Source organism: Falco cherrug, chromosome 1 (assembly GCF_023634085.1).
Source record: "Falco cherrug isolate bFalChe1 chromosome 1, bFalChe1.pri, whole genome shotgun sequence".
Classification (NCBI taxonomy): domain Eukaryota; kingdom Metazoa; phylum Chordata; class Aves; order Falconiformes; family Falconidae; genus Falco; species Falco cherrug.
In genome coordinates, this window is record NC_073697.1 from 17,522,562 (window position 1) to 17,662,551 (window position 139,990).

The 139,990-nt window shown below is 43.1% G+C and overlaps 8 protein-coding genes and 1 long non-coding RNA gene across 23 annotated transcripts in view; 5 read left to right on the top strand and 4 right to left on the bottom strand.

Annotated features, from left to right (window-relative positions):
• Positions 1-6,027: 6,027 nt before the first annotated feature.
• Positions 6,028-37,074, bottom strand: LOC102055839 (glycerol-3-phosphate acyltransferase 3). Of its 2 annotated transcripts, none has more exons than XM_005444508.4 (12): positions 36,995-37,074; positions 19,006-19,078; positions 13,486-13,756; positions 12,908-12,982; positions 12,348-12,437; positions 12,050-12,143; positions 11,525-11,640; positions 9,891-9,946; positions 9,313-9,398; positions 8,671-8,799; positions 8,082-8,161; positions 6,028-7,216 (listed from the first exon to the last, which is right to left on the bottom strand). In XM_005444508.4, the coding sequence occupies exons 2-12, from the start codon at positions 19,028-19,030 to the stop codon at positions 7,090-7,092; spliced, it is 1,149 nt and encodes a 382-aa protein (XP_005444565.1). In that variant the 5' UTR covers positions 19,031-19,078; positions 36,995-37,074; the 3' UTR covers positions 6,028-7,089. The 2 variants fall into 2 exon arrangements, with proteins under 2 accessions (XP_005444565.1, XP_055559311.1); XM_055703336.1 differs by lacking the exon at positions 36,995-37,074 and adding an exon at positions 29,636-29,846.
• A 175-nt stretch (positions 37,075-37,249) lies between these two features.
• Positions 37,250-71,050, bottom strand: LOC102055674 (glycerol-3-phosphate acyltransferase 3). 3 transcript variants are annotated; one of them, XM_027813023.2, is made up of 13 exons: positions 70,629-71,050; positions 67,456-67,635; positions 52,916-52,988; positions 51,050-51,320; positions 49,182-49,256; positions 48,437-48,526; positions 47,436-47,529; positions 47,051-47,166; positions 45,610-45,665; positions 45,185-45,270; positions 43,722-43,850; positions 42,481-42,560; positions 37,250-42,009 (listed from the first exon to the last, which is right to left on the bottom strand). In XM_027813023.2, exons 4-13 carry the CDS (start codon positions 51,292-51,294, stop codon positions 41,895-41,897), a joined length of 1,086 nt encoding a protein of 361 aa, XP_027668824.1. In that variant the 5' UTR covers positions 51,295-51,320; positions 52,916-52,988; positions 67,456-67,635; positions 70,629-71,050; the 3' UTR covers positions 37,250-41,894. The 3 variants fall into 3 exon arrangements, with proteins under 3 accessions (XP_027668824.1, XP_027668825.1, XP_005444564.1); XM_027813024.2 differs by lacking the exon at positions 52,916-52,988; XM_005444507.4 differs by lacking the exons at positions 67,456-67,635; positions 70,629-71,050 and adding an exon at positions 59,890-60,114.
• On the top strand, positions 68,824-76,057 carry ABRAXAS1 (abraxas 1, BRCA1 A complex subunit). Of its 3 annotated transcripts, none has more exons than XM_055703367.1 (9): positions 68,826-68,995; positions 69,639-69,725; positions 71,058-71,094; positions 72,721-72,787; positions 73,453-73,646; positions 74,287-74,406; positions 74,725-74,809; positions 75,281-75,389; positions 75,525-76,057. In XM_055703367.1, exons 5-9 carry the CDS (start codon positions 73,498-73,500, stop codon positions 75,944-75,946), a joined length of 885 nt encoding a protein of 294 aa, XP_055559342.1. In that variant the 5' UTR covers positions 68,826-68,995; positions 69,639-69,725; positions 71,058-71,094; positions 72,721-72,787; positions 73,453-73,497; the 3' UTR covers positions 75,947-76,057. The 3 variants fall into 3 exon arrangements, with proteins under 3 accessions (XP_055559336.1, XP_055559342.1, XP_055559327.1); XM_055703352.1 differs by having other exon boundaries at positions 68,828-68,995; positions 69,635-69,725; XM_055703361.1 differs by lacking the exon at positions 74,287-74,406 and having other exon boundaries at positions 68,824-68,995; positions 69,635-69,725.
• Positions 76,058-76,641: 584 nt separating this feature from the next.
• MRPS18C (mitochondrial ribosomal protein S18C) lies at positions 76,642-78,920 on the bottom strand. The gene is made up of 6 exons (XM_055703393.1): positions 78,828-78,920; positions 78,640-78,701; positions 77,716-77,799; positions 77,229-77,286; positions 76,842-76,901; positions 76,642-76,761 (listed from the first exon to the last, which is right to left on the bottom strand). The coding sequence occupies exons 1-6, from the start codon at positions 78,877-78,879 to the stop codon at positions 76,685-76,687; spliced, it is 393 nt and encodes a 130-aa protein (XP_055559368.1). The 5' UTR covers positions 78,880-78,920; the 3' UTR covers positions 76,642-76,684.
• A 111-nt stretch (positions 78,921-79,031) lies between these two features.
• On the top strand, positions 79,032-95,295 carry HELQ (helicase, POLQ like). Of its 9 annotated transcripts, none has more exons than XM_014284402.3 (18): positions 79,032-79,390; positions 79,772-80,504; positions 80,834-81,012; positions 81,549-81,749; positions 82,809-82,881; positions 83,299-83,396; positions 83,980-84,078; positions 84,783-84,928; positions 85,805-86,044; positions 86,902-87,043; positions 87,340-87,444; positions 87,974-88,193; positions 88,896-89,053; positions 89,908-90,006; positions 90,248-90,421; positions 91,021-91,134; positions 93,311-93,445; positions 95,101-95,295. In XM_014284402.3, exons 1-18 carry the CDS (start codon positions 79,238-79,240, stop codon positions 95,182-95,184), a joined length of 3,153 nt encoding a protein of 1,050 aa, XP_014139877.1. In that variant the 5' UTR covers positions 79,032-79,237; the 3' UTR covers positions 95,185-95,295. The 9 variants fall into 9 exon arrangements, with proteins under 9 accessions (XP_014139877.1, XP_027668866.1, XP_014139878.1 ...); XM_014284404.3 differs by having other exon boundaries at positions 79,248-79,406; XM_027813064.2 differs by having other exon boundaries at positions 79,248-79,406; positions 79,777-80,504.
• Positions 95,296-101,226: 5,931 nt separating this feature from the next.
• Positions 101,227-115,389, top strand: HPSE (heparanase). Its single transcript, XM_055706897.1, has 12 exons — positions 101,227-101,436; positions 103,184-103,329; positions 104,687-104,812; positions 105,290-105,463; positions 105,937-106,108; positions 106,715-106,762; positions 108,745-108,838; positions 109,463-109,569; positions 110,515-110,629; positions 112,489-112,607; positions 112,764-112,910; positions 113,621-115,389. The coding sequence occupies exons 1-12, from the start codon at positions 101,249-101,251 to the stop codon at positions 113,778-113,780; spliced, it is 1,596 nt and encodes a 531-aa protein (XP_055562872.1). The 5' UTR covers positions 101,227-101,248; the 3' UTR covers positions 113,781-115,389.
• A 3,010-nt stretch (positions 115,390-118,399) lies between these two features.
• Positions 118,400-126,743, top strand: COQ2 (coenzyme Q2, polyprenyltransferase). The gene is made up of 7 exons (XM_055706908.1): positions 118,400-118,747; positions 119,206-119,372; positions 121,450-121,571; positions 121,798-121,883; positions 122,765-122,898; positions 123,345-123,533; positions 126,215-126,743. Exons 1-7 carry the CDS (start codon positions 118,534-118,536, stop codon positions 126,368-126,370), a joined length of 1,068 nt encoding a protein of 355 aa, XP_055562883.1. The 5' UTR covers positions 118,400-118,533; the 3' UTR covers positions 126,371-126,743.
• A 4,569-nt stretch (positions 126,744-131,312) lies between these two features.
• LOC129735836 (uncharacterized) lies at positions 131,313-136,904 on the bottom strand. Its single transcript, XR_008731698.1, has 2 exons — positions 134,175-136,904; positions 131,313-133,621 (listed from the first exon to the last, which is right to left on the bottom strand). It is a non-coding gene; the product is annotated as an uncharacterized LOC129735836 (long non-coding RNA).
• Positions 136,905-137,473: 569 nt separating this feature from the next.
• LOC102055511 (placenta-specific gene 8 protein-like) overlaps positions 137,474-139,990 on the top strand; it is a 3,739-nt gene continuing 1,222 nt past the window's right edge. For both annotated transcript variants that reach the window (XM_014284409.3, XM_014284408.3), the window contains exons 1-3: positions 137,474-137,631; positions 139,463-139,591; positions 139,759-139,883. In XM_014284409.3, coding sequence (XP_014139884.2) covers positions 137,580-137,631; positions 139,463-139,591; positions 139,759-139,883 — 306 coding nt within the window. In that variant the 5' untranslated portion in view covers positions 137,474-137,579. The remainder of the gene's footprint in view (positions 137,632-139,462; positions 139,592-139,758; positions 139,884-139,990) is intronic.

Sequence of the window (139,990 nt, forward strand, 5' to 3'; positions counted from 1 at the left end):
GGCACAAAATTGAACAGCCACAGAACATTTAAACAAAAATAAAACCTAGGTTACAACAAATGCATGACAAAAAGCACAGAAATGTGGGAAGTCCTGACGAACAACACACATAAAAAGCTGCTGCTGTTCAGTAAAGCTCTAACTCATGTCAACAAGTCAGTTCAGAGGCAGAAAGTCTTGGCATGTCTAACCTAATACTGACACAGGGCCCCAAACTGTAGTTGGCAGGCAGTGCACTGGTAAGAATCCCCTCTACTTGAACTCTTAAGAACTTCAAGGAAGACTGACTGGCAAAATGCCCGAGTCCCCTGCTCCCATCCTAGTTCAGCACTGGTTCATCCCAAAAGCCCGCTCTTCACTGCCCAAAGCAAGAGCATTTCCACTGTTTTATGGAAAGATAAGGTTATAAGTTACCCTCCAGCCACTTCATTGCACAAGGATGTAACCTGACCTGGGGGTAAAAAGACCCACAAAACCCAATAAACCTCTATGCAGTCATCAGCTGAAAGATGGGACTGCTTGGCAAGGATGTTTCTGTCCTGCAACACATTCAGTATATGGCTGGATTAAGGTGATGGCCTCAAGGTTTCGAAGCAGATTTCCTTTAGATTTCCATGCAACTTGCTTTTATGTGAGGCAACTCAGGAATTATCAGGATTTAAAAGCTTAAGTACTAAGATAGGGCACTTATCCAAGGTATAGCTAAAAACATCGCTCCCGAGATCCACTCTTGTTTTAAACTGACATGACTCCAGCAAAACGGACTAAGTTAGACCGGTGGAATAGTGTCAAGACATCACATGGAAGAGCAACTCACAGAACTTAAGGGTTATTAATCTCTCACGTTCTCTCCAAAATTAAAATCCCTGCAATGTTAGGTCTCCAAGACATGCCGTGCACACAGAACGCCATCTGGTGTGTGAGAAAAACTGGATACAGCCCAGCCTGAGTTGTACTCTACCATGGCGTAAGAATGCAACAGAGTCACCGCTGCTGCTAAGAACACTGGAAATGTCCTGGAATTGGGCAGGGCAGGTGGCCCTTCCCACCACAGAAGTGCACAAACTGCAACCTGGCTGCCTTTAGCTGAGTTTCCACCCCTGTGCCATGCCTGGCCTACAGAGAAAACGTAGGAAGCTGCTAGGGAGATTTCACTGGGCTTCCCCACAATGTTGTGGGGCAGCTTCACTGAAGCTTGGATGCAGATCACTCCATAGCCCCCTGCCTCAAAGGGAGTCCCAATCACCCAGCAATTTTGAAAACTGAGCCAAACACTTGCCCATCTCGTGCTAGTTAACAGAAGTATCGGTCTTATCCATGGAACTATCATATCTTGTGACTGTCTTGTATTTAAAAACAATATCATTTTTCTTATTAGCCAAAGGGTAAAATGAGGTCACACAAACCATTATAGAGCCTAAAAGCCAGATATTAATTTTGAAAGACTGTAATAGCTTTGTGATCTGTGAAAAAAAAAAAAAATAATTCACCATCATTCCAGATGATGTCTTACATGCACTGCCTTCTCTGTAAAATGAATTTACCTTTTCATTATTATTTACTGACTGTGTTTGTATTTCATTTGTATGGATTTTATCCAGCAAACCAGAGGGAAAAAAAAAAAAAAAACGCCTCAGAAAATCTAATAAAAAGATGGAGACAGCGAACAATCATTAGAATCTGTATCTTGACTCTTGAGGTCACATTTCTGCCTTTTTTATTATGTTCACTTCAGGGAAACAAGAACAACATTCTGAATGGGAACAAATCAGAGCTGGTAATGGCGTGGACACATTCTTCAGGAACGGCAGCGCCACAAAGCACAGCTGTGACAAAATCAGGAGTTCACCATCACTGTTAGGCAATATTAAAAATCTCTGAGACTTTTCAGTAGCTTCCTAACACAACTGCCTATGCTCACATATGGCTGAGTCAAGATCCTTATTTTGCAGCACATACTGTCCTACACCCATGCTCCAAGTGGTGGCCTTCAGGGGGCTGTACTGGGAGCAGTACTGTTTAATATCTTCATCAATGACACAGTGGGATCAAGTGCACGCTTAGCAAGTTCACAGATGACACCAAGCTGAGAGTTGCAGTTGACAGCTGAGGGATGGGATGCCATTCAGAGCAACCAGGCAAGCTTGACAAGCCGGCCCATGTGAACCTTATGAGATTCGACAAGGCCAAGTGCAAGATCCTGCACCTGGGTCAGGGCACCACCTGGTATCAATACAGGCTGGGGGGATGAAGGGATGGACAGCAGCCCTGAGGAGTGCTTAGGAGTGCTCGTGGATGAAGAGCTGGACATAAGCTGGTAACGTGCACTCACAGCCCAGAAAGCCAACTGTATCCTGAACTACATCAAAAGAAGCATGGCCAGCAGGTCAAGGATGCTTCTGCTCCTCTACTCAGACCCCGCTGGGAGTACTGCATCCAGCTGTGGAGTCCTCAGCACAGGAGACATACACCTGTTGGAGCAGGTCCAGAACAGGGCCACAAAAGTGATCATAGGAGAGGGGTTTCATACTTCTGAGGACAGGTTGCGAAAATTGGAGTTGTTTAGCCTGGAGAAGAGAAGGCTCCAGGAAGACCTTGTTGCAGCCTTTCAGTACTGGAAGGGGCTTATAAGATGGGGGACAGACTTTCTAGTAGGGCCTGTACTGATAGGACAAGGGGTAATGGTTTCTAGCTAGAAAGTAAATTCAGACTAGATATAAAGAAATTTTTTTTATGACGAGGGTAGTGAGACACTGGAACAGGTTGCCCGGATAAGTGCCAGATGCCCCATCCCTGGAAACATTCAAGGTCACGCTGGACAGGGCTCTCTCAGAGCAACCTGATCTAGCTGAAGATGTCCCTGCTCATTGCAGGGCAGTTGGACTAGATGACCTTTAAAGGTCCCTTCCAATCCAAGCCATTCTATGATTCTATGAAAACACTGCATTACACCACAATTTCAATTGGAGCTTGCAGTCTAAACTGAGACACAACTGCATATAAAATCAGGCTTCCTTAGTGCTAGTACTGACAAATGTTCCATTTATGCAACAGCTACTTCATGTCCAACACCCACACAAAAAAATACCTAACTAGGAACCTCCTTCTAGGGCATTAATACTAGAACCTGGGACAAGTCTTCATAGCTGAAGTCTGCTTTCATCATCATTATGTGTCTTCAGGGTGTAATTTGGTATTTTCCTTTAAAACCTCAATGCTGCTTAAAATCCTTTCCTTCCACAAGCAAGAATTTGCTGATTTGGATATATGTGGACTCTCCAATTCTTGAGAAATACTTTGCCAGCCTGGTGCTTAGTCTTCTACAAGTCATATCAGATAAATATTGGGGGGGTGGGGGGATAGAGGAGAATGTGACCTAAGTCTAAACCAGAAACCTCTAGCAATCTGTTCAGTAGCGGGGAGGACAAAGACATTTTAAGCAGCTTAAATCTCAGGGTATAATATAATTTAGATTTTGACCCAGAAGCTTCCAAAGCCAATACTGAGTTTTTTCTAACAAGTTTGCAAGGACTGTCAGTTTGAATATTTTCATTAGTCTCCTTCATATCAAGCAAGAGTTTCCTATGACAGCCTGCCTATGTTTAATGCATTACAGGCAGAGCAGTTTAACAGGATGACCCTTGGCTACACCCACTGTGTACAAGATAGAAACAGCATGTAGATTTCAGCAATAGGAAAACAATTAATGACATCTGAACTGGATTCCACCACCATCTTTAAAACCAACTGTTTCTTTGCCCAAAGCCAGCGAGGCACATACATTTTTTTGTCAGAGGTTGAAAGGGGCCGCTCGTTCTCTGAACTCAAAGATCTTCCTTTAAATCTAAACAAAAATAATACGTACTTAGACTGTTAAATAAGAATCTCTAGGAACTAAGACTTCAACTGCTGCATGGATTTCTTGAGCTGTCTCTACTGATCCAACTGAATTCACCTGCAACATTTCCCAGTTCTATAAGGTGGAAAGGAAAAAAATTGCACAAAAAGCTTTCCAAAGGCAATAGAAAGAAGACAGTAACTTAACTGGCACCGAGCAAAATGGTATCTTGTATTCGCTGCCCTTCTGCTATTAGCCATTGTGGTATACATCACTGCCCTATAAAAATACTTCTCCAAAGTTAATAGACTCATTTCCAAACCACTCAAAGAATGTAGATCTCATGCTGTTACAAGTTTGGGACATGGCCCAGAACCATCTATCAGTAGCCACCATTGCTTACACAGACTCCCTGAACACAATATTTTCAGAGACAGATCAGTAATATAGGGACACAACACCAAAAACCTATCAAGTCTTGCAAGGAATGGAGTCAAAGAACAAGCAAGACAACATTTTGCTTAATAAAAATGTATAAACAACTGTAGGTTCAAGAAACCTCATCAGCTTATTCACTCACCTACATCTTCTCCACTCATGCAGCAATTAAGAATGGAGTGATGCCTCTTCTCATGGCCACACAGATATACTCTACTCATACAGCTAATCTACATGTTTTCTTGATAAATCCTCTCCAAAATAAAGCAGATTTTGTTTAACAACGAGTTCAGTAGAGGCTATTTCTAAGTCTGCCGAAATCACAGATTCTAAAAGAAAGTAAAAACATCCCATTTGGCTTGCCAAACAACATTTCATTACAATGTCACTGAATAATCTTATTGTCATCATCCTCTGACTTACAAGGGTTTGGGGTTTTTTGCCTTAAAATTCAGTTTTGCCCTAAGCAAGAAACAAATTGCTTTGACGCTTTTCCCAAAGCTCACAAATCTGTTGCTGTAAACATGTACACCCCAGCAAGCACAGTTCAGATTTCAAAAACCACTGCAGTTCAGTAATTGATGACTGGACAACTCCAAAAGCAAGAAGCAGAGGAACATCAGCACATAAACTGACTGTGAGGATTCTCTTAGGAATCATATATTTAAGCCTTCAGCAAAACAATTCTTGTTCCATCTACAGAGGAATACATCACAATCTATAGCTTAGAAGTATTTTCTTATATAGATATACACACCAATATTTATACATAAAAGAGATTTTTAAAAGTTGTATTTTATGTGAGTATGCATGTGCACACATTCAGGCATGTTTTAATAAAAGGTAAGTTGTCCTTACAAAGCTTCCTACTGTAAGTGAAGTCCAGGAAAGCTCAAGCTCACAGCTAATATCTGCAATTATGAAAAACAGATTAATTAGCCCAAAGCTTGCATGGCTAGTTCATTTTCATAGTGTAACAGTTCAAAGTTGAACTAGGTTCACACTAAAAAAAAACACCTTTGCTTTGTCTCATCACTCCAACCTTTTTAATATAAATAGTTTTGTTCTTAAAGGCCTGCACATTTCTCTAAAAGCCCCTTCCCAGCATTTTCTTCCAAGGTTACATACCTGCCACAGGCTTCAAAAGCAGATTTCAAGACAAAGTACAAAATGCTGCATGCCTATGTAATAGTCAATAAATAAATATATTTGTCCTTGCCTAAGTGCATGGACTGAGATATAATGGAAACCAGAACAGGAACCCTTTTTTGGTAGGCTATGTTCTAACAGGTTTTTAAACTTTATTATTAGCTGGGGAACAGTAATTTATTTTTTTTAGCTTTAAATTAAAAATCTCTTTGCTACAGGAAAAAGAATACTTACAAACGAACTTCGTTTGTTACAAGTTTAGAAGCTCATAGTTGTTTCCAAGTTAATTACAGCTTAATTAGTTGAGTCTCCCTAATGTGACTTCATGTTGTAATTTCAAGTTCAGTCTGCATGATGAGTCACTCCTACTCTAGAAAGTATAAACATGAAGCCATATAAGTTCCTTAGAGTCTGAGAAGGGGGAAAAAAAAGAACAAAAAAAAGGAAAAAAGTCAGGTTAGAAACAAGGCAAGAGCTAAACTACAATTTGTCCTTTAAGTCACAGTGACTGAAGTTTCCAGGACCCTAATTTTACATTTTCAGGAAGTATAACTGTTTTATTTATACACATTTAGAGAAGAGCATAAATGTCACACCAGACCCATTAGAAATATAGAATTTATTTCTCTTTACATTCAGACAGCAATATATTGCAGATTTGAACATGCCACTTCTTGTATCATACGTGACTTATGGATCCTATGCTTATAGTTGTGATAGCTATTGCTATCTTAGATCAACACAAAATGTGTTTCTGGACTGGTTCTCTTAAGATCTTTAAGCGATTACCAGCAACTTTTGAAGAAGGGTAGTCTTGAAAACCCACTTCATAAAAATTAATCTGTCATAGCCTACATCATCCAGCTGCTTACTGTTGTCTTACCTTTACAGCTCCAGATCTCAGGAAAGTAATTTCAACAGTAGCAGTGGACAGAGAGATTGAGGACTTGCCCCTTATCTTCCCTCAGGTAGCAGTTCTTAATAAGGCAATACCATGTTATAAGGCCACCAAATTCCTCATGGTCCATGAACTGTGCTTTTGGCAGGGCAGCTCCTTTCCCACCTGCAGCCCTTGCTTCCCTTCCCCCCTTGCACTTCCAGGTGCAAGCTAACCACAAGAGTCAATCTTAACAGTCCTGACAACATCCTAAAACATGTTAAGTCATCCACAACTAAAAGTCTCTGAAGTAACAGGGAAAAAAAAAAAAAAAGAAAAAAAAAGTGTTATGTTTAAACCTTCAAAGTACCATGAACAAGAGGTATCTTCATAACCAGTGTCCTGACAGCACCTGTTCAGTGTACTTCGCTTCATCTTTACAAACTCAGAAAAACTGTGGTGCTTTTTTCCTTTTGCCTCTTAATTCTCCACACATTCAGCTCAAGAATACCAGGAGCTGCAGTGCATCACCACGTGAAGATGGGGAGGGGCAAGGGAGTAAGAAGAGTGAAAAGGGAGGGAGCGCTACAGAGACACTGCCCCTTGGCAGGCTCTGCACCAGCCATACAGAGAATATGCATACACATGATGAGAGATTTTGTTGCTCCAGTTTATGTGGTGTTTTTTGTTGGGGGGTTGGTTGTTGTGTTTTGGTTTTTTTTTTTAATTAAAAAACATTATTCCCACTAAGGCTGGTTGTGCAAAGTTGGTTTTCAAGAGCCACCGTTCAGTCTGACTCTGTTCCTGTAGACAGACTTCCTATGGATCCATTTCTCACTAGCATCTTGCTGTAGTTTTTCTGCTGTTCTTCTTTGAAAGTATCTTTGACTTTCGCTCGTTTCAGACCTCCATCCCTGGAAAAGAGCAAGAAAGAAAAGTAACCCATCATGATCGCTACCACTATTGTTATCAAACTATGAGCTGTATTAACTATATTAGTCAACTCTAGAGCCTTCACCTAAAAGATTATTAAGAAGGCTTTTCTTCAGAATTTTCAGAACATCCAAGTTTAAGCAAGTTTATTAAATTATGGCCTTAAGCCATAACGCTTATGCAGTCCAAATTTTGAGTCTAGCCCATTAAAGCAGCCTACTCATGTTGGTAACAGGTTGCACCTACCATAGAAATCTTTGCCAATCTGGGATGCTATTTCCCTAGACTGTAGAAGCAGTCAATCTTGCGCAACGCCATAGCTGTCTCTTGCCTTACATCGTTCAGAGGGCCAGAGCTGGGCCTCATAGTTGAATCCGCTTTCCTGTTCTCTTCATCAGAATCTTGCTCTCAAGTCTGTTTCATACAGTCCTATGAAATCTAGGTATTATGCTGCTACTTACTGAGGTAGGACACAAGAAAATCAGAGCAGAAAGCCTCAAGCCCTGTGTTTTATTTGTTGTTGTTGTTCATCAGTTTAGCCAAATAACTTCACTTCTGTTCTTTAATCTCAGCATGTCTCAACATGAGAAACAACTCCGAAAGACTGATCTTCAAAAGCATCAAGCCTTTAGGTCAACTCACTGCATGAGAGCTATGTGCTCCAAAGACTTTATGTATCTTTTTTTATTTTTACTCTCTCATACACATGAAGTTACTCCCTGGTTTTCTCCGGAGTGGAATAAAGTCATGTTAAATGTTACCTGTCACAAAGCTAAGGAGGAAGAATATCTCAATCAAACTAACAACAGACAGTCCACGAAGTTCAACAAGGACAGCACCACTCACCAGGGAAGTTCAGTCAGTCCTCCTTGGCGAGCAATGGCTGACCTCACTCTGTTGGCAAACTGAACAGCATCTTCGCCTTCCTTCAAAGGTCATAAATTCAACATAAGCAAAGCAGAGAGAAGTGAATTGAAACAGACTTCCGTAACACTTTTCATCTGCTGCCTCATCAAATTAGCTCACTGCCAAATGATCTGTCCCCTACCATTCCAACACGATCTAATGTTCCAATACAATAATAATTTAACTCATTTTTCCCCTAAAGTGTTGAAATTAAAGGAAAACTTTGCTATCAATGTCCCATCCTCTTGGAGCATCGCTACTGTGAACAGCCCTGTATTTACTGCTATCCTTTGTATATATGATGCACTGCTGATGGTACCAAGCTGCATGAGGAAAAGCTAAGTCCAATCATACATCAAAGTCAACACTAACAAAAGTCCAGTATAAAACTTTGAATTTGGAGACATGGGGTGGGTAGGAGTTTTGCAGGAGAAAAAAAAAAAAAAAAAAAAAAAAAAAGAGTAAGAAGAGGCACTTGCAACACAGTCAGGTTCTTCAATAGTTAAGAATCAAACAGATGCTAGATTACCTTTCTAACCATTGGTGGCATGTACCACACGTTGCAAACAATGGCCCAGCTGGTCATTATTCGCAGAAGATAGCTCACGATGTTATATTTGCTGCTGTTCCAGAATGCATCTCCAAACTGAGGATCATACTGTAAGGGACCACAAAAAAACAAATGATATAACCCTTTCCCCACAGATCTGAGACAGGCTGTGATGTTCTGAGGTGGATGCTTTCAGTCAGATGCCGGAGTACAAGAAGATTCACAACTGACATGTTTGCTTAGAATGAGGCTTTAGAAAAAGTAGCCTGTGCTTATTAGCAGCAGATGTCACCCATTTGCCTGAACTAAGAGAGCTATGTCTGCTGCAAGCTGCATGCTTCGCTTCCCTTCCGCATCAGTGAAGACTAGCTCAATCTCCCTTCCTTCCAGCTTTCTGGAGGAAGAACCTGACCCCACCAGGTCCTACCACCCAGGCTCCATAGGCTGAATGACTTCACGTTCTCATTTTAGCCACTCATACGCTAGGAGTCACCCATGACATGTAGCCAACTGCCAGGGCTCCTGTGCTTCCATTAGCAGCCATACTGAAACAGTTTCCTACTGCCCTGACAAAAACAGATCCCAAACTTCGATATTCAGCAGCTAGTTAGTTCCACTTACTTTGATTGCAACAGGATAGATTGTCCCTCCTATCTCAAAGCTCCCCTTCTTGAACATCATCACAGATGTATTGTTTATGCAGGTGCCTGTCCAGAGAAGAAACTTGGGTCATTACTTCATATAGCCTACCACATTTCAGCAGCAACACTACATCAACATACAGGTCTTACGCTCATGAAGGAGCAAATGCAGGCCCTTTATGGCTAAGTTAAGCATCTCTCCCCTGCTTGCTTTCATTCTCTGTCTTGTGACTAACTCCCTGAACAAAGTCAGAACATGTATGAGACAAAAAACACAAGGCTGAGGTTACATCTGTAAGACAGCGAACTGACATTCACAGCACAAAAGAAACAATCTTCCCATTCTTCTGCCTACAGCTTCTGTCAGGAGATCCAACAGCCAGGGACCGTATTGTGTTGTCTTCCTGTAATCTCATATTAAATTAGCAGTTCCCTAATAAAATCTAAGCCAGAGGTACATTTGATACACCAGACACATTTGAGCACCAAAAGCCATGAAAGAGAGAACAGGGATGAAATCTACACTGAATGGAGATAAGGAGCAGTTCAGCTTCTTACCTTCTGGAAAAATTAAGATCGGGAGCTTGCTTTTGTCCGCCACATGTTCCCTGAGTCTGTGGAAGCAGAAGGAAAGCTTCAAAACCAGCTCCTTTCCACTTTTTTCCCCAGGCAGGTCTATTAAAAATATCTTTACGTAGAACACATCTGTTTGACAAAGCCTTTTACTGGACATTAATTTGCACTTGCTTTTCTGTTTCTCACAAACCTGAAGCTTTGGGCAGGCCACCTCTTAGGCCCCAGTGCATTACACTGAGGCAACATCCTGCTTGCTTTCCTCCATATTATTTTATTAATGACTGCCAGGGAAGCCAACAAATGTATGCCATTAAGTCAGTCAGATTAATTCTAATCAACTCAACCTGCAAGAAGCTGTCTACATAAGAAAAAAACCAAACAAAAAACCAAAAAGCCTTGTGCAGCAGTCCATCCAGGCTTTGCTTGCTTAGCAGCAGATTTCTTAAAAAGAGGACTCTTAAAACACCTACAGCTCACACTACTTGAGTTAGCACTTGGATGACATAGCAAAACCATACTGCTGCACAGAGGCCAATGAGGTGGTGAAGTAACCTGCTAAAGTTAACCTAAAAGTTCTTTAAAAATTAGGAGGACTTTCTATCACTTTTACTACAGTGTTCGTACTGTAGTGATAGTTTGGTGATAATTGCAGAAGACTACCTTTGTAAGCAGCGCAGTTGTATAGTTAGACACATTTTTGCCCCTCATCCAAACAAGCAAAGCTTATTATTTCTAGCTCACAATTTCAAATTAAGTTGAGACAGTTCATGTCACAGAAAGCCCGCTTCATCAGTATTTCTTTTCAACAGAAAGTCCCAGAATTTGAAGTATATTCACAGCCTTTTAGAAGTGTATCTGAATTCATCAGACATTAGTTATTATGCTGATGGTTACCCAAATGAGATGTTTTGTGACAGTCTGCTGCAATCCAGACCTTACCAGAACCTTTGGTCTGCACCATTTCACCCTGTATAAACCTTTCAAGCCTTTCTTGGTGACCTGGGAACCTAACATTTTGATCACAGCAGCAAGCATCTTCAGGTCATTGTGAATGATCTCGTTTGCTTCCTACCACCCCTCCAGCTCACTCCACTAACTGCTGTTGAGCCACTACTATACTGATTGCTTCCACTCCTGCTGACATCTACCAATTTGCAATACCCTGCATCATTCCAGCCTACAATAACATGCAATTACAGATAACTCGTGCCCTTGTGATTAGCATTTATAAGCAGCAGTCATCGTTTGGAATAAACCAAGTAGATATGGCTCCTGTAGATGTAGTGCTTAGGACATGGTTTGGTGATGTAGTTGGCAGTCCTGGATTAACAGGTGGACTTTACAATCTCAAAGGTCTTTTCCAACCTAAATGATTCTAAGATGCTCTTGCAAGTCAGCCTTTTGCCCTCCTGAGATCCCTAGGTTCCAACTACCCTGTTTCCCAGTGCAACCTCATCAGCTTCTTGGGCTTCCGTCTTTCCAAAGTTTTAATTCCTCATCTGGGTCTTTGTTCAACAACTCTTCGAGGATTACATACCTGGGCGTGGCCTCTCGGGCACTAGCAGGTACCAGAGTTGCACTAGCAGGGCAATCCCCTGCTCCGACCCACACCTCACCTTTTTGTCACTAGATGGCGGTCTTTGATTTCTGAGCGTTCAAACCAGACGTGAGGACAGGCCTTGACCGTGGCTCTCTGAATGACTCCCATTAGTCCACCGTGAACCTGGCCAACCTGCAAGCCCAATAAGGCACATCAATCAGCATATAAGACACCTGAAAAGCAGAACTTCCTCTTCTGCATCCCCCTCAAAAAAACCCACAAGCACACCGGAGACCGCAAACCAGGACTGGGCAGTGCCCAAAAGAACTATTAAAATGTTTGAAAGGATCTAGATGCAAGTGTGGAAGCATCTCTCAAGTATTTCATCAGGTGAGGAGCCTAGCATTGACACTGCCAGGACAACTTCACCAACATGTAACTTGTAGACCAATTTCAACACAATTTATACTTTTACCCACTACCTAGTGCTTAAGTTAACTTTCACAGTAGAGATTAACTGAACTCCGCAACCAATACCCCACAGCCTTTCCCTTTCCTGGTCTCTCTCCCTCTGCTGTGGTCATCGTGGATCTCCTCATACCATTGCATAGCATCCATCATTTGTCAAAATGATTGCATCTATCGGTGATGTGTGGTTGGCAACACAAATTCCTCCTTTCTGAGGTTTGTTTTCCCTGCAATTACATAAATTTTTTGTTAGACTACTAGTGCACTAACCACCACACTACACACACAACAGTTCCATAAAGCTGTCAAGTGAGTCAGCATCTAGCGCGACATTAACCTGCAGGTCAGGAAAGAGCTGCCCCATTTCAAATAGGATACTCACACATGGAAGTATACACACACTTTTGCTATAGTAACATCAGCTCACTCACTTGTTATGGTAATGGATGGTACCAGACAGAGCTCTGACAAGGATGCGGGAGCACGTGAGGTGGACCACTTCACTCAGATAGTTTTTCACACTGAAAGAAATCACAGGCATCTGGAGCATCCTGGAAAGCAGCTAGACAGACACACAATATTCTCCAGCCTCAACACAACTCAGGGCTGAAATTTTCCTGGTACTCTGGAGCACAGAGGAACATTCCCAGCTCTACCACTCACTTGCTACAGCAGCTCAGCCAAGACATGCGAGACCCTTGGTCTCACTTACTGAGGCAAGGCTGTCATCTCCTCACCAGGTACTTCTTTGTCCCATGATGTCCCACGACAGTAAGAGGAGCCCATCAGAAATCACCAGCCTCGATGCTAAGCCTGGCAAGAAGCCAACCTCTGCCCAAGTTCAAAATGCCACTAAAAGCAAGGCCACAAGCTTGTGGGTGAACCGTCAGTAGTCTACCACTTGTGAAATCTGTCCAGTCCTAATCTTGAGCTGTTTGCACGGATGCCAGTTGGCAAATTTGTCCCTCACACACCACAACACAGTACCTACCTGCTGTTTGGCAGCTGTCCGACCATTGTTGTCCCCACAATCATTGAGATAATCCCAATGGCAGCCAGGGTAAAGCTACAGGGCAAAATAGAGATTAAATCAAAATAAGTAGTTTTGTTCATTTTAGTATCACTCTCCCCTTCAAAATGGAAAGGGATTGCAGGAATTCAATTATTCCTCAGATACTCGACATATCCAGTTCCGTAACTCAGTAATTCCCCAACACATTGCTCAAAATCATGGTCTAGCAAAGGCAGCAGATTTAGATACCCCAATGCATGTAGTGTCACGGAGTTTTAGAGCTTGCCCAACTTACACTTACATTGCAAATACACAACTTACAGGAAGCATTCACAGAAAAAAGATGACCACTAGCCCTAACCTACTCTCCACAGTAAATGGCAAGATAGAAGTGTTCTGAATGGCTTCTTAACCATTCAAAGAAGAATTTAAGCAGGTTCATCTTTCTTTATCTACTAATGCTGCTTTTGGGTTAAAAGAGCTGAGATGACATTTCCCAAGAAAACACACATTTACGTTCCCAGACTGACAAAACCCCTCAGCACCCATGAGCTTACCGCAGGGGCAGCAGTAAGCAGTACCGCACTATAACCCCAACGACCCACACAACAGTCAGCCTCAGGCTGATGTAGTGGAAGTTGACATTAGTCCTTGTGAGGAGATTCCAGGAGACCAGCTCTTCAGAGGAAAACCTTTGGGTGACTTCATCTTCCACAATGGCTTCAAACCCTTTTCTGCAGAAGTAGAATATGTCAGAGAATTCGAAGTCCACTCGATGCAGACGTGCGATTTCTTTCTCCATAGGCGTTTCATCTCTTTCAATGATACCTTGGGAAGGAAAGGGTAACCCTATAAGGAAATAATTCTATACAGTAACAGTCATCCTGCAAATCACTTACCACTTTGCATTACTCAAGGAGACAAATTCTCTGTCGGAGCCTCTCCTATGAAAGCAAGATCAGGTGGGTAGTTGAACACAGCATACTGGTCAGTAGGCCAGTTCTGGATCCCCTTCCTCACATAAACACCTTGAGCAGCAGATATATCAAGTTCTGCTGCCTCCTGAAGGTGAAGCAAGAAGGTAAACCCTTTCCCACTGTCTGACAAGTCTTCAACTCAGCAACTTTATTCAAGACCATCTTACACTTCCAGAGCAAACCAAGCAAGACCTTGGCCTTTCCATTCCCTTCTCCTGGTGCTCTGTGTATTTAAGGGCATTCAGCATCCTCCATGGATAGTCATAGGCCCATCTCTCATCAGACATTCTGGCATCCCACAGCCACATCCAGCTGAGATGCACTCCACTACTACCTGCCAAAGCCCCAGACCACAACTGCTACCTGACATCTGTGCATGGACCAGCTTTGAACCAAATGTACCTCCCTCCCTTCTCAGCACAAGTGTTTTCTATAAGCAAAGACAGGATCACACTAATTTTTATTTAAGTCAAACCAAGAAAAACCCTCCAAAAAACACATCAAAGAAAGTTGTGTCTATTGCTGCCTTGATAAAATTTAGTTCAGCACTAACAGTTGTGTTTCAGTTGAACTGTGCCCACATAATGCCTGGCAATAGAAAAGAAACCTGGAGATTTCAGAATTGCAGTACAAACAGCAAGTATTCCCTCTCCTCCTCCTCTTTTCATTTTTTATACTTATGGTCTGACAAGCACCAGTTTCCCACTAGAGCTTACAAAGGCAAGGAGAAACTGCGTAAGCTAAATATAAAGATCAAGTAGCTGCTTTCAAGCAGGTCTGGCTCCAGAAATTGATGACCAAAGGAATCCAGAATAACATTTAACTAGAACAACCACCCCATGAGACACTGAACTAGGATTAGAGGTCCAAGTTCAGGTTGTCACTCTGTCAGACACCTCTCACAAATTGCATAATCTCTCTGTTTCCGTGTTGAGATTAAAAAAAAACAGAAAAGGAGGAAGCATCTGACTGTTCCAAGCTACTTGGCAGTTTCCCACAAATACATGTTCCACAATGTGCAAATCTGTACCTAAGAAAGTCTTTCCAGCAGGAGAAACTTTGTGAATATATTTGCTGTACAAATCACATGCAACATTTAAATTACAAGTGACATGGAAAAAAATCTTTGTATTGCACTGTTGCATACAGACGGGATAACACAAGAAGCTCTAAGATACAAGTCCAACAAATCACTGAGGTAAACACTACAGAACAACATGCAAGAGAGATGTTACACTGCAACAAAACCTATTAGCACCTTCAGCTCTGAACCTGGCAGCCACGACTTGCAATTCTACCATTGGACCATCTCAGTGCATTCTGAGCATGACAGCACTCCTATCACTGACCTATAAACAAATTGTTAATATGGCACACCCAAACACTCGCATGCCCTTTGGGATCTGAATTATAAAACATGTAACACATCAAACATTTAGCAGGATAGACTACACTCCTGTTGCATTTTAAACACAAACCAGAGCTCTACTCTGTGGTTCAATTTTTCCTCTCAGTCAGTCCCTTAAACCTCTAAATTGTGAAACATCCAGGACTGTAGGTGAGTCAGCCCAGCCTGTCAGCTCCATGCTGCTGTGGGGTGTGAGGCAGGTCATAGCCAAGAAACTGGCCAGGGAAACTCTCCAGCACTGATCACAGAAGTACCACTCTTCTGTCCAGTTCCCAGGAGAAATGGGAATACTTCCTCCTTATCCAGCCCCTAGTTCAGCATCAGCCAAGCAGTTGGCTCCCCTGGCTCCTGCTTCTTGGCTGAAACCAGCCCAGGGTTCAATTTTAACACACTGCTGGCACAGTCAAGAATAGCACAGCTGTAACGTCTTGCCCCACCACCCTGTGCTGTCATTGTCACATGACACCCCATGTGCAAGCTGCTTTGCAGCCTTTGGACAAGCTACTCCAAGCCAAGTTCTCAACAGCACCCGAAGGTATTATGAACAGAATTAAAACACATGCTGTTCAGGCAACGTACTTAGCCTTCTTGTAATCTGAAGTAACATTTAACAGCCTTTAATCCCTTGGCCATGGGCAGAGCTGAGTTTGCCAAAAACAGCATTATGCAGGAGTACAGCAAACCTCACTCCCAACTGAAAAAAAAGCCATAGCTGCTGCTTTCCTCAGCGTCACAGCACAAGCCCCAAGCCTCCAAACTCATATGCTCTAGTCAGCTAATTATACTAGGCTTAAATTTAGCACTATTTACACAAGCTTTTCTTTTAGTGGATGTCAGTTTTAAAACTCTGACTTAACAGCATCTTTGTACTTTTTAAACCCATCAACTTAAAGAAGACTGCTCACCAACACAGTCAACACCCACCCAGACAGCTGAGAGCTGGTTATTCAGCTGCAGTAAGATAGACATCTACACTGCAAGTGTCTGCTCAGCCAAGAGCTACCATTGAGCCTGGCACATAAACACGCTGCCCTCTTAACACAGAGGGACCTTGAGGTAATAGCATCAGGTAATTCTCCACATAGCAACTACACCAGCCAATTTCTTGGGACTATTTCCTATCACACCACCAACGCAGGGACACTGGCTGCCATTTCTGCCAACAGATGTGAAATACACTGGATTTGGTACTGCAGAGAGAGGTGGTGTCCCCTCAGTCATGCACTCTCTCTTTCATACTGAGCAACACTGGATTTTCAGGTCTTTGGGGAGGACCATTTTTGCTCTGCCTGGGAACAGGAAAACTTGCCCAACTTGCCCTTGCACATGCATCTGCAATGCTCCCTCCTTTCCTGACTCATCTCCTAGTGAGGACTGAATGGTCAGGAAAGATGAAAGCGGTATTACACATTCCCCGCCCCACCCCCAGCACTCAACATGCATATGCATACACAGACACCAACACCTACCTTTACCCTGGTTTTATCAGATACTCCACCAGTTATCACTGGAAATGTCTCCTCCCTCAGTAAATACTGTGTAATGCAACGGCACCTCTCTGCCTGCTCATGCTCTGCCACCTCAGAGAATGCCAGAGTATATGCTGCACTGTTAGATCTACACCTACACCGACCCCCAAGTACTTCCATTGACGTACAGGAACCCAGACTCCTAATTATAAGTCAGTCAGTCCTGTGGTTAAAAAGGTCTAAAGAGCAACATATAGAGCACAGCTTGGTGCTGCAGAGTCCACATCTCCCCTGCTCCCCATACCTTCTCAAGTAAGGAGTAGTTGAGACTCTAGCTTACTGCAGTAAGAGCCACCTACAGTGGGGAAAGGTTAGTTTTAAATTAAAATATAAAAAGGATATTAAAAAGTGTATTTTGGGCCACTGTTGTGATTGCGTATCCCCATCCGTAAAGACCACTTGAACACAGCCTGCATGCAATCTATATGAATTACCTCAGGCCATTTTTACTACCATTAACGCTCCAGACAGTAGAGCGCAGTCGGATTAGTCCAAGTTCTGATCTACAGCATGTATTAGCACTTAACGCCCCTCAGTCACACGTACAGGGGGAATAGGTACTTGCAGTTTTATGGAAAGATAGATCATAGAGCATTACCTACTAGGTCCTCTCTCCCTTTACCTTTCTTTTCTAGGGGAAAAAAACCCTATGTGCCAGAAAGATCAGATGTCTAGGAAGACAAGAGCTCCTACTGTGCAGCTCAAGCAGCACAGTTTGAGATCTTGCCCTCTCACTGACCCGTGACGTGAAGGAACACTATCACCCTTACAGGAAGAAAAAGGATATCTTGCTGCATCACTGACAACCTGTGAAACACAGAGAGCAGGGAACTGACATTATTTGGAAGGATCACACACCTTGCCTTCCCCCACCCACAAAAAAACCCACAACTTTCAGGACACTGGTGAGTGATATGGGATATACTTTTTCTCAGACACTTTGAAGTCAGGAATTAAATAAGACCTGTTTCAAGAGCTGATGTGCAGTACCTCCAGTTTATTATTACAGGTGCTAACTGACAGTTGGATCTGCTACCATTGAAGCCTGTTTTGTGCCTGGCCTGCAGACAGTACAATACCAGTGTTTACACTATTGATAAGAATACTCCTTTGGAGGTGAAACACAGCCAGCTCATTCAGCACATCAGTCCCCATCTCATGTTCGCATGAGCTAACTCATAGACTCAGGCAACAACTGACTTGTCTGCTAACTGGCAAGCTGGTTCTGTTTCCAGCTGTGCTGCCTAACAAGGGAGCACTCAGAAAATGCTGTCAAAAACAAGCAAATCAATACCAATACTGAGGCTGTCAGGAACCAAACGAAGCACTGGCTGCAATGTCTTGTTCAGCCTTCTCCTATTTCCTGGGCAAACACAGACTGCTCTCACCACACTTGTAGCTCCAAAGTCTCACAGCCAACTCTGACCTAGTAGAGCCTATCATGACACACACACAGAATGGGTTAAGATATAGTACAAGAACCAATTTCAAAATTAGGCTAGAGGAAGAAATATGAAGCAACTCTTCAGCTGTCTTTCTACAGATGATGAGTGTAAGAAGTTCATCTGGCAAACACCAGGATAACTCCAGAGGACAAAAGGTGAATAGCAGCAGACTGAAAAAAGGGAACAAGTGTAACACCACACACTCGCATCCAGCACTCCTACAACAGAAAAAAGCATGGAGCTTGGGAAAAAAGTGCTGTCCACTAAATATTCAGATCTTGTTAGAGATTAAGCATACTCTGATGCTGTTAGGACTGTGACAGTTGGCCAGCAGCCCTGCAAGCAGCAACCTAAAGACAGATTTCAAGACAAAACAAAAAAAATCAAGTTCATAATGTAACTCAAAAATCTCTTTCAGCTGAGGACAGTCTCCATCTTAAGCTCTACTCTGTTTTGTTAAACAATGTTCTTTCATACCCTTCATTTCCTCACCCCCAGGTTTTTCAACCATTCAGTACAAGCCACTAAAAGCAGCATTTCATTCTGCGGGAACAGTTCTTGTGCCAGCAGCATTGCAAAACAATTACATGTATCTGTTAGCTTGTAACCACCCCACCTCTTTTCCAGCTCTCAATGTAACTTCTCTGTTTGAAAAGGACTCAGTTCTCCTACTTTAGAACATTAGTCTTATCAATTTGACTTTACCCCAAGCTCTCACCATTAGCAGCAGGAGTCTTTAGCATCTGTGGCTGCGGCTTTTTGACACCTTTTTCTATCCGTATAGTGGCCCACTGTTGAAGAGAAAAAAAAACATTAATTTCACAAATGTAGGATTCACTTAAGAAAAAAGTCACTGAAAAAACCAACAGTTAATCAAAGTAACTTTCAAAGAATATTGTCACCAGATAATCATCACTCATCTTCCTCAGATGTGTCCACAAACCCCCACACAGTTCCTCTAAAGAAACGCTGAGGTAATGTCCTAATAAAAAAACCCCACTCAGTGCTAGTTAGTACTTTCCAACTCTGCTTGCCAGTCTTTGGAGAGCTGACTCAGTGCTTCACAGTTGTTTCAGTTCCAGTTCAGGTACACAGCCACCAACACCATGACAGGCCTCAGTCAGCCTTACAGGAAGCTCCAGGAACTGAGCTAGAACAGCCCCTGAGCACACAGCATGTGTTCAGTACCAACAGACACATCGCAACTCACCTTGTCTACTTTCAGAGTAGTTTCACCATACTGAAGCAAAAAAAGCCCTAACTGGATTAAGTCAAACTGAGGCCTGCACACAGCTAACTCTGCTAAAAAACAAAAACAGTGTTTGTAGTCATGGGAAGTCTCATTTAAGTTCAGTCTCAGTCCAAAGAAGATTGCACCTAGGATTTTTCCAGGCTGAACAAAACTGAAATTTCCCTCCACTCTGCAGTTTCTCATTTCTTGGCATTTTAGAGGTCTGAGGAGCAGAGAAACAGGCCAAATCACCAGCTCTAGTGAACACCTGCAGAGCCCCTTCCCCTGCCGCTGGAAAGGGCTGCCAGCTCACTGGGGTTAACTGCTCTTTTCTAGTGGGTGGGCTGAAAGAATTCGACTGAAGTAGGAGATAAAGTAAGCTCTGCTCCCCAAGGCGTGTCAAAGCTTCCTAGCAGTTCAGCTCCCTCCAAACCCCAGCGGCAGAACCACAAAGGCATCAGGAGACTTCCTCTCATTTCCAGCCCTTATTGGACTGGAGCCAGTTTAACCTGTTCTCAGGCCAAAAGGTTTTCTTGACCTTCAGCTGACTCTGTTCCACACAGTGCTTTTAAATAGCCCTTCTACCTCCTACGTCAGGCTTCATTTTTACTGGGTTAACGATTACAACCCCTTTGCCACCCCAAAAGCCTGCCTGTGATGACAGAATAGCCCTTCTGGCCTGGATCCTTCCTTTCCCTACATGGCAGCTTTGCAAAGGGATGGAAAGCTCAGCCAGCGGGGACTGACTTTATGGCTCCCCATTACGCACATTAATTCCTCCCTCATGAGACTTAATCCTGTTTTAAGGAGTACTGTTATAACAGGCATTTCTAAGACAGACAGGTGACCTGGCAGAAATGAGCTCATATCAAAAGATCAGGATATTACCCTGATTATTATACAACTTACGCAGTATCAAAGGCATACTTTGTTTTAACAGCGTACAGATGGTCCACTGGTCTGCACAGAAAGGACCCAGACCAATGTTAAACCATGCAGCTTCCACCTTTCCCCTCCATCAGAGCTATAGGGCATTTGGTGATGCAGTTCCCTTTTGAAAAGTCACTATCCTGACTCACAGCATTATCTCTACCATGTAACTTCCGAGGAACAGCCAGGACTGCTTATTGTATCAGGTCTTGTTGAATCACAACCTAACCTGACAATATATTCACTTGTTTTCTCAGTTCTGCTGCTGCTAAGGCAACAGGTGTTCCAAGAACTAATTTCACCTGTAGGAGTAACCCAGTACTTTCTGGCTACATAACCTCAGCAGTGCTATGGCCATAAAAGTTGTGGGAAACACCAAAACAAAATATTGTTCAAGGAAGAACCTATACACAATACCTCCATTTCTACATTTCTTCTACTAAATGGATTTGGGGGTACACAAACCAGCAAATACATTGACAAAATCGTTCTCTGACCAGACCTGAACCACTGTATTCAAAAATTAATATCTCCACAAGCAGGTAAGTCACTTATTACATAGGAGGGTAAAAACAGACTTTGCTAATGGTCTCAACCATATACACTAGCTGAGAAAATAAGTTTTCATCTCCCAAATCCTCTCAAATGGGTTATCAAAACTTAGCACTGCCACCTTTTGCTATGCAAAATCCACAAGAACAGTTTCTGTTTGATGCTCTGAAAGAGCATGCAACAGTCCCTTCACAATACTCTTGCCACAGAGATCATGCTAGACAGTGCCAAGAAGTTTGAGCCTCAGCATAAGCCATGAGGACACAGGCTATTGAGACATGCTTTTGTAATGTTCGACAGCTTGCAACATCCTACTGCATTGCAGTATCTTTTGATACTTTGCTATGCAAAGGAGGCAGCGGACTTTTCCCAAAGTAGACAGAAATTGTAGAGTCATGCTACCCAAGTAAGCTTCTACTGCTTAGAAGCATTTATCTACTCTATTCATAGAAGTACATTCCTGCTTCCAAAGTAGTCTGACCTTTGGTCCACCGGTTCATCTAACTCCAGAAAGCTGCAGTACCCTACCTGGGGGATAGGGATGGGGACACAGACAAAAAGAAAGACGGGAGAGGATAGTTAGCTCCTTTTACTTGTGGATAACTGGCTAGCTGAAAAGGGTCACATAGACATAGTCCAGCTGGCTGGACAAAAATGCACATCGCTCTCAGCTTATCTGAAGTAAAGCAAAATACACTGTCTTTGGCTGTCCTTGTTACACAGTAACAGGAAGATTTTGGTGGGAAAAGAATGTTGCAGGTGGGAACAGAAAACTACAGAAGAGAAACTAGGGGCGGGCTTGGTATTTAGGCAACTAACCAATAATGAGCTTAACTTTTGTAATATGTATGAGCTAATTATAAGAAGGCATAAAAGGTGACTGTAAGAGACAATAAACGAAGTCTGCTGATCACTCATATTGAGTGACTGTGTCTTCCCTCCGTCGCGACATTTACTCTCTACCCATGCCTTCCCAGGAGATGGAAACACTGCCATAAGCTTGACAGCTGTGTGGCATCTTGTACAAAGCGTTCCAGGGGACAGCTGACTTGTGCTCCACATGTCAATAGCTGAGGCAGTTTTACTTTTGGTGCCAGATCTCCCAGTGGATTTAAGCATGTTTCATAAAACCAGCAAGGACGACACCAGTTGACCCTCTTGCTGCCCTCTTGGCCAGAAGCCTTTGGGCATTCCTAAGGGCCCACATCTAACACATGCTACAGCAAACCAGTTTTAAGTCCTCTGTGTCAGCTTTCTTCCCTCAGTCCATTACATTTCCAAAAATTATGCATGTTCCAGCAACCAAGCAGCAAGATATTTTTACTTATTTACTTAATCTAATCCTTCCACTTATTCTCAGGCACCTGAAATAAAGGCACTATCATCAATGCCGAAATTTGAACTCTGATCAAGTAAAAAGCTTGTTTATATCCAGTCTGGAAAACAAAAGAGAGACCACATGCAGCAATGAGTAATCTCCCTTCCTTCCTTCTAGCTAGGGATTTGCGCCATCCATTGCCATTTCAGCTGGTTCCTATACTAAAGAACAGCTTTATGCTACAAAGAGCTATCACAATGTAAGCTGATTCATCCCACAGGTAAAAATAATGTATTTGTGTATCAGAGATCAAAAAACCATGAAATAAAATTTTAAGCCATAGCCTCTGTTCTACTCAGGAGATGAGCAAAAAGGAGGATGGCACATATTTAAGGTTTATCACTTACCAGTTACATTGACACAAACCTAACCAGCTTCTCCCAGTTTGCAAACTGGTGCTGAGCAGGCAGGCTCAAGTACCTTGTTGCAGACCTAAGCCTTCAGCAGGAATCCTGAACCACTTTTGGGGAATGACTATAACACACCAGGCTCACAAAGAAATTAAAAATAGTTCTGCAGCTGGGGCTACCCACTGAACTAACACATAAAGTTAGAAAGCAGCATGGTCACAGAATCTACACAAATACTACCGCAGGTCTGATTTTGAAATTTTGGTATTCCAGCTGCTCAAGGCAAAGTAGCTTGGATACTTTGATCATACAAGGCATAGCCTCAAAAAACCCTACACTTTACTAGGCAAGGAAAACATACCAACCTTCCTCACAAGAAAGGCTTCTAATTTATCAACACCTTAAAAAAATCCAAACCACCACACAGCAAGTCAACAGCCTACACAAAATAGCTAAAAGATCAACTTCAGTTATGCATCACTATGCAATTCCCATATACATAGGGCCTAGGCAGTAATTGTGAAAGATCCAGTAGACCTCAGAAGCAAAAAATGTATGTCATTTACAACAGATGACAAAAAAAACTTCTTATCTCCAGAAAAGCTGCCTATCTGGCAACTATCTCCAAAGCCAAGCTTGACATGTTGTTTCATGAAAGCGTATCTAGAGATGCTGTGTTAGAATCAGTCACAAGTTTTTAGGATTACTTCAGGGACTTCCCCCTTTTCCTTAAAGGATGGAGCTTGGCCTTTCACCCCATTTATCACCTTTACATCACCTCTGGCTTAATAGCAATGCTTGACAATTATTCAGAAGAGAAGAGAATTACTGATGATGACTGAAATCTGCAGTCATATGGAGTTAGATCACTGTGTTCCCCTATTTAAAGGCATTGTCAGGTCATGTTCAGAGCAAGAGTTCATACGCTAGTTTAGCTAAGCATTCCTCCTTGGAGACTTTCCAAACCTCAGTAACAACAGAAAGACTTCGTAGCACCTCCCATGCAATGCTACATTGTTTAATGCAACAGCATGCCAATTATTGACTTATTTTGTGTGAGGAGGAGAGGAAAACACCACCACCAAGAGAAGCAATTATTCCCGAGTGAGGGCAAAAGGTCCTCTGTGGTCACCTATTCTGATGGAACATCCTTGTCACTGCCTCCAAGCATCTTTCCAAATCCTTCTGCACACCTGGGCTGTGTAGCAAGTCCTTCCTGGTGGACAGGTATCCAAAGAACAACCCAGCTTTACAGAAAAACACCACAGGCATCAGCAACAGAAATGCCAGACAGCCTCTTTCACATCACCTTCACAAAATGTTACTTTAAGGCAAGCTCTGAATAGAGCTGCTGTTATTTTTTCAAGCAGCATTTGCTTATCAACAGTACCAGAAATCCCAGCATTCACATGCTATGAAATTGAGAGCAGTTTCAGATCAGAGTTGTTGACCAGAAAGATGCTGCATTAACTAGTGATGCAAATCCAGCAGAGGGTAACCCCCAACTCTGCCAGCCTTACTTAACGTACAAGAAGCCTTGATTATTAAGTCTGTGGAAATGATACGCAACAGCCTTCGTAGGACTGGGGTCTAGGTTAATACAGCCCAGGGATATACTTCAAGATTATGCAGCAGATTTGCTAAAATACTACTCTGAAAGTCAGTCAAAGCCCTTAAACAAGGGCACATCATTCACATCAGGCACATCTCCAAGACATGCTTCTTGTTAGCATCTGAGCTGAGCTGGCAGCCCTCAGAGCTGCTCTCTCACTTCAGAGCTCTGTTTCTCATCTGCCCAGCAGCCCTTGAAGGATACCAATTACACAACAGAGGCCTTCATTGACACTGCGCAACAACATTAGTCAGCAAAGCTTGCTTCAGAGGCCAGTGAGTTAGAGGAAACCATCAAAACCCCACAGTGATTCACCAGTTACTAGCTTACACATTCTCCTTTTCTGTTCCCCGCTCTTATGCCCAGCACCACATGCAACCCTGACAGTGGTTCATGAGAAGAAGCTACAGCGTGGCGTACTTGGGACAGGATGTAACAGCCCATCCCACTCACACTGCACAGCCACAGGCACCAAAGGGTCCTGCCCCACTCCCCACCCCCCATATATTATTCTCAGTTTTAGGTCCATTCACATTGCCAGGGTTATCTGCAACGCAAGGAACTTTGGCTTGACCTCCTAGCTGCTAAATATGTTACACCCTTGCCTAGCAAAAGCACATTCCCTGCAGGGCAGCATAATAAGCTATTCGAAATTGCTTCTGTTACAAGGGGCCACTATTAAACCCAGATGGATCAGTTACAGGACATGAAAAACACCTATGACTTCAAGCATCTGCTGTGCATTACAGCACAACCAGCAAAACCAAACACTCAATAAATGCTTTTTCTGCAAGCCCCACAATCTGAGAGCCTAGGGAGACCGGGGTAGGTGGGTGGGTGCATGCCCATTCAAGGTGCTTTGCAGCCATCAACAAAACATTAGCCCAAAAATACACAATAATATGGTGTTATTTTATAGCCAGATTGTTTCTTAACACAAGTGTGACCTAATCACTTCCCTCAGGCGATCACATTTCTCAGTATTTCCTAAGTACCAGTTTAAAAATACAAGAAATGTTTTCGCATTAGAAAGAACAAGCAGGGCAGTCTGTACAAGTGTTGCTGACAAGTCAACTCTACTGCCTCAAGGAGCTAGGCACATAGGCACACCCCAAAAAACCCCACCAGCAGACGGGGGGGGGGGGGGGGGGGGGGGGGCACAGAGAAAATAAAAAAAAAAAACAACCCACAAAAAACCCCACAGAGTGTTGGAATTGGTTCTTAACAAGGTGAGCTGCAATCTGTCAAGCAAAGATCATCACTCAGGGGTGCTCATTGCTACTGCCAAATATATAGGCACACAGTCAAAAGTAGTCCTCCAGATTTTCTGCAAACTGATGGAAACAGAGAAATAGATTATTACTCTGTGGTAGTGGCTACTCTATGGGCCTTAATGAAAGACAAATCATTTTCTGAAAGGCTGGATTTCCCCACTGCTTGGCAAGAGTGCTCAAATGGCATGCTTTCAGGGGACTTACCAGCCCCAGCTCATAGTAGAGCTTATAAAAAAGGCAATGGACTACAACAGAGGAAAAATGAGACCAAGAGGTAAAGATGCACTAAATTCAAAATTGGAAGCTATCCGATGATACTTAAAAACAAACAGGGAGAAATGCAGCATGTTGTGGTGATTGCCATATGCAGTCCCCAGCACTTCAGCAACAGGAAAGATTTCTGAGATTTCTGTGGCAAGTGATTTCACAAGCAACAGCATGGCAGGTGACTAGCTCAGACTAGCTTCTTGTAGGAGCAAGCAGCTGCTGGAGACGCTGTTGTAGCAGTAATCCAACATTTAAGAAAAAGTACGCTAACATTGTACCAGAGATCCTTCTATTAACACTGAAAGGCAAACCGTGGGCAGAAGCCAGCAGTTTCCTAAAAATTTGCTTAGTTTGGTAAGGCAATTCAGAATCAAGTTAAGGTACTTTAAGGAATAACTACGTGATGGGGGAAGTAGGTTTTCTAATAGCAAGTAGCCTGCCTGCATTCCTCAAGTATTAGCACAGCTGGTTATGCTTTTCTGCTCTTTTTTCCCTATTGCTTTGGAAAAAATGTAATCATATAGGAAAAAATATATACTACATATAAAGCTGGTGCAAGTACTTAAGGGTCAAATGCAACCCAGCAGAAGCACATCCTCAACACTGCTGTCCGTACATGCTGCATCTTGCTTAGAAGCATGTGCCTTGCTGAGGCAGCCCAGTGCAGAGAAAAAGCTATTGTACACCAACCGATCTCCCTTGTCAGTAGTGTCAGAGAGTCAAAGAACACTTTGTTCCTAAAAGTTTTCCTCCCTCTTTTCTTGGGTCATGCTTGCAGCACTAAGAACAAGCTTCTGCTCTCCTGAAACCAGTGGGAACAGATATTTTTTTTGACAGAAAAAAAATTCCAGCACAAGTCAAGTAACATCCTCAGTTTGCTCCACACTACAGCCTAGACAACAATTGAACACCAGACTCATTTCTATATGCCTTCTGTCATCTGGCATAACAGTGGACCAGCAGACATACCACAGCAAACTACAGACTCTCCATCTACTTAGTCACTAAACTATGGTGCCAAAGTAGACAGACCTGGACCCTCACAACAGATTAGCTTTAATAAGCACATGTTATTACCTGACAACATATGCTGTGTGGGTAACAAACCACATAGTCACTCCCACCGGTTGTGTCCTCCCACTATGCCAACACATGGGATACAAACAGACAAAGCCAGAGAACAACCTGGTATTCAGCTGGGGGTATACAAACAGCCACCGCTTCACAGTTCCTACAATCTAACCCATCAAAGAGGCAACGAAGGCAGCAGGAGCACCACCATCCTGACCGAGCACTCCGCAGGTAACCATGGGCAAAAGTAAGCTGTTCCCTAAAAATTTTTCCACCATCCTGCAAAGAGAAAAGGAAGACCACCTGGGTGATCCAGGGCTGGAAGCCAAAGGGGAACCTTAAGGAAGCTATTAATTTAACCACTGCGCTGAAAATGCCTCAGCCATCAGAGACTGCAGCATCCTGTGACTCAACATAGCCACAAAACAAAGACTACTGCTTCTCAGGAGAAAGACTGCATACTCGATTCAACAGCCCAGGAAGTTTCAGACACCTGGGAAGCTGTACAAGGCTAGCAACTATGTATTTAACACTTTCCATTGTTAACATGATTTTTGGCAGGGAAAAGTCAGGTGCAACCACACATATCTTCATGCACTCTTCAGGTGCTGCTTCAGCTGGCTGGCAGACTATCACTCTGTCTCTGCCAGGCTGCTAACCAAGGCAAGTATGTGAGCCAAGGAACAGGAGACATTTTACAGCAAAACACTTTCTTTCAAGGACTCTCCTCATGCAGGTATTCTGAGGGCATAAAGAATTCACAGGCAAAACAAGGCCAAGCTGAGATTAATTAAAATTAAGTAAAATAACTTACTTAAATTAAAAAATTAAACTTTTCACTCTCCTGCAGCAAGTCCAACTTACCACTCTTCTCCTCAGAAGACGTCCCAATTTGTCATTGGCTTTTCTTTTATATAGATATAATATTTTATAGAGATAATGTTTATGTACAATATAATCATGTATTAATATAATATAGTTTACTATAATCAATGGCACGTAATTCCAGAAAGTATTTAATGCAAAAGTAATGACAACTCTCACGATAAGTCATTGTTTCCTCCCTTAGGCATCAGAAGTACGCTTACAAGTCACCATCACTGATATGCTGTCAGCTGCTTCTCCATGCTTCTACCCAAGACATTGTGAACCACCTCTTGTCACAACATTTGATGACACTAAAAAATAATGATTAATGAACTAAGAATAAAGAATGTAAATTGTGGTTAATCGCAGGTGAAGGCAAATCATCCAAACAAAACTATCTTACTAGGCCATCTGGATTGCTTCCTCAGGCCAGTGTGACCTTCACCTCCTCAGCTTCTGCTGTCTTTTTTTTGTTTTCCAGTAACAACTGCATCTTCTATCCTTAACAGTTATCCTCATGGCATGCAGGGCCTCAGAACACACTTCAGCAGGTTCCTTTTCACCTAAAGCCGTAAAACATTTTAACTTAAGATGTATTTAACAGATGCCATTCTTATTAGGTGGCTCACTGTTTTTTTTTAGCCAAACACCAGGGATCTTGAAGGCACTGAAGTACACCAGCCAGATTTGACTGAAAAACCTCACAGAACAAGATGAAATCAGACAAAACCTACTTTCCATAGCCACATACTGACATATATTGAATTGCCACAGACTGTGCCTTCCATCATTTTACTTTCCCTCCTTGCAACTGTTCGGTTGGTTTGGGTTCCCCTCCTCCTTGGGCAAAAAGTGTAATAAAGATTTAACCAGATCACTTCCACCAGCCACTTTAACACACTCTTCCTCACCACCACCACGACCTTCAGACAAAGCATTTTCACACACTTATGAACTATGCCACATCCAGAAAGCAGTTGTTTTGCAAGAAACTTGCTTTCCCAGAGAATCTGGAGGAAGATGGCAACCAGGGTGCTGGACATGCTCGACTCGACTCGGACGGGAGCCCATTATCTCTGAGCATCAGCACTGCTGGCACTTGTCATGGCAAGCACTGGGCATGCTGCCAGGCACTTATACCCTCCAAGGGCATGACCTGGCAGGGTTTCTCTCAGGTGGGGAACAGCTGACACCCAGCAGAGACAACCACACCCAGGGCATAGTACAGCCTGAGGGAACAAGGTTTGTTTTGCACTCCTCCAGGTTCAAAGAGCGCATGCCAAAGTCTGCACAACCACTGAATTCACAGGTTTAGGTTCCCGCCCCAAGGGCTTGAACTCTAAAACTACAGCTGGCCACCCGATAACGCCAGACAGGATGTAACCCACCACCTCTCCTCCACAGCCCTCACCCCCCGAGGCAAGCCCAGGGCACAGGGGTCCCCGGGCTCCCCAGCGCCGGGCAGGGCCCCAGAGGCGGGAAAGGCCGTCCCCGTCCCCTCACGCCTGCCCGCGGGGCCCCAGGCGGGCTGCCGGCGGCCGCCGGGCAGCTCGGCTTCCTCCAGCCCGAGGGACCGTGCCCGGCTGGCGGAGCCCGGCACCCTCTCCTCAGGGCAAGCACAACTGCGCCGGCGCGGCCGGGCGGAGGGGCGCCGGGGAACTGTGAGACGGAGCCAGCGCGCCCCCCGCCTCACGCCGGCCCCACGTAACACCTCAGCGGGGCGCCATTTTGAAGCCCCCCGGGGCTGCAGGCCAGGCCCCGCTCCCCGCGGCGTGAGGAAGCGCGCCGGGCTGAGGGGACGGCGGCCCCCGCCTACCTCCAGCGTCTTCACCAGGACCCACATGTAGGCCTCGGAGATGCCCAGCGAGACGCCCAGCGCCGAGGGCAGCACGATGAGGCCAAGCACCAGCGCCAGCCACACCGCGCCCACCCGCCCCGCCACCGACCAAACGTCCTCCATCGCGAATCAGCGCCCGAGGACGCCGCCGCCACCGCCGCCGCCACTGAGCGGGCGGGCGCCGCCACCCGCCGCCCCACACCCCGCGCCCGCCCCCGGCCCGCCCCGGGGCTGGGCCAGGGCGGCGGCACAGCCCCGCCGCCCCGCGGAGGGGGCTGCAGGCCTCCGGTTTAATTGAATTTATTACATTTACCGTTGTTTAGTTCATTTAAGCACATGTTTCTCCAGCGAGCGTCTTCCCGTTAGGGGGAACAGAGGGTGCTCCTTACCGAAGACCCCCTTGGGGGAGCACAGGGCTGGGGAGATGGGGCTTTGCCTCAGGAGGTGACGCTGCGGGGGGCAGAAAGTGGCTGAAAACAGGCCACGTCCACGTTAAAAACTACTCCTGCAGGAAAAACATCTCCAGCGGAGCTGGTGCCACAGCGCAGCGCTGCGCGTGAGGCAGGTGTGTAGGTAGAGGCCACAGGGAGCCCGAAAACAGCAGCTCAGGAAGTAAAAGAGAGAAGGAAAATTGGGTAACGCTCCTGGATCCATGAATTGATAAGGAGGACAGATGAAGAAACAAGGCCTGCGCTTTGGCCAGCAGTGTCTGTCCACACTGTGTCCCATGCATTGTGCTGGGAAGAGGGATTCGCTGAGGGACCAGCCCGAGGGTACCTGACCAGGCAAGAGAAAGGAAACTGTGGAAAATGGCTAGAGGACGGTTTATCTGCCAGGGCCTGTGCATGGCAGTCAGAGCATGGCCTGACACAATCTCTACCAAGAAAGCAGTGTTTAGCAGGAGGAGGCTGAAGTAGAAGAGGGATGGCAGCCTTGCTGAAGCATCCTAGGGGAAGAGAAGAACAGTTTCCTGTAGGAAAAAGGCCTTCAACCTCATGTCTGCGCACATCTTTCTTAGGCATTTTTAAGAAAAGGGATTTTGATTTCCCTTTCCATATTTGAGAGGTCAGAAATGTATCTAAGAGCCAATTTCTTAGGGTCCATGGAAAAACCTGAATCAGACCCCAAGCCCTTGAGAACTATTTGCAGGAGAGTCATGGGAACAAGGGTGTTGCATTCTGCCTGCTATTTTTGGCTCTGGCACTGCATCATTTGGACGAGTCTTCTCTGGTCTCAGCGTCTCACCTCTCCTCCCACAGTTTGCTGCACATAATTTCTCTCAGGCAAAGACAGGATGATCCCTGATGAAGCCTCTGGGCACAACCACCACAGAAACAATCATCCAGCTAGATCTGAGATTGCCAGCCAGAACTTCAGTATTTTCATCCCTCTAAGTGTTTAGTTGCAGTCATGCCTGAAAGGCTCACTTAGAACTGAAGGCAGTAGGCTGCCAGTGCCATACACACATTAATGCAAGACTCCCTACTCTAACGAACTGTACTACAAGTGGTGTTCGTACGTTACAGGGGTGTGTGGATCCAAGCCAATTAAGAGTGCCCAAAGTCTGGAACAGAAACAAATCAAAAGAACATTACTTTCCAAACTGGATGATATTCACCACACATACACCTGTGGGCAGCTTACTTTAAATTTGTATTTTGCCTGTTGCTTCACAAGCAGAAGATGATACAGGGCATTTAATACTTGCTCATGAATTTTCATCTGGGGTGCAAATGGCAAAGGCCAAAGGCTTGGTTGATCGGTTTGGTTTTACCTGGCATTAAGGAGCAGAAGTCTCCATCCAAAGGACAGATGTAGCCCAGGTAGCAACAGTGGACGCTGCCTAGATCCTGAGGAAAGCAATAAGGTGTTCACAGTAACATGCCATACAGTTTTAATCTCCATTACATTTCAATATCTTAATTTAGATAGTAAGATATAAAATTGCCATCTGAAGCAAGAACTGCAATACAGATAATCCTGTGTGCAAGGCAGTTTTTTGCGTTTGTTGACAAAACCTTGAAAACTGAAAATAAAGAACTTGTTTGACTTAGTCCACATGTTTGTTAACCTCTGCTTTAGTAAAATGCAAAAAAGTCTTGACTCAGCACAGTGTATGTCAGATTTGGTGGCATATGGCAAATTCCTGAGTCTCAGAGGGCTGAAATCCATCAGTGTCCATGAAGTATCAAAAGAAAATTCTGGAGACTCCTATCATAACATTCATCACGCGGAATTAAGGCATTGCTTTTTTGCTGCAATAGCCTCACTCTTGAACCTACTGCTGCTGTCCACAGGCTCCGTAAACAAATAGTAGGAAATGAGTAGTCTCTACCAACGTTTGTGTTTTAGAGCAGGGGAAGTTGACTGGTTTGATCCCTGCTGTCACGATACACCAGTGGGGAAAAAAACGCTGGCAAAAAGGTATTTTGGCAGGCAGCAGTTCTAGGCACAGCCAGCCATTCTGCATACACTGAACAGAAGCAGGACAGAGGCAAGACTCACGTAAACAGAAACTGTTGTTTTATCACATCCAGGTTTCCCCTCCACACTCGCATGAATAATTCACAAAGCCATTAAAGCTAAATTGGAAAAAAAATCAATTCCATTCTTGAGCTGCTTGAAGAACCACCCTCGCTCTCTGGGACAGCAGAGAGGAAACATGCCTGCTAACCTGACAGCCTCCCTCTAGTGACAGAGCTGCTGGCAAAGTCTTATCATGAACGGTCTGAAGTTCATCCTTTGCGCGTATCTCGCATTCCCGTCAAAGCTGGCTGTTATTGCAGAAACTGTTGACGTATTAAAAAAAAAAGAAAAACAAACCCAAAAAAAACAACAACCACCAAACCAAAAAAAAACAACACAAAAGCTTGCTGTCTTTGCCAGGTGGCCTTGTCTTTTAAAATACAGCTATTATAAGCCACTGATCACCTATCTACTGATAAATCAGTTTCAGATGAATTCCATCATTACATTTTATTTGTTTCCTTTGTAGCCTGCGAGAACATACAATTTCTCTGCTTTGCTTTTACCAGTAAGCCTGTTTTCCTAAGAAAGGAGGATTTGCTTCATTCAGGCACTAGGACCATACTTTCAGCATGGGTAAGACGGCATGATTCCACTCAAGACACTGAAAGAGTGCTAATGTTAATTTTCCATGCTTTCATTTGTAGAAGGCCTGTTTTATACCCAAAGGCTACATGTAGTCATGCTTTCTAGTGGATTATTTTTCCAGTAAAAAGTGCAAACCATAAGAAAGAAACATCCCATGAAAATATATCAGAGTTGATAAACTTGCAAGAGAACATTTTCATATATCCTTATTTTTCAACTTATTTCACAAAGTACAGTGCAAACAAAAAAAGCTTCAGTTGAAATTATATGCTTCAAGTTCATCTAAACCAGGTACTCCAAATGGATACAAAAACTTTGGGTTTGTTTCTTTGTGAGAAGTTATCAAGATTCTTAATTTTTGTTCTATAAACACTAGTAATAGTGTATTTTATGTCTGTATTAAGAATACATTTACACTTATTGCCTTCATACGCACGGCTGTGTAATGTAACACACTATTTTAACAGTGGGCTGGATTGAATCAAAGGCTGAGAAAAATCATGTGTAAAATTCTCATCAGTCTTACCACACTGCTTTTCTGAATGATGTATCTTCAGGTTCCTTTGGTTATACTTATTTTATCCAATTTAATTATCAGAGCCCATCAGGTTTTGGCGGTATGGAGTGTGCCTGCAAATGTGGTTTCCAGGATGAGGGAAATCTTGTTGAACTGACTCAGGAAGAGAGACAGGACAGCGTCACTTCACATAGCAGTCACAGTCTCCCTTTGCTAGGTTATTGCACACGTTATTGGCTTCTGGTAGGTCAGATCCAATAAAAAGTAGCTTTTCATTTGTCTCCTGTCACTGGAGCTGGGCAGCTTCAGAATATCGAACAGTTTCATCTCATGTAAATATCTGTATTTTATTGGAAATAAATAGGGTCATGGTAGTTATCCTAGTACTCCCTTTTATCTTCTGCTGTTGAGGAATGGCAGGAAGCCAGCAAACCACTCGGAGGAATTCTGTACTCCCTCACCTGTCTTCTAGCTGCAGGCAGGTCATGCATCCTCTCCACGACTGTATTTGCTATAACTCACTGTAAAAATTGATACCCTCTACACAAGGAGTCAGGTTCCCAGATAAAAAGTGAAGCTGAAAACATATAAGTGGAACGTTACCTTCTGTTGTCGTGGTCCTCCAATTCTTATTACACTGAAAATAAATTCAAGTAGCCTGACTCCTACATACCCTTTAAGCCTAGCAGTGTGTATTGACAGAGCCAGACCCTCGTGTTTGTCTCCAGGAGGGATGAGGGCTCATAATAAGCACTGTGCACTTCAAGCAGTGTCCAGGTATGCCCCACCTCAAAAAGTTTAACTTCCATAATTTAGAAATTTTGGTTTCTACAAGTTATCAGTCCAGCTACAATGAAAACCTTGTTAAAAGCCCTGAGCTTATCTTCCCCTTATACGTGGGGAAATGTGAACACAGGAGGATATGAACCAAAGCAAGCAGAAAGGGAGGGGATTCTGGCCAGAAGAGCTAATTGGAAAGACTGTGGTGGAGATAACTGCAGGCCATTGGAACTGCACACCTCCCACACAACCCAGAGGTGCCTCAGCGAGAAACTGGTCTTTAACAATGGAGGGGGAAGAGGGAAGAGAGGGCTCTTCTCTAAAGCAATGGTCATATGAATAAATGCCAGGGGCAAATGCTCCCAGGTGTTCAGCATCCAGCACTTTTCATTTGGATGCCCTAAGCACAGGCATTGTGGTCATTTGGCCTCCCACCTACAGCAGGACTGTATCACTTGGAGCACGGCAGCTGAGACTCCTCGTTAGTCTTGGAAACAAACAGTACTTTGTGACCATTCTAGCAAGAGGTACGCTTGCACATTTTTGAATGAGACATCTCAGTGCTTGTTCCTGCAAGTTGCTAAATATGCTGGCCTTTATACAACAAAATATTTAAGAGCATACTTAAAGCTTGGTTCTGTGGTAGAGGAGCATCAGAAGGCAATTCAGTATGGGTCTTCCTTTATGACCTTAAAAGCATTTGCACACAACTGACCAAACCACCCATAAACCTTCAGCACTGTATTACGCAGAGGGGCTTTTGTGAGTATCCGAGCACTTCTATGCATCAAGCACCAGAGGAGATGCAGACACCGTCTTCAGAGCAAAAATGCTACAGACAACCCAGCAGACGTGCAAGAATCTGCAGCATCAACACAAGGAGCATGCCACGTGGGTGGTACCTCCTTTTACTGTCTACCATGACCTGAAGCCTGGCTTTCTATTGCACTTAGAGAGGAGAAAGAGTCAAGAAAAAAATATGTAAGTATTACTCCAGAACGTCATGATCTTTTTAATGACTTAAGTTTCCAATATAAAAAAATTACCACTTAACATGATACTGTACTATTCTGTTCATGCCAGTGTTTTAAGGAAGAAAAAGCCCCATGCTGATGTCTAGTAAATTGACTTATCTTTTCGTCTTTTTTCTAAACTGATAGGAAGGCTTGTACTTCCCAAAAGAGCATCAATAAGGTTCTAGTCCTCGCGGCAGTGTTAGACACGCATACAGCACTGCCACCTCCTGGTCCCACAGCAAGAGTGACCCATCCCCGCTTGACACGTGAAGCAGCCAGTGCGGTGTAACGCCCTTGGTGCACCCACCACATTCCCCTGGCACACCTGCAATGCAAAGAGCGAGGACGCAACATGCAAAGAACCACTTAAAAGCCCAAATGTTTAAGACGGCATCTGGATAGAAACCAGCCACAGCTCAAATCTAACATAAATTTATTTTTTATATTAGATATCTCTGCGTATAGTCCCTTGTAGGTGTATTTTATAAAATCATATTCATAAAGACATGGCAAACAGAGTGGTTACTTGAGGTGTAACACAGTTTGCTTTATTGAACATGTCTACATACATCTTATGTAAAGTGATAAATTATATGAGTAAAGGAGACTGCCCATAGCCATATGATAAGCATCTTTTAAAATCTGTTATATAATTGATAAACACAGTATTTAATGTATGAGCAAATGAATGTTTGTGATGTAGTTCCAAAATAAGCTGTTTAATAGATGCCCGTATAAACCTGAAAGGTAGGATTTAACAGCTATCCCATACAGAAAGAAGAAATATACTTATTTCTTAAAAGTCCAGTATGCAAGTATATAGTGTTTTCCCCAATATTACTCAATTTAATATCCACCATGTAGATATTAAATGTCTTTCACCACATGCATCTTTCATATAGTCAAACACAAATACCAAGGGATATCAACTGATGTCAATAATCTGCAATTGCACACAAATCATGACTACCGATTAGTAAAGCAATTATCATATTAAAAGAGTTCAACAGGGCTCAACATACTGTAAAATTAGAAATCAGTCAATACCACAGCCATTATATAGAACATCATTGATTGGATGTACTAAACGCTAGCCTTGATGACAATCGATCACGATGAACCCTGCTCACAAAGGAGTCTGGTACACTAATTGAGGAGCCATCGTTAAATAGAGTAATAAATAGAGGAGGAGGAAAGAGGAGAAATGGCTACAAAGCTAAAGTCCCTCCTGTCTGTACAACGACAATAAAAGAGCAAAGAGCCAGGAAGGTGCCTCTCTACACCACATGTCCACTAACTTCTAAGCCTACTTTTCCAAAACCAAATGAACCTGTGAACCCCTCAATCCATGCCACAGCTGGGAAGCACACTCAAAAGAGCCTCGGCAATTGGTATTTCACCTCAGCACAAACATTTCCAAAAGCAAATCCCACAGAGGACTTGAAAACCCAGAGGTCCTGTAACACCTCTGTGAGCTCTCTCCGTCAGCCTACCTGAAATCAGGCCTCAGACCGCACACATAACAGAATACACCCCTTAGAGTGCCCTGGGGCTCACAGCGGACGCCACTGAAGAGCTGCTTTCCTCACTTTCGTTCAGGGCAGCTGCACAGGGAAGAGGCTGAATAAAACACTGGGCCATCGAGTTTGGCACTAATTGCTTGTTGTTCTCACTACAGCTCAAGGAAACACTTGCTGGTAGAAAATAAGTTCAGAACATCTCCCTTATTATCAAGAAAACACATTTGCTTCTGAAAGTGGCCCCAGACCAGCAGCAAACAGCATCAAGGTACTGAAGAAAGGTACACATCACAGCAAATGCAACTGTTGGACTGCTTTCAGGAACATCCCAAGCTTGCCCCCTCTATGGAATTTTAAAATACAAATAAAAGCTCAGGGGTGAGACCCATACCTGATTTTGAAGCAACTGAAGGACAGAAGTATTTCTGATTTTGGTTTGTCACAGGGAAGAGATGACCTGGGGAAACCCCACGCAACACCGCCTGCTGAAACTCAGAACAAGCTCAAGCTTTGCTGGTAGTACACCATGACTCATAACCAAAGATCCGGTGTTTGGGGTATGCAGAGTTATTTCTACGTTTTCATGGTTTCCTGGAAATGTAGGAGGAATAACAGGCTCGTTCATTGGAATTTAGGGCAACTCTGCATTCAATGAAACACGCCGAGGCGACTGTGCAAGGGCGTTTGCTACTGTTACCCAGCCGCCACTGGGAGGCACCGTTTGCACTTTTCTTATAACGATCGCCTGTGCAATCGCTGAAACACGTTTAAAAACAGCGGGTTAGGAAAAACCAGTGTCTCCCAATAACGCAGAAGTCAGCAGAAGTGGGAGAGAGAAGAGCATTTCAGACCTTTCCAAAGTAAGACAGATACAGCTGTAGAAAAAGACATTTGGAGTCAAGAGAATAAAAGGATTCTAGCTACATAAATCAGACTTAACGTGCAGGTACATTACAGTGAAATATTAGACATTTCAGCAAATTCCCATTCAGCTCTCACAGAGTACAAGAGGTCACTATGTCTTCTAATAATCTGTAATGTTTCTATTGTTATCATTAACTCCTCTTTCTCATGTTCATGCTATGCTCCTAATTGATAGTAGGCATCTGGGCGTCCCTTTATATACGTACAAAGTGAGTACATATATATACACATACACACACACAGAGAGAAGAAAAAAAATGTATATTTATATATATAAAAAGAGACCTCAAAAACTCTGTCTTATATTGGTTTTGAGTCACATATGTTCTTGGAGGCCCAGGAAATTTAGAGAACCTGTCTAAAAAAATGCTTAAATACATTAAGGCAATGATGGTCATTTACCCAGAAACTCGCCTTACACTGCTTAACAATGCATAGTTACAACCTGATTCAGGTTACTTTACCCTTGTAGCACAGCAGCACAATATACTTTAAACATTAATAGCGGTAATGTCTAAATAACCTCCCCACAGTCCAGGGATGAAAACTCAGAAATACGAACCTGATGTTAAAGCTATTTCAGACAGCGTATTTAGTTTAAAGGGGTCAAAGCATAAGTCATCTTTACGTCTTCTACTCCCAACCAAGGAAAATTTAGTAATGCAACCACCCAAAAAAATGCTTTCAGATTCCTTCTCAAGCTCCAGTTTTGGAAGCCTGCTTGAGGAAGAAGAGGCATGTTAGACACAGTGACTCAGCCTTTACGGCATTCTGAGAGCTGCCCTCACTTATTCAAGGTTCAGGACCTTAAATACGGGGGACAGAGCTCCAGCCTTCAGTCCAGTGCAGAAGCAGCGTAGCACCCAAGTGACTTAAGGTCCCAGACCACCCCAGGACCCATGTTGTGTACAAAGATTCTGCACTGCACCTTGGGCATGGTGCACAACTGTCATTAAGGACCTAAAGGTGGGGTTTATAAGTGTATCTGGCTTTCCATGCACCAGCTGATCAGACAGTAATGTCTTCAAAAGTCAGCATAAGCAGCTATTTTGACTCAGTCTCTGACAAACCCACATAGCGAGAGGGTCTGATTTCATTCACTCGTTCCAACATACACTTACTTTCAACTCATGGCCCACTGTCTTAGGCATCTCAGAAGTTCAGGATGAATGTACCTAGGACTTTGGTTTGCTTCAGTTGCACCAACATGATGTGTTACTGCCACAGCAACAGTTAGCATCACTTAGATGCTCAGTATGTAGGTATTAGCCAACAGCACCAAACTACAAAGCAAGGCGACATTTTATAACGTACATCTTCCCTACACTGGTTAGCCGTATCACAAGGCCCTCGTGTTTTATTTGAAGAAGCGACCCAGTCAGAAGTGAAAGGCTCATTCGATAAGGAACTGAAGGGTAAATACATTAAATAGTAAACAATAGAGGAAGTTTGTGCTCTTGAGGAAGACAGAGCCACAGGCTTCTCCAACGTAGCTTGCACAAACAATTAATAAAAAAGCCAAAACCCCTGTTACTTAGATATTTTTTTAAGGTTTTTGGCAGGGGGTTTGAGTGTCTGATCCACTGAAATATTTATTCACTTCCATCTAAACCTATCACTTGGCACCAATCATCATGAGACTGTGATACACTTGATCCTGCAAAGGAACAGAGAAAAAAGGAGCAAAAACAGTTCAGAAGCCTGGCTGCTGCAAGACCAGTGGAAGATAAGCAAAGAGGAGGAATAACACAAGTGTGAGTTCTTTGATTGTGAAAAATAAGCTGCAGTTTACCAGCTTCCCACTCACATACTATCATGAGAACGTGTTCTTTTTACTGTTACCTTATCCTCCTGTTGGAGGAGAAAGAGACACTTATCTGTGGTGTCCTTTTGGAAAACAATCAATTCCTTCACAACCTCAGTACTCTAAGGGCAGTACACAATTTCAGTTAAAAGCAATTACAAGGCTACTGCTGATAAATGCAAATGAAATACAGAATAGAAAGAGAAAGGAAAGGGGGAGATGGGAGGCAAGTAAAGAAAGCACGACCAAAACCAAGAAACATTTCTTTAAAGCAGGGCAAGACAAAAAAGTTTAAGTCAAGTTGGCATTTTTACTGGCAGCTAACAAACCCCACTTCTCTTGTTGACAAGCTCATCACTTGCTTTAAATTTCCCTATTCTATACGTAAGCACTTACTTCGCAGTTTTTCACTTCTTTTGTTAAGACAGCCAAAAAATGGCAGAGAAAATACAGACAACATCACCACTCCTCCCGCAGCTCAACAGGTGACCTGTAATACTCGTACATTCAGAGGTCTGAGCTATACTTTTTACAAGAGTTGGAGTCGTAACCATAATGAGGATCACACATTCAAGGGCTCTTCTGCTCTTGGTGAGCTGGGGAAGTATTGCAGGACAGGAAAAGAGGCCCGTCATCTTCTAATGTCTTACAGAAGCAAAGCCCAAATAAGAAAACTGCTGTTCCAATAGTTCTTCTTTATCACCCCATCTTTTCCTGTCTCTGGTCCCTCTTTTTGCGTGTTCCGTCTCCCCTTTTACCTCCAAGCGGGAAGAAAGCATGCAGTAGTGTGGGAAGGATGCTCCCAACACTTGTCTTAACCGCTTGCATACAACTGCAATCTCTGTTAGCAACTCTCAGACATCAGTCACACAAAAGGAAAAACTCCCAATTTTAAGCTCTGGCACACTGAAGAGATTTACCAGTTGTCAGGATAGTCTGTGACATTTCTTCAGCTTTTTATACTTGGAAACCAAATCAACAGCTTCAACAGACATGGAAGCACAGCTTACTACGGTCAGGAGCAAGCAGAACCTCTTTCACAATAGGAGAGTCTGAAGCAACTTTCCTCTGTAGGCACACTGCTAGCACTCTCCCTACCTGGGGAGCTAACAGCTTTTTAAAAGGGCAGTTTCTCCTACTGCTTACCTATGACCCCAACATTTGAACTGACTGATCCACCAAGAGAATTCACATACCTGTAGCAACTAGACCCAGGGATGATACACCAGGCCTGGCCACAGAAGAAGAGAGCTCAGTTCTGTGCCGTGCAGCCTCAGGGCCGTTACCACCTCTGTTAGCTATTAGTTTCCTAGACCCTCCAGGGCTGGGCAATGCAATGGAACATCTGTGCATCTGTCTTTCTGCAGGGTGTATTATGCTCACCATGACAGGTCCTCCATCTCTGCTGAGACCTCAGTCAGGGGGCTGCTGTCACGTAAACTTTATTAAGTGTCCTTACCAACTCATTTGTCTTAAAGCAGCTTGGGCAAAATAACACCTATCCATGTGTGCTTCTTTAGTGATGTTCAGATCATTAAAGAAGCCAGATTCTTCCACGTGGGAGCTACTCAACAGGAGAGCAAATATTTTATACAAAGAAATACGATGGGTGACAGAAATATTTCCATCTCAGATTCCTTAAGTGCACTTGCTCTGTATATTTCTGGAGGGTGGGCTTGCCAGAGAGCAAATCAGTAGCCTTCACATCAAGCATTATCACAGGCAGGTCGCTATCCAGAAATAAATACGACAGAGAATAACAGAGGTCACGTCATAGGTTTTCTTTAATTTGTGTAACAAAGGGACATGGCAAAATCAGAAGACAAAATATATTTTTTTAAAAAAAATATGTATTTTTCTACAACATTGTCCTTTCTTGTGACTAATTTATCCCAGCATCACACACCCAGGCATCAGGGACAGACTGCCCTGGACACTGTTCTGCTGTTTGTTAGTGGGACCCTGTAAAATTTCCTACGTTGCCATCACGGGTCTTGCGATACAGAGGGGAAAGTCAATGACTGCCTCTTTCCCTCTGACAGTCAACACTTCCTCTACAACTTGCAATTCAGAAAAAAATATTTTAGTGAACTCCACGTCTGACATCAGGACTCTCTCTCTCCAGCAACACAGTGACTGTGGCACAGAGGAAAACTGCTAGTCTAAGTTGTTGAGAGAGGCTAGTACAGTGGTGTTTTATTACAAGTTGAGAAGTTACTATTTAAGTCTTCAGGCTAACTCAAAGGTTTAAAAAAATATAATGGTATTTTAATGAACCTAAGTAATTTTATTGCAGATTCTTCCCACTCAACAATGCAGAGAATTTTACTAGTAAACCTTCCTATTTATAGGATAATTGTATATTGTAAATCTCATTTATAAAATTATATCCTTATTTAATGCAAAATACTATCTCTTTATGGTTTACCTGCTGTGTCGTATGCAAAATATCTTACAGGGACAGAAGGAAAATACGTTGGTTTTAATATTAAAAAAATAGCCCACTGTCTGGTGGAGATAAGTCACAGAAAAATGAGATAAACCAACATTAAATAATACAAAATTAACAAACATTTCTGTTTCCCACAGATCCATTTTCTATTACTATCTGGCAATATTTTTTCTGTTGCTCTTCCTTGAAAGACTCTTTGACCTTTTTCCTTTTCAGTCCCCCATCCCTGAAAAGATACAGAAAAGAAACAGCCCTGAGCTCACCTCAGGGTCAAGGCAGAAAAACGTTACAATAACTAGACTATGTAGTCAAAGCACTTTTCACCCTAAATGTTGGCTCTTGCAATACAATGCTAAATAGTCTGCGCTGCCAAGACTTACCACAAAACACAAAAAACACCTTTCCTTTAACCCCACGTTTAACAGGCAAATAATTTCTTTTCACCAAATACTACCTGCTGGCTAGATCCACATGTCAGCACCATTTCTCCTTTTTATGGTATATTATTCTATTTATTCTAGTGGAACCGTTCAAGGAATAAAGTAGTGTTTTCTGACTCACAGTCAGTAAGGGTGATGGACTACAGCCCAAGCAAAGCAAATCTGGAAGAAGTTTTAACAGATTCCAGGCTAATGCTTCAGAATACAGAATGCCTAAACATACTTTAAACGCTAACCTCAAAAGTGTTGCTTCTTACCAAGGAAGCACAGACATTCCTCCTCGAGCAGCAATGACAGCCTTGACTCTGTTGGCAAAGTGAACAGCATCTTCTTCTTCCTGAAAAAAAAAAAAATGAATAATTTGCTTTGCAACTTAAACATTTTCTCCATGTCTCACTTAAAGAGGTACTTTCTGCCAGACAGCAGGCACTTGGGTTTCTGTCAGGCCCACAAGCCAAACGTGACCTGCAGGGCAGTTCCAGCTAGCTAGTCTTGGGGAACACTGCCTGGTTTGCCACCATCTGCTGCCAAAAACAACTAAGAGGGAGGCTCTGCCGTTTCTGAGGCAATCTCAAGCAACACACAGGGTGAGGTCACAGATTAGGCCAGAGCAGGGGATGCATCTGCTCCCAGTATTTCAGTATCAGTCCAAAGCTGGGAACACACCAACGGGATCACCCTTGGAGGAGATGGCATGCCTTGAACATGGGTGGGGCCTGGTGCATTCAAGACCAGTGAATTATTGTGAGTTCTCAGGAGCCTGTTTGCCCAAACTGCAAAGGACTGAAGATACATGCATTACAGCAGCTTCCTTGCCAAAACTAGGGCTGAGCAAAACCAGAGTAGGCAGTACCAAACTGGGGCACTACTGGAGCAAAGGCCTTGACCACTTCATTAGTATCAGGTCAATACCCACAGGTAGTAGGCAGAGAAGCTGTGCCAGGTTGTGGGGTAAAGCTGCTGAGCAAAGGATCAGCTGGATATGCTGCAGAGCTGAGAAACACGGAGGTGGGAGGAAGCTGTGCAGATGGAGGTAAAGGGGGAACACAGAAGGCAGAAGCACCCCAGGACAAAGGGAAAAGAAGGCCTGGATCTATGTATCACTTCTGAAATAAAATAGGGAAGTCTGCACCAGGCCGAGGGACAGGACGCCCACAGCATAAACCCACAAATTTATCATCTTTCCTAGTTTCTGGGAGAAGAGGAAAGCAAGGCAACTGCACCCAAGTAAAGATGCTGTTTGGGAGCAATAGGAAGCATGGCGCAGAAATGTCTGAATATCTGCAAAAGTAGTTTTTTCTTGAAGGTAGCTAACCCACATAAATCCATGCCTGCTTACTTTTAAGACTACAGTGTTACTTTCTGGCCTTTGTCCGTTAAGTTGTCAATAAAGATTCACAAATATAATGCCAACACACTGTGCGCAGTAATGCAGACTTTCTACCAGACAACACTTTCTGAGCATTTCCAAACCATAAAAAAAAGAAAGCGTAAGTACCTCTTTGATCATCGGTGGCAGGTACCACACATTACAGACAATAGCCCAGCTGGTCATCACATTAAAAGCATAGGTCATCATGGAATACTTTGTGCTGTTCCAGAATGCATCTGCAAAGCGGGGGTCATACTGGAAGACAAGAATAAGGAAGGCATAGTATATAAACCAATATAAATACCTTGGTTTAAATCACATAAGCTGTTCTTTTTTGGCCATGAAGTCACAGTTCAACTTGTTAAATCAGGGGCAAATCTAATCACACTTCCTCAAAGCAGTAGTAAATCCAGAGTAAAGCTCCACATTTCAACATTTATTACAAGTTTATAACAATTAACCTTTAAAAGCAATGCAGGACCCCAAACTGTGACAGACCCGTTGAAACATCTCAACTGTAACAAGATAGATCTACTCAAAATGTAAAGACTTGTCATCTACAGGTATGCTGACTACTAAGGTTTCCTTGACAATGCTCACACCAGTTATAATGATTTTTGTAAGATTAGGCAACGTTATAGTTCCAAAAAATGTAACTAATCTATTTAAAGCTAGGGTGACTTGGCTAAACCTACTCAGAAAGCCTTGGGAGTGCTAAGAAAAGTGCCTTTATCCCCAGAGCACACAAAAGCCCTGGGACAGAAAGAGCAGGCTGAATGATACTGGAGTAATTTTATCAGTGTGCTTAACTGTAAATGTTGCGACTAATGTATCCATGACATGGCCGAACTGTACAACGCTGTATTATGTAGTTTAGCTACTAGTAGAATGCAGCATTGTATGGTTTAGTTAACCAGATAGGAACCGAATAATGTCCGAAATGAAGACATGAGCCAAGAGAGCTGAAACAGGGCCAGAAGAAGAAAAGGTCATGAAAAGGATAAGAAGAAGAGGAAGATGACAAAGAAGATGAAGATGTCCCAAACGACCACCAGAGGACCCCCGACCCATCAGGCCACACATGTGTAGCAAAGAGTGTGGATATGATAGGTAGTTCTTGGAACTGTAATGAATATGCCAATAGTTTTTCAGAAATGTCATTAATACGTATAGATCAGCCATATAAACAGCAAACAAAGCCTGTATGCACATGGGGCAGAACTTGTCCCCCGTGCATCCAGCTCCAAAAATAAAGCATGCTGCTTTCTAACACTCCAAACTGGGTATTAAGAGAGTTTTGTATCCGATTTTTCGGTATCAATAACTGAACACACAACACAGTAATTGCACCTGTGCTTTTCAGGTTCTTCGTTAATCAGTTGTAAAAATATGCAGTGTTAACGTTTGCCATACTGCACTGACCTGCGAGATATTGAGCACCATGAAAAGAATCCATTTTCTCAGGCTTATTCAGTACCCTATTCACACAGAGCAAACCCCTGTTTAAGGTTTATCCGCAAACAGCTTCTCCGACATGAGAAGTTTCTGTGAATAATCCTTCTGTGTTTGGAAACATGCAGACACGTTACCTTGATTGCTACTGGATGGATGGTCCCTCCTACCTCAAAGCTTCCCTTCTTAAACATCATTACTGATGTGTTGTTTATGCACGTACCTGCCCAGAGTTAAAACAGATTAAGTTTTAATCCACTCTAAGAAAAATATCATCAAAAGAATCCTAATCTTTAAGGAGACTTTAGTTGCTAAAGGAGAAAGTAAGTTTTAGTTCTGAAACACAATCCCAGAGCCTGTTCTCTCTTCCATTATGCTATAAGCTAAAGCAAATAAGACTGTCATAAAACTGTTGCAAAATACTAGAATCTCACTTTCAATCTCTCACAAGAGCTAGTTAATTCTACAGAGTAAAACCTAACATCTCACTTGAAAAGACTGGGTATAATAAACTCCACTCAGTGGCAAGAGCAGCAATAAAATCAATATATTTGTTTCCTACCTTCTGGGAAAATTAAAATGGGTAATTTGGCCTTATCTGCAATGTGTTCTCTAATTCTGTGGAGAGAAAACAAAATTTCAGTGTATACTTCATATTTTCATTTGGCCAAGAATCTAAACATCCATTACTTCTTACATAGGACAAGAAAAGCCCTTGCCCAATTGCCCTTTGCCAGTCAGTAGCCTCAGCCAAGACGTGTGCTAGTTTCAGGCCTTTATCCCAGAGGTTATCACTTGCTAACTGCAGAAGCAGGTCTTCTACAAAACTGTATACAGTCTTTATTTCACCATTTTAATGCAATTAACATGAAGTCAGAGAACAGTGGTACTTGGAGCATGTAACAATCACTTGCCATTTATTTTTGACAGGTTCCAGCTACGAACACAGTTGAACTTTTTTTTTGATTGAGGTATATTCCATATTTTAAGTTTCATGCCTTCTAGGTTCATAACATCAGTTTTATGCTACCTAATGATTCTCTGCATCTAGTTAAGAGATAGGCCACTATTTCACTATATTTGCTGCATCACTTAAAACCAAATGTATTACGAGTAAGCAGGTTACCAACACACAAAATCTGATGTTTTCTGAGACACCTCTCTTGCCTATGACTCAAAAGCATGCAGTTCATCTCCAGCCTGCATATAAAACCAAAAAAACCCCCACCATCACACCAAAGAAAGCAGAGAACAATCCAGCATGGAAGGGACCTTCTCCATTTTTCTAAGAAAAACTGTTATAGACAGTTAATGTTAGCTGTGTTGCACCCTATTTCATGAAGATTTAGGATGACTACGAACAGCCTCTGTGAACACCTGAGAATACTGACAATGAAAGAACTGCCACACTGAGTCAATCCTGTTCACGTCCCTTAAGTCCAACATGCTGTCTTTGCCAGGAATCAATACTGCAGGCCCGGAGAGCAGTATAGGCAGTAAGCAAACACACTGACACTTCTCCAGAGTGCTCCTCCGGTGTTTAGCAGTTAGGTGGTACCCTGGGTTTGGGTTTGGGTTTTTTTTTCGGTTGGTTGGTTGATTTTCTTGCTACAGTCAGCCTCCCTTTAAGCTCTACTCACAGCAAATATAACCAGATTCAATGCTCAGAGCCAATGAAAAATGTACCACGATCTGGGAAGCAGATGTGCTAACAGAACTCAAAGTTCTGTCCTGATGTCCCAAATCATCAGCCTCAAAACTGAATGAACAGGCTCCTTCCTGTCTGTGGAAATTCCCAGAGGTTACAGGGCAAATGATCAAAAGTTCAGTAGACAATTGCTATACCCTGCACCTTCACTGGTGGAGCAGTTCCAAACCTTACACTGATGACAACCTACAGCTGTCCAAAGAGAGATGCGGGGTGAGAACAGTCTCAATTCATGCTTGGACCTCACAATTACTAGGCCTGACGGGACAATTAAGCAAACACCTCACTACCTTACTTTTTCCTCACCAGATGACGATCTTTCATTTCTGAGCGTTCAAACAAAACATGCTGACTGGTTTGCATGCAAGATTTTTGAATGAGTCCCAGAAGCCCTCCATGTGCCTGGCCAACCTGCAAGCCCAAAAGAAACTGGTTACTGTACAAACACACACACACTTAAATAATAAAATTATGAACACAGATGCACCAGTTCTTAAGCTCATTCACAAAGTATAACAATCTTGGACAAAAGTGTGCACACACCTGCCTGTATCTATTATCTTGCAGTCTTGAGTGCTATCAAATCCCACCTTTTCCACCTGTAAGTTTATCCTTTTACCTAACACTACATCCACAGGCACCTCAACATTAGCAATATTTACCGACTCTCTTGTTCATACCAAAGAATAGCATCCATCACTTGCCAAGATTAGAACATCTAATGGAGATGTGTGGTTGGCAACACAGATGCCTCCTCCTCGTGGTTTGTTTTCCCTGCAACAACCATAGAAGTAATTACTTAATGTTTATTCTCCAGACTACAGGCCCCATCCAATGACCATACATCCACAATCGAGACTCTCTGTGACAAAAGCATTCCAGGAACATAGCTTATCTACAGATCCATAGTAAGTGGAAGAACACAAAGCATGTTAAAATACTAATATTACTATGATATATGTTAAAACTTCTGGCAGCACTTTACAGCAGATAAGTCATCCTTCCTCATACTTTCAAGAGTCTGTTCACATTTCCATCGTCTTGGCATCTCACCAAAACCAGTTTCCTTTAGCTGAGAATATAAGACTTCATTGGAGCAAGCATTTTAGCTGCATGTATTCATAGAGGCATATATCAAAGATTATTCGGACACTCAAACCCTTAACAGCAAAGACACTAGAGCATGATTTTACTTGTTTTCTAAAGTATAAACAAAAAAAAATATTTCAGAAGTCTCCATTACATAAAGCTCCATCAGTAAGCAAGCAAGATCTTATGAAAACTTACTGAAATACCATCCATAACTTACTTTAGGAGAGAGCATGAAGAATTACTTACCAAATAGATCAGCTAATAGAACAGCTGAACATTTTACGGTGATACTCTTGCATGTGATTATAATACATTCATAACAAACATTGAGATAAATTTCTAAGGGTATATTTAACCAAGAATACAGTACTACTTCCCTTTCACATACCCTGCCAATACACAACAGAAAACACAGTGGGGCATGCAAACATCTCAACAGAGTCTAGATGATCCAAACAGCTTCCTGGATCAAATTGTACCATCATAGTATCTGTGCAATAATGGAATAAGAATCCCACTCTGAAACTTGATACACTGAGTACTGTAAGAAATCAATACCAAACCAACAAGAGCAGGGTGGCACACTCACCTGTTGTGGAAATGAACAAGACCACCCACACATCGGACACCTAATGTGGCACATATCATCTGAACCTGGTTGCTCAGCCAGCACTTAATTCTGTAAGAAATAGACATACATACATTTTCATTTCTATGTAGTTGCTCACAGAACAATGTAATGTAAACTCTTCAAATTATTCCCAATAGCTGTTACAACAAAGACCATACTAAGCAGATTACCTGCACTAACACCTCCATGCAGGAGGAGCTTATCAGGTATCACAGATACTCTTGTTCCGTTCTTCTACTGTAATCTATGCTAAACCCACCAGATTCAAATCAGAGAAGAAAACAATCAGGATTTTGTTTTATAAACTTTCTCTGAAAGCCACTGCTATTGACTCATTCATTAACATTAATAATATAAAAATATTTAGCTGGTAGAACACATTTGAGGTTTTTTGCACTGACAGGACATAACAGTCTCACAGTATTAATATGCAGTCGCTCAGGACAGATGATTTACTTGCCCTGTTCTGACTCAAATAGAGCATACTCTATCTGGGTTACATTGCATGTCCACTTTCAGATGCCATTGCCATACTCTCTCTCACAGTGCTCTGAGTTTACAGTAGAGAAAAAGTCACCCCATGATAGTCCACATTAACCCTTTGGACTCAAGCAGATTTACACACCACACTAATTCAAATCCTTAAAGAAATAAAAAAAAAAAAAAAAAAAAAAAAAAAGCGGAGACCTCAGCAAGCACTTACCTGCCATTCGGAAACCGTCCTACTACCGTAGTGACTAAGACCAGCAAGAGAATGCTGAAAACAGACAAGCAGATGCTACAAAGCAAACAATCAAAATTAAATGCTAAGAAGCAAAACTGGGAAAGCAACCAAGAAAAGGTTTTATTTAACCCTTTGATCCATTTCAAAATTCATCCCTCCACTATTAATAGCATCTAACTAGCAATACAAACCAGTTAAGGCCAACCAGATAATATGAGCACGTTTCCACTCAATCCTGCTGTATTAACTTATATATTGTGGCTACAAAGGCCAATGATATCCTGGGGTGGGGCATGAGGAGGAGCATGGCCAGCAGGCGCAGGGAGGTGATCCTGCCCCTCGGCTCTGCCCTGGGGAGGCCGCCCCGGGAGTGCTGTGCCCAGCGCTGGGCTCCCCGGTTCCAGAGACAGGGAGCTGCTGGGGAGGGCCCAGCGGAGGGCTACAAAGATGATGAGGGGCTGAAGTATCTCCCTGACAAGGAAAGGCTGAGAGAGCTGGGCCTGTTTAGCCTGGAGAAGAGAACACTGAGAGGGGATCTTATCAATGTCTACAAATATCTTAAGGGCAAGTGTCAAGAATATGGGGCCGGGCTCTTTTCAGTGGTGCCCTGTGACAGGACGAGGGGCAACAGGCACAAACTGCAAGGCAGAGGGTTCCATCTGAATATGAGGAAGAACTTCTTTATCTGAGGGTGACAGAGCACTGGAGCAGGCTGCCCAGAGAGGCTGTGGGGTCTCCTTCTCTGGAGACATTCAAAACCTGCCTGGATGTGATTCTGTGCTACTGCTCTAGGTGAGCCTGCTTTAGCAGGGGGTTGGACTAGATGGCTTCCAGCAGTCCCTTCCAACCCTGACCATTCTGTGATTCTGTGAAACCTGCATTGAATACAAAACCTTGTGCTGCCTGGAGTCTATCTTCCAAAAAGCACTACACTCTGATCTGAAGCTATCATATGGTAAAGAAACGATCATGTTGGAAAAGAACAGCAAGTAGGCTAGTGTTCTTTAACGCAGATGACATTTTTCAATGCCAAAAGGGACTTGTCATTTCATTTTTAATAACCTATCCAGAAATTTCAATATGTACTTCCACCCCAAGCTGTAAGCTACTATATAATCACGAAAATTAAATGTTATTCGTTACTAATGGCTGAGCAAGACCAATATTGAAGCTATTTGTACACGAATGTTGTATTCTTAAGCTCCATATCTAAGCTTACACACAGGCACATGTGCTCTACTATGTGACTGACTGTATGAAATCCCTGTATGTGCTGCAGCTATGTTTTAAATATACTGTCCTCCCATCAAAGGAACAAGGAAATTTAAAAGCTCCTGCTCTTTACAAGAACACATGAATATTTGTAACTGTTTCGTCAATATGATAAAGGCTGGTTTTGCTTAATAGAAAATTTTAAAAGTTTGGAAACATAATACATTCCAAGTAGATGTCTCTCTTTCCCATCCATCCCTGTGCTCCCTCAACACTGGCTTTGCTTCAAATCCCAAGTGTTCAGCATACAGTTTCCCTGTCTCTTAGGCAGGTAGGGCCTGATCCTTTCAGTTGAAAAAATCGTTACTTTACATAGCAAAAAAATCTTCAGATAGTTTCTGTAAAGTTTTGCTGGATTTTAAAAACAAATTAATTACTAATAAAACATACAGAACTTGAGAAATGTACAACTTCAGCGCGGTTTTTTCTTTTAGCAATATTTATGTTTCAATGACATCTTGGAAAACAAAGTAATGCTAGGTTCTCCTTTCTGCACTAGTCAACAGCATATAATTTCACATTTTTTATAAGTAGTAACACAAAAACCAGATCCCAACAAGTTACACCTGGCTTACCGGAAAGGCACCAGAAGACAATACCGAATTAGGATCCCAACGACCCACACAATGGTCAGTTGCCAGCTGACATGGTGTAAGTCAGCGTTGGTTCTGCTGAGGAGATTCCAGGACACCAGCTCCTCAGAGGAGAACCGCTGGGTGACTTCATCTTCTGCAACTGCCTCACACCCCTTCTTTGAGAAGTACATAACATCAGCAAGGTTGAAGCATCCTTGGCAGTGGCCAGCAATCGCCTCTTCCATGGAGGCTTCCTCTCTCTGGACAATCCCTGCAGGAGGAAACGAGTCTTCCTTCCACACAATGGAATGGACAGTACGGATTCCAAAACGAGCAAAATACACATGCCTTTTAGAAATAGCTCTCCTCCTACTCCAAGCACCATAATTGCATTGTTATGCCTCATTTACATACTGGCTTTTAATTCCACAAGTTACTTGTCTAATCCTGTGCCACGTAACACCACTCAATGGTTGAGGAAAGGAAAAAAGCATTCAGAGCAAGCTGCAAATAAAACCTTGAGCACAACACCTACTTCATTGTCATTTAGCAAACAACATATGTACACACACCCAGAAATGCCAATAGTGCACTGCTAAGATTGCAGACCCCTCCTGGTCCTTTGACTCAAATTCAGGCAGTGTTTCTACAGTTGTTCTTGCTGCTGTTGATTAGTTTTACTTTTTCCCAGCAATAGCAAACATCTTTCTCTGGTATTTTTTCTCAGAGCCTTCTCTCTTCACATATCCCTTCTCCTTTAGGAGTCACTTCACTACCGAGAAACTTCAAGAAATGTCTAGATTTTTCCACTGAGATATACCTAGTGTAACACAGTAGTGTTGTGCAGGAAGAATGACAACACATTCATGCTCCATATCTCTAAAATTATACCTCATAGGCCAGCCACACAGCAAGTCTCAGTGATGTTTGCTGTGGCCACTCTGAGACCAGATTCTTACCTAGCTGGTTACAGTGACTAAAATTTTATTGACTCATACCAGCTAACACCTGGGGGTTTTGTTTGCCTTTTTTTGGGGGGGTGGGGTGGTGTAACTGGAGGACATTAGATATGCATTATACAACATACATTTAATTTGCCTTAATCAACATGCTACCTTCTGATCAAAATCACAAAACCTTCCTCCAGCTGCACTTTGATCAAACCTTCAATGTTCAGAAAATCATCAGACCTGAAATTCTGACAAACCAAACAGTCCACATGACTAGTGACTGAAAATGGCACTACAAGTAAAAGGATTATTATGAGAACTTAATCCAGTCCCCTTTGGTCAAAGAAGAAAGGAAAAATAGTTGGGAAGAGAAAAAAAAAATAAATTGGTCTTTCAGATTTTAACCCCATGCTTAGAGAAGAATGCAAATTGTAACTGTGATCTGTGGGACAGTGTAGCTTCTTTACTTGAGAGACCCTGGCTTTTTGCATGCTAGGAGTTACAAGAAGCAAGAGAGAATCCATACAGAGGAATGTCAAGGGCAAAGAATACTCTGTTCTCCTAATCTCTTAAAGAGAGGTGATGAAGTCAGAAAGTACAAAATACTCATGAAAACAGGGACAGCTTCCCAAATGCTTATCGGCAATGTCCTTCTATACCCACACTGTCTCTAACATCTTTTATTTAGAAGACTCCATTGTTCACTGATTGTCTTGCTTATAACATACTTAAGGTCTCTTTGTAGTTTGTAACCTCAGCAGTTATTTGCACAAAGTCCATTTTGGCCATTCCAGTTTTCTTACTTAACATCAAATGCAATTTATGTTTCTGCTTACTCTTTTCTAGGTAAGATATTAAAATAGTTGCCTTTTTACAAGACAAATAGTGCTGTGTCACCTTCATTCAGAGATCTTACCAGTGGAGATTAAATTTTCAAGTGCCAGCGCCTTCTGCTTTTTTACTCCCTCCTCAATCTGCAGGGTGGCCCACTGTTCCCAAAACAAGAAAAGTAGATGTTGATGGTTTTCATTTCATCATTTCCAGGCATTCTGTAATTACCTTAGGTGAATTGTCTGAACCTCTCTTATTGAAGCCAGGTCTTAGATTTTCATTTTTCAAATTCAGCCTGAAGGCTGTCCTGCACACCTCCTTGTTTCATTTGTTACATAGATTACCTTTGAGCCAAACAATTTTTCCTGAAAATGACAAAACTTCTTTTCAGGACACAGGCAGTTGTTTTTTCCCTGGGGTCCCACAAATTACTGTACTACCTAAGAGACTCTATGAGGTCCACGGGTCCAAAACCCTCTCTTCCCCAGTTAGTTTCAGGCAATAGAATGATGCAAAATACTATCGCTGACATTAGAGACACGCCGGAAAAATAGATCTAAAAATGGATTTTCAGAATAAAAGACATTACCACAGTTTTAGGGCATTCATGCAGTTTCTCTTAATAGAAAACAGAGGAGGGATCATTTCATATCCGTAGTATCTCTGTAGTAGTAGCTCTGGTAATGAGCTCTCACCCTTCCCCATCTTCACCTTTCTGAACTAAACCAAGTTTCTCCTCCCTGCGCACAGCAGCATAAAACTTCTCCATTAGGCATATTGGTATATTTGATTTTGCTAATTTTTGAAGTTTTCATAGTTTTGAATGTTTCCATCATACACATATAGACATACAAATAGTAGCTCTCATGGGTACTAGATCCTCCCATATTTACATCAAGATATCTGCCCTGACAAAGGACACAGGACACTTGTGTGTAAGCTCTTCTCATTATTAAGGTATCAATGACCCGCTCAGGTTATGTCCTCACCTGCTATTAAGGCTTTCCCACCTACAACAGATAAGGACAAACTCTTGCTAAACAGTTTATTCCCCTCTTACTGACATACGCAGCGATTGAAGTCACCATGAAGCATGATCTCAAAACAGTCTTTACCACATTACAATGTGTTGCATGTGCCAACATCACCAACTAGCTTTTTTGCCATCCTTAAGTTCTCTACCATCTCCTTCTGTAACTATTGAAGTTTAAGTCAGTAACAAAAAAGGGACACTTTAGCTCAGCATAGTTAGGATATTTCAGTTACTGTTAGTTGACTTTTTCTGCTGGCCATCTGAAAAGAAAAGAGAAAGCAGAACAGGCAGTGATGCTGTATTTTAACTCCATGCAAACCATCTGTTATAACACCATAAAAAACCAAACCAAATCAAACAAACAAACCAAAACAAACAACAACAACAAACAACAAACCAAAAAAACCCACCAAAATCCCAGACCTTCAACTTGTCTATACTTCCCAATCATTCCCTAAGAAAGGTAAACTGCTACATCATCCGTCTCGATCTTTTACAACACATAAAGAGTTGCTCAGAACTGGGGAGACAGGGGATGTCATGAGAACAGCAGCCCATACACTGAGAAATGAAAGAATATATGGCATAGGAACAAGGGTATCGCAGAAGAGAGTAATGGCAGACATGTCAGACTTAATCACTTCATAATGCACTGCTGGTCTTCACCCCTTCGCAAATATCCTTTAGAATAGTTACATGGTATGAGGGAGGAAAAAAATAAAAATCCCCTAGTTCAGCAAACAAAGCCTCACTCCCTGCTTTCATGTCTCCTGTCTACCACCCTGATCTTGCCCATCTCAGTCCTCCTACATGAACAGGCACCTGCCAGCTAGCAAGCACTGCCAGAAATGAGCTTGCTGATACTATCGCGGAGGATCTGGAACACATCGAGGAGGCTGGCTTCTGAAGCACAGGTAGGAAAAGGGTGATAATCACTGACCAAGCTGACTCACAATATATGTTAACCAATTCAAATGAGCAAGACAAGTCAAAACCAACAAAAAAATTATAAAGTTTACTAGTGAAGTATAAAGTCCTGCCTTATAGCACAGTGTAACGGTGGGACAAAATACAAGAACTGGGGAATATCGTATGAAAGTGTTGGGCAGAGTAGGTTATGGACTTCACTGTCCAGGACATATTGCCAGAGATCATCAGAAATTGAAGCAGTTGCATAAAAATATGGATGAAAATCATCACAGGACACAAAACTCTCCTAACTTTCTAATTGGCATGGGAGGCTAAAGCAAGCATCTGGGAGGGTATTCCTGGCAATGTGGCATACAAGCACTCAGCTCTTAGGCTTTTCATCAAGCAACTGAGTTGATGCCTGCCAAAACCAGGCTCTGTCTGGGTGAAAGTCTGGACTGACCCAGCAGAGTAGCTTTTATGCTGTTCTGCATTCAGTGGCATCTGTATGTTTGATTTGTTTTCAAAAAGGCTTTGTGATTGCCTTTGTTTTGCACAGTATTGAGACAGAGCTGTCATGCTGGTCTTTGTTGCAAAACAGTAATGAAAGCATGTTTTAAATACCTTACAAAAACATGGATGTTGCAACAAACACAGAATTTAAGTGTTAAATGGAGCAACTTAATTTCTAAGTTTGCTGACCAAATGAGAACTCGGGTGCTGTACTTGCCTTCCTCCCATTTCTGAAGTGGACGCAACATGTCCAAACATCCAGCAGGTGATCCCAGCTGGAATACTGAAGACTTGACAGCTTAACTCCAACAGCCCATTTGTTTGAGGATTCCTCTAATTAGATTCTGAACAAAATAAGGGTACCTAATACTTCTTTTATTAATTACTTTCTTCATAGTACATGACACGAAGAGCTATACATTATGGAATGTTCATTTAAAAAAAAAAATATCTCACTTCTTGTGTTCTTTCCTCTTAAGTACATTTTGGGGTGTTGTTTGGTACTCCATTTTTCCATACTGTAATAATTTGGTTTTGCCTCTCTCCCTCTACATTCCCATAGTTTATGGCCTCTTCTCCTATGTTCTCAGGAAAGCTTTTTCTAATCACTCGTTACATTGGCTTTTTTCAATCCTTTTCTTGACTTTGCCCCAAGGCCTTTGTCACGCATGAGAACAATTACTCTATGTAAAGTCTCCACATACAATTACAAAGAGAAGGTCAATAGTTTTTTACTGCAAGCTAAAATTACCATCTAAGATCAAGCACTTAGGACCTTTTCATCCAACAGCCCTTTCTGTCCGGCCTCATTTCCGCTTCCACTTCCCAGACAAGAACCCAGATCAAATGAACTGTGTATTACATTGCATGTCTGAGAGGATGTGCAAGCAGCAACTTGTCTGTAATCAGATGGCAAAAAGCACTCACAAATCTCCTGGCTGCTCTACTGAAGGCAGATGAAATGCGTTGAGAAGGGTTCCAAACATTTGTTTGGGATAAAAGCACAAGTATCAGTTCTTTGTTTTTTGATGCAGTGGCTAGCTCAGGATAACCATGTACTCCAAAGCACGCCAATGAGCTGCTTCTACTAGCTTAAGTGGCTGCAACACCTGGTACTCCAGTGGGAGCTAACAGCATACCAGCTACCTCAATGTACAAGGGAGCTATCAATTCAAAGAATATCCACAATTATTAGATGGCTGATGTCTTTCCTACACATGAATATTTCTCAAGAAACAATACACCAATTTTATACAGAAGCTCAGATCACAACATTCCACAAGATTCTTGGCAAATGGAGCTACAGCAGTTTAACATATTTATTTGACTCTCCACAGGACTGTGAGAGTATGATGTAGATTTCATTTTAGCAAATGCATTTTTTTTTTTGCAGCTGCAAAGCTAAAAAGCTAGAATCATGTCCCTAGCATAGCTTTGCTAGTATCATCACTTCCACCAAACCCTGTTACAGACAAACAAATACAAAGCTTAGAAAAAAGACATTATTTCACAAATAAAAGCTTACAGGCGTATTGGAAACCAACCAAATTTATCCTTAAAATATTTCCCAAAATTATGAAGATGAACTGATGGTAGTAATAATAATTATGGGCTAATAGTTATGCAACTGAGAAATTACAGTCTTGGAGATCTTTTATTATCATACTATCCACATCCTCAAAAAACAAAAGCACCCAAATACACCAAAACAAAAAAACCCAAAACACAGAACCAAAAACCCCACAAGCAATCACCCCCAAAAATTTCAAACCTTGAATCTTGCTTTTGTGAAAAGGTTTGTTTTGTTTCTGAAAAATTAGTATCTAGATTTCTCGATGGAGAAGCAGCAAAGGGTACAAATTAATTCCATACATATAATACATCTTACCCATTTGTTCAAGTCACTGTTCACACTGATAAAACACTTCAGTGAAGTCAGGAAATCAAAATTACTTATCTCATCATATGCCACCATTACTCACTGCTTAGTAATAGATCTGCAAATTTGGGCTTTATCCTAAAATACCTAGAGGTCCCATCAAATTCAGTAAGGGCTACAGAGATGCTTTCTTTGAAAACACAATCTTGAAAAAATATCTTGTGACTTTAAAGTCCTTGATTTCAGTCTCCACTCTTTTTCTCCAACTGACAAAACATGGAAGAAAATAAAACACATTTTCCCTCCGCCTCCCAATGTGAATAGTCAATTACATCTGTAAGAAGCAAATACGAACCATTCTCAGGTGAGCAGTTTTCTGTTAATTTCACTGGTCTACCTAACAAACTAAATCAAATGCAACACAATAGAAAAATCCAGTTACAGTGCTCAAGTTTGGATTTTTGGTGAAACATCAACAAGTTGTTTGGTACTTCCTAGAGCACTGATATTCCTGTAATACAGTCAGTAGTGTGCTAATACATGGCTAAGCATCTTCTTTCAGCATTTTCAGCTTAGCTATTTGGTAAGGCATCCTATTTCACCATTCAGGCTAACAACAGGAATCAAGGATGGTCTTTGTGCATTACCCGGTTAGCAAGATCTCAGGTAGATAATGTCACAGCTAGAAACAAGTTGACACTTCACTAGGTTATCAATGTCAAGTTGTTCTTCTCTTGAACAAAGGGCACGTATAAGCCTGTTTTAAAGCTAACTGTATCCCAAGCAGCAATTTCAGCCATGTTCCGGTGAACCAGCCCCAGGACTTCAAGATTAGGCCCAGCAATTGCATGCACAAGCTCTAACTCAGCATTTCTCAGCCCTACCCTTACTTGCAAAGAGCCACATGAGCCAAAGCACGAGCAAATGGGACCTAACACATTCCCTCCGTTCCCTCTCTCTCCCATTTCCCATCAAGATAGCTCTTAGTACTCATTTTTTGTCACTATGAGACACATTTGAACAATACTTCAAAGGAAACAGTGGAAACTAATTGTAAGATTAAAACAGAGGAAACTGCTTTTTTGCCCCCAGGACAGTTACGGAACAACTTTAAACTAAAGAACAAAACAAGCCAGCCTGACCTGCAGTATATGGAGCTGTGCTCTTCCTGTTATTAGTTGCTATAGTAATGGGGAACTAGGCATAAAAGGCTGTATCTGATCAAGTAACAATTAACTTAATTAATTCTATTTTGATAAATGAATCTTCCACATTGTGAATACAAAATTATCATGCTCATAATCGGTTACGAAAACTGTGGACAGAAAAACATTTAACGTGCTTTTCCAAAAAGAAGTGCCTTCCTATATAAAACACCCACTGAGTGGGTCAAACATCCTTCAAAGTTGGGAAATGCATAGGGGAAAAGATACAGAAATTATTTTAATGTCTGCCAACTGCAGCAGCAAAGCTGTCCAAAGACCTCCTCATGTTTGTGTTTGACATGAGTGTGCCTGATGAAATCAATTCCAAGTGCCACAAGCCTCTGACTCAAGATACCAGTAAGAACTTAATTAGCATACCACTGCCTGATTTAAAAATAAGTATCACATAAAAGCCATATTAGATATAGACACTGCAGGCAGTCATTTCACATTGACATCAGTATCTGAAAAAAAAAGTAACCCCTAAAGTTTGCAGTCACGTGCACTATGCTAAATGATGTTCATACAGCTGAAGACAACCCCTGCCCAAGAGCTCTTAGTATGCGCGAGAAAGAGCAAATTACGAAACAGAAATAGCAAAGTAAGAGGGTCATGATATTAACAGTATTACATTATTATAAACATATTCTACTACACAAATAGATGGTTCTAACAACTTAATAATAGTAATAATACCAGTAATAAGGTTTCTGCCACAAGAAGAAAGTATATTCATGCAGAACAGGTTTATGCCAGAAAGACAAAGTTAATCTACCGGAAAATGGAAATGTTTCACTGTTCAATATGATGAATTCACAGCACCTACTTTTGGCCACTGATGGATATGAAAAGTCAGACTTGAAAAATTAAATGCAATTGTGGCTTATTAAAAGCCTCTGAAAACTTATATCGGCAGAATCACGATCTTAGCCATGACCTGTTCATCTCTAAAAAAATTATACTTTTAGAAGGTTACATGGATTCCTCAAGTCTCATACAGCAGAAATTATGACTGCTGCCTCCACCAGATTGTATAACTGGAAAAAGCAAACACACAGTCAGTATTCTTACCTAGAACAGTGCTCGTCAATACCATGTAATTAAAATAATCCAAATAAACCCACAGAAACTTATGTACATCTAAAACACACGTACTTGTTACTTACCAACTCCCATGAACTACTGCATCTTTTTATTTATATTTGACTTGTCCTGAGTATAGCATGAAGTATTCTAACCAGCTTGAACTAGAAGCTACATAACATGGAATCTCTAACCCAAGAAAACCTCAAACTGGTACCAGATTATAAGATTATAACCCAGAACATAACTAGGTATCATTAAAGACACCATTCAAAAGAACTACCAAAAAAAGTTCAAGCTGCAGACAACAAACCCAAGTTAATGGAATTCTTTCTGCTGACCTCTACGGCATCTCTACCAAATGTACAGATTTTTATTTTTTTATTAAACATGTTTTGTAGTAAACATGTACCTCTTTAACCCAACTCCCAACTTACCTCTAACATTTTAATTACAATTTTCACATATAAATGAGAAATCCCCAATGACACTCGAAACACCGAAGGCAACAAAACTAACACCACAAACAAAATCATCCAGATAGACAAAATCTTGCCCTCTGCAAGGCCATGACCTTCTCTATTTTCTTCCATGCTTGCTCCTTCAAAATGGCAACCCACTGCTTCTCTGAAAATACATGCTCATCTGTAGTGGAGAATCCAGCAAGCTTTAAGAGACAGAGGCAAATGAAAATTGCACATCCTGAGAGCCAAAGCTTTCTCTAGGAGAAGGCTGCTGCCCTCTGAAGCCTGACACCACCAATGCTCTCAATGATAATGTAATTTCTACCTCTTGTCCCGCCCAAATTCAACCCACTTCCTTTTAATTGATAAGCATTTACTCACCAAATATAATACAGGGGAGAAGAAAGAAAAAACATAAGTAATAATATATGTTAGGTAATAAAATGCTGACAATCAGGAAACTTGTCAATGTGTCAACTAGTTTTCAAAAGGTGTCTCGCTGATAAATTACAATACAGAACCACAAAGGTGTGGTTTGCAGACTGCCAAACATTTTCTGTTCTAAAACTCATTTAATACACATGAAGCACTTCTCCAACTGGCACTTGCTCTAATTAGTGACTTATTTAGTCAGGCTTTCTACTTCATGATCTAATGACTGCCTCATTTTGGTATTTGACTAAAGGAACCAAACTGAAGCTTGCGATAAAAGTCAAGTGTTTTTATTTTACTTTATATTTCAATAGCACCTGTGAAATGGAGATGCAAATTTCAGCAGGCAGGAACTGACAGTCTGATAAAACCTGCTCCCTCCACTGCTCTACAAGAAATTACCCAAACCGTGTTACAGCGTTACAAAATGTACTGTGATGAAGTAACAAGTCATCTGCCTCTGTATTTATTCAACTACAGAATTTAAATACAATAGATAAGCAGTTTTCTCCCTCTATCCTATCAAATACCAACCATATAGTTCAGTCTCTTTCACTGACCCCTCTCCTGCCTCTGTATGCATCACAGAAGAAACAAACGTAACTGAATCTCTAGAACCTAAGAAGAGCCTATCAGCTGCTCATACAACCTTATCACAGAATAAATTAACTAACCTTGGTGAAACGAGGGTCTAGGGGCATAACTTCCAAGACAGTGATATGCTGGTCCATAACAGATCTTTCCTTTGCACATGCTTATTATTAGCATGTTTGTCTAAAGTTGGGGCTATTCTTTTCAAAATACACCCATTCCCATGTACCTTTGGTTTGTGTGGTACAGCAGCCTTGGTACAGACAAACTGGATTCCTTAGAAATTAAAGTAGACCCAAAGATCCTCTGTAGAAAGTGCACCCAATACACACCAGTCAGTAACAGCAGCACAGGTATCAGTGGGCTACACCACACCAAGTCCTCTAGTTTATACCATGCACCCAGGCACTAACAAGCAGGTTCCTGACATGTTTACAAGCTCACGTGACACCATGGCATGCTTCTTGTGCCATATAATGAGTCATATAGCTTTGCACCTTCAGATTTGCTGCCGAATGCCATCCCTCAGATCTTTGTAACTACATCGCATCTTCAGCCATCTGCCTGCTTTACCTTCTTTCCCCCTGCTGACCTCTTTTGGAGCCTTCTGTATCTTCTACAAAACCTCACTGGTTTGTTTTTTAATATTTCTGCCTGACCATTGCTTTCTTTCACTGGCAACCTCAAGCCCCACACTCTCCCACTTACACTGCTGCTGCCAGGCACATCATTACCCACGATTTCTAATGCACCTCACCAAGACTCTAGTTCTAGGCTTCTTTAGGAACAACGTTTCATTATTTGTAAAACAGCTTTGCTCAGCCATTTCTGTTTAGCTGCCATTCCCTACATTCTCATTTGTGGTCTCTTCCTCAAGTGGCTTGCACTGCTAACACACATTCCTGAGGGTGGCATATGGTAGAGAGCTGGATGAGCGGGGGTTGATCCTGTGGCACAACACAGCACATCTCCAAATAGCTACCTTCAGCCTTGGCACAGGCGATCAGTATGCATGTCGTCTGGGTGCTAAAAACTTTGTGGGCGGGAGGGTGGAGGTAGTTTCTGGGACCTGATTTGAGGCTGGAAAGGTGGGTGAAATGAAGTATTGATAGTACACCAGGAATTAACAGGAAGGTGTGGTGACTGTCTTAATGGAATGTCTTAGCAATAAGCCTAGGCACAAAAAAAGAGGGACCTTCTTAAAAGGATAGAGGGAAATACAGAGTTCCCTGCCTTGGGGGGAGGAAGGTTTCCCCTTCTGAATGAGGAAGAATTGTTTTCCATCCTGCAAGACTGTATCATTTGCACTGTCTGTCTAACCCTTACAAAGTCATATTCCCCGCCACACCAGTAGCACAGACACTGTAATTCTTCCCTGCCGCCTTCTAAAAAACCAGTAAGCAAGCCAACTCCTCCCATGAGCACCCATCCATCATGCTGAAGGATGGGACTGCAGCCCTTTGTCAGTTACATTTTTCCCTGGCAAACCACTCAGTCCAAGTCATACGACATTTTCGGGGGGCTACTGAGACAACTATCACAGGCATACCCAAAAAAAAAGCAGAACAGGTTCGGAGGGGGAACAAGTAAAACAGAGAGGCTTTAGCAATCTATTGCTTTTCACCCAACATGTCACATTTGCCACAATTACTACACCCATTCTACTCAGTGTGTTCCTGGACATGCAGCACTGCAACAACGCACTGCAGTGAAAGCATCACTTTGAGTTCCTGGGCCAGCCTGGGAGGCCCAGCCCCTTGCAGGGCTGTGAAAGGGGAGGCTATAGGGATGGCGTTCCCACATAGTGAAATATGAAGAGTTGCTAGCAGCCTCTCTACTGAGGTAGCCAAACTATCTAGCCCAAAGGTACTACAAGATTTAGAATGCCAGGTCTCTTCTGATCTTTACTTTATCCACTTTGTACCTCCTGAAATCATGCAAAATTTCAGTGTTCTTACTGTTCTGTTGCAAACCTTCAATGTCACATGGTTGGGGCCGCACACACACACACAACCAAAACAACAAAGCAAAAACAAACACCAAAACCACCCAAACTGGGAATGACACAGAAATCACAAAGATTCCAATCAATTCTACATCTGCCTATTAACAATACAGAACAAAAAACCTAATGCAATGGAAAACTGTCCCAAAAAGCACTAAAGAATGAGCTTGAGTACTGGAACTGGTCCAATCATGACCAAGTTCAGTCATGGTTAATTTTCTATCAAAAGTGGCTGGCAAAGCTTCTAAAGCATCTTTCTGCTCTTGGGATCATGAGCATGGAAACAACTGAGACATGGTCAAAGCAGGTCTACTTAACTGCAAAGCACTCAGGATTGCTATAGAAGTAAATCTGGACTTGAACTGTATCTCTGTATAAAGGTGATGCACCCGCTCGTGATGTGAAAAAGAAAGGAAATTCTTTATTTCTCCAGACAATTCATATCGCAGCTTCCTATTTCCAGCCAGAAAGCTGGCATAGCTTATTACACTGCCATTGCAATCATTGAGGGGTTTTATTATTTCAAAAGAACCACTGCAATGTATGTTTGTCAAATTCCAGTGTAAATAGACATGCATCCAACACTACGAGCTGAATAACTACCATTCGTGATGGGGCTACAGAAAATTCCTCAGCATTAGGACTTTCTTTATAAATTAATATTAATTAATTAAGAAGTATTAGGTTTTTTAAAAATTAGCTCTGCCATCCACTGACTTAACAGACCTTCTGCATGTCGTTCCTCTGCCCTTCTTGTGTTCATCCATTTTACCAACAGCCAGCTGGCTGAAATCATGTCCGTTTTGAGGCTGGAAGAGATACTTTATCCAGCAGTGTGAAGGTATTGCAAATAATTTAAATAAACATGCAGCAGCAGAATGTAGCTTCACTCATTTGTAAGGTCCAGTAAATAACAGCTGATTAATTTATACCAAATAACTACAATCACTTCTTTATGAAGTACCCTATATGTCAGGAGAAGTAGCAAGATGATGCATAAAACTCTCTGTTCATTTGGAAGAATGAAATCCAACTTAGAAGAAAGGGATGCTGGTAACACAGGAGGAATTGAAAAGCAAAGCTCCATTCAATTTAATGAATCCCAAATTTACACCTGCAAGCATAAGAAATTCACTTGAAACAATGAAGATATTCCTGTCTCCTAATGAAATGAGAAGGAGATAAAAATGGGTGTCAGCTGCCTGCTCTTGGCTCTCCATCCTTGAGGTCATTCTGCTAATTTCTTATTATTAGGCAATGTTTTGCAATTGTCTGAGGGAACCGGAATTATGACCAATTTATTTTTTCACTGCAAAGAGAAGCACTGACCTCTGCCTATCTGTAGTGCCTTACACGGAAAAGTTAAATCATGCATAAACTGCCTTTTCCTGCATAGGAGTGGCTATACAGCAGTCATCTTTCAAGCAGGTATATATACACTGTGAACAGATAAAAACTACAATAGGATATAGCTTTCAAAGAGCACCACTATGGTTTTGCCTTCTGTTTGGTATGCTACGTACTGTGGACACAGACTAGAAAGAACACTCAGCGTGGCCTATAAAGTGAAGGAATCACAGTCACAGAAATTTTGGGAACCGCTCTTTCCAGATATGTCTCCTTCCTGTCCAATACTAAGTATTCCAGTGACTCCAAAGGATGCCTGGAAGGATGTCATCATAGAGGAGAGTCTGCAGCCAATACTGGCCTGCTTTTCTTATTAACTCTTTTTGTACCAGACTACCAGAACGTTGTATGTCCCTAGCAGATACTATTCCAAAAGAGCACTGACATACCAACTTTAGTCAGGTGGTGCTTCAGATGTTGGAAGCAATACATTCCCTACAGGTTAACAAAGAGGTATTTCTACCTGAGGCAAATGACAATAGTCTCCATGACTATCAATCGTGGTCAATCTTCCATCCGTTTATCTTCTTTTTTACACTAAGTATACAGGGTATATTGTTTACTTGTTTTGAGCTGCAACATGATCAAAAGTTGCTTACAGCAAGAAGTATACACCCTAGCTGTTGTCATTAGGCACATAAAGGTGTTACTGTTGCTAAAATTGTTCCTCTGACTCCAGTTGTAGGGCTCCTTAGTATTTCTATACAAGTTTTGCCATGCTACAAAGACAGCAAAGCAGACTGATCTACTCAGAAAAGCCCTGTAAGTCAACGACACAAAAGTCAAGAGAGCAAACCCGGGCTGATTTCCCAGCATCTCTTAACATCCAGGGGTAACAGGATTATGTTCTGCAAGGTAAGTTTTTCAAACAGGACCAACCTGAGCATTCTGCACTTGAGAAATTCTGATGTGTGTACTCGTATGTGGAAACTACTGAGAAGACCTCTTTTTCAATTAAACTTTTACCAACTATAACGACAAAAAAAAGGTCCTTTTGGTTTTTGCTTGTATCTTCTCAATGTTTCAACCCCACATTCAGCAAACTCCTCACCTGATTACTACTTGAGGGTGAAATAATCTCTGGTAGTTTTGTTTTCATTTTTATCAAGACGGAGGTTCACACTTCACTTGTGAAAAATCCTCCAAAAGGCCAGAATAATTTTAACGATCACCTATTGCATGGTAAGCACTGTCAGGTGCAATATTTTTTTATGGAAACCACACTGTCTTCACATACTAAAGTGCAAATATCCATTCCTCTGCATTCATACTCTAACTGATCTATGTCTTCTGCTCTTCAGGTCTGCACAGATCCTGTCTATGCCACTAAACAGATCTTGTTTTATATCTGGCTGCGGCAAGATTGTGCTATTTACAGTTTATCTTTGGCCATCAACAGCTGAGTTATGAAAACATTGAAGAAGTATGTTTAAGTATTGTATCACTCACTACGATGACTGTAACACATTTAGCTCTGACCACACAGCACTATTGTTTCCACACCAGATAAATGCAACAATTACAGAACCTTATTTATCATGTCCTGTAGCTTACAAAGGGCTTGTGGTTTTGTATCACAAAAGCGGGAAGTCCACTACACATTCTGACTGCATTTGTTTGCCTCAGCAATGTACAGATACCCATCAGACTTGTAGGTGTCCTGGTTTCAGCTGGGATGGAGTTAATTTTCTTCTTAGAAGCTGTGCAATGCTGTGTTTTGAATTTGGTGTGAGAACAGCATTGATATCACAGTGATGGTTTTGGTTGTTGCTAGATAATGTTTATACTAAGTCAAGGGCTTCTCAGTTTCTCAGGCCCTGCCAGCAAGGGGGCTGGAAGAGCACAAGAAATTGGGAGGGGACACAGCCAGGACAGCTGGCCCGAACCAGCTAAAGGGGTATTCCATACCATGGGACATCATGCTGAGTGTATATAAGCTGGGGGAAGAAGAAAGAGGCCGAAGGGGGGAATTTGGCGTTATAGCATTTGTCTTCCCAAGTAACCATTACACATGATGGAGTCCTGCTTTCCTAGAGGAGACCTGCCAATGGGAAGTGGTGAATTAATTCCTTGTTTTGCTTTGCTTGCACACATGGCTTTTGCTTTACCTGTTAAACTGTCTTTGTATCAGCCCGTGAGTTTTCTCATTGTTAGTTACTCTTCTGATCCGATCCTCCATCCCACTGTGGCAGGAGGAGCAGCTGCATAGTGCTTGGTTGCCGGCCAGGGTTAAAGCACGACAGTATTGGGCATTACATGACCAGCAACACACATCTCATATATTGTCAATATAACTCTTGCATATGGATGGTGTATCATCAATGCTGAATGCAATAAAATTCTTTGTCAATGCCCAAAATTTATTGCCTTGATTAAATGCATAAAATTTTCTCACAGTTCTGACTTAGGAGTGACTGCAATTACAGCACAGGGTTCTTTGGGGCAATTTCTGAAAGATGTCAGCATTCATGTCTGCTTTCATCATTTTCTCCACAAATGGCTATGGAAGCTGGTAATATCCATCTGTTCTTGCTGCCTCCACCATGGCAATGCGCTCCATAATGGAGTCATCTGTTGTAATGTATCACTTCAGTTGTGTTGTACTTACTACCCATTCATTTAGTAACACATGGCCTGCATTGCAAGAAATGCATACTAGCTCTTACCCATTAATCTTGTTAGTCATTCCGTATCATCTGGAGACTCGTCACCCCCTTATTCAGTGACCTAGATCGTTTATGAGCATGCTGATCATGCTGAGATATGAAAGTCTTAGCTGGTCCCTCTCTCCACTGTGACAACAGATAAGCATAACAACCATTTTCATCTTCTAAATACTGGCACCCATCACATGTATTTTAACTAATACTTAAGGAATTTTATTTAAATGTAAAAATGCCAGAACTAACCACTCTCCTTCTAAATCCTGCCAGCAAGTTTTAAGGGAAAAGAAATTGCACTAAAAAGATTGATTTTATATGCAACCTGGAAATACATGCATGAGACACCAAAACCATGGAAGTACCTCTTCTTGAAAGACCACAGGAACATAAATCCTATTTTGAGAGTCAGAAATGAATGACTAAGGCTAAGAATATGCTTACCTATAGCTCTGGTGAGGGATGAAATCAAACATTCGCTCTCCTGAAGCGAAGGGGAAAAACTCCTGTGGTCTTTAGATGGGATCTCTGGTCATGTTTCGAAGAATGCTGTCATTTTTAACTCTCCCTTCCTGAAATTTTTTTCTAGACCTTTCTTCTGGCTGACATGATCAGGAACACCTGCTAGAATGTGAAAAAACATGTTACTACAAATATTAAAAAGAAGTAAAATGTGACGACTGAAAAAAGACAAAACATGCATTCTGCAAACTCAGTGCGTGTCTCAGGAAGAAGCGGTACCATTTACTGCTGTCAAATCATTGTTTGGCATTATCATTTTATTACTTCATTATTACAATTTATTAGGTTATTAACTCAGAAGATTCTCGTCACAATCTTAAACAGTACAGTGCATCTCCAGGCACACAGCTGCATGTCCTGTTTCAAAAGGTACAACCTTGTTATAGAAAGGAGCTCAGCCAACACCATGCCTTATCACCTCCTCCCCTTCCTTCACTGACCTTGGTGTCTGCAGAAATGTTGCTCTCACATAGTTTCTCTCCTCTCTCCTGGTGGCGCAGATTTTTTTTTCCCCTTTCTTAATATGCTATCACAGAGTCACTACCACTGCCACTGATGGGTTGGCCTTGCCCAGCAGTGGGGCCACCTTGGAGCCGGCTGGCTTTGGCTCCGTCAGACATGGGGGAAGCTTCTCACAGAAGCCACCCCTGTAGCCCTCCACCACTACCAACAACTTGTCGCTACAACATTGCAGGCTTGCATGACACAATCCTCCTGCTCTGATGACAGAAATACAGCTTGCTTTACCCACACTCCCAGCTGGATAATGCGGGCCAGGCAGCTCTGTTTAAATGCTGGTTTGATGCTTTACTAAAGCTCTCAGTATACATCAACAAGGCGCTTCTACAAGGGCTGATCCCAGCCTTTGGCCTGGAGCTCTGCATGGAGCTCGCAGGCAGGGACTGGCTGCTATCGCTGGGGCCAGACAACCCACCTCGCCCTCAGGAACAGCCCCCGCTGCCTCGCCTGCCACCCATCCCTCCAGAAGCCACCCATGAGACTCAGGGGACCCGAGCCGCCTTCTTGAATCGCAGCATTCTGTCACCTTGAAGGGTAAAACCGAAATAGGTATTCAGAGTTCAGAATTACGCTGAGACCAGCCAAAGGGCTGGTTTTGCAGCGAGCATCGCCGGGCTGGAGGCGGGAAGAGGCTGTGAGAGGCCTGAGGCGGGCGCGGGGGCGAGGGCGAGGGCAGGCGGGTGAGGAGAGCCCCTGGCTCGGGCCCGGGCCGGGCCGCCGCCAGAGCCCCGCACGCCGCCGCCGCCGCCCCCCCCGCCGCTCCCGGGGATCGGATGTGCCCGCCCGGGCCCTGCCCTGCCACGGGCGGCCGCTGGGGGCTCCCGCCGCCGCGGCGCGGCCCGCCATTGTCGGGGGCATGGAGGGCGAGAGCACGTCTGCTCTGCTCTCGGGCTTCGTCTTCGGCGCCCTCGCCTTCCAGCACCTCAGCACCGACTCGGACACGGTGGGTGCGGCGGGCCCCGCCGCCGGAGGGGCGGGAGAGGCACGGCGGGCGGGGGGAGCGGAGGGAGGGTCGGCTGCTGGTGCGGGGGCAGCCCGCCGCCGGGCCTCCCACGGCCCCGCCGTGAGGGAGGGTTGCCGCCCGCCGCAGGCCCGCCCCGACCCGGCCGTTGAGGAGGGCCCGGGGCCGTGCCGGGGCAGGGTTGGCAGCGCCCATCCCTCGCCGCTGTAGCGGCGGCTGCTGCCCGTGCTGGTAATGGCAGGAGAGCCGAGGGGGGTCTCTCGAAACGCTGAGATGCGGGCCTGGTGCGGCGGCCTGGGTGCCGGGGCTGCCGGGAAGGCTGCCCGGGCCTGCGGGCCTCGGGGGCGGGCACCGGCTGTGCCGCCGCAGGCTGCTCACCTGTGAATGAAAACACCAGGAATGGAACAGCCGAGTACACATTCCAACCTTTTTTTTCCCCTTAAATACAGGCAGGTACTGAAAAATGAGTGAGAACCTATTCTGTTAAAAACAACCAACCCACGTTCATTTTGACAGCATTTTCCCCCTCCTGAATACATTTACACTGGTAACAGAGAGAAAGTCCTGTTCAATGCTACTGGTAATGCAAATGTGGTTTTTTTTTTGTCTCCCTCTATAAAGGAAGGTTTTCTCCTTGGAGATGTGAAAGGTGAAGCCAAGAACAGCATTACTGACTCACAGCTGGATGATGTTGAAGTTGTTTATACCATTGGTTAGTCTGTCTGCATTTTTTAATACCAATCTTGGTTTCAGGCAGTACATGACTGCTTACAGTTTTGATGAGGGCAGTCAGCACCTTACAGCAAGATCAAAGCTGCTAGATCCTGGGATCCATGTTGACATAAAACAAACATGGAAAAGTTATTTTATAACAATTGATTAAAAAAATTACAATTTTACTGTAGAAAGTACAATAATTTAACAGAAACAGTAGCTCTTAGTTCCTTGAATAGCTCCTCTTTGCCAAACATCTTGTCACAATAAAGTTAACTTAGAGTTTAGAATCCTTATTTGTCTTGGCCATGTTATAAACTCTCCTGGGTTTCAGTTGCCCTGGAAAAATTTGGCTTATTTCAGTGAAGCGAACTGTAATGTGTTAGCATCCATTACCTGCGTATAAAATACTGTGTGTGAAGGCTGCAAACTTTATATATTTCATTGAACAGGTGCCAAATGTGTTTTTCTTTATAGTCTTCACAAGATTCGATTGCATGGGCATTTTCTACTAGCTCTTAACAAAAACATATGTATATGTGCCCACATATTCAACTCCATTTATTTAAAATGCAGTTACACAAAAAGAGAACAAGGTTATACAGTATGGGCCTTCTTTCCAATCTTCCTGAAAATATGGTAGGGAGAACCTGTATGCCTTTTTCTAGTTCTGCTCTAGGATACAATTAAGGTGAACGCTTTCCTCCACTGAGTGCCACAGATGAACTAAAAATGTGGGGAGTTTTTTGTGGTGGCATTGATCAAGTCACCCAATCACCACTTTCTTGTAGGCAGAGTTAGTTCCTCCAAAGCTTGGGGTTTTTTTTAGTTTACTTGTGAAAATGAAAGTAATGGAGACTTTAGGTAAAAAAAGGATTTAGATTGCCATTCGATCACCTACCATTTTTTTTCTGGTAGTCAGTCTTCCAGTTATCATTTGCCCTATGGGTTTCTGTTCTCCAGCTTCATCCTCCTAACAGCATTCATGCCTTGCTGCAGAGCAACTCAAGTGAAATCTTTCATGTTACATACTGCGGTTCTAAACAGAAGGAAGTGAAAAATAAGTGCCCAAATTGATTTTTCACTTGACAAAACATTAAAAATACAGTTTATGTAAGTGGTTCATTCCCTTTACTTTTGAAAAATGTATTAGAATCCTTTTAAAAAATACTTCCTTTCTTAAGCATATTTAATTAGATGTTAATGCATTTGATCTTAAGAAATTATATAGAATTCTTTCTTGGTGCTTCTATCAGATTAATTCTGATCATAGCGTGTAGCATACATCTTGAACTGATGAACCCAGAGTAATATTACCGTCTCTTTCCAGATATACAGAAGCACATTCCATGCTACCAGTTGTTCAGGTAAGAATCTTAATCTTAAGTAAAGGGATACGAAAAAGTTAAAATTCACCCTAACTTGAACCCTTTAGGACCTAAACTTGTATTACATTACTGAGAAAACAACCCAGCTGTAACTACAGTACCCACGTCAACCTCTTGGAATTAAGATGCAAAATGCCTTATGTTATTTCCATGTTGGTTCTGCATGTCTTTTTTTGGTGTTTGTCTATACATATAGAATAGAGGTATAGCATGTTGCAACTTCTGGTGAGTTATACCATACGAACTACAGAATATTGTCAACCTTCTGAAAAAGAACCATTGCTTTTCTAAAAGCATACATTCCAACCCCACTCCCTCAAATAAAAAAAAAAAAGAGAGAGAGAAAGGTAGCATCAGCCATAGACTTGTAAATGGGTCAAGAAAAAGAAACACTTGTTAGCCCCACAGCAGCAGTAGTTTCAAGGACTAATATAGTTACCTCATAGATGGGAACACAGCTGTGCAGGTTTACAACCCTGTAAGGGGAGAATCAGCACGATTTCCTTCTCAAATCCTCCTGAAAACTAATGAACCCAGATATTACTATAAAGGAATTTTGTATCAAATTGACCACATCTTACCATTTCATAGCTGAGAGAACATAGATGCTACCTTTAACTTCTGTCCCAGTAGCACTTGATGCCAGAACAGCATCTGGGCTGTACGAGACCCCCTGCATAGCTATTTGAGTAATGAAATTAACTGCACTGTCCTAGCAGAGAAGCTGTGTCAGCATATCTTTATGCTTACCAGGGGGGGAAAAAAAGCTATTAAAGTGAGATGATTGCTCCACTGCTAGGGAGTACTTATTTCTAACGTAGCATTTTAGGTTTTAACAACAAGAAGTGCTGGGTCCTGGGCTTGGGTCAGAACAACCCCACGCAATGCTACAGGCTTGGGGCAGAGTGGTTGGAAAGCTGCTTGGTGGAAAGGGCCTGGGGGTGCTGGTTGACAGCCAGCTGGGCATGAGCCAGCACCGTGCCCAGGTGGCCAGGAAGGCCAGCAGCATCCCGGCTTGTGTCAGCAACAGCGTGGCCAGCGGGACCAGGGCAGTGACCGTCCCCCTGCACTGGGCACTGGTGAGGCCGCCCCTGGAATCCTGTGTTCAGGTTTGGGCCCCTCGCTGCAGAAGGGACACTGAGGGGCTGGAGCGTGTCCAGAGGCGGGCAGCAGGGCTGGGGAAGGGTCTAGAGAACAAGTCTTACAAAGAGTGGTTGAGGGAACTGGAGTTGTTTAGCTTGGAGAAAAGGGAGGCTTAGGAAAGACCTTATCATTCTACAACTGCCTGAAGGGAGGTTTTAGACAGGTGGGTGTCAAGGGCAAGAGGAAACGGCCTCAAGTTACACCAGGAGAGGTTTAGATTGGATATTGTGAAAAAATTCCTCACTGCAAGGGCGGTCAGGCATTGGAACAGGCTGTCCAGGGAGGTGGTGGAATCACTGTCCCTGGAGGCGTTTAAAAAACATGTAGATGTGGTGCTTAGGGACATGGTTTTGTGATGGACTTGGCAGTCCTGGGTTAATGGTTGAACCTGATGATTTTAAAGGTCTTTTTCCACCCTAAATGATCATATTTTGTCTTCTAATTGCCCTAATTTTCTTCTAGCTTTTATAATTCTGCAGGAGAACTGAATGAAGTTGCCTTGAAGAAAATACTATCAGGCTGTAAGAAGGTATTTTATTTTCAAACCTAAATCTTACCAAGGAGCTCACTCAAATTTTGAGGGCTGTTTTGGATACCTCTTGTACCAAGCTTTTTTTTTCTTTTTTAAAACTTGTATGTAGTCCCTCACTGCTGGTCAAGGCACCTGCATCATGTTTTCCCCCTGAAAGATGAGTTTAGGTTATTTTTTACTAGGGTTTGCTTACGTATATGTCACAACTTCATTTCTTTCTTATTAATTTCTCAAGTGAACAGTTCAAATATCCCAAAGGAATTCTACCAATTTCTACCTTGAGATCAGTTGAGGTCAGCTTATTCAAGCAGTTAAGCACCACTTGACCAAAAAAATGCATCTTCTCCAAAGAACAAAGTTTCACAAAGGGAAAGTAGAAGCTGGAAAGAGACCAACAGCAAAATAGCACAACAAAGTTTTCAGCTTGAGAACAAACTCAGAAAACAGGCCAGTTCAACATGTGGTTTTGAAAGAAAGAAGCTGTCACACTGGAATTAGGCTTTGATGTTCTAAGGGTTTCAGGTTAACTACCTGCTTGAATATGTATTTATCACCAAAGAATTCAGATTTGTGACTTTGTACTGAATCATCTTAATTTGCTTCAATGTGACACCAGGGACAACATGATTCAACAGTAATAATAAATTTTCTTTTGCCTGCAGAGTGTAATAGGATGGTACAAATTCAGACGTAACACAGACCAGACCATGACATTCCGGGAAAGACTTCTTCATAAGAATTTACAGTCACACCTGTCAAATCAGGGTCTTGTATTCCTTTTATTAACCTCTAGCGTGATGACAGAAAGCTTCTCTACTTACAGACTGGAACATGCTTTACATCGGCCACAAGAAGGGTAATTTGTTTTTTCTATAGTTTTAATAAAGCAGGAGCATAGCATTTGGAACAGGTGGGGGTTTTTTCTTTGTTGGAACTGAATTAGTTAAGACTGTTTTATTTTATCCTTGAAACTTACACATTAAGTAAGATTACTCCTTATATTGCTACAGCCCAGCTGAAACCTTACCCTGGAGTTCTGTTCAGGGATTTGCCTTTATAACTGTCTGTAGTGCCAGTGTCAACATGCAGACACTATTAGTTCATCTGTGCACATAGACCATTCTTGGTAAGTTTGGGTTTGTGTATAGGACTTCAACTACACATGGTGTTCACCTTCACCTATCATTGAAATATTTAAATTGGTGGTAACCTCCAGTTATCTTCAGAGACATGCTGCCCATAAGCTAGGCTTGACAAGCAAGTATTGCATTATTGCATGACTTGTACTCAGAAATGGGGGAAAAAAAACCAGCTCAAGCCTCTTGTTGCTCTTGCAGTTTTCCTTTAGCCATAAGTAGTCATCTGTGTGTGATACAATACATCCAAGCAAGAACTATACTGTCAACTTTCATCTGGCTTAATGGTCAAGAACCTTTAACTATCAGAGAGGCCTCTGTGTGTTAAAAAGTCATGTTTTCATACTCCTGCTTTTTAAGTCTTTTCCAGAAAGTTCCTCTGGTGGTTACCAACTTGGGTATGGCAGAACAGCAAGGTTACAGAACAGTGTCTGGTTCCTGTGTATCTTCCGGGTTTGTCAGAGCAGTAAGACAACACAGGTACAATATATGCCACATTTACTGTTAGCTGTAGCCTTCAGTTAAGTATAGTTATCTTTAAAAAGTTTTTTTTAAATGCTTTTGCAAATGCTACAGCCGTACCCTGCTCGCTTGTTGACCAGTTTCCTCCAATTATTTACCTTTCCAAGCTACTTGGAAATTAATCCAGGCCCATACTTAGCCACCAGGGCAGCTGTTTGTCTCAACACAGGCACCTAGTGTTGAAGCTCAAAATGCTTCTTTATTCATTATAGCTCCTACTAAGCAAGCACTGGGATCATTAACTTGCAATTATACAATCATATTCTTGGTCCACAGGTCACAGTTCTTTTATGAAGATGGATCCTTAGAAGAGGTTCATAAGATAAATGAGATGTATGCCACCTTGCAGGAGGAACTGAAGGTAAGTCGGGCATGCCTGCCAATACAGTTACAATTACAGATTTCAGCAGTACTGCAGAAGAAAGTCAAGCAAAAGGTACACCATGTTGCACCACATGAGAAACAAAGCTGTGTCTTGGAAAAGCATATTGAAAGATCAGTGAGTTCAACTTACTATTAGTAGCCATATACTAAGTTCACAAAGTTGAAGCCTTGAGTTTCCATTTGATCAGAAGTACACTAATAAATCCTCAAGTCCACTAATAATTTCTCACAAGAAGATTATTTTGAAGGAGTACTATCTGTAGTTTGTTAGATCTTCTTTGCTTAGTTTGGAACAAATAAAATGTCTTGCACCTCATTCAGCACAAGGTTCAACACAACACTACTTTGTATCCAGCTTGAAGTCATGAGTACCTTTAGGGATTTTGCAACAAGGTTAAAGTCACTTCCTTGAATACTGTTAATTCCATCAAATGCCTTTTCCTTGCAGAAAATATGCTCTACAGTAGAAGTCAGTGAACGATCTGTAGAGAAACTCTTAGCAGAGGTGAGCCAATTAAAAGAAGAAATAAAGCGGAAAAAGCAACAGAGTTGTTCAGGTAAGTGAAATAAATGTAATGCAAATCTTAGTGAGACTTCCAAAGTTGTTTCAACTTGCAGCAGCCAAAACAATTGTGTTAGAAGTGTGCAGAAGGGACTGCAATTCTCGCGCTTTTTTTTTTTTTTTTTTTCAGAAGACAGAGATGACCCAGGAGAGCCAAAGGAGAATGTTCTCCTTTGTCAGGCACTGCAAACATTTTTCCCTAATTCTGGATTTCAGACATGTATTGTTTCCTTCAAAGGCCAACAGATATCCAAGAACTGCTGTAACATTGACCATAATATTAATGTCATAGACAAACTGACTCTTATGGTAAAGGAAAGAGACTTCACTGAAGCTGAAACAAGACACCTAGCCAAGCGTAAGGTCAGAGGGACCATAACAGGATCAAAGTCATTCAAGAAATCCAGATCACTGCACCTTCACCAAAAATTACTTCAAGACCAAGAGGACAGTGACCAGGAAAGGAAGTTTATGCTGATGAGCACTGAAACAGATGAGGACATCTTTGAAAAGGGAGACACAAATGAAATCTCACTCTCTCCTACTTTTTGATCTGTTAATGATTTGTCCAGATGACTTTGCACCAAAAGCTACTGCCAGCATATTCAAGTGACATATCATTTTATAGCAGGGATGAAAATAACAGTGCGTTTTTGCAAAACATACAGGTGGTTTGTTGTTTTTTTTATTCCAGTGCACAAATCCTGTCTGGCATAGAGACAAATTGGATGACATTCCCTCATTTTGCCTTCTAGAGTTAGATCTGTGTATTCTCTCTCAGGGTTTGAAGATTGCACTAGCAGCATGTTAGCAGTCATAACTAGTTGTCACATACTGCCTCAGAGAAATACAAACCGAAGCTGCTGTTGAAGGAGCAGTACTACCCTCAGCAGAAGCTGAGGCAGGGAGCATCAAATGAATACAGGTAACATGCTTAACAGAATTAGCCATCTACATGAAGTGCCACAATTTAAATACTTCAATTTATCCTTACATGTCCAGCACTTGTTTATTTTCCCCTCCCCCTTCCAATCCAGCAAGGGAAAATACAGCCACCTCAACTTTAGCAAGACTTGTAAGCAAAGTGGTCCATACAGCTCCCAATTTCTGTTGCTGCTTTCATCTTTCATACTTCCTTCAGACAATGAATTTCAGAGACCTGACACTTCATAAAAAAGCAGCTGACACCCACCCTTCAGTCAGTGATGCATTATGTTAGCCAACCACATTTCCAGTAAACAAGTATATAAACAAGAAAAGTAGATTTATTGTTTATTTCTTTACAGTGTGTTACTCTGAATACTTGATATTACATATCTTGGGGTCTGTGAGAAATGATGGGCTCTTGTACATAACTGGCATAAATCCTGTAGAAAGATAAAATGGAGGTTTTCTTAATAGAAAAGTAGGCTTGACTTGGAAAACTCAAAAGCCTTATCATACTTACCAAACACATGAGCTCTTTTAATGGCTTTTGTAATTTCCTTCTGCTTCTTGTTGCACAAACCTAAAGAGATGAATCATTTTTAGTCTCTTAAATCAACAATAACCAAATCATTAAAGGGTGAAAGGCATGTTACTGACAGCTCCTTCTAGCTTTGTGTGTCTTCCTACACTAACACACGTGCTTATACTGTTAAATACAAAATACGTATAATTAAGGTATATTTTCATTCCTTTATGCATACTACTAAGAATAATGCTATTACAAAATGTATAGAGTTAATAGTAGTTATTTGGAAAAATAGCTGATATACAGTTACTTTACGAGTCTAAGAAGAACATCTAATAAGAACATTAACCAGTAAATTATTTAATTTAATACTTCACATACCTGTTATATGCCTGCCGTAAATGCAGCCAGTGTGCGGAGAAACAAACTGGGAAAGAAGCTATGTAAAATTCAGAAATCCAAAGTGAGTTTAAGAACTTTTTTCAGAGAGCATTAGTTTATTTTACTACTTGCATTTTATTTTTTGGGGTTTTATTTGTTTTTACAAAACTCAGTTCTACCTAGAGACAAGAAGTATGGCTTGGAGCTAGACAGTATTTTATGTGCCACATCATTTAAGCTATATCACAGTGGAATTGGAATCAAAGACTCTTTGGTAAATAACAAAGTCGTAACACCTGCATATAGGATTAGTAGATGAACAGCTTATCACAGCTACATTATTTGACTTTTATCTGCACACATTCTTACTCTTAAGTTTTAAACCCCTACACAGATAATTTTTTTTATTTTTGTGGACTTCCTACACGCATATTTAAATATAGTGAACTAGTTACCTTCATCTAAGGACAGGTATTTTCAAACTCACCTGCACATTCTTATAGTCCACATTTATTCCACATAAGACACATCTTTTTGGAGGTTCTTTATAGGGGTTCTCCATTTGTATGGGCTGAAAGTAGAGAATTAATATAATCTGTAAGCTTCACAAGAATATAAGGAACATATATTATTTTTATCCTTTGGGCAAAACATGCCTTGGAACCAAAAGCAGTATTTAGTGCGTTACTGAAGTTTTTCCAATACCTTTATCTCCATTTCTCTACACAGTGTTCAGTACCTAGCAATCTAAATGGTGTCTCACTGCTACACAGCCTTTTAAATCTCAGTAATAATGACAACGTAACAAGTCAATTAAAGCAATCAGTAGGATAGTGCTTACACCCTTTACTTGGAAGGCAGTATCTACAGAAGCTGGTAGTAAGGTAGTTCTGTCTAAGAAGCCACAAGGCTTTCCTCAAAATAAAATCAAAGCAAATGGCCCGAGGGAGCTCCTGCCCACACACACACTTTAACAGGGAGGTTCCCAAAGGCCTCCCAAGCCTCACAGCACACCACCCAGCACCAAATCCTTGCAAGACATGAGCAAAAGGAGAAACTGTTTTTGCAGACATAGCTGGAATTTGGGCAAAAAAATGTTTTTTAAGGTTTTCACTGGTACCAGACAATATGTTCTTATGACATAACAACTATACCTACTGCATTCTCTCAGGTTTTCCCAGCTATATACAGGAAATCAGTTAGTACTGCCAAAGGTTTTTTACTCCAAGTTTGAGTTACTGAGAGTTGCTTTAAGTGACCGCAGGTAGATACAGGGCTACAGAGCTCCAGCACCCGGTGACAGACAGACACAGACACACCCCCCAGCACCCGGTGATATGCCCCCACCCTCCCCCTCAGTACTCGGTGATATGCCCCCCCCAGCACCCGCGGGGTACTGCTGGGGCCTCACCTGGTCGGACGGGTCGAGCGACCGCTCATGCTGGAGCCGCCGCGGCTGCTCCCACAGTGCCGCTACAAGGTAAGAACGATAGGGTTAGCGATAGCACGGCGGGAGAAGCGGCCGCGCACACACCCCCACCCCGAGGGGCACGGCCGCTCATCTGACAGGGGAGGGACGAGGAAGCAGAAGGAACACACCCGGCATCAGCCGGCGCCAGGGACTCCACGTCCCCACCGCCCGCGCCGCCATGACACCCTCCACAGTGCCCCGCCTCGGCCGCCCCACTTCCGCCTGCGCGGACTCGCGGTGCACGAGAGCGATGGCTGGCCAATGGGGCCCGGCCTGCCCTACTTGAGGCAGGCGATTGGCCACCACCTGCCGCTCTACCGGGGTAGCGCGCGGCCGGAAGCGATGCTGCGGCGACTGGCTGCGGGGAGCGCGGCGGTGCGGGGTGTCCGCTCTCCTCATGGCGGCCCTGCCTTCCCCTGGGGGCTCGGCTGGCGCTCGCCGTGCCCTGCCGCGACTGTGACCGTCTCTGCGCCGCTTACGCGCAGCCCCAGCCTCGGGGTGGAGGCTGATAGCCCTGCAGTGGCACGAGGCGGTGGTGATGGCCGAGCCCGGTCCCGCAGTACGGAGGAAGAGCTGCCCCGGCTCTGTGCGCAAGCGGCGCCAGGCCCTGGTGCCGTGTAGTACTGTCTGCTCGCCGGTGGCTTGCAAGAAGCTGAGCTCCGGTGGTGAGGGGCCCGCGGCAGAGGCCACGGTACGGGGATGGCAGGGTACGGGCATTCTGACGCTAGGCGCTGTGGCGGGGTGGCTGAGCCCAGGCCGAGCCTGTGGGACACTGACCGGGGAGGGCCTTGCTTTGTGTGAGAGGGGATGCGTTTTGGCCTTCACTAAAATACATCACTACTGAGTAGGTATGCAGGCATCATGTCTGCTTGTAGATTGCTGTTCCGTTGAATTAAAGTATGCATTGCTTTAGAGTTAAGCTGCATTTTCCTCACAAGCAGTGTCAGAAAAACACTTAACTGTCTTGTTAAGTTGGAGAAGAGTTAAATTGCATCTGATGTGTGTGGTGTACAAGTTATGCTTGCCCTCTTTGGTGTTACTTTGGGGTATTAATACTTGTGTTTTTTTGCAGTGTAGTAATGATAGTGAAGAAGACATGTTTGGCGACTATGACAGCTTTTATGGAAATGATTCTTTGCTAGCTCAAATTGATGATACAGAGCACGAACACCTACAAGATAAAAATAAGGATATTAAAGCAGACGGAGAACTCATACTTGGCAATCTTCAGTCAGGAATTTACCAGGAAAAGGACAATTTTTCTACTTCAGAAAATATGGTTATCCTTAAAGCTGACAAAGAGGATGCTTTTGAAATGAACAGAAACGACCTGTTAGACAGCAATCAAGAACCAACTGAATCTATTTCGGATGACTTGCCATCATCACAACTTTTGTATTTTGCAAAACTGAATGAACTTTCTTCTGGTTCTAGAACATCTCCACTCTCAGAGAGAAAGCGTAAATGTAAGAAGTCTTCAGACAAAATCAGGAGTCCGTTGTCTTTTTATCCTGATGATGAACACAGGAACAGACCTACTGACTTGTCCTCACACTCTAACTGTGCTTTATTTAAAACTGACAGTCTCAAAGATAATCTGAAAAGTGCTATGACTGGAAATGCCAAAGCTCAGACTCTGCAGGTCTCTAAGACCAAGCAGCTTAAAGAAGCTGTTTTATCTGAAGAGATTTGTGTTGCTAGGAAAACTATTGAATCATCTTCTGTTGATATAGGCCCTTTTTATGGATTACCTAGCAAAGTTAAAGATCTATTCAGACAGTTTCGAGGGATTGAAACACTTTATGGTAATGTAACTAATGTTTTGTTGGAAAAAAATTGCTAGTGAATTATTGCCTATTTTACCTATTACACTGTAAAAATACTTAAGGTAATATTTATTGTAAACATGTTAAGAAAGTTGTTTTATTAAGTGGTTATTCTTGGTTTTTAGGTGGATGGGAAAGGTTGATATGGCTTAAAGAGTACTTTGTAAGGCTCAATCACCAAAAGCTTTTAGCAGTTTATTGAAGAAAAATAGACGCTAGTCTTAAAGTATTCTATATCAAACACAAATATTTTGATACTGGTTAACATGGCCCTGGAGGCTGCTAATAATTCTTTTTTAATTTTGCAGAATGGCAGCATGATTGCTTAATGTTAGAATCTCTGCAGCAAAGAAAGAATCTAATATACTCATTACCAACCAGTGGTGGAAAAACACTTGTAGCAGAAATAATAATTCTACAAGAATTACTCTGCAGGCGGAAAGATGTTCTCATGATCCTGCCATATGTTGCCATTGTCCAAGAAAAGGTCTGGATACAGTGTTTCTGATACTGCTTATCTTTTGTGATATACCTTGTTATTTGTCTGGTTATAATACTAATTCTTGCAAACTCAATGATTTTCATAGATAGATGGTGGTGAGTGACTTCTCCTAGATGCTGCTCTGAGGGTCAGTAATATTGCAATAAAAGACTTAAATTGAGGTGAAGATGCTGCATTATAAAGTGTGTTGGATTTTTGAAGTAATAGCTTTTTGCAATGTTACATATAGTTCTGCAGTCTTAGAGCTGTACTCCCCAACTTGCTAAAGAAATGGTCTTGAAATAAAAACTTAACAATTTTTTGATATAAAGGAAAAGTTAATTTTAGAGAACAGATATAACCCAAGCTTGATAATTTTTGTAAGCACTTCAGCTTTACAATTGGAAAAGGTAATCGTAGCTCGTGTGTTTTCAGGATTTCAGCCAGTTCATTGTGATTTGTGTTGGTTGAGTTCTTGAGGCAGGTCTGAAATCTGAAAGGAGTGTGAGTTTGTTCTCTAATTGATCTTTGGGTTTTTACAGGTTAGGGGGTTATCAAGTTTTGGGATAGAATTGGGTTTCCTGGTTGAAGAATATGCAGGAAGTAAAGGAAGATTTCCACCCATCAAGAGGAGAATAAAAAGGTCTCTTTATATTGCTACTATAGAAAAAGGACATGGTCTAGTGAATTCTTTAATTGAAACAGAGAGAATTGATGACCTTGGTCTGGTTGTAGTAGATGAGGTATGCTACAAGATTTATTCATATTTATAATATGCAATTTTTTTATATTTACAATATGCAGTTATTAGCAAAGAGCAGTTTTTTGATTACTTGGGGGTTTTGTGTACTTATCAAATTATTACTAAAGTTTTTTCTGTATTGATACATAATTTCGTAATACTTAAATCATTTTTCTTTAACTGAAGCATTTGCTGCTATATCAGGACAATAGATTCTATTTTGAGAGATCTACTGTGTTAGTGGTTGGTGTTGCATTACTTAGTAACTGCTTGTCAATTAGACATCTTTAATGGATTAGAAAAAAAAAGAATTAATTTTAATCATACTGAATGTATTTATGAATCCCAGAACTGAACTCCTAAATGTGAAGCCTTAATACTTTGCCTCTGGTGTTAATAATCACTAAATGGAACATCAAAAAAAACCCAAACCAAAACCAAGTTACATTTAACTGTGACAATTGCCCTTTAGTCTCCTTTTTAGTAGTGTGGCTGAGTTGTGCTTCTAAGGGTTGTTTGTGGGGTTGAATCACAATGTGTTACATCTAACAGAAATGTTTAATTTATGGAATGATTCAGGCTGACTGGCCTTACTTTAGCCTAATAGCTTCTAAACACAAGGCAGCTTAAGAGCTAACTTCTATTTTTTCTGAAAGTAGCTGGCTGCTACAAAATTTTTGATGTTAACTTGCCCTGTAAGTGTTGCTTAACACTGTTTACAATCAAAATCACTTTATACTGGTTGCTACAAAGATCTCCGCACTGTTTACTGTCAGGAGTTAACTGTTTATATCAGTTATGGTCTAGTTAAATGGAAGGTAGATCTTGTTATCTATGTTTGCTTTTGGGTCTGTTTTTGTGTGGCTCTCAAGTGTTATTTCAGTGAGGCTGTACCTCTGGAAGAGCTTAGCAGTCAAAATTTACCAGAGGGGTGTCATGAAGAAGCTCAAAAACCACATTCCTGTAATATTTGTTTAGGACTACATAATTTGATTTGTTTTGTAGAAGTATTCTAAACTTAGTAATATTCTTGCATTTTCTTTTTCCTTTCTTTGCACAGTTGCATATGCTGGGTGAGGGAAGCCGTGGAGCAATGCTGGAAATTACTCTTGCAAAAATTCTTTACAGTAGTAGTAAGTCATGGCTACACTTAATGTTATTAAAATATTTTTGTGACAGCATCTCTAGGGAGAAGCCCTACTTTAGCTTTCTGGATTTGTGGTGTTCTGGCTGCTTTTGAAAAGCATGGTATGACTCCATGCAGTAACAGTGTTTACTTGTTTAAGTCTTAATCAGTTGACCCTGTAATGATGGGCTGGATGCTTTTGAAGCTTTTTTGATACTACTTCTCCAATTAAATGCTTCCATAGAGAAGGATTCCTTTTTTTATGTTTACATCTCGGGTAATATTTCTTAGCTATATCCCCCTTCAAACCTGGTACTTTGGTATTTAAAAAGATTAATGATGGAGGCTTATAAATTAGATACTGAGCAGAAGTGTTAAAAATTGTGAACATGGCAATAAATTCATGTCAGTTTCTGTTTTACAGAAAACACGCAGATCATTGGCATGAGTGCAACTTTAAATAATGTTGGAGACCTGCAGAAGTTCCTGCAAGCGGAGTACTATACTAATAATTTTAGACCGGTCTGTATGCAAAAATACCATCAATTAGTAAAGAAGATATTTGGCTTTAAAACTATAGCAAATCTGTTCAGGATTGTATTGCAGCTTTTGTGTTTAATTTCATGCTGTAGTGTAATATGATGCCTGCTACTGTTGGCAATTGTACCAGTACAATAAATAACACTATGCACAAATGCAGGTACCTTTATATTGTTGTGTTAAGCCATTTGTGTCATTTTATCTAAATCAATTTCTAAATTACAGCTACTGTGATAAATCATTGCAGTTCATTTGATATAACTAGAATCTGTACTACTGGTACTTGAATGATGTCATGACAATGGTTTATGGATAGTCCATGGGATATAATATTTGTCATTCTTTGTTAAAATTAGACATTTTCTCAAGTCAGATAATTAAAACAAATTCACTTAAAAAAAAAAAAATCTTACTGGAGTAGAGTCTGTGCTTGTCTACATGGAAGTATGTATATGAAATGCGATGCTTAAAAAAAAACATGAGCTGTACATCAGTAATAGCTTAATCTTTAGAGAAGGTTTGGTAATTCAACTAAAGTTTTTGTTTATGGCTTATGTCTTCCTAGGTAGAATTAAAGGAATATGTAAAGATAGGAGGCACAGTTTATGCAACTGACAGCAAAACAGAAAGTGGCTTTACTTTTTCGCGTTTCCTTAATTTCAAGGTAAGACTGAAGTGCTTATAACTAATTCAAAGAAACTATGAAATGTATTATTTTTTACACTGATTTGTTTACAGAACTTTTACTGAAGAAATTACTTAAACATGGTCATTCATTTGTAATACTTACGAGACAGAAAATAGTAGGCTTTGGGGAGGGAAAAGGCTGTTAAAATAATGAGCACTCAACTTTATTTTTCACTACTTTACAGCTCATTAAAAGATTTCTTCAGTATTTTGACATGTGAAGAGCAATGAGTTTGAGTGTTCCAGATAAACAATGCTTTATGGTTTGGGATAAATTTCCTCAATAGTTGATCACTCTTAGATGATACCAAAAGACGACATCTCTTTTTGATTTTTGTCAGTTTATTACTGCCTTGTAAGGATTCATTTCAACCTTTAAAAATAACAGTGTGTGTTATGGTAGGCTGGCAGTAGCACAAGTAACATCACTATGGTGTTGCTGTAAAGAAATTGTAGTATTAAGAGGAAGAAGCAAAGCATTCAATTCTTGCATCCGTTTATCCCTCAGTTAAAGATGTCTTAAACTTTCAAGTGAGGATTAGGAGAAAAACTTCTTCTACAACTTCTTACAATTGTCACATTAAAGCAAGTGGGAGTGTTCTAGTGAAGGTTGAGAACAGGTATTGAATACTTGGTTTCTGAATTAATTTCTGTGTTTAAATGTTTGTCAATCTGTGATAGTATTCTAGTAATCTGCAGAAAGCAGATCCTGATCACATCGTTGCACTGGTTACTGAAGTTATTCCTAAATATTCCTGCCTGATCTTTTGTCCCACTAAAAAGAACTGTGAGAATGTGGCTTCAATGGTGTGCAAGTACCTCAAGAAGTAAGTGTGTCGTGACTTTTTAGTTGTATATGGAATAATTGGTCAGAAGTTAGGAATTGTCTTCACTAGTTTACAAGTGATTTTCCTTGGTTATCAGATGTAAGTACTTTTAATATGGGATCATGTGGAGTTCCTGACTGCATAAAGGATGGCAAACTGCTCAAGGCTCATTAAACAAATGTTTTAGAAAAAAAAATATTTTTTTTAAACAAACTATTTGAAAAAAATGGTTATTTGAGGACTAATAATGAAGAAAAAAGGAAAAGCTTACTAAATTAAGCTAACCTTGTGTCCCTTTGGCACTGGTCTCTGCAAGCTTAGGAGACAAACATTCTTCTCTATAGCCTGGTATTTGATCATGTGTTACTAGTTGATTATCTCTGTTCCATACCTACTTTGTGAATGTAAGTTTTACAATGTAAACCAGGCTTTGTTAATTAAAGGAAGTAAGACTTAAGTTTGGTTTCATTTAAATGTGGTTTGATCAACTCATAATGGTCTAGCAAGTTACATTTTGTGTAGGAAGAAATTAAACAAAACTCCTCCCTTGCTATCAAAATTGAAACCATTTTTGATGTATCTATAATCTTCACTATAAGCTGATACTGTCCCTATTTCTGTTCTTCAGTGTGCTCAATACCCACACCCAGTCAGTATTTGGTCCTTTCTGTACCTGCGCTTACAAACAAGAAGAGTTCTGTTGCAACTTAATCAGTCTCCTGTGTATTGCTGTTTTAAAGTTACTAGAAATAACTGTTTCTCTAACCTACATTAGAGGAATGGATAATGAACAGAAATAGACAGTAAGCATGTCTTGATATTTTTTTAAAATAATTAATGATTGATCAAAGTCTGAAGAAACACTTTTCCTCCTAGAGAATTTAGAGCTCACAGGGAGAAAGAGAAACAAGATCTCATCAAACACCTCAAGAACATTGGAAATGGAAGTATCTGTTCTGTTCTGAAGCAAACGATCCCTTACGGCATTGCCTATCACCATAGCGGCCTGACAAATGATGAAAGGAAAAGTGTAGAGGAAGCATATTCTGCGGGTGTCCTGTGTCTACTTGCTTGCACAGCTACTTTAGCTGCTGGAGTCAACCTGCCAGCTAGAAGGTTAGTAACTGGAACATATTTCATTGTTACATTGATGTTTGCTTTGTGAAAAAAATTGCTTTGACAACTTGGAAACGTCGGTGCTGTTTAAAGTATGTTTCTGCTTTTACTAGCAAATTGGAAGTGTAAGGGGTTTTGTGTTCAACTCGGGACAAGAGTGCAACATTGTTACATAGGAAATATCAATCTGTAGCAAGTCCCTTAGAATGCATAACTGAAGAATACTTACTTAAATGGATTAAGGAAACGCTTCAGTATTTTAGTAATGTTATCTAGAAAAACAAGGAATTCATGGTGGTTTCTTTACATGTGGTCCTAAGAACAATGTTTAAATTGTAAAATAAATCGTTTCTAAGGAAATGATTTTGAATGTGTTTTAACGCAAAAATGTGTTATCTTTTCTTATACAAGTGCTGATGATACATGGCTTCTGTACTGTGTATGGCCAACAACTGTTTGCCAAGAATCCAGTTTTGTGTGCGTGTATGTTGGAATAATGTGTCTGAGGGGAGAAAAAAATTCATACAGACAAGTGTTGTCTTTCTAGCATATAGCTGATATATGGTCAGTGTTGCTTAGTAGAGTTTATATCTCAGTAATTTTCTCTCTTAAACTCAAGCCTTTGAATAGATGTAAAGACGAGTTCCAAAGGTTCTGCTAAACATAATAAACATGGCTTATCATTCAATAAGCCTTAAATTGTAAATTGTGTTGATTTACACAGCTGTTCAAACAGGTGCATTTGATTTTTATTAGTTGCTGAGCAAGGAGCATATATAAAGAATGCATTTGTAAAATTTTATTGCTACTTTAATAATTCTAATGTGCAGCATAAGTTACTGAAGATTTCTTTACAGGGTTATTCTCAGAGCTCCTTATGTTGCTAATGACTTCCTGAAGAAGAACCAATATAAACAAATGATTGGCAGAGCTGGTCGAGCTGGTATTGACAGTGCTGGAGAAAGTATTCTCATAGTGCAAGAAAAAGACAAACACTTGGTAATTTTTACAAAGCTGTTGGTAATTTAAATTGTTGGATTAATCTACTGGTACAAACGGGAAGAGCTGCCTGTCTTAATTTTTGTTCACTTAACATTGCAAATATTTGACTTATATAGTAATACCTATAAACTACATTTATGTGGGTTTTTTCATATGTGAACTGTGAACTTCAGATGTCTGCGCTTACTTCCTTTATAAAGCTGAGCCATGCATATCACTATCTTAAAAATATTTTTTTTAAAACTAATGAATAAGTATTTTCCCTGAACTAGTATGTTTCTTGCTCTTTATAGGCTCAGCGTTTAGTTAACAGTCCTTTGGAGAACTGTTACAGCAATCTTCTGCTGGAGTTGACCAAGGGAATGCACAGCCTGTTGTTGTCTTTGGTTGGACTGAAGGTATTGGTTGACTCTTCTCTGTGAGTAACTTAAGTGCTTGGGAATGGAAGGAAAAGCTTCTCTATTGATTCTATAGAAAAAAACCCAGACTTCTAAAACAGATGGCCTTACAAGTTCAGAACAGCTTCTGATCAAATAAGGACAAGGATTTGATTAGTCTTTTAATTTAACTCCGTTACCAAGTAATCATGTAACATGACGATTTCCTTATGTGTAAAAGCCAAAATTATATCTACCTTATGGTTCATTACAGTACTAATAATGTTTCCATTTCTGATACTAGATTCAAAATACCAACAGAAACAGTGGAAACAAATTAACACGCAGTAGCTAGAATAGTGGAATAGATGGAGACCAGTCTCATTAGATCCATCATAGACTGTCTATTGTTCTGTTGTCATCTATTTCTGTAGAAACACATGAACAGGATATCAAACTGCTGCTCCATTCTGTAAATTTTTTCATATAGCTTATGAAATATGTGAAATGACCACTTTAAAGATGCTAATTGCTTACAAAACTGATGCAGATAGCAGTTACCCGTGAGGAAGTCAACACTTTTATGTGCAGTACCTTGCTGGGTGTTCAGCAGCATCTGCTATCTAAAGAGAAGAGCCTCTCAGAGGTAATTAAAGATGGACTAGAACACCTAATAGAAAAAGGACTCCTGGAAGGAAGAATGTCTGGGAAGAACCGCAATTCCAAATATACGTTAACAATCACACCGTTGGGTAGAGCTACATATAAAGGTAAGACTTCTTTTTTTTTATTCTTGTTATAATCTATTTCAACAAAACCTTTCATCTCAGCCTTATCTCAATTTGATATGCTTTCCCATCTTGTCTGAAACTACAATGAAAAATAAGTTGTAGAGAGACAGTTTTGATTTACTAAATTACGTTCATCCCCATTTTCGGTCTAGCACAAGTAGTGCACGACTGAACATGATAGGAATGAAGTGTCATAACAGTGGTCGCAATGGAAGTAAAACCAGAACTGTACCCCTAAAAGATGGAAAGATTTGTGTTGGGGATTTCTTGACCTAGAGGGAAGCTTGAGAGAAGGAAGTATATGACATGTAGACCAATTGCAATAGGGAGTATATCAGAAAGTTCTGATATACGCAAAAAGATAAGGGGTGTGGGATGCAGTTGGAATAGGATGAATCTCTGAAAGATTCCTTCAGTCTACGAGATTGTTCCAGGATTTCATTAAAGCCAAGGCAATTCACAAACATTACAAAACCACACACAGAACAGACTGCCTTTCCTCAGCTCCGTTTAACTGCTCGTGTTAGAGTAATTATTCAAGTTACATTTATTTTTCTTCAGTTCATACAGTATAACTAGCTTTGATGGAAGATAAAGGAAATATTGATTCTATGTTAAAGTCTGTTGCACTTAACTCTGTATGCCTGTTTAAAATTGCAATACGTTGTGTGCTTATTATAGGATCTATAGACTTGGCATACTGCAATCTTCTTTATAGAGAATTGAAGAAAGGTTTGGAAGGGCTGGTTCTTGAGAGCAGTCTTCATCTTCTGTATCTGACAACTCCATATGATCTGACTTTTAGCTGTAACCCGGACTGGATGATATATTTGAGACAGGTGAGAATTTACTAGCAAACATGCATTGGGGCATGTAGTAATTCTGCTTATTAGATTTTAAGTAAGTTTGTACACATAGGAAGTTTAGACAGTAGGTAACAGCTTGATGAAAGTTAAGATATGCTACTTTATTTTAGTACCAGGGCAGAAGTGTTTTCCTGAACTGCATAAAAATCTAGAGTTCTCTTTCGCATTTATAGTGTTTGACCCTGTTTGGGGGAAACAGTGATGTGAAACACTTCTCTTGAGTTGCCAGCACTCCAAATCCTGACTCTAACCTTGGTGCTAGTGTTGCTGTCATCAGAGTCTGGTTAATCTCAGACAAGACTTTCCTATAAACTAGTTATATGTAACCACATAGTCTTGCAAGAAAGCCACTGTTAAATTAATCAATAGACATATTTAGCTTCGGATGCTTGCTGATTTAATCTGTAGTTTAGGAAGCAAAATCCACTAGAGGATATTAAGTCTTAATGTGTTTTATATCTAATGATTAACACCAGCCATGACTGCAACTATTACACTGTGACCAATACCTTCCTACAGATTACTATGCTTTTGTCAGACTTAGCAGCACAGTCCATGCTCTGTGCAACTACTCTTTTCTATGAAGTGTTGTAAAGTACAGGTAGTGCTAAAATCTGTATTTTCTTAAAATGTGGCATTCGGAGATGGACAGTTACAGATAAACAAGTAGGCAGAGAAGCTGCAGATCTGACTGTCTAGTAACTAGCCTAGTGACAAAGTACTGCATAGAGATATTGAAAAACACTGTTTCATTTTGAGTAACAGATTTGTGTTTTCTATAATATTAAAATAAATATCTGAAAGTTCTTTATAAATTTTTACTTTAGTTCAGCCAGCTCAGTGCAGCAGAGCAAAAAGTAGCAGATATTTTGGGAGTACCTGAAAGTTTTATTACAAAAAAGGCTTCTGGTCAAGCCGTCAAAAAGGTAGGCTGGAGATTTCTCATACCTAAGATGACAGTTCAGTCATTTCAATTGATTATTTACAAATTCGAGATTATTACTGTTCTACTTACTAAAGTTCTTTTAACCTCATTGATTGGTTTTCTTTAATGTTGTTTAATGTCTTTAGGTATAATAGACATGTTTTAGAGATCTGAAGGACTGTAGTGCTAGCAGTATCTTGAATGTGATATTGACTTTGAATTTTAATTTGCTTTATTCCTAGAATGTAGACAGTACTGTGGCAAACAGGCTTTATCTGTCATTTGTCCTTTATACCCTACTGAAAGAGACAAATATATGGAGTGTTTCAGAGAAATTTAATATGTCCCGAGGATACGTGCAAAATCTCCTTAATTCTGCTGCCTCATTCGCCTCCTGTGTTCTACACTTCTGTGAGGTAGTGTGTTAAATGAATTCCAGTAAAATCATTGGGATTGGTTTTGCAAAATCTGGACGTTTTTTTGCTTTGATTATAACAAAACACAGGTGGTGTTTTGCATAGAAAAGGTGAAATACTTCTTTTTCACCTTTCAAAATTATTTTTCCTGTTCAGAAAAGCATACTTGTACAGTGATACTCGCTATAGCTAAAGTAACCTGTATGCTGTGAGACCGTGAAAATATACAAATACAGAGCATTTAATCAGTGTCAGTGCGACTGGTGAAATAATTGCCAATTTTACCTTTCTGTTGGAAATCAGGCTATCTGGTTGTGCAGTGTCATCTTGGGAAAAGAGCTGACTTGGCTTGGGTTTGGGGTTTTTTTTCTGTATTGAAATAATGCATTGCTTATCCTTAGAACTGCCCCACCTTTGGGATGTTCAGCTGAAGAGTGCTGAATACAACTCTGCAACCAGCTGAAAGGATAACTAGAAACAATAGTGCTTCCCCTGTCTAAAAGACAAATATATGCTTGTTGCCATAGCAGAACTCTTATCAGCCATACCCTTCAAATACAGAGCGTAGGATCTGATTCTAGTCATCTTTGTCTCTGCAGGAATTGGAAGAATTCTGGGTTTATAAAGCCTTGCTGACAGAACTTACCAAGCAGCTGACATACTGTGTTAAGACGGAACTGATCCCTTTGATGGAGGTAGCAGGGGTTCTAGAGGTTAGTAAACCTGGCTTTGTGAGATATTTTAATGTAAACTTTAATGCTAAATGTTACTGCTTTCAAGTATATCTGGAAGACCAAGCTAGTCTTTTATTGAGAATTTGGTGTAGTGCAAATTTTCTTGAAAAGAGTCCTGCAGAGTAGGGAAAAAAGTAGTATGTTGAGGAGTTGTGAGCCAGAGCCAATAGTGTTTCTCTTCTGACTCCCACCACAGCAACAGTGAAAATGCTGTATTTGGACAATAAGTTAGCTATATACTCAGTGGGAAAACAGAGCCCGGGTTTCTTTTGTGGTAAGGATCCTTCAGTTCATGGTAGTAAAGAGGAATAAGGATTTAAATATTTTAAGTTAGAAGATCCTCACAGAAGTATGTGAAGTCCTATTGGGAACTTAAGCTTTTACAATCACTTGCAGTGCTGCCTGTATTTAAAATAAGAAACTTAACCAGTCTCTGAACTGAGGACTCTTATTAAAGCAGAAAATCTTTTAGGGCTTCGGTGCAAGGTTATAAGTAATCACTGGACCTCTTGGCAAATTACCTAACTTGCCTGTCCACCCTGTTGTTAGAATCGGTTTGTCAGCAAACCACTGTATTTTTAGTGGCGGTACGGTTTTATTCTTAGAAGCCGAACAATGATGAAGACTTAAAGCCTAATCAGATTTTCTGAATTGGATGCAAAAGCTAAGTAGTCTTTTTTTCCCATGGCTTACTCTGTATGGGAGTGTTTCTGTGTAAGGACAAAACCAGCCTGGACAGCATGAATCTGCTGAAGTTGCGTTTTAAAGGTGACTCTTCAAAATTGTTGCTATAACCAGGGTACTTTTGCACTGGAGTTAAAACTATACCAACAGCTGACACTTGTAGCAAGTAGAATTTGATCTTGAACAGACATGATTTGCTTATATTTGTGTGGATGAAGTAACATCAATCTTTAGGTTATTGTAGTGAAAGAGAAAATTATTTCTTGCACATTTACTTGTACAGTTTTCAAAGAGCAGTTTAAAACCTTTTCATGAGACTTCGATCATTATTGGAGGAAGGATCTGTGTCACTGGTCATACTGTGCAATTAACAGCCAAATAGAGCACAGAAAATCTTTGTTGGATAAAAATAACCACAGTTAGTGGTTATTTTTGGTGAAACTAATGACACCTAGTTCACATCAATGAACATGTGTAATCCTCTGTTACCATGGAGGAAGATAATATATTGTAAGCTGTTACCTGTTGGATGCTAAAAAAACGCACATATGCCATCAAACAAATGTCTTTCTATTCCTTGTCACCTCTTTTAAGAGGTGTGGGGGGGTGGAAGCCCAAAAGATAATTGATCAGATGTTTGGAGGTGTAACACTTATTCATCAAACAGGTTTTATTTCATAACGCAGGATACTAAAGCCTTGGGTATACTAAATTACTCCGCTACTGTGTAGAAATGCATTTTAGTTTAAATTTTGTAAAGCTCTAGCAGTATTTGTTTTGCAAAGGAAATGTTTGCCCCGAGACCCTCTGTTGAGAAAATACTGCTTGGCTATTTTACATAGCAACGGGATCAAACCAAGCTCAGAAAGCAAGTAATGCACACACCCCTTGCACTGGTGATAATCAAATTCCAGAAAATCTCTCCTGTGATGTATACCTGTCCTGTATATGTGAGCTCACAGCCATGACTTCACACAAAACGAGAGAAAGTTACCGTGGTATTAAAGGAAAAATCATTTATAAGCTTGAAACAGGAAAGTATAGCCTTTTTTGGAATCTTGTTAAAGCTTTGTTCTGTGAAAATTCTGTGGGGAAAAAAATGGATAAAATCAGCACCCCTTCTGCTTAGACACCTCCAAAGAATGCAAGACAGTCATTCCTGTCAGTGATACTGAATGCAGAAAACATGTAAGAAATGAGGATGTCAGAGTTGGTATCACCTAGGCTTAAAGAAGATAATGACAAATGGGTTCCTAAGAGCTAAGTAAGACTGTACGGGCCAGTAAATCTTAGCGCTAAAGCTGTATTTCTGGGAACATAGATTTTCAGTGATTATTTCTGTTCTTAGAAAGATAAATCAGAGAATTGGATTGATATGCAAAGATAAAAATTGAGTCTGGTGCAGTGATTGGCACTTAATGGTAATTCTTCTTGCCTGTTCTAATAATTTAACACAATTTTGGACTTGCAGGCACGGGCAAAACAGCTTTATAATGCAGGGTACAAAACTCTAGCACACTTGGCTAACGCAAATCCAGAAACTCTGGTCAGGATGATTGAGCACTTGTCAAGACGTCAAGCCAGACAAATTGTTTCATCTGCAAAGGTAAGTAGAAACAAAGTTATGAAAACTTGCTTCAGAACTTCAATATGTCAAAAGTGGACATTTGAATGACATTGAAAGTGAAGGGATGCACTGTAGTAGTAAAAGCATTAGTGGATATTTGTGATCCAAATACTAAAATGCATTAATAATATGTTGAAATATTTTCTTGGCAATATAATTTATCAAAGATGGTTAAGAGTAATGAATTGAGCAATTGCTGACAATCTTCCTGCTCCTAAATGATAAGCAAACTTAAACTTTTCTTGAAACAGTTTCCTATAGATTGGATAGTGGAAAGTTGTGCTCTTTTCCAGAAGGGCAGTGAAGGGCAAAAATGTTTAACAGCTTGTCTGATGAAATGCAGGTATTAAATGACTACCTTAGTCTCTGTGCTGAGTCATCATCACTGAAAATGCTGGATTCTGCCTCAGGATTTACCTTACAGAGGTGCTAGTGGTAGTTGTGATAAAAGAACAGGATTTTCAGGTTTGTACAGATGGAAGCCAACAAGGTGTAGGGTTAACCTCACCTATTTAGGTTGCTATTGCCATGCCCTGGTATTTGCTCTCTAATTGTTTGCCATTTTGATTATGCATTATGAGAAGGGCCTTCACTTAGTATCTGTCTCTAAGGCACACTTAATGCCTTAGACACATGTAAATAATCCAAGGGAAAGAATCTGTAGCAAACATTAGATTGTGCCTAAACAAAAAATACACTTATCAAGTGGTAGTACTTTCTCTCCTCCATTAATCATCCGCTGTTGTGCTGGCATTGGCTTCATGTTTGATTCTGCTAAAATAGCAAGTTTTTGGTAAAGTGAGGGAATGCCTAGAATAAACAAATGAGTGGTTGGTGTGAAAATGATACAGTCAGTAACAAAGTCTTAGGTTTTTTTATTCTCATGGAATAAAAGTACTACCTTTGGGGTTTATGCAATTAACGTTAAATGGCCATGACCTTTTTTGTTGTAGGCTCCTTGCTGCTATTTTGCTGCTGTGTGAGCTGAAAGGGAGACGTGCAGATTCTTTACCTACATGAGTACCAAATCCAGCAATCTGCCTTACTCATGCTCAGATATTAAACTGATGGAGTTTTCTAACTTGGAAGTTAAGAGTCCTTGCATGTGTTATGCTACACATGTTGCTGGGGGACTGTTACACTCCAAATGCCAGCCACAAACAGTTCAGGGCAGTAGATTAAACAATTGCTAATGTAGGAGGTCCTATATGTCTGATGTAAAATGCTGTAGTAATTTCATATAAAGCAAGAAGTCGGCATCTTGGCAAGTGCAACTTACAAATGCTTATTCCAATATGGAAAATAAATGTTTAAGTTTAAAAATGTTCTTGTTAACAGTTCTAGACAAAACTGTTTGTTCTGTTAAATTTTGTTTATTATGTGATGATAGAACTGAGAAAATCATGTGTACTGCATGAATCTTTGTGTGTTTTTCATATGGATGTACACTAAGCAGTAACAATGTTGATTGTAGTACTTGTGAAAATGTTTGTCCTGTGAGGCAAAGGTGGTGTGGCCCTGTGAGCAGCAGCAGGAGGGTTTTTTTACAGACTTCGAAAGAAACACTGGTCTTTTAACCTGGCTATAGCTAATACTTGTGTTTGTTTTCTGATATTTTTTTCCCCCTTGTATAGATGCTGCTGAGTGAAAAAGCTGAGGCTTTACAAGAAGAAGTTGAAGAACTCTTAAAGGTGCCTACAGATATCCCAGGGACTTAGTGACCAGCTGTCATGAAGAAAAATCATGAATTCAAAAATCAGGATATTTTTAAATTACTTTGTAAAGTGCTGTAATTACAAAAGACATTAAAATATTTATTATATACCTCAGTTTTGTGCAAGTTCTGAGTTAAGAATGTTTCTTGGACAGTTGACTTCGTTTGAAGGTTTCGATTATGAACCTCTTGAGCAAATAGGCTAGAATCAAAAGGTGTGATCTTATTTCATTCCTGTGTTTAGACATAGCCCTAGGAGTGCTTTGGGGACTGAACTAACTGCCTGGTGTGTACTTCTGCCTAGAGCTTAGGTTCATAGCTGACTTAATGCCTTTACATTGGATATTCCCTGTAGGACACATGCTTGAGTGAAGTACTCCAAAATTTCTCCTTGCAGGAATCTCTGTACTCTAGGTGTGGCTAATGGAAGGAGTGAAATAACAATTGCATTACATAAAGAAGTTGTCCCAGAGCTGTGTAAGAAACTCTAAATTATGCCTAGTTTAAGCCTTGTTAAAAGAATACAAGAATATCAAATTTGTATTCAGCCTCTGGCAATACCCCAGGGAAAGAATTCTTTCAGGATGTTTATGTAAGTCTTCCAAACAGAAAGTTTACATTTTTTGAATGCTATTAAATTTCTTGCTTAAATGTTAAGGTGCAAGAAAGATGAAGGCTTGAAGAACAGATTTTTGAGAAGCCCTGTCAGCTTCTGAGACTCCATGGGCATGTGTCAGTCACACTAGTTGGGATTTTTAAAGGTATCTGGACCAGATTTGCTCCAGCAAAAGCTTAGGCTTCATGAGAAGAGTCTTGAAGGTACCTGAAACTTCTTCAGTTGTGATACAGTGCGCTCCTTTTTTTCAAAGCTGGTATGTAGCACATGACTAGTACATGCTAGAGCACTGCACATAGAAACACCTGAAAGCTGTGACAGACTGCTGGGTTAAATCATGGTAGCCAGTATACTGGCACACTTAAATATGGCGTTTCTATGTAAAATCAGGTGTCACTTCTCAGTAAAGGAAAAGTAAGGCAAGCCTTAGTTAAACTGTCTTTTTTTCATTCAACTTAAGTTGAACACTTGACTGAAAGGGGTTATAATGAAAAACTGATGAAAAGGCCAGTATTTTACTGCTCATTTTGCACTGGAGAAATCATAGGCAGCAATTTAGTAAATTCTTTGTAAGCCTTCATTTAGCAGAAACATGCCTCTGAGACTATATGATAATTCGTAGTGGCCTGCTAAGTTTGGATAAGTAAAATACTTGAGTGCGTTCAGTATTAAATCAGGTCAAGCATTTGAAAACAGCACTATTCAGAGGGAGCATGATTCATTTCCACTGCTAGATTTAGTGTCTGCAGGGGAATCCTTGTTACCAAAACATCAGTGCCTAAAGCACAAGTGGTTTTGGAAACCTGAGAACATGTTCAGTTGGCTCTGACAATAAGGTATAATTGGCCCTTAAGTGCGGAGGCAGTATTTGCTATGACTTGAGGTTATCTAAGTCTGTCTCTTAATTGCCTTACCTTTTTAATTGAGATATATTTTTGACCAAATGATAGATAATATGAAGTTCTCTTGGTTTATTTGTGTTATCTTCAAAAGACACATGATACTTGCTCCAGCATAAATGTGGGTACCTATCTAAGCAGTTGATGTAGCATGCATGTAGGAAAACTAACGATTCCTAGGAAAAAATGATGCCTGTAAGGCCTTACTGGTTGATGTAAAGGTTTATTGGTGCTTGATGGTGTTCCTCCAAAGTCTGAGAGTCTTGGGTGGATTTGGGGTGTGTGTGAGCAAATTATGCAAAACTATTCACTCTGAATACCAAGTTGGTGCAGTAACTGATGTTTTGGAAATAATCTGTTAATTGCTACATTAACTACGGGAGTAGTTAATGAGCCATTAACCTCTGTCATGATACTTTTTGTGACGTTTGTACTTGCATGCTAACAAAAGCGTACACTTTCTTACTATATTGTGGAGGCAAACGGCAGGGAAAAATTGTTTCTGCCATCTGTCTGTTGTTGGGCTGCTAACTGTCCATCCTCACACTTGTACGTCACCGTAACAACCAGCGCTGTTTCAAGATCAGGTTCTGATGAGACACGTGTTTAGGAATGAAGTCAAATATTCCCTACAAGTGCTGGGAGCCCCTTGAAAATGTTAGCAAAAGCTGGTTTGAAGTGAGCGGGTGGTTTCAGGTCTGCATGAGGCTGGTCTGGAAAGAAAACAAGGTTGACATTTGTTGTCTCTGCTGCTCTGTTTATACAAGCTGTGCTTTGCCAGATGGATGAGTGCAACTCCCCCAAGGCTTTCTTTATGACATTTGATAACATCAGAAGTGAGATGAACGATACTGCAGCTATCTGCACTGAAACTTTGCTATATGTGTATCTGAAATGAAACTTGTCAAGCAAGGCAGTACAAATCTTTCACATTGCTTTTTCTTGCTACAGTAATAATATATGATTAAATGCTTTTTCACAGAAAGCTTTCTTACCTGGGCTTTTTGCCTGGTTGGAGATGGGAGGTGGGGGGGGGGGGGGGGGGAGTGTACAACATATGCTGCTCACGGTGTTTTTGTGCCTGCTGGATGATGCTGATGTGCCTCAGTATCAAGTACTGTACTGAGCTCATCAAATACAGTATAATGGGCAAGTGCCAGAACAGGTGTTCATTGGTTTGGTGAGCGTCTGTTATGGGTGGTCATGCTATGGGAAAACTTGCACTAAGGATTGTGTTTGGTGATGTTTTGGAAGGCAAAGATTTCTCCCTTATGTCAATGGGATGTTTATGTCTTAAAGCTTGTGTTGAAGCAAAAGAAGCAACAATAGCTTACCTATGTGAAATAACAACAGGCGCTTCAGTGCTAAAGTAGGTCAAAAAAATATGACCTCTATAGGACCATCTATAGGATATTCCTGCCAATTTCTTCATAACCTACTGCAAATTGGATCAGAGCTGTGGTGCGTGCAAGTCTCTTCAGGCTGCAAATAGTACAGAGTAAGTGTTCTTACCAAAAACTTCAGAGCGTATTTCTTAGTCTTTATGCCTATTCACTTCACGTCAGAACTTGCCCACATAGACCAGTTCTTGTGTTTGTGTGACTGACTCCCCTTCCCCTGGGTCTGTAATTCTGTACTCAGGAATCCCTGTGCATAACTTGCTGAAAACTGCCTGGAAGGACTGGGAAGAGGATTGGGCTTAGCTTAAAGTTTAGCTGTTAATTTCCATTGTGTGAACGAGACCTATTGTGTTCCCATGTTCTGGAAAGCCGCTTCCATGTAAGCTAGTCCTGCCTAGGCAGCTCTGGTTTTGTCTTTCTTTTTAAAGCTTCATTTCATCTCTTTCAGCATGGTGGTCCAGCACTGGGTATAGGTTGTAATGAGGGCCAAATATTGTTGCTTATAAGCTTTGTTTTGATGAGAAGGGAGGCTGAGTGATTTTGCAGTGCTCTGGTGTGCTCAGCAGCTTCCGTGGTACCTGAATTCATCAGCTGTAGACTCAGTGGAAACAAAGTATTTTAGCAATATCCAAAAAGCTGTGTGTACTTCGAGGAGAACTGCTAAAAGCTAGACCCAAAGTGTTGTTTCCTTCTCTGAGGAAATGGAGCGTGTGCAGTCAGAGTCTCATAACCGGCTGGGTTCAGAAATAAATCCATCTGGGAGTGCTGAGAGCTGTGTGCTGTGTCAGGACAAGGTCTGCCTGGGGTTTGACCAGCAGGGAATAAGGATAGTTTACAAAAACCTTGATAGGCATCTCTCTGTTTTTTACAGCTTCTGGATTTCCCTTGGCATCTGCTTAGTCTTAGATTCATCTTCCTGAGGCTTCTTATATAGAAACAGATGAAGTGCTGCTCTGACATGGGTCAGCTCTGTTCATCCACCCAATCACTGCTATGTCACAAGAATTGTTTGCCTTTTGTGCTGACAGCTCTTCCTTTCTGAATTCCCTTAATATGCACAGGTAAAAGAGAGAGATATGATATTTGTTCTTGGTTCTTACCCAGGAACAGCAGTGGGTGCTCGCTCTTAGCAACAGCAATGGTGCTGCTGCTGTTGGACAACTGAAATTCCTGGAAAGTTTTATTTTTAGTTCTTCCTAGTTGTAAAAACCTAGTTGGCACAGTGTGCTAATGGTGTCACTGGCGTGGGAGAAGCAGAACCACCAGACAGGAGCTGCATGACTGAAGTGCTTGAATACCACAAGGCAGGCAGGATCGGGTGCTGGTGCAGAGCTGCCTTCAAACAACGTGCAAGTGAGTTTAAGACTAATCCTGGTTCTTACACCCTCCCCTTGTAGCTCACAGGGCACCACTCAAATTCTGCCCTAATTTCAGTGAGAGTCCAAATACCTCTGTATTGATGTCCCCTACTTCACAATATTTAAAAATGGGTGTGATGCAATGTGAGAAATGCCCAAGCAAAAGCTACCAATTGCCATTTAATACCTGTAGCTCTTCCAGGTAGCAATGCTAGAAGGCATTATTTTCCAGCTATGGGTTTTTGTGGGCTGCTAAAAGCATAACAGACCTTTCATACCCACATCCACATGCAGCGATGGAATCCAAAACGTAGCATTGACTGTTTGAAAAACAAACCTCATGCCTCTGTGAGAAATACAGGCCACTGGCAAGTGCCTCAAAGTGCCTCTCTCCAAAGAAGCACACTGAGAAAATTTAAGGGAGTAGTGGTGAATTCCAACAGAAAAAAACCGTGCTTAGGCTGTGTCTTACCTGACGGCTATTAACATCTTCTGTACCTGCCATGACAAGCTTAGCCTGGTTTGCACCAATGATGTGTCACATGCTGAGCCGTGTTCTGAAATCCTGAGTTCTCCTGGGACTGGGTGGTTTGTGTGGTGCTCCAGCCATCTGCTGATGGATGAATTACTCCCCTGGCAGATAGTCACCCCAGCCCTTCCTGCAGGCGTGGGCATATAATTGGTGGCGTACCCCTGAAATGGGAAGCGTTACACTAAGATGCTGAGGCAGTTAAGAATGTCACTGACATTTCCTTTCTGGCAGAGCCACGGATGTGTTTATCAAAACTAGAGTTCATTTGGTCGAGTTCTTCTGGTTCTGGTGGCGAGTTACTTAATAGTACAAAACCTAGAGCAAGCAGGAACAGGAAGGGCCGGGCAGGCGAGCGCTGGAGCCACACTGGTTAATGGCCTGACCCCCCGGGAACTGCTGCACTTGAAGTAACAGATAAGGGTTTGACTGTCTGCATTGTGTTCCAGCAGACGAGTGTTTTGAAAACAAACTTGGTAAGAAATACGGACGCTTCAGGATGAACTGATGCGGATGCTTCAGGATGCTGATGTGGAATGGGAAATGTAACGGTGACTTTAAGTCTGTTTAAAAACTCTGCAAATGTTCCAATAGCCTGTGTATCTAGTAATTCCTGCGCTGTGGCTGCAGGTGGCTGTCTCTAGACAGGGCTCCCTGGCGAGGCTGTTGCCAAACGAGTTTCGGCACAGGCTGGACCCGGCAGTGGGCACCCCAGGGGCAGACCCAGAGTGTGCTTGAGTCTTTTTCTTGGGACAGCAATTCCAAGTTGCATGTCGGCTGTGATCAAGAAGCGGTGTTGCAGCGTGGGGATGGTGGGTTTCAGCCTCAGACAGCACTTGCTGCCTGCCGCTGTGACTCAGTTTCCCGCAGGGAAGGTCCGTGGCTGGGATGTCAGGCTGCTCTCCCACCCCTGGGTAGCACCGTTCAGTGTGTAGCAATCTCCCAGCCCACTTGCTTTGCACGCAGCTGCCCAGGGTCGCGGGGGCAATGTGGAAAGCTGTAGGAGTTGGTTGGTGGCCTGCTCAGACCTTCCTCCAGCATCACAGACGCTGCAGCATGGGAACCGACTGGAAACCCAGGTTCATGGTGTAGTGAGGCTGTTGGGAGAGTAACCCTGGGCTTCAGGCGGCGCCGCGCTGACCTCGGTCCCCGAGCAGCGGGGAGGCTGGAGGAGCAGGGCTGCGCTGGCCCGAACAGGAGCCCGGGGCTGCGCCCCCCGGCCGGGCCCGCCCTCCGCGGGGGTGGTGCCGCCGGCCGGAGCCGAGGATGCTGCTGCCGCTGCCGCCGCTGCTGTTGCTGCTGCCGCTGCTGCTGGCGCTGGCGGAGGGGCGGCGGGCGGCAGAGCTGCGGCTTGGGCTGTGGGGCAGCCCCCGGGGGAAGGTGAGCCCGGCCTTCCTCTCCCTCACCCTAGATGCCAGCCTCGCCCGGGACCCGCGCTACGTCGCCTTGCTCAGGTGAGCCGCACACCACCACCACCCCCCCCCCCGGTCTTGCCCAAAGGAAAAAAAAAAGGGTCCTGGAGGTGGGCGGCAGGAGGGGTCCCCTGGAGCCGGGGGTGGGGGGTCCCGGCAGGCCGTGAGAGGTCCGCAGCCGTGGGGGAGGTGGAGCCCGGGCATCCCGGCGGGGAGCCGGCGAAGGCGCCGCTTCCCGGGGCGCTCCGGAGACGCAGGGCAGGAGGCGAGCTGGGGGGGACGGGGGGGATCTCCCCCCGGGGGCTTCTGCCTCCCCCCGGGGGCTTCTGCCTCCCCCCGGGGGCTTCTGCCTCCCCCCGGCCCGGGTCCCGGGCTGCGGGAGCTGCCGCGGGCGCTCGGGGAGCGGGCCACCGGGCGGGAGGCACAGCTCAGCTGGTCCGGGCTAGAAGCAGCGCGGGGATAAACTTGGGAGAGGAGCTGCTTTGCAAGCAGGGAGAAAAAAAAATAAGGGGGGGGGGGGGGGTACAAGAAGCTGCTGAGCGGGAAGATTACGTGTGGTAAGGCTGAGGGCTGGGGCTGTTATCCCTGCTGCTTCGCGAAACAAAAATTATCTGAGCCCCCAGGCAGCTTTGCGGAGGTTTGCCGGGGCACTGTCCGCGTTAAGAGAAATACATGCTGAGGAAGGCCTGTCGCCATCGAAGCTGATCGAGAGATCTTAAAAATGAAGCCTTTTTGTTTCCCCCTTGAGTAACGCTCAACAGCACTGGACTGCCAAGTGATGGTGTACCCTGCCTGTTCTTTTGGGTCTGACCTCACTCTTGCCTTTTCTTCCCTGATTTTCCTCTTCTTTTTTTTTTTTCTTTCTTGTGATTCTACCTTTTTTTTTTTTTTTTTTTTTGGAAGCTGTCTTAATTCTTTCCTTTTATCTTTCTGATGCCATACTTCATCTCCATGGTATTTCTCCAGTCCTGTTTTCCTTCCTCCCACCACTTTCATCTTTTCCTTCTCACCAAGGTGGGGAGAAGGCTGCTGCCAGCTTTATTGGCGAGTGCTCACATCTCCCACCTCCAGCCCTGACAGCACTACTGCCGCAAGGAGCGGGAAGTACTTGGTGGCCCCTAATCTACTGCATGTCACCACTGAGCAGATAGCACTGGTGTGCATCGCGGTTTCCCCCAGCAAAGGCCAGCTGTCAGTGCCGCACATCTGGCATGGGGTGCATGAGTGGCCGAGGCAGATGGCTTTTGCTTTATAAACCTGCTTTGCTAAAGTTAATGCTTGCCCCAGCGTGGGCTCCTAATCTCTGTTGGGTACAAAAGCAATCGCTTCGGCTGTCGATGGAAGTCGGGACTGATGATGTCAAGTCAGCCTTACATTCACCTTCTCGCAGGACTGGTATGTCAGTTCTGTAGAAACAAACCCAAAATATCTAGGGGAGAAGGATGCTTAGGATAAAAAAAAAAAAACAACCAACCAAATCCAAACTGTTTTAAAGTATTTCCTTACTTTGCCCCTGGGATTTGGCTCCCTGTCCATGAGTATGTTCCCTGGGGAATGTCTTCCCCTTGCCGCCCTGCCGGCCCACTTAGCTGGCAGTGTCTCTGTTGCACCGTGCAGAGGGCTGGGGCACAGGTGCCCTGAGGGGTCAGGAGCACCCCGAGGTTACCAGGTAGCCCCAGGTCACCTACGGCAGTCTGTCCCTCTGGGCACTGGCCACGTTAACCTCTATACTGAAGCCACTGTCTGCATGTATGTAGTGTTTTTCTGTTTCTTGACATACTTTCCTTAGCAATCCGAAACTGATCGCCCTGGCAACGGCCCTGTCCCCAGGGTTCCTGAGGTTTGGTGGCACCGAGACAGATTTTCTCATCTTTGATCCCAACAAGGATTCAACTTTGGAAGAAAAAATCCTCTGGGAACTTCAGGCCGAGCAAGGTAAAACTGGCATCAATATGTTAGACTCAAAAAACATCCCAGGTTTAGGAGGTGGCTTTGATGCAGGCTGGGGATGCCACAAGGGCACAGTGGCAGTGCAGTGCCCTCCATGGGGTCAGCATTGCTCTCCTCCATGGAGAGGAGATCCATGGACCTTCAGCACAGTCTGTGGGAGGAGGTGTGCCAGCTGTGGGAAAGCAAGGAAGCGTGCAGAGGGCTGCATGTCTGCCCCAGCATCTGCTGGGGCTCCCCCTTTGCTGCCCTGTACTCCTTGCGGCAGCCTTGGAAGCTTCGCCACTGCCTGGGAGGTGGCCAAGGTCAGCTCAAAAGTTGTGGTTTCATTGTGAAAATTAAGTAACGCATGGAAGGCGTAATCTGATAAGAACAGAGCCTCTGTTTTTGCTACCTTGGCCAAAGCTAGGCTGGGGGTGCAGCCTTGCCCTCCTGTCAGTTTGACAGGGCAAGAACAAACCAACCAGACCACATCCAACTGCTTGAGCTTTGTTCTGGTGTGCCAGGTCTCCTGCTGTGTCCATACCCTCGTTAAACTTAGCAAAAGCACAAAAACCCTTCTAGAGGTGTTTCAGATGAAAAGATTCCCACCTACTCCTGTGGTTCGTAGCACAACAGTGCAGTGGTACATCACTGTACGACCCAGGATACCTGGGTTTGAAGTCAGGTGGTACTTTTCCCCCTGCACCACTTTGCCGAGGGGCTGTCTCCTATCTGGGTGACTGTGACCCCAGCTTCTACCTTCCTTTTTGGTTATGGCTCGTTCCTGGTTTGCATACCAAGAAAAAAACCACGAGCTTTTTCTCAAAGTGTCTTATGACTCCTGCTGGCATTGCCATGGGAGCCGTGCAGGGCAGCCAGCGCTTTGCCATACGCGAGGCGGGCAGTGCAGGAAGCGCTGCCCCGTATCTGCCCGCAGCATGGCGGGCCATGCACCGCGCCGCACCGCTGCCTGCTGGGGTGGCTTATCTGCTCCTCGGCGCTGCAGCCCAGGCCTCGTCAGCTCGCTGGAACAAAGGTTTCCGGATGGTGCTCCAGCTAAAATAGTTTATTGGGGGGTGACCACCATGATACCACCAGAAGCACAGCTCAGTCTTCCCCCACTCCCCCATATCCATCACTTTAAGCCGGGAAATATACATTATATAGAAAAAGAGGGTGGCTCAATGCATAAATATACGTTAGCTATGTGGTTAACATTGTGAAAGCAGGGGTGTGTTTCACAGAAGTACGTGACTGGCACCCAGCAGTTCTGCTTTCTCCTGGGGGATGCAGCCCTTTGCATGCTGGACCCTGGCTATGAAGACAAGGGCTTAATTGCTACCAACCTTCTTCTGCCCTACAGAGACTTGTGGCTCCAGGCCTGCGTTTGCCGCTGTGGAACAGCTGCTGCTGGCCCAGTGGCCCAGCCAGGAGAAGCTGATTCTTGCAGAGCATAACTGGAAAAAGCACAAAAACACCACCATTACAAGTAAGGCTTCAATGGATTTTTCTGCTACAGTTTATAACCAGGGGGCTGCAGTTCTCTGCCCTGCAATAAAAGGGTGGCAGAATTTTTTTTCCATTAATGATCCCAACAACCCCTTCCCTAGGTACCCACTATGGATATTAAGCTTTTCACCGAGGCTTCATTCCCATAGGCTGTTCAGAGCTGAAACCTCTGGAAAAGAAATATTTTATTCATTTATAGAAAAAAAAATCTTTGAATATTTTTCTGTCTGCCACCTCATATTTAATAGTATTCAGCTGCTGCAGCCGTTGGGAGGATTTCAGTACCTTGCAGGATGGTGTGCGGTAAGGTCTGGGCTCTTTTGTCCAGCTGGGAGAGCTTGGCACATCTGCAACACCAGGCTAAATAAATATAGGCGGTGGAGATTGTTGCTTGGCCAGAGCACAGCCAGCATACTCTGACCTTGAGATAAACAGCCCCTCTTTCTCCTCCGTGCAGGAAATACGCTGGATATTCTCTACAGCTTTGCAGTCTGCTCCAAGTTTCACCTGGTTTTTGGCCTCAATGCCTTGCTGCGAAATGGTGGCTTGCAGTGGGACAGCTCAAATGCCCAGGCGCTGCTGGACTACTGTGCCTCGCAGAGGTACAACATCTCCTGGGAGCTTGGGAACGGTAAGTGCAAAGCCAGCCTGTGGGCCAGGCCAGCTGTCACCTGGAAAGGTGCCACTGCAGGGCAGGGGCTGGCAACTTTGAATGTTTTGCATGACAGCCCATGAAGGCAAGGTGTTGTTTTATTGGGAAACATCAAGGTCTTAATTTGCGAGGAGGGATTTCACAGGAAGCGCAACAGATGAGCAAATTGAGATGATTTTTCTGCTTCTACCAAGGCTCTGAGGTGAGGTGAACGATGGCCTGTGAGGTGCAGGATGTCGCCCATGGGGACTGACAGGGATAGAGTGCCAGAGAGCAGCATGCTCCATCACTTGGGGCTTTTCAGTTTCATGCTCATCACCTTCAAATATCTCACCTGTACCGTGCCAGATCACGTGAAGCTGTAGGGGAAGCCACTCCCCACATGGAATGAGCTGCCCTATTTTGTACCCTGAAACCAGAGCAGGGTGCTGATGCATATGTGTATTCCCCAGAGCCCAACAGCTTCAGGAAGAAATCTGGCATCTACATCGATGGCTTCCAGCTGGGGCAAGATTTTATTCACTTACGCCAACTTCTAAGTAACTACACCCTCTACAAGCACGCGAAGCTCTATGGTCCTGATGTTGGGCAGCCCCGAAAGCACACGCAGAGGCTGCTGAGAAGGTAGGGGTGGGGGGTCCCAGCAACACCCCCCACGGTGGGCATGTGTGAGATGGCTGTGGCTCGTCTGCACCCAGATGCAGGGGGCATGAGAAGGCACCTGGGCAGGGATTTAAGGATTTTCTGTTCCAAACCAATAATAAGGATGTACCAATGGATACATCCAGTCTATTTGAGAACTAATCCCCTTAAATTAGGAACATGGAACTTTTTTTCTTTGACTGTGGATGACTGAAATCTTACCTGCATGTACAAGCTCAAGGCTTAAATGCTCAGCCTAAACTAAGATGCTAGCAGTACTCCAGCAATCCACATGCCTTTCGACTGAGTGCTGGCTCTAGTGCTGCATTAACAAGGGCTTTTCACCCTAGAAATCTCCATGTGTTACACAAGCATTAATTCATCCCCCCAGCGACCCACCAAGGCGGCTGTGCTGCCCAAAGCCATTTAAAAGCCGTGGCAAGCATGGTGCCAAACCAGCTCACCATCACCACCACCAGCTGGGGCGAGAGGGGACAGCTGCGTGTGGCAGGTTGCTCATAGGGGGCTGCAACCCATCACCAGTCCCTGTAACCCCGCCATGCTCCATCACACTCCCTCTGCTTGCAGCTTCCTGAAATCGGGAGGGAAGGTGATCGACTCCGTCACGTGGCACCAGTAAGTACTGCTCTGATGCCATCATCACTGTTTTCTTTACAAAATGTCGATTTGAACATCTCAACGGGAAGCAGGGGGGTGAAACACCCCTTTCAGTGGTTCCTCGGGTGCCTGTCCATAACCACCTCTGCTCAGAATAAGAGATGATTTGAGGGAGCGTGTTACAGAAATGCAGAAGCAGCGAGGACTTGTAATGTAGGCATGGCAGTGGGGAATGCGAAACGTGCGAGGTGGTAATTTTGCTTGCTAAATATGTGCACTGGGAAACACGGAAGTGGGATGTGGAGAAAAAGATGGCACGGCAGCTTTACTTCTCAGAAGAGCACAAGTGAGTAGGTCACGGCGCTCTCCCGCGTGACAAGAGTTTCTGCAGTGGCTGAGCCTTTTTGCACATGGTGTGTTTCAACATGTGCCAAAAGCTAGTGAGATCTGAGCAGTGGTCCTGGTGGCCTCCAAGCTCCAAGTTGCCAACCCTTGCCAATAAAATGCACTTTCTTAAGAGAAGAAGGGGGTGTTGTATAAAAAGAAAAGAAGGTAGCTCAGACTTACTTGGCAGAGATCTCTCTGCTGAATTTTATGCAAGAGCAAAGGGTTTTTAATGTAAGGTTTTAAACAACTCGTGAGGGTCTGGGCTTTGAAACAGAGTCAGCACCCCTGACACTGCTGCTGCTCTTGGCATTAGAAAGACCGGATCTGCTTGAGTGAAATCTTTGCTCCCTAAAAGCAAATTCAGGGTGTCACCAATGACCCTGCTGGCAAATGCATCTAACGCCTTGTAAAAAATGCAGCAGAAGACGAGTTAGCTGATGCGTTACATGCTGCCTTGTTTCTTGCCTGTCTGATATAAACAAAAAGCCTTGCAGGGCTGGCTGACCTCTACCTGTAGAGAAGTGCTAGCAGCTTCTCCTGCTCCCTTACGTCTGCTCTCCAGGTCAGTTCGGGCTGTGTGTGGGTACCTCCCCCTCAGATCCCACCTGCAGCGCAAACAGCATGGGCACAGTTCCAGCCCTTCCCTCTTGTGCCACGGCTTAGAGCCGCAGTTTTAGAGTGCTCGGGTGGGCAGTGGGTAAGTTGGCCCCAGAGCACCTGCCGTGAGCTCCATGTGTTTGAAAGTGATTTCCATGTGATTCTGGTTTTCTTTCCGGGCTCGAAAGCAGCACGGTGACATGCAGCAGACAGGTAACAGCGGGAAAAGATGCACATGCTTATATTATATATCTATGTATACATATATGATTCATCTATGTATTTTGAGCTGTTAGTAAGGCATAAAATGTGTCCTTTCCCCTTCCTGAGCTGTTCTTGCCCTGTGGCTGTCTTTGCTTTGAATAAGCATGCATTATTTTCTTTACTAATTTAGGATTATCGGGTTTTAGCTTCCTCTTGTGGCTGGAAGACTTCTGCTTCTGGTAGGACTGAGTGATAGCTCGATGAAATGCAAAAACCATAGGGATACCAATTTCCCATTCTTTATTCGGACAATCCAGACGTAAAAGCCCTTTTGCTTTATGTGGAGGGCAACCTTCATCCTGTAGAGATGCCTCCATCCCGTTCCTCTCCAGATTGCCAAAATACTCGGAGGGACAGAATTTGGGACCTATATTTTTTATATATAACTTGATACAGTAAAGCAAGTCATAACATAGGAGTGTCAGACTCCTCAGCAAGAGCAGATTTTACAGAAGCTGCCTCTTATTCAGGGATGTTTTCCTCATTCTGAATGAGCAGATGCAAAAAAACCCTACTACTTCGGTTGATCAAAATTTGTGATGTCCTGCCTCCATCAAGGTAATTATACCTGATAGGTCCCTTAAATACAAGCAACATACCTACACATTTGGAAAACAGAAAAGGAAAAAGAATTGTACAGAAAAATAGCTCTATGGATAAATTTATCGAACAACCAAGTACTTCTGGTGGTGTTTTGTACCAGTGGTGTATTTTTCTTTAATTTTGGCTGTGGGGTTTTCTTCTGTTTCAAGTTACTATGTGAATGGACGAAGTGCAACAAGGGAGGATTTCTTGAGCCCTGAAGTGCTGGATACCTTTGCCACAGCTGTACATGAAGTCCTGCAGGTACCTTGTCCTGTTCAGTCATTCCCATGTTCAGTTTGCAGGAGGTTAGCAGGGAATCCAGAATACAGTACAATTTCTCACTAGCAATAACCAGGGATCCTCAAAGCTTGGGTGCTGCTGTCATTGTAAGTTTAAAAATAAAACAACAAAACCCCCCAATACTAACAATAAATGAGCTTCAATAGTTTGCCATGCAGCAAGCATGGTGCCAGATACATCACAAACGTACAACATTCTTATTTATTGTTGTACTCGTTATTCAAGGATGTAATTTATTGCCTTCCCCACCCCCCAATTTCTTTGTATTTCGAGATGCTGAGAGAAGTGTAAATTACAGTATACCACTACTCAGTACAAGAAGATTTACAGGACCTGTCTTTTAGTGGTTTGCCTTGTTCTGCATGCATAGATGTGTTTTTTTGGAAGGGAGGGGTAGTAAATCTGCTTCTAGTCCTTCTGATCAGAATTTGTGACACATCCTGGCTCGGTTGGTGTCATCCCTTAAATGCAAACATCATACATCGGCATTTGGCTAAAGCATTAAATTTTGATTACCCATTATTTCAGTAGCCAAAACACTTAACTGTTGTCTTTTTGTCGTCTTCCCTCTGCCACACTGGCCAGATTGTTGGTGGGACTGTGCCCAACAAGAAGGTCTGGCTAGGAGAGACGAGCTCTGCCTATGGAGGGGGAGCTCCCAGGCTGTCCAACACTTACATTGCTGGCTTTATGTGAGTACCGTGTCACAGGTGTGTGGAAATTACATGCCTTACCAACTAAAGGGGGTTGCGTCCATGCCCTGTAGGAGGAACATCTCTGTCGGGCTTCCAGGGAGCGCAGGCAATGCTCTAGGCAGTGTTGAGGACCATAACCTTCCCACTGCTCCTAGTATGCTCGCCTCATGCCTGAGGTTTGATGTAGACCCAGGTAACAGGAGATTCCTATGGGAAACTGAGGATGAGAAGCACGGAAAAGGTGTACTTCTGCCCTTGAATCTGCAATGCAAACTCCATCCTTTTGTGAGGACAGAAAGTCATTCACGAGATGAGTGTCCTTTTCTGATGTCATCCTTCGACCACTGTGAGATACCTAAGCAAAGGGAAATTTAGTTATGAAAATTATTTTCTCCAAGGACTCCAGTAGCATTTTATTGAAATAAAAGAATTCAGGCTTTCTTAGCACTTTGATCAGTTTATCGCTTCAGGGAGATAAAATTGCATGGGAATGTGTGGTTCACACTTCAAAAATTAACCAGAAACATGATTGCAATGTATTTTTTTCCCCTCCTGTAAGGCATGATGATCTTTTCATCAGGGCCTGGTGTGTTAGCAAGTCAAAACCTGGTAGTGGCAGGCAACCTTGTCATTGATGTGATGGTTTCTGTCAGCCTTCAGGCCCATGGCCAGTTCAGGAGCATCTGCTCCTGGTTCCCACCACCTGCAAACAGGGGAGTGGGGCAACTGTTCCCACCAACTTGGACCTCCGTAGTCTGAAATGATTTTTTTAAGGTAATCAATGCAAAATTTGAATTGAAATTAGCTGTGTGATTTTTGAGGAAGTCAGCATCATGCTCTAGTTCTTGCTTTCCCGCTTCCTGAGCTGGTTGGAGAGGGGCACTGGGGTACAGTTGAGGTCAGCGATTTCATCTGTGTGTTGTTTGCCTCATCTTTTGGCAGGTGGCTGGACAAACTTGGGCTTTCAGCCAGGCAGGGAATTGACGTGGTGATGAGACAGGTTTTCTTTGGGGCAGGGACCTATCACTTGGTGGATGCCAACTTTGAGCCTTTACCGGTATGTATGCAACCCCACCAACACCACCTGAATGCTGCATCTATTTCTGCACAGGCAGCACGGCATGTGGAGATACGTCAGCTATTTTAACAGTGTCTTTTGTTTGTTTGTTTGTTTGTAAGATAGTCATGGTTGTACCTAAAGTTAGGTCACGTTTCATCATGGGTTCATGTATTGTATATAGATACAAGATATTTACTGCAGCGGGAGGGACGCAGCTAGTCTTCAGCACAGCAGAGGCTGATTTCTGGGTTATAATGTGAGTCGTATGAAGACAGTTCTGGAGTTCACAAGGCTTTTCTGGATAGACTATGTTGGTTTGCGTACTCCTCAGCTGAATGATGAGTAGATTTTAAACAGAAGTGATACAAGGTATTATAATGAATTCCAAATGAAAACCAAACCAACATTAAGTCAAGACACAAGCATTTCTTAGGTCACGAGCATATTTAGCCTTCAGTGGTAGCGGAATGATAATGAAATTAAAACATGCTTTCAGTATAGTTGGATTTATTAGGAAATAAAATTCTGCTGTAATTAAACATTGTTATTTGAACTATTCGTTGTTCTTGCATGTACAGCATGTTTATTTGTTCTAGTAGCACTTAACCTGGGGGTGAGAGGATAGCATCTTTCTTTTTAGCTTTCCTCTCATTTTTCTGATTCCAAGTTGTGATTTTCACAGGCTCATAGAGACCATCTGAGAGGACACCCAGCATCCAGGGGGTTTCTGTCCTGCCTGTTCAGCTGGTCCCCATACCCAGGGTCTGCATTGTCAGGCTTGTCGTTTTGGGCTTTTTAGTCCCTCATTTAAAATAGGTTTAATTTAGACTGAAAGGATGTGCCTTGTTCCTCACCTATGGGCAGTACTAATTTATTGTTAATCAAGTTAATAATGCTTTAGAGGCAGGGAAATCCCAACCCAGGTCCATCAGCTTTCATTAGCATGGAAATGAAGGACAGCAGTGTCAGAAGGCTGCACCTCCTTGCAGAGGGGCTGAGCGTGTGAGCCGGTAGGAAAAGTCACTTCCCCAGGCTTGTTGGTGAGTCAGGAGAGAAACACCATGGTTTTCTTTCTAGGAAAACCTCAAAGACAAACAGACGAGCTGGGAGAAGCTCTCTAAAATGCACCAGCTGGAAGCACATCCTCCCCTGGGGCTGTGCTCAAAGAAGCGATGCTGCAAAATGCAGCTTGCCTGCAGCCTCCTAGTCCCAAAACACATCGGCACATGCGCTCTTTGGTACAGTCATGGACTTCACAGAGGAAAAGTAGTGGTCAAGATACAGGAAAAAGGAGACCTGGAAAAAAAAATGAGTCTGCACAGGGCATCAGCCTGCTCTCGGGCATCATCCTGGGGTGTCAGGATATACTCTTAACTGACATTCAGAAATTATTCCCGAAACCTGTTCAAAAGCACGATGTTAGTGAAAGGCATAAAAGAGGGGGTTTCTTCCTGGCACTGTGCCTGTGGGCTGGGCACAAGCTCTCCTGCAGGAAGGGCAGCCCATCCCCTGGGATTCAACCTGCAAGTGCTCTGTACCCTGCAGAAGGGCGTTTCCAAAGTCCAAACATCTTTGCCACAGAAAATGCTCCGAGATTTGCATATGAATGGGAATATGATTCTAAGGTACCTTGTAAACACAGCTGTTCTGCAGCTTGGAGGCAGGGTTTTCTCTTTAGCTATGTTGTTTGTGGGAATTGAAATAGATACGGTGAAAAACTTGGTAAAGCAAAAAATTATTGGGGGGAAAAAACCCCCACCCTGAAATTACCAGAATAATGAACATTGCATTAAGCACCATGTGAAGTACCTGGCACGATGTACCCAAGTGCTTATGTGTGGTTTTGTGCCTCCCAGGACTACTGGCTGTCGCTGCTCTACAAGAAGCTGGTGGGTACCAAGGTGCTGCAGGTCAGCCTGGCAGGAGCCAACGAGAGGAAGCTCCGTGTCTACCTCCACTGCACGAATGCCCTCCAGTAAGCTTCCAGAAAGCCTCCAAAATATCCCAGAAACTGAGCCCACATCCAGGCCTAAGCCAACAAAAGCAATCTGGGACAGCACGAGGATGCACGCTATTTCTGTGAAACCTCTTTCTCTCCTGATCCTCACCATCATCTTCTCTCGCCTTGCAGCCCAAAGTACAGAGAAGGGGATGTGACGCTGTTTGTCTTAAACCTCTACAACGTCACCCAGCATTTGCAGCTACCAAGTTACTTATCAAGCAAGTACGTGGATCAGTACCTCTTACTGCCTCATGGCAAAGAGAATATACTTTCCAGGTAAGCATGTGATTCCTCCTGCCTCTGTAGAAAAGGTTGTGGGTTACGTGGCCTCCAAAACCTCACTTTGTTCGGTTTGCAAGGATGGGGGTGGGGGGAAGGGGTTACTCTTCAGTCATCTAGGGCTTTTTTCAGTAAGGTCTGACTTCTGTTGAATCAAGTATCCTAAAATCAGGCTGCTGAAAGCTTGCTAAGGTACAAAGACACTTGTTTGATGTTAATCATGAAGCTTTTTCCTATCAGGCTTCGGGGCACTGGACCAGCTGCTGGAGTCCGTTTTCTTTTGCACAAGCACAGGTATATTGCTTTCCCAGGTGCTGGCTCCTGATTTACAGCAACGTGTTCAGGCTGTGTATGGTTTCTCCTGTTGTTCCCACTAATGCATCGGTATGGGAAGGATCTGCTCTGGGGGCATAGAAGATACCCTAATATTTGCAGGAGAGAAAAAACAATTGAAATTTTGTACTTTTCAAAGCCTGTTCTACTGTTAACCTCACTAGAAGAGTAAGAAACATGTACTTTTCAACTTGCTGTGCTACGACTCTAAGGGACTCCTTGCAGAGGGACTGCTGCAGATGCTGTGTGTGTGATAAACCCCCAAAGGAAGTTTAGTTTAGCATTGGGCTGAGTTTGTGTTTACACTCAGGTTGAAATCTGTTTGATGGCAAACAAAGCACAGCTGCCCAAACAGTCTCTCTGTCCCTCTCCAGGTCCATTGAGCTGAACGGCCGTGTGCTACGGATGGTGGATGACAAAACGCTGCCAGAGCTCATTGAAAAACCCCTTGGTCCTGGCAGCATACTCGGCCTTCCAGCCTTCTCTTATGGCTTTTACGTTATAAAAAATGCCAAAGCTATTGCATGCATTTAAATGGTTAATACACGTGCACGGTATAAATGTAAAGCACTTGGCTAGTAGAGAAGTTTAATCCTAGAAATTCACTTTTCTACCACAAGACTAAATTCTGGCAAGAGATGCAAATGTGGTGGCACTGGTATGGTTGTGGGCTGGGGAAGACATAAGGACCTGCTGGGTAATTTGTACATTAAAGATGCTCATTAAGCTCCCTGAAGAATTATCCAGGTAGAGCAAGCCCAGGCAGGGGCTGGTTTTGCTCTCCGTCCAGCCTAGGTCACTGTGCTTGGGCATGGGGCCCTTCTCCACACCACATGTGGAGCTGCATCAGCTTCTCACGCTGCACTTGGGGCTCTGCCAGCCAGGAACTGCAACTTCCCCTCTCCCTTTTGTTTCTGCAAGAAAGTTCCTTCAAAGGCTTGCCTTCAGAAAGGATGAGCAGGGGGGTTATTTTAGCTGTACAGCTGTGATTTTTGCCTGTGCCTTGTGGGGAAGCCTGAGGAGGGGTTGTGGTTGCTGAGGGCATCTCGAGGTGGAAAGCAAGGACGCACAAAGTAAACTGAGGTCAGAGTGCCTGCAGGGGAAACCAAGCACCTTGCCGAGGACCCAGGTCCTCCATGGGATTTGGGGCAGCACTGCAATTTTTTTCCAGGCTAGGAGAGTTGAGTCACAAGATGGAGCTGTGGCCACGTGCTTTCCAAAGGCGAGTTTTCCACACGTGAAATACAGGCTGTTCCCGCAGGGTGGTCCACTGCTGTCCTCACAAGCTTCATCCACAGGAGGAAAGGATAGGAGCCCACCAGTGCCCTGGCAAACCCTCTGTGGTCAGTGGGCTGCACAGTGAGGGCTCGTGACTCCTCAACCTTCACCACCCTGCAGGTGGTTCAGCTGGAAAGGACTTCCCTGAACCTATCTGCAGGCGAAGTCCTGCCTTATGGTCTCTTCTGCCCTCGTGGAGATGGGAGAGTAAGGAGACTAAGCACATCACCCACCCCTCGACCATCAGCTCAGTGGCCTTAGAGCATCCTGGGGACAATCCTGCCCAGCCAGGCTGACATCCCTCCTGCTGGGGAAACAGCCATTTTGGCCAGTAATCTGTGTTGGTGGTGGGTGGCTTTTCTTCTCAACTGTGCCTTCCCCATGCCCGCCTTGCTGTGGTTTGGTGTGCCACTGGCTGCTTTCCTCTGGCACAGGGGCTGCCTGTCTGCAGGGGAGCAGAATGCCTCGGAGAATACCTGTGGTCTCCTGCACGTGTTTATTTGCATTTACTTTTCTTGATAATATATAACCCATGTCGCTGTCAATGCCTTACGATATTTTGAGCACAGCAGGGAAAAACGCCACCACCACACCACTGTATTTCCCTTTTTAAGCTTTAAAAGGATGTTACCAGCTACCGGGGGTTTCAACAACATGGGGAGGGGGAAGAACAGTTAAAATTAAAACACTTTAAAAACAGATGTACTTTTGAAGCTATGATGAAAAATTGCACAATAAAAAGGTTATATTTAAGTTCTGTGTGTTGAAGGAGTGTTTGCATCCACAGCGCAGATGCATTCTGTGAAGGGTTGCATATGAGGGGGTAATATAGATCACAATGAGAATAAAGAAGGTTGTTTCTTTACATTGTCCACGTTCACTAAAAGAAGTAGAGAGAGCATAAAATGGAAAGTCTTACATACAGTCAACATAAAGTTAATAATATATTATTATAACAATAATAAAAGTTACAAGTAAAATATCAAAGTTATTGTTTGCCAGGTAGCTTCTTTTTAGACCTTTTCTAACAGTTTTGTTCATTCCTATGCTTATGACTTATATTTGAAGATTTTAATGAAAGTGATTTATACCAGCTTTTGGCAATCTCCCTGGTTTTTTAAGATTCCTTTTTGGCATTCTGCTACCACTCAATGCCCTACCTTTCTTTTGGTCATACATCACCTGCACTTTGCATGATTCCTAACAAGAGTACCCAAGTAAATACAAATTAAAGAAATCCTATCCAGGTTGGTGTGTTTCAATTGCCATTGGTTCAGAAGCCCTCCATCCCGCTGCCTGACTTGCACACAATACATGGGCTGATGATCAGAATGCAGGAGTGTCCTTGTTTTGGCTGGGATAGTTGATTTTTCTTTCTAGTACCTGGTGCAGTGCTGTGTTTTGGATTTAGTATGAGAATAATGTTGATAACACACCAGTGTTTTAGTTGTTGCTAAGTAGTGTTTACCCAAGTTCAGGAGTTTTCAGTTTCCCATGCTGTGCCGCTGAGAAGGGGCACAAGAAGCTGGGGGGGGGCAGAGTCAGGACAGCTGACCCAAACTAGCCAAGGGATATTCCATACCATAGAATGTCACACCCAGTATATAAACTGGGGGGAGCTGGCCAGGAGGTGCTGTTTGCTGCTAGGGGGACTGGCTGGGTGGTGAGCAACTGTATTGTGCATCACTTGTTTTTCTTGAGTTTTCTTCTTCTTTCTCTTTTTATCTCCCTTTTCATTACTATTATTATTAAATTTTGTTTTATTTCAAGTATTAAATTGTTCTTATCTTGCCCCATGAGTTTTACCTTTATTCGGATTTTCCTCCCCATCCCACTGGGGGGGCCAGGGAGCGAGTGAGCAGCTGTCTGTTGGTACTTAATTGCTGGCTGGGGTTAAACCATGACAAGAAGCTACTAGCAGGGGTACAGGGATGTCGGGGCTGCAAAAGACAGCTGCTCTGGCTTTACCTCCCAGCCACATCTCCTCTGAGCACACAGCCTGGTTCCTCGTATTGTGGGGTGGCGAGAGATCTGATTTACAGCTCAAGTAACCGCTTTCAACTTAAAAAGCTCTGCGTACACCCAGATGGCTTCCCTTTATGAAGTGTTGTACATTAAGCTCATAGCTACTGTTAGCTCTGTGCAAACAAAGCAGGAGGGAGATGAGCATGGGAAATGAGACACTGGATCCCAGCACAATGAGACAGGCATGGTCAGAACCAGAGGCAAACCACCCTCACAGGATCTGCCTGCAGCAGGCACGCCTGCCCCATTGGGTACCTTATCTCAAGGGCTTTTTTTTCTCTGTGGATGTTGTAAACCTTGGGGTCTCAACCTTGAACATCAATATACTTATCTGAGTCCAGGGACGACAATTATATCTTGCACACGATCCAATTTACTTTTGCATTTTTTACTCTGGAGCTTGGATTGCTCACCTTGCGTTTACAGTAAATCAGTTCCTGGAAGGTGGAATAAATTGCATCGTGACACCTTTATACAGGGGATCATTTAACATATGTGAAAGTAAGGAAACTGATAATCCTTTAGAATCAGGGGCAATTTGACTAGCCACTCAGATATGTCTCGAACAAGACAGTGGGGTCTTGATAGCTTTTGGTGATTTTCCGAAGTCGGAAATGTGCTATTCTCTATTTTTTTTTTTTTCAGTGAGGGGCCAGACCACTTTATAATGAATATAAATTAGTGACAGTTTGCTTTTCTGCTTTACTTTCATGAGCTCCTTTAAAATTGTCTGCAGGTGGTCCAGAGTTTGCTCACCACATCACACATTAAAAAAAAAACCCACCAACATACCCACAGTGTCTGCTCAGGAGCACCCACCTGGTAAAACTGGAATTCCCAGAGACAGCAGAAAAGAAAGGCTGTGGGCAGGCGTTGCAGGGACTTGCTTGCTGCCCTCCAGGATGCACTGTTCGCATGTGGTTTGGACACTCATCTGTACCGAAATAAAGTCCTCCACGACTGACACCCTCATCGTGAGAAAGCCAAGGTCACAAAAGAAAGTATTAGTTACACTTTATTAGAGTTGAGCAACTGTTTCTTTTATGGTCCTGTGGGAATGGTTTTACTGCTGCAGAGCACTCACTGTAACAGCGAATGGAAAAATGCCAAAGTCACTTATCCTGTTGGGTTTTTTTAATTCCCTTTGGGTTTTTGTCAGTTGTTCAAGGTGAAGGAAGTGTAAAACTAAGGCAGAAGTGATAATGCTGCGGAGCCACTGAATTCTCCAAGAAGTATTTCAGCAGCAAATGTGGGGATATTTTATCACTGAAACAATGCCGTGCAAGACAAAGTTTTCAGGGCCCTGTCCAGAGCTCCCCTCCCTGCCTGGTTTATGCGGTAATTCGCATAAGACGGTGGGAGGGCTGAGTGAACGATGACAGAGATCCAAAGGCTGTACACGAAGTCAGAAATTTTTATTAACAGCAGTCTGGAGAGGATTGGGTGATGAGACACATGCTGACGTATGAACACCTATGTCTTGTAGATGGTATGTTTGATGACATACAGTCACTTCTGGGATTTCGGCCAAATAGCATGCAAGGCTGAAGAAATTCAGCAGTAACACCAGCACACACGCTGTCAGCGAGATGCTGAGCTACCGTAAGTGGAGACTAGAGAGTCACTAAACCTGTGCGGGTTTTGCCCGGCTGTTCAGCCGCCGGTGGCGCTGGGGCGCGCCGGCAGTGCGCGCTGCCGGACGCCCACGGCCGGTGACGCGGCTGCCGGTGACACGGCTGCCGCGCCCAGGGCCGCGCCCTGCGGCCTACGGGGAGCGGCCGCCGCCCCGCCTCGCCCGCAGTTTCGGCTCCCGGGAGCGAGGCGGCGGCCCGCACACGCCAGCCGGGCGAGGGGCGGCGGCGCCCGCCCCAGGGGCAGGGAGGGGGGACCCCCGGCCCCGCGGCCCCGGCAGCGGGGGGGACGCTGCGCATGCGCGGCGCCACGTGACACCGCCCCGCCGGAAGCGCGGCCGCGCGGCGGCAAGATGGCGGCGCTGCTGGCGCGGCTCTGCCGGGGCGCCCCCGGCCTCCGCGCCGCCCGCCTGCCCCTCGCCGCCGTCGCCGCCCCGCCGCTGCGCCGCCCCTCCGCGCCGCCGGGGCCCCCGCGGCCGCTCAGCTTTTCGGCGGCCGAGCTGGTGCGCGCCGCGCCGGGCCCGCTGCGGCCCTACTTGCGCCTCATGCGGCTGCACCAGCCCACCGGTGAGCGGGGCGGGGCGGCGCCATAGCCGTGGCGACGCGGTAACCATGGCGATGCAGGCGCCAGCGGGCGAGAACCAGGGGCTCCGGTGGCGGTGGCCGTCGCACCACTCCCCGGCCACACGCTCGCTGGGCTCGGGCAGAGCGGTTCGCCAGAGAGCGCGTCGGTTCGGCCGTGCCGTCGCTCGGCAGCGAGCTGCCCTCTGCCCCGTGCGCCCCCACCTCTCGTTGCCCCCCTCGCCCCACCCGGGTTGTGTCCCCGCTCAGGGACGTGGCTGCGGTACCTGCCGTGCACCTGGAGCATCGCCTTGGTGGCTGAGCCAGGCTGCCTTGTCCCCCCCTCCCTCCCCCCCCATCCCAACCCCCTCTCGTTGCCCCCCTCGCCCCACCCGGGTTGTGTGTCGTGTCCCCCCCCCCCGTCGTTGCCCGCCTCGCCCCACCCGGGTTGTGTCCCCCCTCAGGGACGTGGCTGCTGTACCTGCCGTGCACCTGGAGCATCGCCTTGGCGGCCGGGCCGGGCTGCCTGCCGGACTGGCACATGCTGGCCCTGTTCGGTGTCGGGGCGGTGCTGATGCGCGGAGCCGGTTGCACCATCAATGACATGTGGGATCGCGACTATGACAAAAAGGTAGAGAAACCGCCGTGGGCTTGCAGGGACCTCAGGGAAGTGGTTTGCTGGTTAATTAACCAAGTACATGTCTGCTCATTTCCAGCATCACCGGTGGGTCCTTGCTGAGTGCAAGGGCTTCAGGCTCCAGGCTCAGAAATTCCTCCATGTTTCTGTCAGATATGCATGCAATTAATTTGTCTATGTTTCCTCCTAGAATAGTAGAAATCTGTTTATTTTGTATAACATTTCTCTGTCTAGGACTATAGTAAGTCTTCTAGAGTATTAACCTCTGTGTAAGATAATCATTTTTTTCAACAATTTTTGTCAGCAGTTGTCAACAATTATTTGTTGTCAGCTGTACATAGTACTTGAGCAAGTTTATTTTTCAACTTTGCTTTGCATGACAGAGCAGAATAACACTTTTCTGCTACACTTGCTAGTTGCAGTCTACCCAAGAACCACGTATTTTATTTTTTTTTTAATTTTCAGGAGCAGGTTTTTCTTGAATATTGTTAATTTCCTCATGGCTGTTAAGTGTATCATGCCCAACCCTCAGCTAATCCTCTTCTGTTATGTTGTATTTTTCATCTCCTTTTTGTTCAGAAGAGGGAAATGAGCAGAAGGCAGTGCCCCGCGTCAGATGTTGGAATGTGCACAGGTGCAGGCTTGGAGGGGGAGCATCCTGGTGATGCGTCACTGTTTGTTTGTCTTGTTTTCTGTTCCTATATTATTCCTCTGGTTTTGGGGTTTGGTTTTTGGTGCTGGCAAGAGACAGGTTAATGAGCCAGTCCAATACGTGAAGTCCTTACAGCTCTGTTGTATTTGTGCAGTTGGGAAGGCGATGGATCAGTACAGGTTTTGTGGCAGCTTTGCATGGTTTAGGGTTCAGAGGTTATCAACATCTACATATGCTAAAAGTATTTGCCAGGGTGGGGTGGGTGTGATTAGTAAGGTGGCGTTTTCAGTGGAATGAATTCCTTTGTGCATTGATGGGATGTGGTTAGATACAAAGTTTTAAAAATTCTCATTGCAGCTCTTTCTTACGTACCTTAAGAGGGTATCTTCAAAACAAGTGCGATAGAGGCCAGACCAACAGCAGGGTGTTGGCTTGTGTTGGTGATGGTGGTTTGGGGGTTTAGATTTTATGTTACAGATTATTTGGTAAATGTTTTCTTTTCTTTAAATGGAACATCCTGTGTTTGGTTATGATGTGCAGTGGAATTGGTCGCAAATACATTAAAGGCATGTTTAACCTGCAGAAGCAGTATTTGACGTTTAACATAACCTGAATGGGGGGCAGAGAACAAACTAAAAGAGTTTATTTACATTCACATTATTAAAGCATATGCAGAACACTTAATACATATGTAGCATTCTATAAAAAGTTGGCTTTCGAACTTCTTTGAATGGACTTTACACCATTTTCATCAACGTGCAAAACTTTTGTCTTTTTTTTTCCTTTGGCCGTGGTCACCTTTGGCAAGTAACTCAGCATACATTGCAAATTAACTTTTTTTCTGATATTTTTTTCTTCCTTCAGCTAGCCTCGTATGATTTTCTGTTCCAGACGTATTTTGTAAAATCCATTGTATCCCAACTAGGATTAAATTAATTGTCCTCTCATGGTTATTAACTATGGTTACGTGTGCTAGAGGAGCCCTGCACCTTTATGGTATTTTGCATGATAATCACTTCAATGCGTTTAAACACAGAAGAACTGCTCAAATTTGGGATAGTTAGCTCACAACTTTTTAGGTCTGATTTTATTTTTTTTTCCCCTAAAGTAATAAAATTTCAATATGAGATATCTGCAGTGTTTCTAATCAGCCTCATTGCACACAATTGGCGCTTTATTTCTGCTCTAGTTTTTAAAGCCTACATGCTTCTATTATGAGTGCTGCTGCTTAGAAATAACAGCTCATGACCATGATGGCATGCTAGGTTTGTATCATTGAAGGAACCCCATCTCATACATTCTGTGACCTGTTTCAGTTTATTTTTGTGCTTATATGCCAATGGTGTGACTTCTCATTTTAAGATACATTAGAATGTTTTATGTTGGATTTGGTATTAATATGATTATTTCAATTTTTAGGTTGCGAGGACTGCAAGTAGGCCCCTGGCAGCTGGAGAAATCTCCATTTTTCAGTCCTTCATTTTTCTTGGGGGACAGCTTAGCTTGGCGCTTTGTGTGCTCCTGTGTCTGAACTACTATAGGTGATGTATGAGTTACCTTTTATTTAAAATTTTATTATGGGTCCAGAGTTAAGCACAGATTTTCAACAGAAAAGGTGTTGGGTGCAGACAGAGGAGGCTGTTAGACATGGAATTGTGTTTAACGGTAAAAGAATTAGTTCAGTAATATGTATGGCTCCTGTAATGCTGCACAATATCTTGTGATCTTTAGACTGGCAAACAATAAATGTCTTGGTACTTTTTACAGTATCATTCTGGGAGCAGCCTCTTTGTCTCTTGTGATCACCTACCCTCTGATGAAGAGAATAACATACTGGCCGCAGTTAGTTTTGGGTAAGCTGGAAAAATTTTTACTATTTTTTTCTTCTTCTACAAATAAGTAATTGAACTTTTTCAATTACTTGAAGAAAGCAATCTGATTTTTTATAACTTTTTATTAAAGTAAAATTACCTTATAAACAAAGGTTTGTTGTGCCAGAAGCTTCTTAAAAGAATTTATAACACAAGAGTTGATGTTTGGGTTAGGGATTTTCTTTGTTAAAAATCAGTTCCTTCCTTTGGCAGAGTGAAGGGATGGAGAAAGGGAGGAAGGAAAGAAGTATTTGTCATTTGAGAATCGGCTTTAGTTTCAGGGTGCTCTTGAAATCTTTCTTAAGCATACATTTGTCCTGCATTTCAGTCTTCAACCTCTACAGTACCTCCCGTGCAGAAATGGATGGTGCTTGTATTTCAGGATGAGCTACTAAAACATATCTTTGTATCTTAGCCTTCACATTCCAGCTGCCTTCAGCGTTTTCAGCCAACTTTGTCATTTTCAGACTTGAAGTACCATAGTGGGCTGTTGTGCACTCTTGCAGTCAGTTATACTGACATCTTTTGTTTTACTGACATCTAAGCATTTTAACTTTAGACCCGTTGTTTGAGTACACGGGCATAGTTCTGTGCAAATATTTCCCTATGCTAATGAAACCAAATTTAAACTGAGGGAAAAACCTGTGGCTGTAACCATTTCTCCTTGTAGGTCCATAGTATATAATGTCAAATACTTGAATTTATTACCTGCCTGAAAATAAGTGGTAGAAAAATAGAGATGCCAGTATTTTATAAAAAGCTGCTGATAAACACTCAAACAATATTTATTTCTATACATGTAATTCAGATTGCTCCTGGCAATCTTGTAACTTTTTTATTTTTAACTCTCTTTATGTTTTTAGGGCTTACATTTAATTGGGGAGCCCTTCTTGGCTGGTCTGCCATCAAAGGGTCATGTGAGTGGTCTGTGTGTTTGCCCTTGTACTTAGCTGGAGTAATGTGGACGCTGCTATACGATACCATTTATGCACACCAGGTAGAGTAACAGTGAGAAATTTCAAGTGTCTGTGTATGTTTGTGTGTTTAATTTACAACTTTGTTGTCAAGCAGCAGTACTAACCCGCTGCCGTTCTTCACCCTCAGCTGAGCTAAAACAGCATCAAGGAAACCCCAGCCCCTGGACCTTTTATTGCTGTTTGCAAATGTTTTACATACCAGACAGAAAGCTGGAAGTATAATGAACTTTATGTACCTATGCATTTGCATTGTGTAAATAACTTTGGTATTGGTATTGGCTCTTAGCTACTAAAGCAGCTTTAAGGACCAACCTCCTAAATTAAATTTTAATTCAGAGACCTACAAATGGACTTAAATTGGTTTCCTAATAAGAAATGTTAGAAACTTAAGCAAAGCCCTTTTTGTTTTCCTTATGAACTGGCAGTTGGATTGTGGATTTTTTACTAATTCATCCTTCCATTCCAGGATAAGAGGGATGATATCATTATTGGTGTGAAGTCAACAGCCTTGCAGTTCAAGGAGGATACGAAGCAGTGGCTCAGTGGCTTCAGCCTTGCAATGCTCCTGAGTTTGTGCATGGCAGGAATGAATTGTAACCAGACATTCCCGTATTACTCAGCTGTGGCTGCCATAGGTGCTCACCTAGTGCACCAGGTTTGATGGATTTATTTATATTTTTTCCATGTGAAAATTCTTGATAAGAAATCGTAGTGATTTTCTACCCCCATCAATTTGCCAACTACTTAAAAAAATAACCCTGTAAAGAGAACTGAAGTCTTTTGACAATAAGATTGCTTCTTTTAAGTGCCTTTTGCAGACCTTTTGTTTGGAGAGACCTCCAGTGGTCCACATACTGTAGAGCACTGGTTTTCAGTCTGTTCCTGTCCAAAAGAACTGCCTCACATTAAGCTGTGATCTCAAGGGAGCAGTTTTCTTCTTGCTTCCAGTAGCAGCTGCAGCTAGATCCTCCTCCATGTCCTGCAAGATTGTGCAGTTTTTACTCTTCTGATGCAGCTCTTGCTATGTCTGGCACATATGATCTGAGACAGCAATTGATGTACGTTATGAATGTTCACTTGCTTTAAAAGATTTTGTGGTCTACACTATCAAGGACACAGCTATACAGTAGCTATATGAATACGAATATTGCATGTTCTGTCTCTCAGAGGTGGTTAATTTTACATCTAAATAATTATACAGTACTGTGGTCTGGAGCTTCAGTCTGTGATCTGACAGTTTAACAAAATTTTCTGTGGCTTGTTCACTACCACCTGTAGCAGATGTTAATATTATAATTTCATGGTAATCGACTGTTCTAATTCACAGTTCTTTTTATAGCAGAGAACAATCCAGTTCAGTCTCGTATTAATTTAGAAATCTTAATGAATAGCAGAAAGAAAGAAATCAACTGTGTCAGTAAAAACACGCACGATCTTGTTACCCTGTTCTTTCTGAATCGTAGCAACTGTGTTGCCCAGCCTTTCAGCGACAGGTCAGTCTGTATGAAAATTGCTGGTCTTGATAGGTGAGTGATAGCAAAGAGGTTTGAGCAAGTAGTAAAACCGTCAATAGTCTGAGAAGTTAAGTGTGTGGTTAACATGGAACTTTGTAAAGCACATTAGACTTACATTACACTTTAATGGGGGGAGCTTGTGCAGGTGATGGACATTAACAAACCTCTGGGTAAGAGAATTCTTATGATGGTGTAGTCTGGTACTTGTCAGCCACTGCTTTTCATAGCGGTTGTTCTTTGAGATTTATGAGTGAAAGAGTACTATGTTCCGCTGCATAATCATGTACAGTTTGAATTGTCAGAGAGGCTTTACCTTGTAGTTTTGGCACAATTCCCTGCAGGGGAGGGGGTTTATAAATGAGAATGCAGACCTATTGAATGTAAATGGTGAAGAGTGTACACAAATTTTCTAGATTGCCAAAGTCACGAGAGCAGTGTTGTTCTGTGTACCACAGAGTAGTTTCCTTTTGAGTGACTATTTTAATATTCATGCCTTCTAAACATTGTCATGCTTTTTGATCTAGATTTCTGAGTGTGCTTACCTAACTGAGTTTAGAAAGCTGAGTAAGCCTCATGAGGGTTAGGTTTTCCTGAATTGATTGGATTTGTGCCTGAGACAGAGGAATTTGGGTCATGAACGTGTCAAATTTCAATGCCACTCAAGAAGTTCAGTGGTAGAAAAATAACATCTTGTATTTGCTTTGCATTTCTGAATGGTTTGGCTGCTATTGGGTTTTATTTCTCAGTTCAGTTCAGTGGTTTCAGTTCCCTGTGCTTGAGGGGCTGGCACGTTTTCAAGGGCGTGGATAACATGTCTTAGAAGCTTGTGGACAATGTTTCAGATTATTTGATCAGAACCTAGCCCCGTCACCTCTCTACAGCTGCAAATGGCAGAAGAACAGATTTCCTAGCAAAAGTTTCACTTCTATTTAGTCTGATATATTCTGATTTCTTCAAAGGCTGAGTTGCAGGGTTTGAGGTTTTGGCGGGGTATTTCTTTCATTTATTTTGCTTAACATTTCCTCTTGCCATCCTTTTCGAGACTTTTGCACCAAGTTTTGTTTCTGGGAATATTTGTCCAGTAATTTTGCTCTTGTTGTACTGTGTGGGGTTTTTTCACCTTTAGTTGTGACTCACAGCAGACAGCTGCCAAGCTGGGCAAGCTTTGCTTCTAGCCGTTGTTACAGGTGTCCTGGTTCTTTTTTTGCAAGAGCGTTGAACAGACATGGCTAAGAGTGACTGGACTACACCAGCACTGTGTGATGAGGCAGGGCTGGGCACCTTCCTGTGCATTCCAGTTGGCTTGATTCACTGCTGGCTCTACAGTGCCTTGTCTTTACTTAAACACAGAGCAACACCTGGCAGCAGAGATTTAAAGGTGCAGGCAGGTTTGGGGGGGGCGGTTATTTTTATTTGAAGCTCCCAGTGTGGAATTATGTGGCAACCTACTGAGGAAAATCTCAAAAGGACTTATTTACATGCCCAGATATTTTTACATTTTAAAATGTGAAACCAGACACACCAGTATCCAGGCTGTTTATATGGTCCTTCTTTGAGAGGGTCCAGGAATCAGGTTCATGTATGATCCTTGACTTTTCTGCAGTATGTTGAATAAAACTGCCAAGTAAACATAGATGCCAGTTATGCAAAAAATCCTTTGTAAGCACAGACTGTTCCGGTTTCTTGTGGAGACAGCGGTATGCTTTAGAATTTGAGATTCAGTTTTTGAAGTTACAAACCATTTGGTGTCTTTTTGTGATGTGTCAAATATTTATGAGTCTGTAGAATAATAATGCTATAATGTTATACTGTGCTTTTGCAGATTTACAGTTTGGACATAGACAAACCTGAAGACTGTTGGAAGAAATTTGCTTCAAATCGTACTGTAGGCATTCTGCTCTTCATAGGGATTGTGCTTGGAAATCTGTGGAAACAAAAAGACATAAAAAATGCAGAAGAGTCTTTAGAAGACAGGTAGTTGAAATTGCTATAAATACTGATATTTCAGTCCAGCTAAAATGTAAGTACTGTAAGAAGGAAAATGTTTTTAACATAAATATAGCTGCTTTATACTGTTTATTTGTAAAAGCTGGTGAAAACATTCTTGTTTCTAAAAGCATGCAAATTAAATTATTCTACAATATAAATTTTGATTATCCTTAAATGACTTCAACCGCCGTAGAAGCTTCAACAAGTGCAGCTGCTCTGGTGGTCCTGCGTAGTACAAGCAAACTTCTGTCAAGCTCTCGGGACTGTAAGACCAAGATTTTATACAAAACAGATGTCTCTTAGTGACAGCATGTGGGAAAATGCAGAGTGATTTCAGGATGTAAATAAAATCTGACTGTACATGTTTGGTGTTCTGATTTATTACATGAATGATTTTCAGTTTGAGTTGGAGCTTGTTGAGTGAAAAAATTGCAGTAACAATACAAAGTGATCCTAATTTTTCAATTTTTATTTGTTAATTCTATACATTTTAACATGCCAACTGGTTTTATTTGTAGCCTTACAGGAAGAGCTTTTTTATAGGAGGCTGCCTATAAACAATAAAAATATCAACTACAAGCTAACCATTACATTACTCCAAACCATTCATGTTTTTGACTGGCTTATGCTCTCTCAGTTACATGATTTGCACAGTAGTTAACCTTTTCTTAGACTCATGGTGTCAGAGATCTTCTGTGGCACATTCTGTAACTATTTTCTGTGGAAGGTGCAGCAGACACGCCTGTTCTACGAAAATGATACGGTGGAGTTGACTTCAGTTTACATACTGGTAGGCAATGCAAACACAGTTTTCTCCACAGGTAGCTTTCCATATGCCTGCCTGTGGGGCTGTGGTTTGGTGGTTGCCAAACTCGTTATGGTATTCCAACAACCCTTCCTGATGTCTGCTCTGCTCCTTGAGTGGTGGGGCACAACTGTGCAGTCGCACCAAAAACTAGGCTGCGTACTGCTCTAACTCTGAAGATGGGTATCATATTTTAAGGTTATTTAAACCTATATGTCTGAGAGACATTGCAGTCCAGAGCTGTGTGTTCAGGGTTCGCTAACTAGTTTTGTGTTACTGATGACGGTGAACCGGTGAAGAAGTTCCTGTTGCAGGGAAATGAGAAAACATATGATGAGTCAGTGGCTTTCTTCACAGCAGATCTTTTTTGAAAATTATTGCATGTTTTCTGTGGAGTGTTTCCAAACTCATCTGGAAATGCATTTTACAAAGATATACCATAGCTGTATTTTAGGTTCATTGCCTGAAAACTGAAGAAAGGTTTAGGTTCTAGGCTATAATACTGAGCAGATACTGAGTTATCTGCTTGAGCATTTTGTGATTAAAACACAGAAGTAAGTGTTTTTTTAAGTGCAAAAGAGACAAAGGCTGAACTGCTTTCTAACTAAAACCCTGTTTGTATCTGCTGGCCGGTACATATGCATATCTTCTTCCATTCCCAAGCTATTCTATTCCAAATCTTCAGAAAGAGTCTTATCTGCTGTATTTAGATACAGTCTGTCAAAAAATTCTCAAATATACCTATTTCTGAGCAACAGCTTCATTATTAGCTAGTGTGCTTTTGCACAAATAAACAACGTCTGCTGGAAGAGTCTCCTCCAACGCCAAATGTTGCATTTCTTCTCCCCTTCCTTTTCCAATGTTCCTCCACAGGCTGTTGAGATAACAAATGCTTTTGGAGGCAGCAGGAAGGTCAAATGTGCCTTGCAAAAGCAACGTGAAATGCCAGCAGATGCTTGGTGAAACAGAAAACTCCGTAACCAACACACACACTTGCCTTTTTGTGCTCCCATTGTACTTCATAGAAAAGTACATCAGAACAACACCAGCTTGTTGCCCAGGAGTAGCGGTATGTATTTAGAGTCCTGCAGAGGTACGGGGAGGGGTTCCCAAGGCATTGGCTGCCCTTCAGAGTGGGGATGGATCTTTGACTCAGAAGCCCTCTTGGGGCAGTGGCACACAGGAGCTTTCACACTCGCCTTTGCCAGGGGCAGGGATTCACCATAAGGTCATCCAAGGCAAATGTCCCTGCATTTTGCTATTTGTGTATTTCTTGGTAAATGTGGTATCAATGAACGTAAGCAGGTCAGATTTTTCTCTCCCTCTAATTTCAGGAAAGTGTGCACTGCAGGCACCTAGCTCAGGAGCTGTGGTGTGCAGACAGCATGGGACAGAGGGCATGGGACAGCCAGCGTGGCTGGAAGGCAGTCCGGCTGCAGGAGGTCACCAGGTCAGTAGGTCAAGCATAGCGATGGCCACTGGTAGCCTGGCTTGGGAACAAAGAGGGGGCTTGGCTCGAAGTCAGAAAGGTGTGTCAGTTTGTGGAAAGATCAGAGCATCCTGTGGCCGGGAGTCACTAAAAAGCTGGCTGAAAGTCAAGATAACCCATCGCCTGTACCAGCATGGCATTGTGGTTAGCTGAAAGCACAACCACTGTGAGGAAGGACTGGTAAACAGAAGCAGAAGAATATATTTTGTGGGTACTGCTTCTTTTTTTTCCTTTTGGTGAAAGCAGGGAAAGGGCCATTAGTTTCTAAACACATCACAGTGCAAATGTCAGGAGAGATCTGTTTAAGCTTCAAAACAAAGCTAACAAGAAAAAATGCGGCTGTTAACCGGCCATAGATAATGTGAAGTTTCAGTATTAGCTGAAGGCTCTTGGCGTATGGGGGGGGAGTTCCCTGCAGTGCCTCCCTGTAGTTTGTGATGAAGGCAAAAGGCCAGAGCAAATTTTAACACGGTGTGTGCTAGGTACAGTACCAGAATTACAAATGAAATAGCAAAAAACCTCGCTGGTTTTACAGCACTTTTCTTTTCCTGGATGGTGGTGTTTAAAAATAAAACCACCTTCCCCCTATCCCTGGCCAGGCAGCTGTACACACATGGTTTTGTCTGAGCTAAGCAGGAAGAGGTCTGATATAAATAAAAAACAAAACAAAACAAAACCAACAATGAAAAATACTGTTCAAATGCCAAGTTCAAACTATTAAAAATACAGCTTTAATTTCTGGAAGAGTGAGTGGAAATCCTTACCCTAATGAAGAATAAAAGAAAACCAAACCCACCCCTAAATGTTCACGCTAGCACTTCCTCCAAATTGCAGAGCTTCTTGGATATGACAGGTAAAGAGGAGAAATGCTTAATATAAAATATGTTGCTTCAACTGCATAAAGGAACAGAACCAAGTTAGTAACAAGCTGAGAGGGCTGGGGGAAAGAAACTGCTTGCCATTCCACAGTACTTTTGTTTGTTTTCTTGGACTGGTGTCAAAGTATTGTTCAGCTCTGAATGAAAAGTATATTGAAGGGAAATAATTTTATCTTCAAGTTAACCCTACAGGCAACAGCACATGCACAGAACGAGGGGACTGTTTTGAGGAGAAACTTCGAGAAGGTGAAGTGGTTGCTTAATAGAAAGACCTATGTGCATTTTGTGTTGGCTGTCTTGCTGTAGCATGGCCAAATATTTTCTGGCTTCATCAGAGTTTATTTTCCATCGAATGCTGTCACGCTATTAACCACTTTTTCAGGAAACACATAAATGGAAATAAAAGTATTTGAGAGAAAAATGAAGGAAAGCACAGGCTTTATGTATACCATAATATATGTTTTGGCAATACCTGCATTACTGTTCTGCTTTATTTAAGCATTGATCGGAAGGGACCTTAAAGAATTTGCACGATGCTTTTCTTTTTCCCCTGACTTCTGCATGCATGACACCACACAGTGGGTGCAGTAGTGCAAAAAATGGAAGATTTGACAGGTCGCTGGAAGAAGTGTCACGCTGACCGTTACCTGTCAGGCAGAGGAGCTGGGAGGTCTCCTGTCTCCTTCCTGCATGAGGGCAAGACCCAGGGCAGAAAGCCAAGGCTGCATGAGCGCAGGTCGTCCGTGAGGCTGATGGGGCTGAGGTTGCTTTTGGCAGGGTAAAGGACAGGCGGGATGTCCGGTGTCACGGTGCATACCTCCTCTCCCAGGCAAAAAGTTGATTAAGACGGGGTTGCTCAACTTTGGCACCCACAGGTTCGTCGCTTGCTGGCGCTTCATCTGGTGAGGGTACTCTCCACAGGTGGCCTGCCACCAGCATAACCTGGCAACCAGTTGAGCTGCTGTGCTGTCAGGGGTCCTCTGAGACGTTGGAACATCTGCGCAAGGAAGCCATCCACTACGGAGTAGGTGCAAAGGCAGTGATTGTTGTATCTGCTGCCTTCAGACCTTGCTCAAGAAATCAGTGGCAGTGCAGAGGGGGACCAAGAAGTTGCCCTCAAGAGTTCGAGCTGCTCAGTGCAGATTTATTTATGCCAAGCTAATCAGAATGTGATTCAGCAAACTGGACTTGAAACACATAGGAAGCCACCATAAGAGGCTATCAGGGTAAACGTGTTTTGCCAATAGATGGGGTCAGCACCAAGGATACAGACACCAAGGTAAAGAAGTGAACTGATCTTCACTTACATTTAAAACAATAAAATAGTAAGTGAAGTAATACAGCAAGAATAAAACAAGACAAGGCAATGCACCTAATCACTACTGCATATGACAGACTATAGTGGTTTAGAAAGACATGTCAGCAATTGCTCTAATACTTCACCATCACCCAGATCCACAGTTACTGGGGAGCCCTGGTTACAGCGAGGATTTGGCGAACCTTTCCCAACAACTGGGAGGTCCTACGCAGTGCATCTGCTTGCAGGTGAGGTCTCCAAAGTCGCTGTAAGAGCTTTTATGCTGTTGAATAAACAAGCTCACATAATTTAAAATGCAGAAGCATCTGGTTGCACTCTCTTAGACCCCACCAAAGCCTGGCCAGTGTCACGGTTTAAGCCCGGCTGGCAACCAAGCACCACGCAACCGCTTGTCCACTCCCCCACACCTGGAGGGGTGGGAAGGAGAACTGGAAACAAGGGTTGAGATAAGAACAATTTAATAATTTAAACAGAATAAAAAGGTAAGAACAACAATAATAATAAGAATAACAATTATAATGGAAAGGTGGGGGAAAGGATAAAATCCAAAGGAAAAGGGAGAAAGGAAAACAAGTGAGATGCACAGCACAGCTGCTCACCACCCGGCCAGCCAGTCCCCAGGCAATGATCCCCCCCAGCTAACCCCCCAAGTTTATATACCTAGCATGATGTCCCATGGTATGGAATACCTCTTTGGCTAGTTCATGTCACCTGTCCTGGCTGTGTCCCCTCCCAACTTCTTGTGCCCCTCCAGCCCTCTGGCTGGCAAGGCCCAAGAAACCAAAAAATTATTGACTTAGTGTATAACATTACCCAGCAACAACTAAAACCATCAGTGTGTTATCAACATTGTTCTCACATCAGAGCCAAAATACAGCACTGTACTAGCCACTAAGAAGAAAGTTAATTCCATCCCAGCTGAAACCAGGACAGGGAGGAACCAATGGAGTTCCCTGTATCTACTTGATTTTAACCGCCAGTTTGCAAACTGGGCCATATATCTGGTTTCATGGCCTTGACTACCTGCTTCTAAGCAAGGAAGGATGCTCTGTGTCTTCAGTGATGATTGTATTTTATCTAAGCTACATCTTTCACTAGTGATCATAGAGAGTTCACTAATCATTATGCATATTTTTCTAATGATCAGATACTAAATATATATATATATAACTATATATATATATAACATTTGGTTGGTGGGTTCATCTAGAGGTCAGCTTTGGCTCAGGGCTTGTTGCTCAGGCCTCAGAACTTCAGCATGTTGGGTGCCGGGTTGATGAAATCACAGGGAAGAAATGCCATCGTCCGCAAGAGGCATCACGTGCACACAGAGGGGAGAAACAAGGCTGCCATCGAACTGAAGGTGAGCAAAGCTCTCCTCCGAATACAACTTGTCACGTGTCCGCAGCAGGTGCAGAGCCACGCGGCTTCCCCCTCTTGCACATCATCCCCTGTTGGAAGAAGGGTTCGCCGGAGTCAAGAAGACGCTCAATATGAGTTATGCACCTTGCTCAACTTTATCAGTTTCTAACACTACTTACATAGAACCGATACACATGCATATTCGTAAAGCAGAAATATAACTGGTTAGTAGTCTCTAAACGCGCGCGGTTCTCACACCCCTAATTATCATGACTAAAATAAGCATTCTATCCACGTAGCTAATTGTGTTGCTGTGCTTCAGCCTTGTAGTTTGTTACTCCCTATTTTCCCATACCGGTCCCCATCTTTCTTGGCCCTGCACCTGCTTTCCCAGCAGCTGTATCTTGTTACAGCCACGGCCTGTTGGCACAACGTAATTACTTGGTCTCAGGACTCAAGAATAGCTCAAGGCCACCTTTCTCGTTAACTTCAGCACAGCAACTTCAGTACAATTGTGATTGCAGGCCTATTCTAATACCAGGCCTGGATTGTGCAGATCTTCAGAGATTCTAAGGCCATGCTTCTGCAGCCATTCTTCTACAATCCCCCTCAGTTGAACACACATTGCCTTCTCCCATCTCTCTTAAAAAGCATCTGTTATTCAGTAGTAAAGGCCCTTTGGAATCAAAAGAATAACTCATTCTGCTAAGTAACATGATACATTTAAAAAGCGCTTATCGCAAGTCAAATTCTGTTGCAAAGCGTGTTGGAGGTCATTTTGCCCACACCTTGGTTAATGTTGGATTAACTTTGTGGTGCATCATGTGTGCTGTTCAGTCAGCTCCTGCTCCTGTTGGGCTAACGTGCTGCTCCTCACAGCGCCATCAGGTTAAAGCAAGGGCATCATGTGTGCTGGACACAAGGGGCATGAGAAGGTAAGGTCCACTGTCCCCTGCAATGTGGTGGCAGCAGCTGTCAGCTTGGGGTGACACTCCTGGGAGGCCATAGAAATGGCACAGAGCGCACATCCAGGCTGGGAGGGAGGCACAGGTCAGCTTATCCATAAAAGCGTCTGGAGCTGGCCCAAGAGCTGAGGTTCTTCTGCTTCCCAGCACTGCCTGGGGACAAGGATGGGGACAAGAAGACCTGCACTTGCAGCTTCTGGTAGCTCTTCTGCTTGTGCGCAGGTGCAAGTCTGTGAATTTTTGAGTTTGGGTATTAATGAAGGAGCAAAACAAACAAGTTGGACTACTCTAGTTACAAGAGGGTTGATTTGGTTGTTGATTTTTACCTTAGTTGTTCTTTACTTCCTGAGCTCCTGAGATGAAGTTTGATTCCCAGAAGGCATTGTCCTGTAGGTGAAGTGGCCTGGAAGAAGGGTGGCACTGCTGAAAGGATGGTGAGAAAAAACAAGACGGTAAGCGCAGGAAGCAGAAGCTCAGCCAGGCTGCGTGAAGCATCTTGTGACAAACCTTTGCCCAAGCCTGCGTGTGACCAGATGTGGATGTGAAACCACTTCTGCTACTTTCCTTCAGGTCTCAGGCACTGTGGCTGCAAGCTGCTGCAAAGTCTGCGACACCCTTGGGCCCTGGCAGTGAGCTCCCCACTGTGTGTCGGACCTCGTGTTTGGGTGTCTGCAGGACCAGGGACCCCAGTGGCAATGCACCCCCCAGCCGTAACCCCAATGCTGTTTTCTGTCTGACCAGTCAGCTAGGTGGACCCACTCCAGGGTGTGCCGTGTCCCTGGTGTGGGAGGGACGAGGGATGCACAGGTGTGGGCAGGGAACAGCTCTCTCCTTGCACCAACTGCAGTTGCTTTGGTTTTGGTGAGATGTGGACCTGACCGTCAGCCGTATTTCTAAGGGCTGTGAAAATTTCCCCTAGCGCTTGCTCAGCTCCTTTCTCCTCCAGCTTTTGTAGCTGCAGGGGGTTTCCTTTCACCTGAGTCACTCCCAGTTGTGAGAAGAAGGCAAGGTTTGGGGGAGAGGTGCTCTTCCATTGAATCAGCCCAGACATCTGGAAAAAAACCCCAGTTTCAGCCACTGGAGCCCTTCTCCGTGTCTGAAACAAAACCCGGTTGAAGCCCTGAGGTTGTTACTCTGCCTCTTGAAAGAACTGGTGAGACCAGAGCTTTGGAGAGAGTCCCCCAGGCCCCCTCCTCTGCCAAGCAGCCCCCCCAGCTCACAGTGGGCTCGCTGGAAATGAGCCCACTCCTTGCCACTGGAGATGCCAGGGTTGGTGTGACAAGGAGCACGAGGCAGCGTGCTGGGGAAGGTGGCTTTGCTCGTCTGCGGTAGTGTTTTAAGCTGCCTGATGGAGTTGTTTCAAATGGTACACGGAACAGGTGGGAATGTTTGCACGTGGGTGATATCAGCATAAACTGGGATCAACTAGTGTCTGGTTGCCACTTCTCTGTAAAAGACAATGGTAGGCTGAGTAATTTATGCTTTGCTTTTTGTAGAGAAAGCAAAAATGTGGTCAGGGAGGTTTTTTAATCTATACTCCTGAATCTTTATTGAAATGGCATTTACCATAATACAGATTTAATTGGTGAATGTTAATTTCAGCTAAGTTTTTCCATTGTCTGCTTGGAAATCATTTTTATTCTTACCATGTGGAAAAAGACGTTACAGGTTTGGTTTTGTTAGTACGTTTCCTTTCTTCCTAGCTATTGAGATGTTTTGCTCTTTGTTGTCTTGCTGTGGCTAAGAGAGGTGTGCTCTGCAGCCGACTGCCCATCTCCCCACAGGGCCACTTCATGGACGCAGAGAAGCCACACACAAAGGGCCCGTGGCCACCAGTCACTGGCAGAGCCTGGCCGGTCCCCGTGGTGAGCTCCAGGCAGGAGCCAGGGCATCTGCAGTGGGAGTCACCCAGTGCTCCTGGCTGGCGCGGGGTGAGGGTGATGATGTTCTCGCTGCAAGTTTCAGGAGTTTGTGTTTGGATTTCACTGGTGAGATTTTTGCAGGGCTTTTTGTCTGACCTAAATGCCAGGTGAAGGGAACGAGCTGAGGTGGATGTTGGTGATGCTGTTTTCTCAGGGTGACAAAGGGCAGTCACACTGTGATGCATCAGGATTGCAAGTGGGAGTGGGCTGCTTTCCCACAGAAGAATAGCCCTTGCAGGGCCTGGCTGCTCAGACAGTCAGTGTCACTCCAGCTCTGAATAAAGGACAGACTATTAAAATACTTTAAATGTTGCTGATGAGCTTTTTCATAATGTGTTATCTCCCATACCAACCATGCATTTCAGTTTCCAGTTTCCCTCCGTCCCCAGCAGACTCCTAGGCTAGCTGGCATTTTGCATGAGCCTAGTCTAGCTAGCTGTTGGGATGTCAGGTATCTCCTCTTCTAGAAAATACCTGCTAAACTACAACTTTTTACAAACCTCAATTCCCTCAGCCTCTTGCAATGCTTTTTTTTTAGGGGTGTGTGGGGGGGAGGAAGAGTGTACAGTCGAGCCAGGGGTCAGGCAGGCAGCCCCACAATAAAGCAGGGGCAGCCACAGTTATCCTTTGGAGCCGTTGGAAGCCAAGGGGAGCATTTCATGTATCACATGATTTACCATAATCTCATCAGCACTGTTGGTAAAAAGGCTCCACCTAAATAAATCCTGGCCTCTTGACAAAGCTGGCAAATTGCACTTTAACCTGAACTTCTCCTTCTTCTGTTCTTGTCCTTGGTGAGACAGAAGGAAAATGCAGAATCAGCACTTCATGCAGGATGCTTTAACTTACATCGCTTCCCGGCAAGTGGCCGCTCAGACCCACTCTGTGTGTCATTTTGGGAAACAAGACCTGCTGTCCTGGTGTCACAGCTTCTCCACAAACTGTGGCCATGCATCCAAAACTGTCAGTGACTTGCACAGGGCATGAGCAGTTAAATATTTGGGGCATTGTCCTGCTTTCAGCTGGGATAGAGTTAAATTTCTTCTTAGTAGCTGCTACAATGCTATGTTTTGGATTTAGTGTGAGAATAATGTTGATAACACACTGATGTGAAGTTGTTGCTAAGTGGTGCTTACTCTGAATCAAGGACTTTCCAAGTTTCCCATGCTCTGCCAGTGAGGAGGGGCACAAGAAGGTGGGAGGGAGCAGAGCCAGGACAGCTGAGCCCATCCAGCCAAAGGGATATTTTGTGCCACAGAATATCACGCTCAGTATGTAAACTGGTGGGAGCTGGCTGGGAGGCACTGAGTGCTGCTGGGGGACTGGGTGGGCATCGCTCAGCGGGTGGGGAGCAACTATTGTACATCACTTGTTATTTTTCCCTTGGGTTTTATTCCTCTCTCTTTCTCTCTCCTTTTCATCATTATATTGCTACTACTATTACTAACACGATTACTGTTACATTTCAATTATTAAATTGTTATCTCAACCCACAAGTTTTACCTTTTTTCTGATTCTCCTCCTCATCCCACCAGGGCAGTTAATTTTACAGTAGCTGGGCTACATGGCTTGTGACATGGGGAATCATGTCTTAGGGACATCAGCTCGGTTATTGTAGCCTCCACGTGGAGTGTATTTACTAATTCAGAAATGAAAATGCAAATGCATCCCTAAGAAGGAGCAGGGAGCACACTTGCTGCAGATGGAAGGGATTAAAAGCAAAGGTACCATGCTGTCCTGCTGCCTCCTTACCTGGGGCTGAATGAAAGTGGAGGAGGACAGTCGGGGCTGGGGCTTCCCCCCATCACAGTGTCATCCCACAGGTTGCTGACCCACAGGGAGCCACTCCTGATGGCGGTGGGTTCAGCTGTGGCTGGACTTGGCTGAGAGCATCCTGTTTAGCCCCAGCACCACGGGCTGGGGCTGTGCTGGGCACCACAGGGACGTTCCGGCCCCATAGGACCCCTTGCCACAGCCCCCTTCCACTGCCACGCTGCCCACCCACCATCGCCCAAGCCTGGTTGTGAAAGGTCTGCACAAGCCCTTGAAGAAAAGCACCCTGAGGTGTTCTTCATGTAGCCTGCTCTGAGATCCAAGAAGTATGCTGCTGCTTTGGGGAAAAATTTTGGAATAACATCTATCCCAACAAATGCACATCAATTATTCAGTGCTGTTCTCCCCTGAACAACAACCACGTGCACACAGAGTTAAGGAAATAAGACAATATGCATGCAACCATGTTTTTAAAAGATAAATGCCAGTCTATCATTTAGTTCTGGGAAAACAGAAAAAGAATTAAAAACATGCTCTGCACATGTGTTAGGCCTGCAGCCATAAGGACAGGGCACCGCTCCCGACCTCCCCCTACAGTTACCTCCCACCGTAAAACTTGCTCACTGGCTGCAATAAAAGCCTCCAACAGAAAGTTTCGTTTCATCTTCCCCAGAATCTCTCTGTGCATGGTCACAGCCAGCAAGGAAGCCTGCACCGACAGAAGCTGCTCACCACAAGGTTAGTTCTTTTAAAGCATGGAAATAGTAAAAACTTGCTAGGATGGGAAGAGTGGGGTAAAAGTGCAAAAGCAGAGATTTTAATTTTTTTTTTCCTTCTGCTCAGCATGTAATTTAAAGCAAAATAGATGGTAAATGCTGCTTTGGGAAGGGGGATGCTTTTAAAAAGCTGTGCATAAAAGCTGGATTATGGAGAGGTTATTACTTCTTTGCTGCTTTCTCCTGCTACCAGAATTGTGTGACTGTATTAAAGGAATCTGGCTGGTCCTTTGCTGTTTAAATTGGGCTCTTTCTTGCCTACCTGGGTGCTCAAGACCGAATTCCTCTCAGTAAGGCTACTTAGCTTTATGTGTTTACTGGTAGGCTCTAAGGATGTGCTGGATGGAGCTGCTGGCATGCCAGAACCTTGGATGTCAGTCACTTTTATGCATTGCTGCCCCATCTGTATATTTACTGTCCTTTTTTATGGGGCGTGCTGCTGGTGACAAGCACCTTCATGTTACAGCTTCTTCATTAATGCTTGCGGTTAAGAGAGAAGCATGAGAATACTACCCATATGCAGAATGCTGTGCATTTGTAAAAGAGTAGAAAGTAGAGAAAGCAGCATTGCGGTGGGGTGGTGGAGGGAAGCGCTGGGAGGCATCGCACGCTCCCAGTTTCCCTCTGGACACATACAGGATGCTGCCTCTGGCCGCATTCGCACCGGGCTTGCAGGCTGGCGTGCGCTGCCGGGTAAAGCTGGGAGTGGGATTTCTGGAGGAGTCTGTGCTGCCCCAAAGGAATGAGATTAGGGTCATCATCACGGTGGTCCGTCCCCCCCCCCCTTTCCCCCTTCCCCCCCCCCCCCCCCCCAAGCATTGCTCACTTGGTTTTAGTTTCTGTTCTGGCTTCTGAGCTGAGGAGCGGAGCGGGATGGGGAGGAGCCTGGCCACCCCGCAGCTCGGTTTCTGCTTTTGCCAAGCTGCTGTTTCTAGTATGAAAAAAACCACGCTACCCTGATTTGTACCAAAAAGCCTCAACAAATGTGAGCAGGAAGTTTATCGATTATTTTTTTTCCCCCTGCTCCTTTCATCTATTTGTGCATAGAAGAACTTGGCCTCAGGGCAAAACTTGTTTTTAATTGTTATTTAAGAATGTTTTGTGCTGTCTTTTACTTGGCTGGAAGAATAGAAGCATAGATATTTGGGGGTTTGTTGTTGGGTTTTTTTAGCCCCGAGCCTTACTGCTGCTCAAGGTTGCTTAACCTTCTCAACCTTGCTTAATCATGGGCAGGCAAGGAGCAGGATTCGGGCTTGGGATGTAGTGTTGGGTTCCTGCCTTTCTGGCTCTCGGTGATGAGAAACCGGAGATACTTGTTTTCTGCTGTACCCCCCTGCTGTGGAGCCTGGCTTCCTTACGAGGAAATGTGGTATCACGGCTGCTTCCTGCACGCTTTGTAGCCGTGCTGAAGCAATCGTGTATAAAATATGTAATCTTGTGTAAAGTAGACCAAGTTCAACAACTGCAATGCCCGAGTCACTGGCTTTAGCTGGGGCTCGCTGCCCAACCCTGCTTGGCACAAGGGAAATCGTTTAAGCGCTAGTGAAGCCTTTCTGGGCTGGAGTGGGAAACATCAATGACATGATGTGTTTTGAAGGCTGGATAAAATGCAAACACCTTGAAATGACACAAGTGCAGGTAAGATGGTTATGCTCTATCACCTCCAGCAGCAGCAGGGGAGCTGGGCGAAAGGCTGCCAGCTGAAGAGCAATCAATGGTGACTAGCTCAGTGGGGGATAAGATCGACCGCAGTTTTTTCACCAGCTGTCCCCTTCCCCTCCTGTCTCTTTCAGAAGAGCAACGGAGAATGGCCTTGCCGTCCGTCGTGACAGTGCAGCCGCAGTACAGCATGTCCATGCCTGCTGCCTCAAGGAACGTTTGGCAGACAGGGCTGATGGACTGCTGCACCGACTGCGGCGTCTGTAAGTGCCTCGGGTGGTCCCATCCCTCAGCTGCAGTAACGTGCTGCACTTGGTCCCAAGCCCTCTCGGGCCACTTTCCTGGCCCCTGCTGCTGGGGTCGGCAGTGCTGTCGGTGCCGGGCTGGCAGGCAAGAGCCTCACCGGCTGCTGCATCTCTCCCCCTGCCAGGCTGCTGCGGGATGTTCTGCTTCCCCTGCCTGGGGTGCCAAGTGGCCGGGGACATGAACGAGTGCTGCCTGTGCGGGACCAGCGTGGCCATGAGGACGCTGTACCGCACCAGATACAACATCCCGGTGAGTGGTTAACCTGCTCCCTCACTGTGCTGTGAGGTTCAAAGTCAAGGTGCCCCGAGTCCCCCCTCTCTCTCCCCACATCAGTGATGAGCGTGGGGCAGCAGCAC

What these genes read in the sequence shown, in the direction of transcription:
- LOC102055839 (XM_055703336.1), bottom strand. Translation starts at nt 29,779, where the DNA reads ATGGAGGACGTTTGGTCGGTGGCGGGGCGGGTGGGCGCGGTGTGGCTG. An exon ending in TCCTGGTGAAGACGCTGGAG is followed by an intron (nt 19,079 to 29,635) that starts GTAGGCGGGGGC and finishes TCTCTTCAACAG; the next exon opens with TGGGCCACTATACGGATAGA. An exon ending in TCTATCCTGTTGCAATCAAA is followed by an intron (nt 8,800 to 9,312) that starts GTAAGTGGAACT and finishes GGTCCCTTACAG; the next exon opens with TATGATCCTCAGTTTGGAGA.
- LOC102055674 (XM_005444507.4), bottom strand. Translation starts at nt 60,045, where the DNA reads ATGGAAGAAAATAGAGAAGGTCATGGCCTTGCAGAGGGCAAGATTTTG. An exon ending in CGTCATCTGGTGAGGAAAAA is followed by an intron (nt 45,666 to 47,050) that starts GTAAGGTAGTGA and finishes TTCTCTCCACAG; the next exon opens with AATTAGAGAACACATTGCAG. An exon ending in TGCCACCGATGATCAAAGAG is followed by an intron (nt 42,561 to 43,721) that starts GTACTTACGCTT and finishes TTTTTTTTTCAG; the next exon opens with GAAGAAGAAGATGCTGTTCA.
- ABRAXAS1 (XM_055703352.1), top strand. Translation starts at nt 68,909, where the DNA reads ATGGAGGGCGAGAGCACGTCTGCTCTGCTCTCGGGCTTCGTCTTCGGC. An exon ending in AGAGCAGTAAGACAACACAG is followed by an intron (nt 74,407 to 74,724) that starts GTACAATATATG and finishes CTTGGTCCACAG; the next exon opens with GTCACAGTTCTTTTATGAAG. An exon ending in CCTTGCAGGAGGAACTGAAG is followed by an intron (nt 74,810 to 75,280) that starts GTAAGTCGGGCA and finishes TTTTCCTTGCAG; the next exon opens with AAAATATGCTCTACAGTAGA.
- MRPS18C (XM_055703393.1), bottom strand. Translation starts at nt 78,879, where the DNA reads ATGGCGGCGCGGGCGGTGGGGACGTGGAGTCCCTGGCGCCGGCTGATG. An exon ending in CTGGCGCCGGCTGATGCCGG is followed by an intron (nt 78,702 to 78,827) that starts GTGTGTTCCTTC and finishes CTTACCTTGTAG; the next exon opens with CGGCACTGTGGGAGCAGCCG. An exon ending in TAAAAGAGCTCATGTGTTTG is followed by an intron (nt 76,762 to 76,841) that starts GTAAGTATGATA and finishes ATCTTTCTACAG; the next exon opens with GATTTATGCCAGTTATGTAC.
- HELQ (XM_014284402.3), top strand. Translation starts at nt 79,238, where the DNA reads ATGGCCGAGCCCGGTCCCGCAGTACGGAGGAAGAGCTGCCCCGGCTCT. An exon ending in GTCAACCTGCCAGCTAGAAG is followed by an intron (nt 86,045 to 86,901) that starts GTTAGTAACTGG and finishes ATTTCTTTACAG; the next exon opens with GGTTATTCTCAGAGCTCCTT. An exon ending in GGATGATATATTTGAGACAG is followed by an intron (nt 89,054 to 89,907) that starts GTGAGAATTTAC and finishes TTTTTACTTTAG; the next exon opens with TTCAGCCAGCTCAGTGCAGC.
- HPSE (XM_055706897.1), top strand. Translation starts at nt 101,249, where the DNA reads ATGCTGCTGCCGCTGCCGCCGCTGCTGTTGCTGCTGCCGCTGCTGCTG. An exon ending in GGAACTTCAGGCCGAGCAAG is followed by an intron (nt 103,330 to 104,686) that starts GTAAAACTGGCA and finishes TCTGCCCTACAG; the next exon opens with AGACTTGTGGCTCCAGGCCT. An exon ending in ACTTACATTGCTGGCTTTAT is followed by an intron (nt 109,570 to 110,514) that starts GTGAGTACCGTG and finishes ATCTTTTGGCAG; the next exon opens with GTGGCTGGACAAACTTGGGC.
- COQ2 (XM_055706908.1), top strand. Translation starts at nt 118,534, where the DNA reads ATGGCGGCGCTGCTGGCGCGGCTCTGCCGGGGCGCCCCCGGCCTCCGC. An exon ending in ATCGCGACTATGACAAAAAG is followed by an intron (nt 119,373 to 121,449) that starts GTAGAGAAACCG and finishes TTCAATTTTTAG; the next exon opens with GTTGCGAGGACTGCAAGTAG. An exon ending in ATACCATTTATGCACACCAG is followed by an intron (nt 122,899 to 123,344) that starts GTAGAGTAACAG and finishes CTTCCATTCCAG; the next exon opens with GATAAGAGGGATGATATCAT.